We start from the raw sequence: 130,569 nt of genomic DNA on the forward strand, positions 1-130,569 counted from the left end.
TCTCCCCGTAGATGCAAGCAGACTTGTTGAAAGGGGTCTTAAAACCATGCGGATGGCTCTGTTCTTACATAGAATTAATAGCACTTTTCTGAGTCATCCCACTGATCTAAAAGGTGGATTTATGAAGTCATGTGGCAGAATGCAGCCAAGAATGTGTCTGAGCTGCTTTCCAGGAACAGCCAGGGCTGCGGGCAGCGCCTCACAGGAGGGCACTCACCTGCCTGCGGGGGCTGTGCTCACTTGGACTCTATTTCCAAAGGGACATAAACCTCTGCACCCCAACCCCTCCCCTGGCAGCCCCCGCACTGCCCCGGCTGCACTGCACAGGGTGCTCACCAGAGCCCTGTGTCCAGCAGGTGAATAAATGGGAGGCCTGGCCGAGCAATGAGACGAGGTGCAGGTGCAAATGCCAAAAGCTTTATTTGATGCCCACACACAGCTCAGTGCTTACAGAAGGGGACTGGGCTGCAGCAGTGCTGCACAAAGCGAAGCTGCGGGACCAGAGTGGAGCATTCAGAGTGCAGCCTGTGTGATCTGCTCACGGGAGGAAATCACCTTCCCGTCCTGAACCTCCTCAAAGATGGTGCGGATCTGGCGTGTGGTCACAGGCCCTGCAGGGGGAGAAGGAACCGTTCTGTACGGCAGTGCTGTGCCATGGGTTTCCTCTTACCCACACCTTAACAACTGCTATTACAGTTGCTCCACACTGATGATCTTCTAAAATGTGTTTTTGGTATATTAGGAGAAAAAATTCTGCCAATTCACACTTTGAAAATGTCATAAAATAGGAACTGCATTAAGTTAGAGAGTATTGGTCTGTGGCAGGAAGGTGCTATGGATGCGGTCTGTGCTTCAGACCTGAGGGGTCCTCACCTTCTTTCACAGGCTGCGAGGCGTAGTGGGAGGACATGCTGCAGGGAGAAATGAGATAAGGTCAGAAATGGAAAAAAGAGAGCAGACACTGAGACAAAACCATTATTTGAAGCCCTGCCTTCCCTTCTTATACCTGCCCTTGTATGGTTATAAGGGCTTCAGGAAACCACTTTGTGTTATGTTAAGAGGAAGACAGTGCTGGGGCAGTGTGTGCCGGGGCTCGGGGCACTATGGCAGCCCATTCCCAGCAATGTGTGTTCCCTGTTCTGAGGCGCACAGCACTGTGGGACCCCCAACTGCGCAGCAGGATCAGCAACAAGGGGAACTCAGTGCATGCCCAGCATCAGGGCATGAGCTCAGAGAACGCAGACCTACACAGCCCCTTCCCACCTCTTGTCCCCAACCACAGCCTACTCAAACCACACTCACTGAGCATCCTCTCCCTCCAGCAGCCGGCGGTACGTGGCGATCTCCTGCTCCAGGCGGCACTTGACGTCCAGCAGCACCCGGTACTCGTGGTTCTGGCGCTCCATGTCGCAGCGCAGCTCGGCCAGCTGCTCCTCCACGCTGGTGATCATCACCTGCAGCTGGGCCAGCTGGGTGCCGTAGCGCGCCTCGGTGTCGGCCAGGGTGCCCTCCAGTGCCGCTTTCTGCGTGTGGAGGAGAGGACGGGCTCAGGGTGACGGGGGCGGTGGGGAAGGGCCCCATCCCCACGCCGGCGGGCAGCGGCCCCACGTACCGTGCTGAGCTGGGACTGCAGGTCGATCTCCAGGCTCTGGATGGTGCGGCGCAGCTCCGTGATCTCTGTCTTGCCGCTCTGCAGCTGCTCCGTGTTGATGGCCACCTCACGGTTCAGCTCCTCCGTCTGCAAGAAGCCGAGTCGCGCATCACAGCCCGGTGTGGGCACAGCCTGGTGTGGGCACAGCCGTGGCTGCAGCCGCGGGCATCCAGCTCACCTTGCTGAAGAACCACTGCTCGGCGTCCCTGCGGTTCTTCTCCGCCAGGCTCTCGTACTGCTCCCGCATCTCGGCCAGGATCTTGGTCAGGTCGATGCCGGGAGCTGCGTCCATCTCCACGCTGATCTCTCCTCCCACCTGCCCACGCAGCGCATTCATTTCCTAGGGAAAAGGAAAGACAATGTCACAGCCCTAATTGTGGGTGGCTTCTCACCCCATGCCTGACCCCCTCTACCCTGGATATATGTTAAAGTCCCAGTGGGTGCTGGCACTGCACTCACCTCCTCGTGGTTCTTCTTCAGGTAGGCCAGCTCCTCCTTCAGGTTCTCAATCTGCATCTCCAGGTCGGCCCTGGACAGGGTCAGCTCATCCAGCACCCTGCGCAGCCCGTTGATGTCAGCCTCCACGCTCAGACGCAGGGCCTGCTCCGTCTCAAACCTGGAGACACAACAGCAGTGACCAAGGATGCTGAGATCACATCTAGTCGTGGCAGAGCTCCTTGGCTGCTGCTCACATTGTGCACTGTGCACAGTGTCACAGCTGGCAAAGCAATGTCACTTGAGCCCACAACTCAGCCTTGTCTTGACATTACTGGGCCTTAGTACTGCTCTGGGCTTTGCTAAGCTGCATGCATGGAAGATGAAAGCACAGCAGCCCAGTGCTCACACAAGCAACAGTGAAGTTATGGAGCGCCTACAGGATTTAGGTAACTGGCTGCTTTGGAAATCACATCTTCATTTTGAAGGCTTTGTTTCCAAGCTGCCTTTCTGGGTCTGGGATGGGGATTTTCACCAAACATCTGCAGACCTTGTTCCCTTTTTCCAGGAGATGTGACTTACTTGGTCCTGAAGTCATCAGCTGTCAGCCTGGCATTGTCGATCTGCAGCAGGAGGTTGGCATTGTCAACGGTGGCCCCAAGCACCTGGAGAGGGGAGGATGAAAAGAAAGCACTGGATGAGCATCAGAAGCCCAGGGAGCAGCGCACACTGAGGCTGTGATGACAGGGATGGGTCTGGGGCAACCAGGGGCTTTCCAAAGCCTCTGTGACCTCAGTTTCCAACATTCCATCACTAAGTATTACAAAAGGCAGACGGAGTCATGACAGATGTGAGATGAGATAACAGCACTGGTTCCCATGCCTCAGAGCACAGGGTGGTTATGCAAGGGTCAATCAGGAATCACCGCTCCCACCCCAGCACACAGCAGCACTGCTGGTAGACCTGCAGGTCAGCAGGGAGTTTGTGCATGGCAAACATGGTGCCCGTTGGTCCTGGGACTGCAGAAAACGAGACTGAAGCGAACAGGTACCTACAGCTTCTGATGCTTGTATTACAAATATAGGAGCAAAGAATGCACACTGGGAGAAGACTGGAGGCAGAGTGTGGGAGGACATTAGCTCTGGTGCAAAGGAGACAGAGAGGAAGGGGTTTCCCTACATCCCATGCCAGCATCCCAGAGCATCTCTGCTGTACATGGCCTTCCCTGGAGCAGGACAACAGTCTGCAAAGTCTGTGACTGAGAGTTTACAAACACCACCTTCATGTTTACAAATCTCACCTCAGTGTTTACAAATATCACTGCACTCCTTCACAGTTTGCAGACACCTACAACTTTCCCAAGTACTGGCTTTAAACTCTCAAGAAAAAGGCAGTTATGAAAGCAGACTTGTCCATATTTCTTCATTTTGGCTACTTTTACATTAGTTCTTCCAGTGAAAGTTATCTGTATTTGCATCTAGAAGAATGCAATCAGAACTGAGCAATCTCTGAATTTCCATCCTGACACTGCACAGGTATGGAGAGGCTCTCACCATGTGTGCTGACTGAGAGGCAGCACTCTGCTTTACATCTGATGGGGTGTCCCACCGTGTGCACCACCGCACCCACCTTGCTGCGCAGCTCCTCGATGGTCCGGTAATAGGGGCTGTAGTCGCGCTCAGGGCCGGGCCCCTGCTTCTTGTACCACTCCCTGATCTTCACCTCCAGGTCAGTGTTGGCCTCCTCCAGGGCACGCACCTTGTCCAGGTAGGCGGCCAGGCGGTCGTTGAGGTTCTGCATTGTTTCCTTCTCACCAGCCGGGAGGATGCCATCGCCGCCCCCAAAGCCACCCCCAAAGCCTGCCCCAAAGCTGGCCCCAAAGCCGGCCCCATAGCTGCTCCCAAAGCCCCCGCCGAGGCCCCCTCCAATGCTGCTGCAGTAGTTGCCCCCATAGCTGTTGCCGAGCCCCGAGACAATGCGGGAGGAGACAGAGTAGCTGCTGGAGCCCCCGTGGACGCTGGGGGCCCGGTAGCCGGCTGCCCGGCCACAGGACAGCCTGCTGGAACCCCCCCCCAGGCCCCTGAGGGAGGTGGAGGAGGAGAACTGCCGGACAGTGGTGCTCATGGTGCAGGCAGAGGCTGGGCACAGCGGGCTGGCAGTGCAGGCAGCAGTGCGCGCTTCCCCTGCCCGCAGCCCTTTATAGCCCACGCGGGAGGCGTTGCCGCTGCTTTTCGTCACCCCTGACACTCGCAGCCAAATTCCGGAATCATCACTTTTCTCGCCCCTGTTTCACATCTTTTGTCACTTCCCACCAGCATCGCTGCAGCACACCAGGAGCTGCTCTTTCCGCTTTCGTTCCCAGCACAGCTGTGATTCAGGACGGCGGCTCCTCGCTCAGGGCTACGTTTTAGCATTTCAGTGTTGCACCTGAGACATGGAGGTGCTCACTGCAACTCCACCCTGCGCTGCTGCATGAAGTAACAAGTGAATCCCCTGTGACACTGTCCTCAAGCACCCGATATCCTTCAAATCTACACATTTATCTATTTGGGTTTTTAAAGTGCCTGAAGCCAACATAAGCTGCTGACTTAGGAGCTCTGAGCATCCATAATCTGTATGTAGGGCTGAACCGATGCCAGATGGAAACCTTCCAGCCAGGACCTCTATCCAGGACAAGCACAGACCTGGCGGTACTTTGTACTGATACTGCATTTGGCAGAACCCTGTAATTCAAAAGAGAAGAAACTGCGGTGGTTTCTGCTGACATAGCGGTGTAGGGTGAATCTCTGCAGAGGTCGGAAAGTCCCCACAGCGATGGGTTTCGGTCACTTAAGGTGCAGGCACCCACTGCTTCCAGTGGCACCTGGGTTGTGGCTTCAGACCTGACTGCTTTCCTGCTGCACCTTCCAGCAGCAGCTGTGGCTTCTGCAAAGTCTGTGCCTCCATTCCCGCTGTCACTGCTGTGACAAGGTGTGATGCTCAGAGAGACAAGGGCAGATAAAGAGAACTGGAACTGCGTTAGACACCCACAGCCAGGACACGTCGCACACAGCTCCCGATGCACAGAATGTGATCGGCCCTTTGCTGTGCTCGTGCCTCATATGGGTCGGTGTTCTGCTGCAGGTGTGGGGCTGCAAGGCAGCAATGCTGAACTTACCAAGGCAGCGCTGCCTACATGGGGGATGTGGGGGCACAGGGGGAGCAGCACAGAGCAGAATGGGGGCTGAACAGCACTGCCCAGAGCCGTGCAGGATGGGGCCACACCTGCACCAGTATGGAGGGACTGGGCGCTGTGGTTGTAGCAATGTGGCTGGACTGGAATTAGCCTGACAGGCGGCAGAGGAGCAGGAAGGGAGACACTGCGCCGTTGTATTCTTTGCTTGGAAAAAAACAATCCCTTCAGTGATGCGGCGCCAGGTGTTGCACTATGCAGTGGAAATTCGCACACCCAAGCTGCTGGCCTGGCTGGCTCCAGAGATGTCATCTGAGACATAAGAGAAGTGATTCTTGCTTTTAGCAGAGGTTCCTGTGAGGCAGCCATGGAGTTATGGGGATTAAGCAGCTTTTGTACTTCTCTCCCGCAGTGATCTCCTTCCTTCCCGAGGCCCCTCTGGCTGTTTTCACATTCTAAAGAACTTAACTGATTTTGGAGCTGCTCAAATGTTCCCAGAGCCTCACCCTCAGTAATTCGGGGTGCCTCCTCCCTTTCATCTATTCCCCAAAGATCACAACAGTAACAACATCCAGCTGCATCCGTGATGCACCTCAGGGCCTTCACAGGGAGTCGTGCTGGGCAGTGGGACGGAGCAGCCCAGCCCAGGTTGGTGCAGGACCCTCAGCTGAGGGCTCTGCTCTGCAGAACGGCCTTGGAGCTCGTTTGCTCTGGATCTGTGTTGTGATTCTCCATGGGCTGCTGGTGCCACGTCCTCCTGAGAGCAGGGCATGGGGCCTGGCAGCAGCAGGGTGCAGGGTAGCACTGCAGCCCAGGCAGATGTGTGGCTCTGAGCTGGCTGCTGGCACGCTGCCGTTTGGTGCGGGGGGTCGGTGTTTGCCAGCAGTGCTGGTGGCACAGCACCGTGTGTGAGCTGTGCTCCTCGGCCACCCCTGTGCTGAGCCGTGCAGCTGTGCTGAGATTTGCAGCTGTGCTGACTTCGCTCACACTGTGGCTCTCAGCGAACACTTTGTGTCATTCCCATGTTGGGCAGACCCTGTGCTGAGCTCTGCCTGCACACCCAGCGCCCCACCACATCCCAAACCCAAAGCTGACAACTGCCACAAAGAGGCAAAGCTCTGCCACAGCCCCAGGGTGGACAGACCCGAATCTGAGTCCATTGATACCATCACCATACAGAAGTTCAGCCCACAGTTAATCCCGCTGCTGCCCAGGCCGACCCTCCCGGAATCCCCGCAGCGCTGCCCCCCCCCAGCTCATGGTGGAAGAATTCAGCCTCGCAGGCTCCTGAGACACCCACAGTAAATTCCCCTGAGATAAAAATACATCACAACATTCGGGAGACGCCGCCGGCGCCCGTTCCAGCCGCAGATGCTATCTGTGCTGCAGGTGTGCGGCGTGGGATGGGGCTGAGCTGCAGCAGGGACAGCTGAGTGCTGAGGGATGCTGTGAAAGGCCGGGGTCAGCGTGCTGGGCTCGCCTCAGACAGCAGCACTTAATTGAGCTTTTAATGAAATGAATGAGAGCTAATTAGGAATCAGTGCGTTTCCCCTGTGGGCCAGCTTCTCCTAAGTGCAATTCACAGCTCTGCAGGAAGAGCTGAAGGACGCGGCGCTGGGAGGGCTGCGTGGAAGGGATGGGCCGTGCCCTGCTCTGCTCTATAGGGCTGAACAGCACCAGGATGGGTAACAAATACACCGAGGTGTGGAGTGAAATGCACTGCCTTTCTTTTTATCTCGGCTGCTGATTCTTTATCATTTGCTCGAACATGCCCTGACAGCCCCCACACATTATCTGGAAAAAAGCATTCTTAGGTTTGTTACCATGAAAGGAATCTTTATGGTGTGTGTGCAATGGAAACTCCCTCCTGGGCAGACCTGGGGCGTTCAGCCGCAGGCAGAGGCTGGGAGAGGGATGATGGCAGTGAGAGATGGGAGGTGGGTGCTGGGCAGTGGGTGATGCTCGAGGCCACCTGACAGCAGGAGGAACAGGTTACAGGCAGCAGTGGGACCAGCAGGGAGAGGGACTGATGGGAGGGGAGCTCACGGGGGTGACTTTTAGGAAGGAAGTCTATAACACGAGGGTGGTGAGGCACAGAGAAGCTGTGGGCGCCCTGGAGGTGCTCAGGACCGGGCTGGATGGGGTCCTGGGCAGCCTGCTGTGCTCCATTGGTGCCCCTGAAGGCGCTGTGGTGCCGTCCCAGCCCCGCTCAGCTCCCACGCTGGGCAGCAGCCGCACAGAGCATCCCAGGGCCGGGGATTCCCTGGTGCAGAGCCCAGAGCTCTTCCTGGGAATCCCTTCGGGCTGCAGTCAGGGGCACGGCCAGGGCTTGGCGAGGGAGAGGCAGAATGACAAACCAGAGCCTGTTTTACCCCAGACAAGCTCTTTGTGTCTGAGAGGAGCCAAACTCTCCAGCTATCACAGCGTTTCAGCTCTGTCTGCACAGCCGTCCCCAGCCTTTGGAGTTTCCCACCTCTGGCGTTTCCTCACCCTCGCCTTGGCAGCATCTTTCCCCCTTTGAGCTCGGGATGCCGTGAGCCCCGAGCCGCGCTCTGCGGACCGGGCGGGTGTGAGCGCTGGGAGCTGCGGGCGCTGCGTTCCCGGGGCTCTGTCCAGGGAAGCCCCCGGTCCTTGGGGGGGGGGGGTCGGCCGTGATCCCGGCCCCTGGAGGCGGCAGTGCCGGTGCGCCGGGCCGTGCCTCCACCCGCCGGCAGCGCACGACTCGCAGCACTTAATGGTTTTCCGTGCGGCGTTCAAAGCGAAGGGCCGCGGGCGGGTGTCTGGCACCGCGCTGGGATCTGCCCGGGCCCGGCACCGCGCCTGGCACCGCGCGCATCTCGCCTGGAGCGCGGCCGATCCTCCCGATAAGCAACAGTGATTATCAGCCTGTTCGTCGCATCAGCTCTTAACCGTGTTGTTGTTGTTGTTATTTGGTTTTTGGTGTTTTGTTTTTTTTTCTTTTTTTTTCCTCATTCTTATTTATTTGATTTTTTTCAATCCGAATAGCTGCTCTCAGACACTGCAGGGCAGCGAACCCTGGGGGTAACCCTTCATCCCGGCACCCTCCGCCACGTGCCGCCACCCGGCGCTGCCGTCACGGTGTCCCCAGGCGGGGGGGGCACACGGGGCGGGGCGGGGCGGGGATGCGCCGGGGCTGCGGGACAAGATGGGTCAGGGTCGGCCCCACCGCAGGGACCCCTGAGCCCGACGGGGACGCGCCGATGAGCGGATCGAGCCCCGCGGGGACGCGCCGGGCGCTGCCGGAGGCACAAACGCTGCCCACGGGCGCCCTCAGCTGGCGGCGGAGCGGGACGGGAACGGGGCGGGGAGCGGCGGGGCGGGGCGGGGGAGGCGGGGGGTGCACGGGGTGCTCTGCAATCCACCGGGCTGCGGTGCGGGATGGGCTGTGCGGGTACTGCGCTGCGAGCAGCCGTCTCTGCCTGCAGCCCGCAAGTGCTCGCGGTGCGGGGCCTGCGGCCGGTACCCGCAGACACAGGGCGCGGAGCCCCGCACGCAGCTCGGTGCTGCTCCGGGTCGGGCTCTGCGCCGATCCCCGGCTGACAGAGCCGAGCCCTTCTCGAGTGGGGAGGGGAGGGGGCGGCACGCAGACGTGTGAGCGGTGCACATGTATGTGCCAGAACGTGCACGCACGGCTGCGGGTAGTTCTGAGTCCCTGCGATGTGCGGCACAAGGAGCCGCCCCGCTCGGAACCGGCCGTGCAGCCCCGACTGAGCTTCTGTAGCTGCGCCTCTGCTCCGCCGCAGCCCCCGACCCGCCCCAGCCCTTCCCTCCGGGATGCCCCCGGTGCTGACCCCGGCTGTGCTCCCTGCACAGCCCCCCGTGGTGGGGCAAACACCGGCCGCATTGCGGCTCCGAGGGGGGATTCGGTGCCCGTAGGCTCAGGGCTGTCCGAAACGAGGCTGCGTGACTCCGGCCGGGGAGCGGCGCTCCCTGTGCTCGGTGACGCTGCGGGACGGAGCCGGGCTCGGTGCAGCGCGTGGTACCGGCCCCGTGGGGTGAGTGTCTGTGGGACACGGGGCTGTGCGCTGCCGTGGGGCGCAGCCCGGAACTCTGCGCGTTCCCATTCACGCCTCGTGCCCCCACCCGCCCCGTGAGTCACGGCGGCGCGTTCCTGGGGCAGGAGGGGACAGGTCGGTGCGTCACCCGCCCGCTCCCACGCCCGCGGCTGGGGCTCGGCTCGGCTCCACGCTGCGACTCGCCCGGCGGTAATTACAGAGCACTTCACAGGGTTCGCATTCCTCCCGGCCCACGCCTGGGAAACAGCTTTCACCATCGGCAGGAGCCTGAGAACCAGCTCCCCGCCCGCACTGCTCTGCCTGGGGAGCTCGGTGGGCAGAGGGACCCCATTGGCCCCGGCTCGGGCTCACCCGCACTGCAGGCACAACCAGCCCAGCGCTGCTGCCTGGGGGTCCCACAGCTCCGGGGGGGGCTCATGCCTGCCCCGTTCCTGTGCACTGCCAAGCAGCCCCACACATGGCACAGCTGGGTGCTGAGCAGCCAAACCTGTGGGCTCACAGTGTGTGGGTCTCAGTGGCACAGAGCTGGGGGCTGCACACTGGTGTCCCTAGGAGGTTGGAGCCTCACGAGTGGCCGTGTTGAGCCAAGGAGGTCCTTCAGCCCTCACCCTGGCTGGCACAGGTTGGCAACACAGTGGCTGCTCTGGGCTCAGGCCTGTGGGTGAGAGGGGGAGAGGTGGGACGTGCTGAGGGGTCAGAAACCAGCCGGGTGTCAGCTCTGCACACAGGGCAGGACTCACAGCACAGACAGGTCTGCATCTCTCCTGTCCCCAGCACCTCACCTGTGGCCCTGGGGAGCTGTGGGCAGCCCTGGTTCAGCTTCACTGATCAGCTCCACTGACTTCCAGCCGCCCCGTGCTTCCCACCCTGTGCTGGGAATTGGGGTCACCATGGTGCTGCCATCCTGGCCAGCATGTGCTGCAGCACTGAGCAGTAGCAAAAGCTGCTGGAGTGTGAGCTTCACTGCAGTGGGGCCGAGCAGCCCGCAGCAGTCACAGGCTCATCTGCGAGCACTGGGATGTGGCTGACAGCAGGACAGCATCTGGCACAGCCAGCATTGAGCCCAGCCAGTGCAGCACAGGGCAGGAGCTGGGCACTGTGCATCCACACATGGCATGGAGCACAGCTGCTGTGCCCACACCATGGCCGTGCTGCACACCTGGTGCTGCTCCACACTCAGGCACAGCTCCATGTCTGCATCCTGCCCACCTCCTCTGCTGTGACAGGGACCCCAAACGGCGTTCAGAGCATCCCCGGAGCTCTGCGGGGTGCAATGGGGGCACATTGTCCTGCAGCGTCTCCCGGGAGCTGCTGGGAACGTGGCATCCAGCGCAGCGCCCAGCCCGGCTGTTTTGCAACCGGTGCAGGCGGTTCCCGGCACGCCCGGCTGACAGCGATGGGAACGGGCCGGGACGGAACCACCGCGCTGCTCCCCGCCCGGCGCTGGGCAAGTCACGGCAGGGCAGCACGGCCCCGAAATGGGCTCCATGGGGGTACGGATGGAGCCCCCCCCAACCAGACCTCGGGGGTCCGCTGTGCAGCCCCCGCCCCAGGCTGCGAGGCAATGGGCTCAGCGTGGGGCAACGGCTTGAGCTGAAGCTTCTGCTGGTTAGGATGCAGCTGGGGTCTGAAAAGCAAAGGTTGAGATCCACATGGAGCCCGTCCTGGAGCAGGGCGATGCAAAGCATGGGCTTGTGGCAGGGACAACACGCTGTGGTGCTGCTGGCCATGGGGAGCAGCCGACCAAAGCCCCATGGGCTTCACCCAAACCTGCTGCCAGCTCAGTGGGATCCTGGTGAGACTTGTCATGGGGCTGAGAGTTGTGGAAAGGCAGCAGCTTTGTCTTGGTGTGTCTGTCCGGGGCAGCCTGTTGGCAGAGCTGTGACCATGGCAGACGTGCTGCTCAGGGTGACAGCAATCCCCAACTGGTGCCTGATACAGGCAGCAGCTCTGCCAGCATAAGGGCAGCAGCAGATGTGGGACCTGCAGGGATGGCAGCGTTCTGCAGGCAGGTGGGCACTTTGCTCACGGATTTCTCCAGGCCCAAAGCAGGGCCGGTATCCGGGCTTTGGCCAACCTGCACACAGCCCATTACAGTTCCCTGTTTCCCTTCCAGGCTGGCACAGATGAGGGCCCCGTGGGACGGGCAGAGCATGTGGCTGCTGTTGTACCCCTGAGCCCGGGGCACACGAGGGACAGAGCAGCGGGACTGGCAGCACCGGGACCACGCTGCCCCCACGGACCGGGCCCGGGGAGCACGAGGCGCTGGGTGCCGCTCCCCTCGGCCGGGCCGGGCGGTGGCTGCGTTGTGTAAGCGGCCGGTCCCCGCGGCGCTGGGCTGTGCCGGGACGGGGCTGTGCCGGGACGGGGCTGTGTTGAAGGCGCTGGCCGGCGGCCCATGTTTGTCCCTCGGGGAGTTGCTGCGTGTAGGCAGCGCCGAGCAGGGAGCGGCCGTTCCTGCACACACCTCGTGGGTTTTGCCTCGTAAGGGAAACGCGAAATGGGGCACGGCGGGTGCTGAGCAAAGGGCTTCGGCTGCATCGCCCCGTCCCTCAGCTCAGTCAGCAGAGCGGGGCTGTGGCTCTGCCAGCTCTGCTGCTGCCGTTCCTGCTGCTCACACCAACGGCAGCCCCGGTCCTCCCAGCACCTTATTCCCATTTAACTGCATGACCTCTGAGGTCCCTTCTGATCCAAGCTGTTCTGTGACAGTGTGGGGTGCAGTGCTGTGCAGGCTGCAGGGCAGCTCCTGGCTGAAAGGGGCTCTGCCTCAGGCCCCACTGTGCACAGCAGCTGAGCACGGGGGCACCCACACCAAGGGCCTCACTGTCCTGCCCTGAGCACTGGAGATACCCCGTGAGTGTGCACCCAGGACAGGGCCCAGACCCAGCTGTTGTAAGGCACCAACTTCCCATAGCTGGGAGCTGCCCAGGGCTGGGCCCAGCTCACATCTCCCCATGACCTCTCCCTGGCATACAGTGGGGAGCACTGTGCTCCCAGCCCCACTGTCTCTGCTCCCCAGGAGACGTGCTACAGCCCTGCTGCCAGAGTCCCACTGTGCTCCTCTGCCTCAGCCCCAGCCCAGCTGCATCCCACTGGGATCTGGCTGTGAGCAGCCCTGGCAGCTCAGCCCCTTCTCACAGCATCTCTTTACCATCCTTCAGCCACAGTGTGACCCTGGTGTGCCAGCAGCAGGACAGCGGGCACACCTGGCAGCAGTGCCCATGCTGACATGTGGGAATGGGGCTGAGAAATGCTGAGCAGAGCAGTCCCTGATGCGCTGGCACAGCTCTGAGTCAGCCCTGTGCCTCTGTCGGGAGGCTGAGCATGAGAACCCGCCCAGCCCCCTGTCCTGCGCCCTGAGCTGCCTTAATGCCTCAGCCTCTCCACAGCAGAAAACACTTTGGCCTCATTCCCCATCGCTGCTCAGAACCATCCTGTGGTGTGAGCAATGTGTGTGAACCTCACCCAGGGGGGTCTGAACCATCCTACAGCCCCAAGGAGTAATGCAGGGCATGGACGGGATGGAAAGGGATTCAGTCTGCTTTTCTATGGCAAACCCAGAGCACGATGCAGCCCCAATTGTAGGCAGGGGGATAATGCACGATGCACAGTACAAGCACAGTTTGGAGCTGCCACCCCCACCCACAGGAGCTCCCCATTCTCTTCCCCATGGCACGGCCATGGCCATGTGTCCTTGCACAAGGAGGAGCTGCACAGCCCCCATTGCTGCAGTGACTGCCAGGCAGCAAAGAGCTGAGCCTGCTCCTGCTTGCAGCTCAGCAGCTCTCCCAGCCAGCTCCGTGCTCAGAGCTCTCCTGGCACCTCGTGGAGAGTGGAGGTTTCACAGCTGGGGATGACAAGGCTGAGCAGTGCAGGAGGAAGGCTGCAGCCCAGGGCAGGGCACGACCCGAGGGAGCCCTCAGCCCCACGCTGCAGGACACCATGACAGCAGCACAGCACGGCACTGCTGGGGGAGGCAGGAGCTGAGGGTGAAGCAGATGCAGCACAAGGCAGGATGGCACCGGGACACATTGCTGTGCCTGGGGACAGAGAGCCGGGAGCTCCCCATCACATCCCTGTTACTGCGCCTCCATCCCAGCCCTGACCTGCAGAGATCAGCAGCATCGCTCCCTTTTTCCAGGGTCTGCCACCTTTGGGCATTGCCAGGACTGCCCACATGAAGGATGCTGACGGCCTCTGCCCCAATGCTGTGCTCAGCGCTGCCGTGCTGTGGTGCGGTCCAGGAGCACATTTATTACTGGTGCTGCTTTGACCGATGGGATCGAACAGCAGAGATGCGGCTCGTGCTGACTCCGGTCCGTGCGGTCACAACGAGGCTGCGGGATGTCGGAGGAGAAAAGCTGGTTTCTAGGAACGTGCTGCGGGGACGGAGCAGCATCGCCACCCCGTGGGCAGCGCGGGGCCCGCAGACACCGCTCGGATGGAGCCCGGCCGGGGGATGCTCCGTGTTGGCGGAACATTGAGCAGGAATGGAGCGGTGAGAAGCGCCGTGTGATGGTTGGAGGCGGATGTGGAGCAAGGTCACGTTTAATGGCAATTTTAGCCAGTGCTGCAGCCCATAATGACACGGAGAAGGGGCAGATGCTTCAGGAACCAGAGACACTGAAATGGGCTGAGCAGCAGCTCCGAACCCACGCAGCCCATCAGCACCCAGGGGGGTTTAAGCTCTATATGGGCCCATGGTCCTGTATGGGATGTGCTGCTCTGTGCCCCCATCACAGCACTGCTATCACTATTATCACTGTTATCGCTGTTATCACATCACAGCTGGATGTGATGCTGTGCACTGTGTAACCGCTCTGTGCCGCATTGCACTGAGCAGCCCGGCTGCAGCCGCTCTCAGAGCACAGACCCGGTTCCGTTCCGTGTTGTGCCGTTACACCCGCGGTTCGGTTCCGTTCCGTTCCGTGTCTCCTCGTCCCAGCGCTGCCCGAGGCCCCCCGAGCCAGCCCCGCTCTGCGCATGCGCCAAACCGCGTGCCACCGCCCCCCCCTTTCGCGAGGCTTCGAACTGCGCATGCGTGCGGCTCCCGTCGTGCCAATCGGGGCGCGGCCGCGTTCGGCCGTACGTCGTGACGCCCCGGCGGGCCGGCCAATCACCGCGCTCGTTTCCCGTGCGTGCTGACGTCACGCGGGGGAGGTATATAAGCGGGCGGTGCCGGTCCCGCCCCCGTGACAGCGTCCTCAGCCGCCGCCGCGAGAGCATCCTCCGTCTCAGCCGCTCGCGCCGCCGCCACCACCCGCCGCGCCGCCGCCTCCGCCGCCGCCCGCCGCCGCCGCCTCGCCCAGGGAAGGGAATCGTATCGTATGTCCGCTATCCAGAACCTCCAACCCTTCGGTGAGGCCTTTGTGCGCCGCTGGGCCCGGCGGCCCCTCCCTGCGGCGGCCCCGCCCCGTGGCGCAGCTCGGGCCGCGTGACGTCACACGGGGGGGAGGGGGGCGGGGCAGGGCGGTGATTGGCGGGCGGGACGACCAATGGGAGCGCGGCGGGACGGTGACGGGCGGGCGGGAGGACCAATGGGAGCGCGGCGGGGCGGGGCCGGCGCTGACGCTGTGTCCCCGCAGACCCCTTTGCTGATGCAAGTAAGGGTGATGACCTGCTGCCTGCCGGCACTGAGGACTACATCCATATAAGGATCCAGCAGCGGAACGGCAGGAAGACCCTCACCACTGTCCAGGGCATCGCGGATGACTACGATAAAAAGAAACTGGTGAAGGCGTTCAAGAAGGTGGGGGGGGCAGCGGGACACGGGGGGGGTGGGGTGGGGTGGGATGGGGGCAGTGGGGGGGTATAGGGGGCTATAGGAGGGCTATGGGGCTATAGGGGGGCTACAGGAGAGCTATGGGGGCTATAGGGGGGCTATAGGAGGGCTATAGGGGGCTATAAGAGGGCTATGGGCGCTATAGGGGGGCTATAGGGTGGGATGGGGGCAGTGGGGGGCTATAAGAGGGCTCTGGGGGCTATAGAAGGGCTCTGGGGGCTATAGGGGCTATATGGGGGCTATAGGAGGGCTATGGGGGCTATAGGGGGGCTATAGGGTGGGATGGGGGCAGTGGGGGGCTACAGGAGGGCTATGGGGGCTATAGGGGGGCAGGGGCAGCAGTCCCAGCTGTTGTCCTGAAGGATCCTCCTCCTTTCCCCAGAAATTTGCCTGCAATGGAACTGTGATCGAACACCCCGAGTATGGAGAAGTGATCCAGCTGCAGGGCGACCAGCGCAAGAACATCTGCCAGTTCCTCGTCGAGGTAAGAGCTGCATTGCTGAACTAAGCACTGTAATAACAGGGCAGAGCCTCATGTTGTATAATAGAGCAGCAGAGGGAGGACGCTGCTCCTGTTCTTGCTAAAACATTTGCTCACATTGTCCTGTGGGATTTTGCAGCCTTGTTTTCGTTCCACGCTGTGGGACAAAGCAGGATCTTGGCAGTGCTGTGGTGCAGACGGTGCTTGGATGGACACAGAGGTTTGTGTGCTGTGAGCTGCTATAAAGTGCGTTTTTTTCTTGCAGATTGGACTGGCCAAAGACGACCAGCTGAAAGTCCATGGGTTTTAAGTGCCCGTGGGCCACCGGAGCTTTATGCAAGAAGATTTCCTTACAATGAGATTCCCATCTGTCCCTTGTCATAAGTTTAAAACCAGTCGGTTTGTGTAATGTAACATTCTTGGGTCCACTGTTCAGTCTGGACGAGTGTAATTCAGTGATGTAATAAACTGACAAGAGCCCATGCTATCTCGTCTTGCTGTCCCTCATTTAACAGAGGTCATTTGGGCCTTTAGCTTCAGGCTGGACGATGCCACAAGTGCCCCCAGCTGCTCCCACTGAGCCCAGGGACTGCCCCCATCTCTTCCCTTCTATTCCTTCTGCTTTCCATGGGCAGTGACCGTGGCCCTGCAGGGAGCTGCTGAGCTGCAGGACCCTGTAGGTTGTCATTCCTGGTGGTAGAGGGATGTGGGGGAGCTGAGCAGGAGCTGTGTCCTTAATGCTGGATGGCTGCAGCCCTGGCAGCTGCTGGTGTCACACAAATGAGCTGCTGTACCTGAAGGAACTGGGTTAAACTTCTGACAAGGGATCGACTTTGGATTAATGTAACCAGTATCATTGTAAATAGAGCTGCAGAGCTTACGTGTTACCAGCGGCTGCTGCCTGATGCCCTGTGAAGTAACAGATCTTTGGTTTCATTTTTAATGTTTTCTGTAATGTATTTAAAGTCTTATTTAAATAAAAATGGTTTTGAAAAGTGGTGGCTTGGTGGGTTCAGTTGCATTTTGAGGGCAGAGCTCTTTGTTATGGCAGTGGCCGTGTGCCTGTGTGAGCTCTGCTGGGCCGGGCAGCACAGTGTGGTGTGACCCAGCACAGGAAGGGGAACACAGAGCAATGTTGGTGCTGCGCTTCCTCATCCATGGCCAAAGCTGAAGTAAACAGCCCATGGGCAGAGGCTGAATCACTCTGTCACTGGGCTGGACTGTCCCAACCCCTGCACCACGTCCTGTGTGGTTTGTGGGGTTGGTGCTGCTGCTTCTAAGGGCTGCTTGAGGGTTGGCAGCCCTCAAAATACGAGCTTTGTTCATCAGCTTGCTGCTGTGGGAGGCTCTGACTTCCAGCCTGGTTTCCATTCAGCTCACCTTGCTGCCCTGTACTTCCCTGTGAGACTTTGCTCCCGGAAAGCAGTTTGCTGCAGTAGCTGCTTCTCAGCCATCAGCAGAGGCACCAGCACCGCTCAGAGCTGCCTGCACTGAGGGGCATCCAATGGTCCCTGTATTGGGCGCAGGTGCAGCCCCACATCACAGCCCCACAGAGCGAGGGCTGCAGGGAGCAACTGAGCAGCCATCACAGCAGCCATCACAGCAGCCATCACAGCAGCCATCACAGCACGGCTCATTTGGCCCAGATTGAGCCATTAAAAGCCCCAAACGACAAAACAATTTGTTTGTTCTTTGTAAAAATCGCTCCCCAGTGGGAAGCATCGATCGCTGCGGGCAGCAGAGGAGCGGGGCTGGCTGCATCCTGCCCATCCAAAGCCCATTTGTTTGGGGTTTATCTGAGGCGTGGTGCCCTTTGCAAACACGGCCAGGGCTGGGGCAGATGTTGGTGCGTCACCGGGGCATCCTCTGTCAAAGGGAAATGTTCCCAAACACACACGGGATGAGCTCAATACCGGAGGAACTGTGGCTCTGTGAGATAACAGCAGCCCCGTGCTGCCCCACTGATAGCAAGGGGGGGGGAGCAGCCCACGAGCACCGCGGTGTGGGGGTGTGCGGAGCTACAGCCTGCTGTGTAATACAGCTCTGCCTCGTAGCTGTGTGCAGCTAATACACATATATATGATGACCTGTGTGCCTACATCTGCATCTGTGTACGACCAAGTGTGCACACACGAACCCACAGTCCATACGTGTGTTTGTGTCCAGCATCACAGTGTGAAGGGGCCCTGCAGCCTCTGAGCACCCCATAGACCCCCATGTGGTGGTGCAGGGCACAGAGCTGTGGGGCAGCTCAGGATGGAGTTGGTGTGTGTGTGTGTGTGTGTATGTGTATGGCTGTCTGTGTGTATGGATGGATGGATGCACACTGTGTGTGTATGGATGAGTGCACCTATGGATAGATGTGTGTATGTGTGTGTGCAGATACACGGATCCGTGTGTGTGTGTGTGTGTGTGTGTGTGTGCGGACGCTGCGTCCAGCCCCGCGTATCCCGGTGCCCCGAACACGCCGCGGTCGGAGCCGCCCCGGGGCGGAGCGCAGCGCCGGGACCTTCAAAAGTGCGGCCGGATCGTGGGGAGCAGCGCGGAGCCCCCGGAGGAGCAACGTGAGGTGAGAAGGGGAATGGAAGGGGACGGGAGGGACGTGGGGAGCCCCTGGGAGGGGTGACGGGGCGCTGGGCACGAGCACGTTGCTGCCCATCCCTCGCCCCACGTTGCGGCTGCAGCCCCGCGCTCCGCTTCCCTCCGCAGCCATGAAGACGAACGTGTTCCTCGGCCTCGTCCTCTGCGTGGCGGTGACCGGCTGCCTGTGCCGGCCGGCAGCGAAGGCCCCGGGGGGCTCCCACCGCCCCCCCAACAGCCTGACCCGGCGGGATTGGCCCGAACCCCCGACCCAGGAGCAGCAGCAGCAGCGCCTCATGTCCCGCTTCCTGCCCCACGTCTTCGCAGGTACCGCAGCTCCCGATTCCGACCCACCCCGACCCCGGCCCCGGCCGGTTCTGACCCCCTCCCTCCACCTCCGCAGAGCTGAGCGACCGCAAAGGCTTCGTGCAGGGGAACGGGGGGATGGAGGCCCTGCACGAGCACTTCTACCCCGACTGGATGGACTTCGGCCGCCGCAGCACCGAGGATGCAGCTGATGCTGCGTAGCTCCACGCGGAGCCCCCGCACTCAGCGCAGCTCTGGTCCCGCAATAAAGCTTTGGCACTCCCAGCTCTGCTGCTTTGACCCGTCCTTGAGGTTGCGGCTGCGGGGGGAGCACAGCACACAGCGCACGGCATCAGGTGCTCGCGTTTATTCCACAGGGATGGGGCACAGCTGCAGGCAGCCCCGCTACATCGACTGGTGGGCAGAAAAGTCTAAGAAACACCGCTTAGAAACGGTCCTGGTCCCGGCGGTGGGGGCTCAGCCCGGCACGTGAAGCCCCACGGGGCAGCAGCTCGTCTCCATTGCGGTTGTGCCGCCCGCAGCGGGGCTGGGGGGGCTCAGGGAAGGGGCTGCCGAGCTCCGTGTGCCCCCCGTTTAGGGAGGGGGGGTGGTTCTGCCGCTGGGATGAAGCCCCGTGTGCGGCTGCCGGGCTCAGCGCTGTCCCAGGGCGGGGATCCCCAGCGCTGGAGATGAAGGGAGCGGGGGGCTCCGTTCCGTCCCTCCGCTGCGCTGTGCCCTCACGTGGGCGCATCGCGCTGCTCCCCCCGCTCGTAGGACCGCTCCCCACGGGCCACCACGCGGTGCAGCCCCAGGCGCCGCAGCTTCTGCACGAGGTTCCCGCTGAAGATGCTGCTCCGCAATGAAGGTTCCCGCGGCTCCTCCGCAGCGCAGGGATGGGGGGGCAGCGGGGGGGCTCCCCTGGTCGGGGCCGGGTGCACCACTGCGTTGATGCCGCGCCGCAGCAGGAGATGGACGAGGCCCAGGGGGGGGTCGGGGAGGTGCGACGGCGCTGGGCAGGGCGGCTGCGAAGACGGAGGGCTGCGGTTCAGCCCTTCAAAGGACCCACAAGAAGGCACGACGGAGTGATGCAGACTGCAGGGAGAGAGCAGAGCAGGGCTCAGTGACTGGGGGGACTCGGGCTGCAGGCAGGGCTGGGCCCAGCACCGTGCCCTCATTTGTCATCCATGCAGGATAGTTTGTGCAGTTGTGATTGCTTTTTGGTTTTACTGATGCTGTGAACTCCAGCTCACACCAATCACTGCTTTGCAATAGCACCCAGCAGTTAAGGTACCCATTCCTTGCTCCATTCTGACCCCAGCAGGAAGGCAGCAGGCGCTGCTGCAGCCTCAGTGCCCCATTCCTCCCACACAAAGCCCCCAAGGGTGGAGACAGAACAGGCAGGAGGGAGGAGAGGAGGCAGCAGTGGGGGGGGGGAGGAGGAACATACCTGGGCATCACCGTGGTGAGCTCAGTGGTGGGGTGGAGGATGTGGCAGGTGGTGATGGTGAAGGTGGACGGGGTCTGGGGGAGGTTGTTAGCAGAGAGGAACACTGGAGGGGACAGGAGACAGCGGGTTAATGGGACATGGGTGGGAAGGGCATGGAGAGCAGGTGGGGGCCCATAGGAGCACTAGTGTTAAGCTGGAAGCTGCCACAAGCAGCAGAACCCCACACCCAGGGAGCAGTGCTGGCTGTGTTCAGCCCAATACAGCTCAGAGGAGGCTCAAAGAGCCCAGAGTTCTCCTGGACCTTCCTTGGCCATGTGCCTTCATGGGTCCAGGGGATGGACCGGTGGAAGGAATGGGAGAGGGAAGAGCACAGGGCAAAGAGCACAGGAGGGCAGAGGGAGACTGGGGCCCACATCCCCCCCGTTCCTGTGCCCCCCGCTCACCCCCGGGACCCTCCATGGCTTTGGCGGGTGTGGAGGTGGGCAGCAGCTGGAAGGAGGCAGCCTCCACCTCATCCTCCTCCAGGTCAGTGAGGCTGTACACCTCCTCCAGGTCGATGTCCAGGGGCCTGAAGTCCTTAGTGAGCACCCCAGGGCGCGGCACGAGGATCCCCCCCAGGTTGGGCTGTGCCAGCTGCTGCCAGTGGTGGAGCGTCACTGAGCCTGGAAGGGGGGATACAGGCGTGCAGAGGGGCTCAGCTGGGAACACAGGGCCCTTCTGGCACCCCCAGGGCAGCACGAAGCCCCCTCGCATTCCTCACCTTCCAGCGGCTTCACGATCTGCAGCTTGTCCGGCAGGAAACTGAGCGAGCCCAGCGAGAAGCCGGAGGCGGCGGTGTGCTCAGAGCCCCCCGAGCCGGCGGACACAACGCTGCCGTTGGGGGTCGGGATCCCGTTGGAGCCGTCCTCATCCCGCAGCCTCCACAGTTTGTGCTCCCGCTCCGCCTCGAAGGAGCGCTCCTCCTCCGACAGCCGCTGCTGCACCGACAGCCGCTGCAGCGCCGCCTCCAGGTCCTGACGGCCGGGGGCCGCCCGTGGGCCCACCGCCCTGCGGAGACACGGGGTCAGGGGCTCACGGCACTGTACAATGCACCGTGTCCAACATCCCCCTGCCCTGAGCCCCCCCCCACACTCACGGGGCGCCGTGGTGAGGAGTGCTGCCCCCCCCGGAGGGAGCAGCCGACGTCTGCTTGGAGCCGGGTGTGTGCTGGGGGGACGCGGAGCTCGATCGGGCTTTGGCCGCGTGGTTCATCGCCTTCACCGTCTCGAAAACGCGCAGGCAGCTCCTGTGGGCAGGGAGAGGGAGGGGGCTGAGCCCGGAGCAGCCCCAGCACAGGGTCACAGAATCGCTGCCATCAGCTCATCCCCACCGCGTCCCCAAGTGCCACAGCTCCTTACTTGGACCCCTCCCAGCTCACGGCATCAGCCCCTACCTGTAGTCTGAGGAGGATTCCGTCCCCTTCCTCATCGTCCCCTTGATCTCAGCAGCCAATGATTCCTGCAGGGTGGGGGTGGCAGGGTCAACACAGGGGAGCTGTGCCCCCCCCCCCCCCAAAATCTCCCCCTCCCCACACACACCATGGGCAGGAGGCTGCTCCCTGTGCCGTAGCGGCTGACGGTGCTGTTGGGCAGACTGCGGCTGCGGAGACTCTTCACCTCCTCCTGGGCCTCCTGCAGCATCCCACCACACTCCACGTATTTGTCCTGCAGATCCTGCAGCTGGGGGGGGGGGGAGGAAGCAGCGCTCAGGGCACAACCCTCACCTGTGGGGACCCACAGCCACAACCCCCCCCATCCCACACTCACCTCTGTCCGGAGCTGCTGCTGCACCTCCTTGGACGTGGCCAGGTGCTGCTGGAGCTCCTCCACCTCCGTGTTGTACTGCAGAGCAACAGGGGGGAGTCATGGGGGGCTGTGCCCTGTGCCCCCAGTGCCCCCCAGCACAGAGCAGGGGAGGGGTGGGTGCTCACCGATCTGCACTTCTGCTGCAGCTCCACCACCTGTGCCAGGAGCTGACTGATCTCCTCCTGCTGCCTCGCCGTGTCCTCAGCCTTGCGGGCCAGCTCTTCCGACAGGCAGGCGACCTGCTGGCTGGCTGCAGCTGGTGGGGAGCACCGTCACCATCCGCCCCAGGTGCTCCCCATCCCCCCCCCCCCCAGCCCAGCCCACATACAGAACTGCTCCACACAGTCAATCATCAGCTGCTGCTCCTGGTCCTCGTACCGGCTGGTCTCTGTCACGATGGTGGTGGCCTGGGGGAGAGGACAGGGTCTGTATGAGATGAGCAGAGCATCCCCCCCAGCATCACCACTGGGTGCCCCGCTGCCCCCACCTCCAGGCGAAGCTTCTGGTTCTCCTCCTCCAGGCACCGGAGCTTCTGCTGCAGAGCGTCGTACTGGAAGTACTGCTGCAGGGACAGCGAGGACTCGCTCCGGCGCAGCCTGGGGACAGTGGGGTGGGCAATGAACACCAACAGTGTGGGCAGGATGAGGCCCTGCCAGCACCCTGACCCACAGCCATGGGGCAGCCCCATGGGGCCCACTCACGGTGTGATGGGGGTGGAGGTGGGCTCATTCTCCTCTGTGTTGGTGGTGTAGAAATGGAGCAGATCGTCCCTCATTGAGACCTCATGGCGCAGCTGTGCGATCTGGGGGGATAATCAGGGTTCAGCTCAGGGGCACAGCCCTACACAGCACCCCCCACCCCCCAGCACAGGGCTCAGGGTGGTACCTCCTCCTTGGCCAGCTCCAGCTGCTCCTCCAGCAGCTCATTGCGCTCCGTCAGGCTGCGGTTCTGTTTCAGCAGGGACTGCCCGATGCGCGCTGCCAGCTCCAGGTCTCTCTCTTTCTGCAGGAGATGTGGGGGGGACACACTGAGTGTCAACCAGGACCGTCCCCTCCGGCCCCCGCCCCGCAGCCCCAGGTCCCCGTGCTCCAGCACACACCTCATCCAGCAGGTTGGTGACAGCATCAATGTCGTGGTATGTCTTGGTGATCCGCACAGCCCGCTCGGTGCACAGGACTGGGGGGAGAAGGGCAAAGGCTGAACCTGGCTGTACATACACGGGGCTGCAGGGGGAGCTCGGTGCTTCCCTGCTGCCCCCTCCCCTCGTTCTGCAGCTCGCAGCTCACCCACGGGCACGCGCTGCCCCTGCAGCACACAGTGATGGGCGACGGCTGCAGCAGCTGCATTGAGCTGCCCTGCGCTGCTCACCATTTGCTGGGCAGCAGCAGCACGGTGCAGGCAGGCTGCTCCTGTGGGGCACACACCGACCTCACCCCACATCTCAGTGTGAAGGGGAAGGTGCCAACGTCCCCCCGTTCTGACACAGGGCACACGGATGGGAAGGAGGAGCCGCAGGGAGGTGACGTCTCCAACACAAAGCCAGGCTGGGAGCACTGGCACAAACAGCGCCGTGCAGCACTGCATGAAGTCGAGCTGCAGGCAGCGTCCCCCCAGCCCCCTCCCCCAGATGGCACTGCAGGAAGCCAGCCCTGCCCTAGTTTCTCCATGGGGTCGCTGGCTGAGCACAGGGATTTGCTCCAGCCCACATTCAACAGCCAGGAGCAAAGGGACAGAACCCACAGCATCCAAACTCACAGCCACAGTGGGGCCCAGCACTGAGATCTGCCCTCCTGGGGTGCTGCACCCCACAACTACCTGATGCCCCCATGGCTACAGTGAGGAGCACCTTGTGAGCAGCAAGGGGAGCAAAGCAGCTGCAGAAACAGACACCAAGCTGGGGGGGGTCACCTCCCCCCCAGTATATCTGGGCCTTTGGGGCAGATGGGTGGCACAGGGGGTGCCCACTGATCTGCAGAGGCAGCCAGCAGTGAGCACGAGGCCTCAAGCTCTGCCTGTACCCCACAGCCACTGCCAGAGCTGCCCACTGTGCTCACAGCCCCACGGCGCGTGCCTCAGTTTCCCCAGCAGAGCAGCCCAGCAGCCTCACCCTGCAGCCCCCACCCCATGCACTCCCCCAGGCGGGCAGACAAAGTGGGTTAACGGGGGAGGCTCAGCCACACAAATCCCATTATGCTGCCCCAGATGGGATTGTGTAATGGTGCACGTCACCATGGCGATGCCCCCACTCGCCACCCGTGTCCCTGTCCAGACCCCAGTGGGTACATCCATAGGGATGGGGGGCCAGCCTCAGCCCCAGCCCCCTCCCCTCAGCAGGGCCTGCTTCCCGCAGGGGTCTCTAACCGCACTTCATCAGGCCACTGAGCCGTTAATTGGAAATAATTGGAGCATGAGCATCTTGATGGCGTGAGCCAGCAGCGGGTCCTGGGAGCTGCCCAACACGTACACACCAACCAGCACGGCCGGGCCAGCACAATGTGGGAGCCCACACCCCCATGGGGGGCTGCCCAAAGCCCCAAAGCCCCACGGATCCTTCCCCATCGCTCTGCCCACCACCAGCGGGCAGGAACCCCTCCTGGGGTCACAGTGACCCCAAAGGGACCGGATAGCAATCCCGCACGGTGAGTGGGACCGGGGAGAGGGGGGGGATTGCCAACCCCAAGGGAAATACACAGACCGGGAGATGGCAGCCGTGGGGCGGCTGTTGGGAGCCCCCGACCCCTCATTCCCGCTGCAGCCCCAGCCCCGTCGCCCCCCCACCTTCCTCCAGCTCTCGGGCGATGGGGTCCCCGCCGCCGCCGCGCTCCGCGTTCCCGTTCAGCTCGTCGTACGCGGCGGGGCTGCTCCAGATCTCCATGGTGCCGTGCCCACCGCGGAGCCGTGCCGAGCCGTCCGCTCCCGCCCCTATTTATGGGGTCGCCCGATGCGCACCTGCCCGCTGCGTCCCGGGGGCGGCGCTCAGGCCGGAGCGGGGCGGGGGCGGCGGGGTCGGGGGCTGCACGCTCCCCCCGGCTCGGCACAGCACAGCACAGCGCAGCACGGCACAGCACACAGCAGGCAGCTGAGCCCGGCCGGCAGCAGCAGCTCTCGGTGCACTATGGGGACACGGCCCCCATCATGTACCCCACAGCCCCCATCGGGCACCGCAGAACCACACGCCATGGGGATGTGCTCCTCATAGGGGATGCTGCTGGATCCCACCTCCCAGCCTCGCACGGACACGGGGTGGTCTGTGCACTGCATCCCCCAGTGGGAGCTGCCCAGAGGGGACACTGAGGCAGAACTGGGGCAGGGAGAGCTGAATGAATCACACTCTGTTTACATGATGGAGCAGCTGCGTGGCACACTGTGCAGGCGCTGTGGGCAGGGGGCTGTGGGTGGGGGGCAGCGGGGCTGCTCTCCGTCAGGATGCCAGGACTGCTCCTATGCACAGTGCCTCCATCAGCACCCGCCCCCAGCGCCTGCCCTCATTAGGACTGAACTAATCAATGAACCGATGAGGCCGCGGCTGGAGCTGCCCTTCAGCAGCACACAATGCCTTTATTTGCCTGCTGGAGTCCCTCCCTGCAGCACCCAGGATCCTGACCCCCTCCAGTTCTGCCTCAGCCACAGCACCCTCCTGGCTCTGCCCTCTCCTCCTTCCTGCCTGGGCTCCACAGTTTGTGGGTAGGGACCCACCCGTGGGCACCCCAAGGACGCAGGGTGCACGAGCTGCTCCCTCCTAATCCCTGCCAGAGCTTTGCTCCTCCATGCAGGTCTCTGCGCCTGCACAAGGAGATTACAGGGGGCTATTTCTGATGGCAGCTTAACGGTCTGGGTGAGGGGATGAGGGGGTGGGGGCACAGCACACACAGACGGGGCACTGAGAAACGTGACATGGAGTGGGAGTGGTGACACCGCTGAGCCACACTGTGCACAGGGCTGGAAGCTGCGGCTGATGGCTGAGGGGGCAGGAACACCATGGGGCCACAAGCACAAGCATGTCACAGCCAGGGGGTGCCCCCAGCCCCCCATGCGTGGGAGGAGGCAGAGAGGGCGGCAGCAGGATGCAGCCCCATTGCCCCAGATCTTCATCAGCCCCCTGCTCTGCTCCTGCCCCCAGCACACACACACCAAGGTCCAAGTGGAGCACAGACCCCTCCTGTGCCCCCACCAGCTCCCAACCCAATGGAGCCTCGGCACAGTGTGTGTGTGTGTGGGGGGCGTGCAGGGTCCCTGGGAGATGGTGGGGCTCCCTGCACATGTCCAGCTCAGCCCAGCAGAATTAGCCCGGGATGTTCTGGCCGAGGAAATCCACTCCGCCAATCCCATTAGTGGTGATTAGCTCCTGCACTGCCCCGTGACCCCACCCTGAATCCTACACCCCACGGCCCCCACCCCAAACCCTGCACCCCTCTGCCCCAGGTCAGCCCCATAGTAAGGGCCGGGCACTCACGGAAGTACCACAGGGTCTCCTCGATCTGCTGGGGGGTCAGGGGGGCTGGGGGCTGCGGGGCGGGGGGGGCACGCAGCCAGTCCTCGTGGTCGTAGCCAAAGACGGTGTCGGCACGCAGAGTGTAGCGGGGCAGCTGCTCGCCCAGCAGGGTGACGATCTCCACCTCGGGGACGTCGCCGCTGCACAGCTCTGGGGATACGGGGACAGCGCGTCAGGTGCGGGCTGGGGGCACCCGGGGCCGGGCTGGGGGCACAGAAAATTGGCTTGGGGGTGCTTGGAGGAGAACTTCCTGCCCCCTCCGCCCCCGTGGGGTCCGGGGTTGGTGCCCTCAGCAGCCGGATAACCCCAAAGCCTCGTGCCCGCGGAGGGCGTCCCAGCGGGGGGCGGCTCACGGGGACCCTCATCCCATCCTTCCCCCCCTCCCCTTTGCCTCCTGAGGGGAGATCCCTGCTGCCACCTCCCGGCCGCATTGAGGCACCGCGATACGGGGCGGGGGATGCCGGGACGCGCGGTAGGGACGAGGCCGAGAGTTTCCCGGCCCCTTCCCCGTCCCCCCGGCCCGACCCACCGGTGATGGTCGCGGCATCGCGGCGGCTGCCCGCGGCGTGGGGCGGGGTCGGGCCGGGGGGCGGTTCCTGCGGGGCGGCGGGGTCCAGTTTGGCGTCACGGGGGGAGCCCGGCTGCCATGGGCCGTGCCTTCCCCCCCACCCCGGATCCCCCGGAGCAGCGCTGGGAGCCGCAGGGTCCCTCCTCTGGCCGAGCCTGGGGAGAAGGAGACTTCAGGGCGACGCCGGGGACCAGGGTCCGCATCCCGTCCCCCAGCCGTACGGGGACCCTGAGCGTCCTCATTGCCCCCCCCGCCGCCAACCCCCCCCCTGGGGCAGCATCGCACTGCCGGGCTCCGGGGACCGGGGGGTCGTGGGCAGCAGCGCCGGACGGGCCCGGCGTGGGTCCCGCTGCCCTGAGCGGTGCGGGGCGGATCTCGGGGCCAGGTACCTGCTAAGCGCTGCTCCACGCCGTCGGGCCGACGGCCGCTACGTGATGCGGGGTCTCGGCACCAAAGCACAGCCCTGGTGACATGCGGGCGGTGAGGACGCTTCGCAGGGGCCGGGTGGGACCCCGCTCCCCATCCAGGTGCCCGGCAGCGGACGGACGCGGTCGCGGTGCCGCAGCTCTCGCGGGAGCCCTCGGGAGCCGCACCTCGCCGGGCAAAGTTCGGCTGCCATCCTCCACCCCAGTGCCAGCGGGATGCGGGTACGGGGCTGGGAGGACCCGCGGCGGTGCCAGCACGGCCATAAACACATCACGAGCCCAGCCATAAAACCAACACCATCACGGCCGTAAAACCAGGACTGCTGTGACCCCGCCGTCACGGGCTGTGCCGTCCCAGCAGATCGCTGCCGGAGGAGTCGGGGCTGCAGGGGTCGAGCTGGGCACTGTGGAGCCGTCGCATTGCAGCAGCGGGACGGGGGCAGCGCGAACGCAGAACGTCCCGCAGCCGGAGCTCATCCTTCGCACCCCCAGGGTGGGATGGCACCGCCTGGCCGCTCCTGCTCCTCCACCAGAGGGCAACAGGCGGGACGGGGCGGGTCGGGGCATTGGGAGGATGGAGGGCGCTCCCGGCCGGACCCCAGCGCCCAGCGAGCAGAGCAGCGCACAGGGGCTGCCCCGGGCCGAGGGCTTCGCCCCATTGCCCACCACTGCAGCAGCTCTGTCGGACAGGGCCCCGCAACCCTCCGGATTTGCGCTCCGTGCTGCCCGGCTCCCACGGCTCCCGGAAAACAGCTGTTGTTTTGCTCGGCCCCGATCCTGGCACGGGACAGAGCAGGAAGCCGGGCCGTATCCCTGCTGCACGAGGCTTGGCCGGGCTCAGTGACACAGGCCTGGAGCCAACCCCGCTTCCCCGCCCCGTCCAGCTCAGAGCAGCCCCGCGCCGCTCCAGGCGCTGGGGAGCTGAGCACGACAGATGTACGAACACCCCCGTCCCGACCCTCTCCCATCTCACAGCAGAGCTCAAGGACGGAGCTGAGCCCACCCCCGTGCCAGCACCCGGCTGAGCTCCCCGTGCCAAGCAGGGGGGACGCGGGGACACGGCCGAGCAGATGGGCACCGCCAAGTTCACGGATAACTTTGGGAAGTTTCCACCTCTCAGCACGTTGCCAGCCCGGCGCCCGGAGCCGCTTCCACACCGCTCGCAGGGAGCAGCAGTCGGTGAATCTCCTCCCTCCATCTGTGCCCGCACAACCCGGCTGCGGGAGTTTGGATGGGAATCGGTCGCCGCTTTTAACCCCGCCGCACGCAGCTCCATCCCGGCCCCGCTCCATCCATCCATCACCGGAGCTCGGCTGCAGCGCGTTTATCCCTAGAGCTCATTAAGACGAGCTCCGAGCCGCAGCGGAGCTGAGATGCCAGTGATGCTCCTTAATGAACAAACATCTTAATTACCAGGAGCTGCTGCCTCCTGGCAGCGCAGACATTGCCATACTCACATCAGGGCGATGCTCGTCCCACCCCAACGGGACCCACAATGTCCCCAGACCAACAAAGAAGAGGCTGACGACGACCCGGGGCTGGGGGGGTTATTTTATTCTTTGCTTTGGTCTATACAAAAAACAACTTATAGAAATAATAAAATCTTCCCTTCCGGACCCACGCTGCAGTGACAGCCCGTCCACTTCCAGGCAGAGCGTGAAACCATCAGATCCAGAACCTCTTCAGAAAAGTCATCAGATAAGGAAAGGGGGAGGAAACACCACTCACCAAAAGGAGGGGAAAGGGTTAAAATGTGCCACAGAGATGGGTACAAGGACACGGTTCTACTGCTGGAGTCACTCCTCGATGGGCGCTGCGGGACTCAGTCAGCTCCACGCAGCAGATCCCAACCCCGCCATCCCCAGGGCTCCAGGAGCGGCTCCGTTTGCTCCCAGCAAAGCCCAGGCTGCCCCTCGGACAGCAGAGCTTGCAGAAAGCAAAGGGGCTCCTCCCAGCAGACCCCTCCCCAGAACAAACAGCAGGGACGTTAGAAAGCACAAACTTAAAGACGGCAAAAGCCGTTGGCACCATATTAAAAATAAGAAGGAAATATATATATTCATAGAAAAGACCATCCTGCCAATGAAAGGTTGATAAAGATGCGGGATTTGTGTGTTTTAAAGCTTCAGAAACTGTATTTGGATGCCAGGTGCAGCAGTAGGTGCTCGAAGCAGTCCCAGGAGGAAGGACCTGCACAGACCCACAGCGAAGAGAAAACTAAACGGGGAGATGAAACCTCTCGTGGGAATGGGGACGTTTGTCGTCAGGCACTTCTGTCTCCCGAGTCCTTCTCGCCATTGCTCAGCTCTGGGGCCGCCCTCTGCACGGAGGAAACTCCTGCACAGAGGAATGGGTGTCACCGTGGGCTCTGGGGAGCGGGATGTGGCCCCCCAGCCCCCCCAGCCCCCCCTTACCTGTTGTTGTGCGGGCGGTCAGGCGAGCATATGGTCGGCAAAGGGCGCACGGACGCCGTCACTGTAGGCGTCCATGGGGTAATCTCCATCCATGTCCATGTGCATGTCGATGGGGTCCAGAGGGATGTCACCCGAGTACATGGGGCGGTAGCCAGGGTCCATCTCTGCTGGGTGACAGGGGACACTCAGCGCCTGTGGGTGACAGCCGCCCTCCTGGCTCCCACTGCGCTGAGAGGGACCGAGAGGCCGCACAGACCCAGGGCTGCACTCACCGTCTGAGTAGGGCTCGTTGATGGGGATCATGCTCTGAGCCTGGGAAAGAAGGTGGCACACTTTGAGATGCAGGGAACGTGCACGTGGCACTTGGTATCCCCATCCCGTGACCCAGAGCCACCACCTCCCCTCCACCCACCCACCGCTGCCATGGCACAGTGTGCCCGTGTGCCACAGGCACAATGTGGGGGCACAATGAGGCCGCCCCTCCCCGTCCCCATGCACTCACCGCCTCCCACGCTGCGGGGTCGTGCTTGAACAGCGAGTTGGTGAGCTCCACGGACACACGCTTCCTGTAGTCGGGGTTCTTGTCCTCGGAGATGCGGAAGAGCACAGCGGCCGCATAGGTGGCTGTGGGGGGAAGGAGCTGAAACACTGCAGCAGGGCCCAGGGATCCACCTCAGTGAGCGGAGCCCAGCACAAGGCTGGGGCTGCACTCACCTGTGCCCTCATTCCTGGAGTGCAGCAGCTCCATGAGTGGAGCTGAGGCCCCTTCGGCATCAATGGCATCAGCAGCCTCCTTGTCCTGGGCCAGCTCGCACAGCACGCCGGCTGCCACGCGCTGGATGTTCTCCACTGGTGAGTAGAGGAGCTGCCGGGAGAGAACAGGGCGGTGTGAGACTGTGTCCCCAGTGCAGCCCTACATGGACATGTGCACTCCCAGCAGCTGGAAGGTGGCACAGCACAGCCCCGTGTCCCAGCCCCTACCTGCACAAAGAGGGGAATGGTGTTGAGCCGGAAGATCTCCATGCGGTTCATGAGGTCCCGGGCCAGGATGTGCAGCGCTCCTGTACAGCCCTCCACTATCTCCTCCATCTTGACGCCATCCTGTGAGGGGATGTGTGCTCAGAAGGGTCCCCATGCCATGGTCCCACCGTGCACTGAGCGTGGGGACAGACGCCCACCCCGCTTGGGGACTCACCGTGTAGGGCTGCTGTGTGCCAGCTGCCACGTGACGCTGCGCATCTTGGTGAGCCTTCACCAGCAGCTGCACCAGGCGTGGGATGACGGCCGCCTCCTGCAGCGGGCCGTGGTTTGCCGGGCACAGGGCCAGGTTGCGGATGAGCCCAATGGTGGCCTGCAACGAGGGCACAGAGATTCAGACAGAGAGCAGAGGCACAGGGCACCCCGCAGCCCACCCACAGCCCCCCCGCAGCACACGCTGCCTCCGGCTTCCTGCATCCTCCTGCACCGGATCCTACACCCCCACAGCGGGGGGTGAGGGTGGGTTTCACCGCAGCAGCAGAGCACGAGCAATTTCCTCCCATTAGCAGCCATTAGCTTGACGGAAACACAGCAGCCGGTGCGCTGGGCTCCAGCTGCAGCTCCCCGCAGCCCCCCCCACCCCTCACCTTGACCAGCGGCCACTGGTTGGGCTGGTTGAGCAGCTTGACGATGGCGGGGATGCCGTAGTTGAGCCGCACTGAGTTCTGTGCCATCTCAGCCTCGGGGTGCCGGCTGGTGAGGTGCCGCAGGGCGCACACGGCCGGCTCGGTGATGTCCTCCTTGTCGCCCGCCCGCAGGATGGTGTGGATCAGCGCCTCCACCCCGTTGGACTGTGTCACCAGGGTCTTGTTCTTGCTGTTGTTGCAGGTCAGGTTGGAGAGCGTGCCGGTGGCGCAGGTCAGCACATTGACGTCATCAGAGCTCAACTGGTTCACCAGGATCTTGAGGACTCCATCCAGACCCTCCTGCAGTAGCACAGACAGGGGTCAGAGCGGCTTCTCCCTCCATCCTGACTCTGAACAATCCCATAGTGACTGCAGTTCTGGCCCCAGCTGTGCAGACAGTGTCAGGAAGGGGTTAAAGTGCTGCAGCCAGAGCCAGGGGACCCGGCTGCACACTTCCACCGCCAGCACAAATAGTTTCCACACTGCATCAGGAGCTAATCTGCAACCCGAGCACATGGGGAACGCATCAGGAGGTGATGAACGGCTGGAAGAGCTCAGAGCTGAGCCCTGGGCACCCCTCGGGCTCTGCATCCTCATGGGGCCGAGAGCTGAGAAGGCAGCTGCAAGATCAGGGTGCCTGGGGATGCTGCTGATGCAGAGCAAAGTAAGGACAGCACTTCGGGATCAGCCTGGCATGGGCACGGGGCTCCACAGAGGTGGCACTGACCCCAGGCACAGCTGGGAGGAGCTCCCCAAAAAGCTGAGCTGAACACAACGCGGCAGCCCCCAGACCCACCTGTTTGGTGGCCACATCAGAGAGGTTTCGCAGGGTCCAGAGACAGTTCTGCACCAGCCGGGGGCTGGAGCTGGTCAGGTGCTTGCCCAGAGCCTGCATGCCACCTGCCAGAGACACGAGACACTGGGTCTATAAATACAGACATGCAGCTCCCGGCAGAGAGGAAACGGAGCCGTGGCACTGCACAGCGAGTACAGGCTGGGTGCCACCCGGCTGCCGCCTCCAACGCAGCACGTCGCTCAGCAGAGGCTGACTGCTAAATGTGGAGCAGAGCAGCTCCTGCCCGCCAGCCAGGCCGGTTCCTGCCCACACACAGCCCCAGAAAGTGCCTCAGCAGACACAGACCCGGACATGGGCGGTGGGACCCGGCAGCTCAAGGACTGGCGTGCCACACAGGGCAGCTGCCCGTGGGAGGGATGCAGCAGTATCACCCTTTCTTGGGGCCCCAGGGGCCGCACTCAGCACAGAGGGGTGGGCAGCAAGCAGCCAGGAGCAGTCAGTGCTATGGGAGGGCGAACAGCATCAACCCAAAACCCCACAGAGTTCAGGAGGCGGCCCCAGAGCTCTTACCAGCCTCGACGATGGCAGGTTTGTTGCTGGGACACACTGACAGCACCTTGAGCACCCGGCTGGTGGTCCACAGCAGCTTCTCATAGTTGTAGCTGCGCATGATCTGCACCAGGGCTTGGGGACCTCCGTTGGCCAAAATAATCAGCTGCAAGGTAAGGGGGCAGGGTCAGGGCCAGGGTGCGGGCAGCACCACGCACTGCAGACCCCCAGGATGTGCAGCATCACCCAGCAGGGGAGCAGATCTCACGGCCCCGCAGGGCTGCAGGGGCTCCTGCACAGGAGGAGAGCAGCAGCCCAAGCACAAAGACAGAACCACGGCTCTGAGCAGCAGGGACCCCCAAGCCACGGGCTCACCTTACTCTCCTGGTTCCCGTAGGCGAGCAGCTGCAGGCAGTCGGTGGTGATGGCCAAGAACTTGGGGTTGTTCTTGTTCAGCAGCGGCACCATCTTCTGCAGCCCGTCAGCCAGGCGCACGGCCATCTTGGCACCCTCCTGGTAGAGCAGCAGGTTGTGCAGCGTGGTGATGGCGTAGAAGAGGACCGACTCGACCGGCGAGCTGCAGGCGGCATGGAGCCACGTCAGCACAGTGTGGGTACCCCCTTTTGCCCAATCTCAGCTCATCCTTTTTCATTTTAAGCCCATCCCTTCCTGTCCAGCCCCCTGTACCTGAGCATCCTGACGAGGGCCGGGATGCCACCAGACTTGAAGATGGAGAGCAGTCCCTCACGGTGGTGGGAGAGGTTGTGCAGGATGCTGGTGGTGCAGCGTGCCGTGTCCAGGTCGCTGGTGCTCTGCATGGTGCGCACCACAGCTGCCACAATCTGAGATGACTGCATCAGGGCACGGCGGGACGCTTCCTTCTTGGAGAGCTGGTTCACAATCATGGCTGCTTTGCTGACAACCACCTGCAGTAATGAGAGGAGCCAGGGGTGGGTGGGGGGTCCTGGGGTACGCCGGGATTCCTGCTCCAATGGGTCGCCCTGCACCGAGGCTGCTGGTTTTAACAACTCACTCCCCTTGCTCCAGGAGCTACACTGCAGCATAAGGTCAGACTCACAGCACAGAGGGGAGAAGGAGGTGGTGGGAGGGAGGTGGTGGGAAGGATGCCCCAGAAGCCCTGAAGCTTAAAGCCCAAACAAAGCATGCTTGCTTACTGGGTCCTCGTCGTTGAGCAGCTTGGTGAGCTCTGGGATGGCGCGGGTGGCCAGCTCAGCATCATCCTGGTAGTTGATCAGGTGCACGATGGCCGACTTCAGCATCTGCGAGGGCTCCGCCAGGCGCTGCACGTTGGTCTGCTGCCCTTCCACCTGCGTGGTGATGAGCAGCGAGCGATCCTCCACCGTCTCAGGGTACATGGCAGCACGGACACGCTGAGCCCGGGTCATGGCCAGCTGAGCCTCCATGTCGGCTGCGGGGAGATGGAGAGGCAGCGTGAAGCCAGGCTCTCCTGCAGGAGTGTTCCCAGCACGATGCCCCCACCCTGTCAGCAGTCCTGGCACGTCCTGCAAGGAGCCATTGCTTCCAGTGTAAACAGATACAGCAGTACAGAGATAAGGCAACACTCAATTAGGCAGTATGATTAGGCAATTGTCACACAAGGCCTGTTAATTAAAAAATTAAGAGTATTTCAACTTGGGACCAGCTGGCAATGGGGATTAGGAAAAGGACACAGAGCCCTCCTGGGCCGAGGCTGCAGGGATGGGCACAGCAGGAACACACCCATCACAGACACACGTCCCCCCTAGAAGAGGACAGGCAGCAAGCAGAGCTCTGCTCCACCAGCACTGCAGCTCTGCCTTCCAGCACCCATCTCTGGGGGGAACCAGCACAGCTCTGCCCTCCTTCTAGGGGCAGGGTGAGGGGAATCATCGTCTCCGGCACCGCAAGCTGTGCCCACATGGCTGCACCCCAGATATCAGGTCTGTGGCACACAGTGGCAGCTTGCAGCCGTGCCAAGGCAGCTTCCCAATCAGGAACACCAGAGCTGACGCCGACCCGTGGGCTGGGACCTGCTGCTCTCCCCAGAGCCAGCCAAGCGGCTGCAACATGAGCTTGGCTCAGCAGGGCGAAGGGCTGGCTGAGTGCCCTCAGTGCAGGGAAGGAGGGCAGCAGGAGGGGATTTCAGGCAGCAGCAGCCCACGGGAAGGCTGCGTGGAGCAGTGCCCAGCGGGAGCACAGCAACAGCCCCAAGGAAAGCAGCAGCAGCAGAGCTCCCCCGCCCCTACCTTGTGCTTGGCTCTGGCCCTGGCCCCCGCCCTGGCAGTAGCTGGTGGTGGTGGTCTTCTTGATGGTGTACTGCTTCCCATACACCTCGTCATCGTCCCCCATGCACTTGCTGCTGACGGAGGGCACCTGGGTGTTGACTCCCGAGTGGATGCCCGAGTCGTAGGTGTAGGTCTGCTGCCACTCCGTCACCTTTATGGGCTGCTCCATCATGTTCATCACCTCCATGGCTGCACTGCGGGGCAGAGGGGAGCGTCAGAGCCCGGCCCCGCAGATCGTTATCTGCCCTCCTCCCCCAAGCGAGATGAAAGGCAGCGCTGCCATGACGAACCCACAGCCGTGACGAACCCACAGCTCAGCACTTTGCTGCTCCTGTTCAGACACGAACACGGAGCTCAGCCAGTGCCTGCCACGCAAAACCACGTCCCAGCAGCAAATGGGCCACGGTGCTCACAGGCTGCTTTCTGCTGATGGGGGCTGAGCACGAGGCTGAGCCCTCAGGAATAACATAAACCCTTTGGTGACACTCCTAAAGCCCTTAAAAATAACCAGGCAGACCCAGAGCAACACACAGGTGCCCACAGCACACACAGGGCTGGCTCCAGGCACCACCGGCCTGGGGGGACACTAGTGTGACCCCCCTCACCAGCCCCCCTCCCATGCATATGGGGTGCCACAGCCGTGAGCGCTGGGAACGCTCCGGGCACGGGAACCCCGCACCCAACCCCGGCCCGGGAGGCTCCGGGAGCAGAGGACGAGCCGGGCCCCACGGGAGGTCCCACGCAGACAGGAGCAGCGCCCGCCCGCATGGCGATGCCGTGAGTCACCGCGGGGCTGACGCTGCTCCCAGGCAGCCCGCAGCAGCTGTCGGCTGGCAGGGAGGTGCCGAGGGACGAGCCCTGCTCCCGGCCCTGCCGCCCACATTGGGGGTCCGACCCCAAACGCACCTCAGGGACAAAGCAGCCCCAAACCCCCACCGACGCAGCCTGAGCTTTAGAGCAGGGCTGGATTTCTACTGCTTGCAGGATGGGGATTTGGGGGAGCAGTGGTAGGGGGTCAAAGCCCCACAAACACAGGGGGCAGGAGGCTGAGTCACCGACCCCCCGCAGCCCCCAGCCCGTCGCCATACATTGGGCTGCACGGAGGGGATGAGTCAGACTTTCAGACTCGAGGAGCAGCGCTGCCAAGCAGAGGCGTAACCAGCACCTGGGTACACAGCACCGGGACACGGGGCCCCGCTGCAGCCCAGAGCTCGGGGGGTCCCGCAGGGTGCAAGGACGGCAGGAGAAGCCCCCAGCCCCACAGCGCCCGGCTGAGTCAGGGCGTCGGGTGGTGCCGGGACGCGGATTACGAACGGGGGGAGGGGGAAAAGGGCTCGGGGAGGGGGGTTGCTGGGCGGTGCACTCGGGCTTGGCGCGGCTCGCCCCAACGCTGCGGGCTGTTCCCAGCAGAACGAGCGGCACAGCCCCACAGTCACCGGGAAAACATCCCGGCCAGGTAGAGAAAACACCTTCAACTCCTTCCTGCTGAGCAGCTGTGGGGCATTGAAAGACGGAGAGCTCCACAGCCCGCCGCCTCCCCCACCCCCCAGCAGCCTTCCTGGAAGCAGAGCTGGGTGCTGCTCGTCAATTCGATGTTTTCTGAGCTGTAAAGGAGCATTCTGCACACTCAGTACCGCTCCGACTTTAATGGGTTGTGCATAATGCATGTTTATAAGGCAGCGAGAGGCAACCCCGCTAATGGAGGCTGCTGGGGGGGGTTATTCCCATGGTAGGGGCTGCATGCTCTGATCAGTGCAGCAGCAACGTGGGGATGATGCTGTACTGAGGGGCCCAGCACCCAGCCAAGCCTCAGTCACACAAAGGAGCTGCCCCTGTCTGGTCACTGTGGCCATAAAGTTGGAGCCCCCAGATTGTGCTGGGAACCTGATAAAGGCAACATCAACACAAGCACTCACCAACAGGCTGCAGGGGGTGGGGAACTCATCCCTCTTCCCCCACAGCAGAGATAGGTGCAGGCTCTGCACTGTGCATGGCGCCCACACAGCTCCATGGCAGCAACCACAGGAACCCACCAGGTCCCCACAGCCCCACTTGGGAAGCTGCCCTGGATGGACAAAGCCAAAAACATTAATGCTTTAGAGCCCAGGTCCTATGCACGGCACAGAGCTGCCAGGAGGGGCCAGTTCCCATCTGCACACAGCCAGTCAACCTGCAATGCTGCTCTACAATTACTGGTGTATGACAGACACTTCATTTCCCAGGCATTCCTGAGTCTGGCTCAGACACCGACTTCATACACAGCTGTTCATCACACACACAACACAGACCCCCCCTCCCTGTCTGCACCATGACACCCAAGGTGAGCTGAGTTGCTGAGATGAGCTCAGGAGATCTGATAGGGATGGCTACAGTCAGAAGAACAGGCCCACATCAATGAGCACAGGGAGGCCCAGCACCACCCCAGTGATGGGCACCTGCCTGATGTTTTTCTGAGCCCCGAGCACACATCCCACTCCTCTCTCAGAGGGGCAGGAACCAGACAAGCTTCTCCTGTCCCCATCCCTCAGCAGGGACCAGAAGCTCACGGAAGGAGGGATACACCTGGCACATACAAGAGCTCTGGAAGGGCACAGCACAGGGGCAGGCGAGGAACAGGGCTGGGAAAAGGTTAAACCCTCTCCTCCTGCTTCCTGGAGCCAGGCATCCTGGTGAAGAAACAGGGGAAGTTGCTGCACAGCTCGGCCAGAAGGCTCCTCTAAGGCTGTTTGATCAGCAGCCAGACAGCATCGTCCCCCACAACAGCCCCCCCAGACTGTCTGCAGGGGAAGTCTCCAGTAAACACCTCCCCCCCGCAGCCCCTTCCTGCAGCTCCGTGACACGGGCAGGACGCAGCATCCACAGCAGGCACTGATTTACAGCTGAGCTGCCCAGCACAGCAGCGGGGATGCCATAATCAGAGCCTCACACAGAGGTAAGGACTGCCTGGGGTCCCCTCACCTGCAGTGCTGGCGGTGGCCTCACAGTGCTGCTTTGCTCAGCAGCCCCTGCAGCACCATGTCCCCATCACAGACAGCTCTGTCACCCTGAGGTGTTGGTGGTGTGAGGCTCTGACTGGGCACAGAAGCAGTGAGGTGTCCCCAACCCCCCCAGCACACAGAACAAAGCACAGCACCGGAGCTGCACTGTGCACCAGCAGCGAGCTGGGCTGCAGGAAGCACGCGAGCAACTGCAACTACAGCCACTGAGGCTTTCAAAGAAAGGAAAGAGGCATTTAAGGCAATTCAACAAATACAGGGTAAGGAAGGGTGATCTCAGATGCACTTCTACTGCACACCAGTAACCTCTGCCCTTCCCAGCTGCCCAGACAGCACAGCAGTGCCAGAGCAGCCGCATCCCACGTCTGGCACCAGTGCCAACAACCAGAGCTTCAATAGGCTTTAACAGAATCCTTCAGAAGAACAAGCAGAACAGGCAGGGAGAGAAAGGCACTTCTCAGAGCTCCCCAGCACCAAGGGGCAGCGTTACAGTCAGCTCTGTGCTCACATGGGCTGCTTCCAGGAGGGCTCTGCAGCACAGATAACTCAAAGGGTTCAAAGGGAATGAGAGCCATCCCAGAGCTGTGCACACGCAGCCCTCGGCAGCCCAAAGACAAAGGAGCTGAGCACAGCCACCTTTATTTGGTGCTCAACCCCCAGCCCCAACTGCTCCCCCAGCACCGCTCCCCACCAGAGCCCCACATCTGAGCCCCACGGAGCAGCTGCTGACAGCTCCGGTGCAGGCAAGTGTGGGCTGTCATGTTCTTGCACTGCCAGCACGAGGGGACAAGGTGCTCTGCTGCACATTCCTCTGCCGTGACAGCACACACAGCACTGCCACACATCAGCTCCCAGCACGGGGCCGTCTGTGTCTCTATCAACTCCCACCAAAACCAGATGTGATGCTGAGCTATTGGTGCAGCCCCATTGCACACACTGTGGGCAAAGCTCAGCTCCCCCTCCAGCTCCATCAGCACCCACAACCCCCCCCTCCCCACGGCTCTGCCCACATTGGGGACCCTCACAACCCACACGGGACCGTGGCCGCTGTCCTGGCTCGTTCCCAGGTGAAGAACAGCTCTGAGCCTCCCTCCGCCCTCAGCGCCAACACCCATCCCTGCCATGAGCAGGAGCCGCTCCCGCACGTGGAACCCGCGTCCCACCCCACCCTGCCCCATCCTGGGAACCGCGCAGGGATCCCGCACTGCCGCCCCAGCCCCCTCCCCACTAAGCAGCCAGCAGGGGAGGTGCCCCCCAGCCCAGCAGGGCACAGCCCTCAGCCAGCAGAGGTGGCACATCTCATTACGAACACGGGTGGGGAGGATGGGAGCTCCCCATTTGTCCGTGACAGGAGAGCTGGCACGGTGCAATCAATCCCAACAGCTCCATCTGGATAAGAAAAGAAATGTTTTGTTTTAGAGAGCACCAGGAACAAACTGTCCTTCAGGAACGCAATAATTGCAGCTTTTAGGATTTCAGCTTGGAGGCTCATGTGTGTTTTCAGCAAGAATAATGGTGTCCAATGGCACAGGGCTCTGCCACCCCAGATCTGCCAGCAGAGCAGGGCTGAGGGCTGCTGCGCCCCAGCTTCATTTCCCCATCCAACTGCATTACATCTGCAAAGTTCAAATGCTTCACAGGGAATTATCGCCAACACCCGTCAGCACACGGCCTGTCGGAGCAGGTTAATGATTTGTCACCAGGGCTCGGCTGGGTGTCACTGCGATTACAGCAGCGCTCGCACAGCAGCCAAAGGTCTCTGCCACCAGCAAAGTGAACGCTCCTGCCCTGCCATCGCAGCCCTGTGTCTGCACAAAGCAGCACAGCAACGCATCCCTGAGACGGCGGGGACGTGGGTAAAGGAGTGGGATTGCTGCTGGCACCGAGGTGGGGACTGGCACAGCCCTGCCAGCATGGAGCAGCTGTGCCACCACCCAGCAGCATCGGCTGCCTCATGGTGCCAGGGCTCCGCACTGTGCTGGAGCTCAGTGCCAGCACCTGCCCCCCCCCAGCAATGCCCCCAACAGACCCCTGCCCAATGCATGGCAATGATGCTGCGAGGTTGATTGCAGCCTTAGCTGCAGTGATGCATGACCCCCCCTGTGCATCTCCGCAGCACTGGGGGAATGGGTCAGGTCAGCAGGTGTGGGATATTCAGAGAGCACTGAGCATCCCATGGCAGCCCCAGCACAGCTCAGCGCCCCGAGCCACCAGGAGCTCTGCTCCAGCACAAGGCTCCTGCCCTTTGCATGGAGGGATTTTAGATCCGAGCAATTCAAGCATTATGAAATGCCTCCAGGCCTGTCAGCAGCTGCAGAAAAACCAATCGGGGGTGGCAGATTTGGAGAGATATCTCAAGCCTGTCTAATTAGAAACATCTTGCCCCTCACTCCTCCTGTATTCCCCTCACCACCCTTACAAAGCACAGTGCACTGCACACAAGGGGGGAGCATACACAGCTCTCACCCCATGGAGGCAGGAGGATGCACTGGCCCAGGAGGCTCCTGAGCCCAAAGCCAGCACAGAGTGAGCACACAGTAAGGACAAACCCCAGGATGCACTGAAGGATGGATGTAGCATGGAGGGGAGCGGGGGGGGGGTGACGAAGCACACACAGCATTGCCCCCCCCACCACTGGACCCCAAAGCTTTGGGAGCACTGCACCACCCCTGCAGCATGTGGGCCTCGGGAGCACTGAGCAGAGCAGGCAGCAACATGCCAAGCGTGGCATCCAGGGCTGTGCTGGGCCGTCCTTGAGCTGGCAGCACAGGATGCAGCTTTGGAGCACTCTGCAGCTGCACTGTAAGCACAGATGTGTTTTTAAGCTGCTTAGGTCAAGTTTTAAGACTTCTTTGGCAGCCTCTCCCATGCACAGACAGCGTGCCTGCTCCATCCCCAAACACCCAACCCTGTCCCTGGGAAACAGGGTAAACCCAACCCTGGTGGAGCTGGAAATGCTGCATCAGCTCAAGTGCTGCATCCTCCAGGGCTGACTGCGAGCCAGGCGCTGCCAGCAGGGCACAGCCCCGTGGGGGACACCCCAGGTCCCAGGAGACCAACTGGGACCCACAGCTGCCACCCAGACCCCATTTGCTGCCTATCCCAGGCACAGCCCTAAAGCACCGAGGTGGGAAAACACCACCTAAAACAAGAGTCAGAACTGGCAACTGTGCCACAAGAAGTCCAAGGCAGACTTGCAGTGCTTCAATAGAAATGAAACTTCTTTTTAACTCCTGCTAATTAGAAGCCAGCCTAATTTCAAATTTCAGGAGCAGCATGAGCTGTGGTACAGACACCTCAATTAGAGCCCTGTGAGCTCCCCATGCAGACCCTGTACTGCAGCCCCACAGCGCAGCTCCTCCCTGCGGGCTGCCAACTGCACCCCCAACCGGCCGGGGGTCTGATGGGGGAACAAGGAAGGATTCCCAGGAGGAGAAGGGCAGCACCCGACCTTCATGTACAGCTCAGAGGCGAAACGCTCCGTGGTCTCCAGGTGTGAACAAACCACGGGCAGTGGTGCCAACGGCACAGCCCACGGGGACCCACATGTGGACGGGGCACGAGGTGCTTCATGCCGGCATCCCCGCTGTCCCCAGGGGAGTGGCTGCAGCACCAGACAATGGAATGGGAGCCATTGTTTGTGGGGGCGGGGGGGTTGGGGCGGCCTGCAGCCCCCCCCACGCTTCCGCCAGCGCTTCCCCACCGCCGGAGTCGGGCAGCTGCAGCTCAGCGCCCCCCCAGCGGCTCCTCATCGCCCAGCGAGCGGCACCAGAACCGGGGATAAAACGACCCCCGGCCACCGCCACCCGGGCTTTGCGCAGGCGCGTCCTGTGCCCACCTGTTAAAGCCGAGTTCGCTGCCAAATGGGTTTTTCAAACCACTTTGTGGAAATCCTCCAAAGCGATGAACAATTACGGCCTTCGGAGGTGGAAGGACCTTAATGGCTGCTCTGCTCCGCACACTGCCCCGCCGCGCGCCCACAAGGACACGGGAGGGGATCCGCGCCCCCCACCGACGGACCAAACTGCGGGTGGGAAGGGGACGGAGCAGGGACAGAGAAGGGACGGAGCAGGGACAGCCCCGGAGCGGGGACAGGGGGGGACGGAGGGGGCCAACACCGGCACCAGCACCGGGGAGGGCACGGCAGGACGCGGGGACAGCGCTGAGGTCAGCACGGCTCCGTCCCGGCCCGGGCTGCGCCCCGGGAGCCGCCCACGCTCCCACCGCGTCCCCCCGCGCACAACCCACGCTTCTCCGCGGGCAACTCCCAGCAGCGGCCCCGCGTCGTGCTTTAATCTGCGCCGATTAATTAAACTAATCACCCAGCGAACGCAACGAGAACGTGACGACGATACGAGCCGGTCGCTCCCCGCTCAGTTCCGCTGCCCCGACGTTCGGTGTCAGCGCGGCGGGATGAACAGGAGCTGCTTCATTAACCCCCCCGTCCCCGCTCCCCTCCCGCAGCCCGTCCCGCTCCCCGGGGCTGCTCGGGGCAGGTGAGCGGCTCCGCCGGAACAACCACCCGGGGCAGCGCCCAGCGGCAGCACCGGAACCGCACGGGGCCGGTTGGGCCGAACCGAACCGAACCGAACCGAGCCCGGCGGTGAGCGCAGCCCCGGGGCTGCTCGGGACCGGTCGGACGGGATGAGCGCAGCCGGGCGCGGCGCTGCCCCGGGGGGGGGGGGGCGGTAACAGCCCGACACCGCGCGGAGCCCGGAGCCCCTCGATGCCGGGACCCTCCATCCCAGGACCCCCCCCTCGCCCCCCGCCCGCCCCCCTCTGTCTCTCACCTCTCCCGGTTCCCGCAGCTCTGCCGCCCGCCCCGCTCCCGCACGAACAAAAGGCGAACGGCGCCCCGCCCCGCCTGGCCCCGCCCCTCACAGCGCTGCCCGCTTGCCATTGGTTTTTCTTCCCGTCCGTCTTCACCGCTGCTGACCGGGCCCCGCCCCCTCCCCGTGTTTATCCGCTCGCCATTGGCGGGGAGGAGACCGCCCCCCGCGCGCCGGGAGCTGATTGGGCGGTGGGGCGGGGCGGGGGCGGGGCGAGGGCGGGTGGGGAAGGGCGTGAGCGCACCGAGGGCCCACCTGGGTGACGTCACGGGGCGGAGCCGGGAGGGTTCGAACGGGACCGAACCGGGTCGGGACAACGGGGGGAAAATGGAGGGAGGGAAAATGGAGGGGGGTAAATGGAGGGGGGGGGCGGGGGGCGGCACTGCGGGTCGGAGCGGGGGAGACACGCAGCTGGAGAAGGGCGGGGAGCGGCAGCGCCCATCCCATCCTATCCCATAATATCCCATAATATCCCACCCCATCCCACCCCTCCCCATCCCATTCTATATCCTATTCTGTCCCCATCCCATTACATCCCATTACATCCAATTGTATCCCATCCCATCCCATCCCATCCCATAATATCCCATCCCATAATATCCCATCCCGTCCCGCCCCATCCCGTCCCTTCCCTCGCCTGCGGCTCACGCCGTGATTCAGCCTCTCGGTTTCAGTCACCGCAGCCAAGTCCCGGCGGAGCCTCGTGCTGCCAACAGCTCGACGGCCGCCAGGCACAAAGCAGCGCCGTGGCTGCACCACCGGCCGCCCGCCGCCCGGCCTGGGGGTCCCGACCCGACCGACCCCCCCCCATGGTCTTTCATGGCACTTGTGTCCGTCCCGATTTGCTCCGGGCAGAGGCGGCCGTCAAAAGAGCGGACCGGGTTTTATTCCAAGTTCAGCACCAGAACGTTTAAAATACAAAATAAACGAGCGAAAAATATAAAAGTGAGATGGGAAGTATTAAATTAATGGAGCTTAAAGCTCTGGGGGCTGCTGGGAGAGAGATGAAGGCACTTGTGGGGCAGAGGTGGTGACGGGGTGCAGTGGCACAGGGATGCCGTGCACCAGGAGCAGCACCCAGCACCGAGACGGGGGGAAGGGGCGGCTCTGGGAGCTGCCGGTTTGGGTGGGCTGCTGCCAGAACCAGCACCGTGCACAGAACCCATAAGGCAGCACAGGGGTTTGCTGTTGGCCCCCTGGTCAGTGGCTCCTGGGGGAGCAATGAAGGGGCACAGCAAATCTCAGTGCTGCTATGGGGCGCTGCTATGGGGCTCCCAGGGACATCGGGGCTGGGGGGGCTCAGGGGGCACCAGGCAGGTGGTGGCACAGTGGTGCGGCTGCTCCTCCGATGGGAATTATGGCAGCATGTCCCTGTAGATGGGGCAGTTCTGCTGGGAGCACTGGGCAGGATCAGCCCTTCCCAGTGAATCCGTGTTCCCGTGCATGGAGCAAGAGCCTGCAGCCTGGAGGCCCCGGAATGGCACCACTCGGCCACCACCATCCTGCTCCGTCAGGGCCAGAGTCCCCTTCTCCTGGCACATCACAGCGTCTCTGCAAACAGAGGGGATGGTAACACTGGGATGCAGCAGCAGCCCCCCTCCAGCTTTGCATCACAGTCCCCAGTCAGGAACCTTCGTCTGCTTTGTCCCCCTTGGTGTTGGGCTCCTGCCACCACTCTGCGAAGAATCCCTCCTCATAGTCCCCTTCACCCTCAAACTCGCCGTCTGAAGGCAGATCCTGCAGGTCCTCTCCATCATCCACCTCCATCTGCAGCACAGGGTGGGACAGCATAGATAGACCATGGATAGCATGTCATAGATCATATTTCTATCATGATAATCTTTTGTACAAAATATCTGTTCACCTATTGTCTGTATAACTGCACAGGTACCCACAGCCCCCACCTGCATGGGACCCCCAGAAGTGGCCGTCACCCACCTCATCATCAGCCTGCAGGTATTGCCTGGCGAACTCCAGCATCTTCTTCTGCGCAGTTGTGCGGTTGTAGTAGTGCACGGCTTCCTGGGCACAGGGTGGGGGAGCGGGGACCACGTCAGCCCCCATTTGAGCAGAGCCCCATGGCAGGGGCTGGGGGGGCTCTCACCGGCCGGGGCTCAAAATCCTCCTCCTGCAGGTGCCAGCGCTCGCGGTGGAAGCGATAGTACACCAAGTTCTGCTGCATCACCGCGTCATCCGGGTCGAAGAGCATGTAGCTGGAGACGCTGCGCACCGCATCCCGCACGTCATTCACTGCAAGGAGCAGAGTGAGACACGGGGGTGACATGGAGGGTGACACCCAGCCCTGGGACCCCCCAGGGGCTCAGGCCCCCAGCCCCCAGCCCACACTCACGCTTGTAGTAGGCGAACTGCAGGTAGTGGTACATGGTGGCCACGAACTTCTCCACGAAGTAGCCGCCCACGTTGGGGGTGAGCTCACCCTCACAGCCCACCTTGCAGCGCAGCACGCTCACATAGTGGTCTGGGAACAGGTGTCAGCCATTGCCCCGCATCACCCCCCCCCCCCGTCCAGTGCCCACCTACCTGCGATGGCCGGGTAAAAGTCCTTGAACTCCTGCAGCTCGTAGGCGCCCTCGCAGCCAGCCAGGCAGTCCTCGTACGCCTTGTAGTACTCAGCCAGAGCCTGCTCCATGTCAGCTGCACTGCTCCTGAAATCCCCGTTGTTGTACAGCTTCACTGAGCGCACAAAGATGGGCTGTGGGACCAAGAGGGCTCTGCTCACCTCCCTGCTGGGTTCCAGGCCCCGTGCCCAGCCCCATAGCAGATGGCTCAGCCCCCAGAGCTGTTCTGTGCCTGGCAGACACAGCTCCATCCCTGGCACCAGCCCCAGAGATGCTTTTTGGAGCAGGAAGGTGGGGGAGCTGGGGCTCTGCTGGGCACACACCAACCCTGTGGATGCTCCTCTTCCTTCTCCCACCCCGGCCTGTCCCCTCCTTACCTCGTAGGGCTGAGCCTCCAGGTCCACGAGGTATTCATCCACATCCACCATCGTCCTGTAGTAGTTCAGGTATTTCAGGGTCATCTCATGCTTGGGGTTCTTCTGCAGGAAGGTGTGAGCAGCAGACACCGCCTTCTCGATCTTGTTGGACTGTGGAGAGAGGGGGTGGTGTGTGGGGCTGCAGGGACGGTGCTGGGATGTTCTCCCGGGATGGGGCAGCCCCAACACCCATCGCTCACTGGCAGGAAGGATGGGCAGGTGTGGGCAGGGCAGGTACATCCCATTGATGGACAGTGCAGCCCCTCTGACAGCGACCCACGTGGCATGGGTTTGTCAGACCCACTGCCAGCTCGACAGCTGCCCCCACTCTGCTGCTGCTTCTACGAGCTCTCAGGTTGCAACTTCCGAGAAGCAAAGCTGGAGGGGTTGGACGAACCGTCCCTTAAATGGATTTTAGCCAGAGCAACCGAGAGGAAAATGCATTAAGTATCCAGGTCAGGACATTCCTCATCGCTGCGGGTTGAGTGGGGCCACAGCACTGAGGAGCAAAGCAGCCACGCTCCACCAGCTGGGACAGCCCCGTGTCCCCCTCCCCAGGCAATGTTCCACCCACCCAGGGGCCTTCGGGGCAGCGGCGTTGAAGCAGAAGCAGAATGTAGGCACAGCAGAGCTGCACAAATTCCATATGAGCCTGGAAAACTTCTCCGTGTGGACCAGGGGCACCCACAGAGCTGTGCTGGGGGATGTCTGCACCCACAGAGGGATGGGGGACATGGGGAGATCTGGGGAACCCCCAGCAGGGGTTGTGGGAGGGGGGAGATCAGGGCAATGCAGGGCTGGGGAGGAAAGCCACACGGGTCCCATCCTGATCACGCTCCTCATATCCTGCTGGTGATGACGTGCGGTGCTGCTGGAGCAGGATGGAGGAGATGGGGGGGAAAGGGGGTGCAAGATGGGGAGTGCAGGAGGGGAGAGCACATGGCAGAGAGATGTGGGAGCAGGATGTGGGGATGGGGAGACACGGTCTGGGGGTGGCAGTGAGAGATACAGGGTGGGGGGCACGGGGTGAGGGGAGTGAATAGGAGTGTAGGGCAGAGGGTGCCGGACAGGGGTACAGGAGATGTGGGGGGTGCGCGGTGGGGGACGCCCACACCCCCAGCCCAGAGCAGCCCCCCATTCCCCACCCCCCGCCTCTCCCGACTTTGCGCGGCATTTGCGCGCCCGCCTCACCTTGAAGAGCGCGTAGTGCAGGTACTGGTAGGGCAGGCGGCGCTGGAAATCGCGCAGCGTCTGCGCGGGAGGGTAGCGCAGCTGGAACACGGGCAGGCCGCGCTTACAGGCGCGCAAACATCCCGCGCGGCGCAGCAGCCGCCCGAAGAGCAGCAGCTCCCACTCCCACTCCGCGCGGTTCCCATCCGCGAGCGGCTCCTCCGCGGGTCCCCCCTCTGCGCAGCGGCGGTGACAATGAGCCTCGCTGTCCCGCAGCAGCCGGTGCAGCCGCAGACTGGCCTCCAGAGCCCGAGCGCTCTCCGCCCACTGCGCGCCCGCGTACTGCGCCAGAGCCCGCGCGTAGGCGCGCTGCAGCGGCTCCAGCGCGGCCGCGGGGAATCCGCGCACGCTGTACTGCTCGTATTGCGCCGCGCAAAGCCGCGCAGCCAACAGTGGGAGCAGCAGCGCCAGCGCCGCGCAGCCCATCCCCGCCGCCGCCGCGCACTGGCCGCGCAGCGCAGCGCTCCGCGCAGGAGGCGAACGGGGGAGGGGGGAGGAAGGGGCGGTGCGCGTCGGGAGCGCAGGGTCTTAGTGCTGCGCTGCGCGTTGCGCGCAGGGCGGAGTTGGCTCCGAGCGATGCCGATTATCCCTGGGATGTGCTCGGAGTTGGGGTGTCCGGGTCCCCTCGTGGTCACTGCGCTGCGCTGCTTCTTCCCCCCCCCCGGCTGGTTTCGCCGCTGGATGCGGTCAGACGAGGCGGGTCCCTGCGCTGTGCCAGAGCTCAGGGCTGCGGCTGAACTCGAGGAGATCGGCCCGACTGCGCTGACCGCGGCCCGTCCCATGTCCCAACGGACACACGGCTCTTCCCGCAGCCCCCAATGGGTTGTTTTTGGGGGGGGGACACGTGGAGGAGCGCGTTGGGTGCTGCTCCGATCCGTGACAGTCTGTTACAGGGGTTGTGATCGCTGCCGTTCAGTAGCAGCAGCAGACCGAGGAGCGGTCGGGGTTGGCCGTAAGGGCGTTAATTACCCCTATTTACTCTCCCCAAAAGCCAGAGCCCGAGCAGCGGAGCGGCAGCGCAGACAGCGTTAGGACCCGGCGCTGCACGAAGCCGCTCCCTCCGCACAAAGGACGGCCCGCAAAGAACGGAAAGTTTTTGAAGTTCCATCTCGAAGCTCCGCTGCGCCGCGGCCTCAACCCGCCCCATCGCAAGGAATCACCGCCCCGGGGCTGGGGCGGGGGCCGGGGGGGCCGGGCCCGTTCCACGTGTACAGAAGCGCGGCGGGGCCGGGCCGGGGGGGCTCAGCTCCCGCCTCCCCCCACCGCCGCTCCGAGCCATGGCCGCGGGCAGCGCCGCGCTCCTGCTGAGCCTCCTGGGGGCACTGGGGCTGAGCGACCCCGGCCCGCTGGAGGACGTGGTGATAGAGCGCTACTACATCCCCAAGGTCTGCCTGCGGGAGGCCCAGATGGGGGACTTCGTCCGCTACCACTACAATGGGACCTTTAAAGATGGCAAAAAGTTTGACTCCAGGTACAGCCCTCGGCCCGCTCCCGCTGCCCCCTTCCCCCCCCACTCCGCATGGACACCCCCGCCCCCCCCCCCACGGCCCCCGCCGGCGGCGCTGCCCCCCCGCTCCCCATCCCCGTCCTGCGCTGTGCGCGGCCCCGCAGCGATGCGGGGAGAACCATCCGGGGGGGAAGCGGCTGGGGGGGGGACGGGACGGGGGGTCGCTGAGCCGCGCTGCGCTCGGGACGTGTCCGTGCGGGAGGAATGCGGGCAGCGGCGCTGAGACGTGGCAGCAGCAGCCGCTCCGAGGCTGTTCTCGGCCTTGCGCTGCCCCCGGGGGTCTGTGGGGCTGTGCCCCATTGGCAGCGATGTGAGCGGTGGGGGCAGCGGTGGGGGCCCAGCAAAGCACGAGAACAAAAACTTCCCGGCGGGCGTTCTCCAGCCCCTAAAAGCCAAAGGGATCCCCCAAGGGCTCCAGTGCAATTTTTATCACAAAAAATGGATGGGAGAGAAAGCAAAGGGACCTCGAGCTGCCTCTGCTGCTGCTGTGAGCCCCAGAGCGATGGGAGCTGCTAAAATATTGCTGCTGAAATAACTCTTTGTCCCGAGGATGGCAGCACGCTGCCAGGAGAAGCATCCACTTCACCTTATGGGGGACGAAGGATTTCCATTTACCCAAAATGGCCCCAGTTGCTTCTTAGAGCCTGTAGTCTAAAAACGTAGAAATAAAGACAAATGTGCAGCCTGCAAATGAAGCCCGGGCTGCCTCCTTTCCTCCTCCCTGCAGATGTGGCCATTTGGAATCGTCAGGAGGCGGCAGGAAGCCCTGCGTGCCACGCTGCTGTGCCAGATGTGGGGAGCAGCTGGGAGCAGCCCCCGGCCCCTCCACCCCCATGTGCCCACAGCCCGGGGTGTCTCCCCCAGGCAGCGCAGCTTCAGCCCCATGAACGGGGGCTGCTCAAGAACCGGGGGTATCTGCAGCCCCGCTGTGCCTCGCGGTGCTGACGGCTCCGTCCTTTTACAGCTACGACCGAGGAGCCACGGTGGCTGGAGTGGTGGGCGTGGGGCGGCTGATCACCGGCATGGACCGCGGGCTGCAGGGCATGTGCGTTAATGAGCGGCGGCACCTCATCGTGCCACCCCACCTGGGCTACGGCAGCATCGGCGTGGGTAAGGGCTGCGGGGCTGGGGGTCCTCAACCCACGCGGTGGTGGGGAAGGGCGACTCATTGCCCCTTTCAGCAGTGCTGAATGTGCTGCAGAGCGTTGTGTTATTAGCACTGGTCGCCCCTCACCCTGCTCTCACCTGATGTGCTCTGTCCTCACCGCCACCACTGCAGCGGGGCTGATTCCCCCTGACGCCACCTTGTACTTCGACGTGGTGATGTTGGACATCTGGAACAAGGATGACAAGCTGCAGATCACCACACTGGCCAAACCTGAGCACTGCAACCGCACGGTGGAGAACTCAGACTTTGTGCGGTATCACTACAATGGCACCCTGCTGGATGGAACCCCCTTCGACTCCAGGTATGGGGACACCGCTCACCACAGCGGGTGATGGGGAGGTGGGGACCAGGGGGTGGCTTTGGGAGCCCACTGCCGGGCTGGGTTGCCTGGCACGGTCCCAGAGCTGTTCTCCTCATTCCTCCACATCAGCTACAGCAAAGACAGCACCTACGATACGTATGTGGGCACTGGGTGGCTGATCAAGGGCATGGACCAGGGGCTGCTGGGCATGTGCGCTGGGGAGAAGAGGAACATCATCATCCCACCATTCCTGGCCTATGGGGAGAAAGGCTACGGTGAGCTGGGCATCACCCACTGCCCCTGCCCGGGAAGTGAGACCCCCATGTGGGCTGACCCATCCCCTCCACAGGGACCGTGATCCCACCGCAGGCCTCGCTGGTGTTCAGTGTGTTGCTGGTGGACTTCCACAACCCCAAGGACGGCGTCTCCCTGGAGCACCTGGAGGTGCCATCGTCCTGCAGGCGCAGAGCTGTGACCGGGGACTTTGTGCGCTACCATTACAATGGCACATTGATGGATGGGACGCTCTTTGACTCCAGGTGTGTGGGGGGGGGATGCTCACACTCACCCCAAGGCCAGCAGTGGCTGCAGGGAGAGGCTGGGGTATCCAGGGGACCTGGGAGCAGAGGGCAATAAGAAGCATTAAATGGGCCAAAAAGGACTTTACCTGCCTGCTGCATCCCTGCAGGAGGTTTGGTGCAGTGGGGGACGAGCGTGTGGAAAGTTCTGTTGTTTGTCTCTTGCTGCAGCTACTCCCGTAACCAAACCTACAACACCTACATTGGGAAAGGCTACATCATCCCTGGCATGGACCAGGGCCTGCAAGGAGTCTGCATTGGCGAGCGCAGGCGGGTGGTGGTCCCCCCACACTTGGCCTATGGCGAGAACGGAGTGGGTAAGGGGCTGCAGGGGATGGGCACTGCTGGGGGCTCTGATGGGGAGCCCTGCAGGCAGGGCTGCAATGGGGCAGAAAGGTTGGGTGCAGCAGGGGATGGGTGCTGTGAGCTGCGGCAGCAGCAAGAAGGGCTTTACCAGCTCTGTGCCTCCTGCTCAGCTCTTCCTGCTCCTCCTCCAGGGAACAAAATTCCTGGCTCCGCTGTTCTCATCTTCGACGTCCACATCATCGACTTCCACAACCCGGCCGACCCGGTGGAGATTGAGACCGTGCACCGTCCCGAGGGCTGCAACGTCACCGCACGCGACAGGGACTTCATCCGCTACCACTACAACTGCTCCCTGCTGGACGGCACGCGGCTCTTCTCCTCGTGCGTGGGTCGGCTGCGTTGGGGTGGGGGCTGTGGGGTCTGTGGGCAGCGCGGGGTGGAGCTGTGGGGCGCAGCCTGACGGGACCACGGAGTTTTCTCTTTGTGCACCCACAGCCACGACTACGAGAAGCCCCAGGAGGTGACCCTGGGGGCCAACAAGGTGATTGAGGGCCTCAACAGTGGCCTCCTGGGCATGTGTGTGGGGGAGAGGAGGGTGCTCATCGTCCCCCCGCACCTGGGCCATGGAGAGAATGGAGGTAGGGACGGCACAGCGGTGCCCACAGCGCTGGGGGCTTTCAGTAACCCTGCGGGGCTCCTGCACGTTGCTGGGGAAGCTCCCACTGCTGCACAGAGACTTTCTGAGCCCCCCAGCAGCTCTCATTGCTTTTCAGCCCGGGGAGTGCCCGGCAGCGCAGTGCTGCGCTTCGAGGTGGAGCTGATGTCCCTGGAGGAGGGCGTTCCTGAAGGATACCTCTTCATTTGGCACGGGGACCCTCCTGAGAACCTCTTTGAGCAGATGGACCTCAACAAGGATGGGCAGATCCCCGCTGATGAGGTGCCCACAGCGCAGGCTTAAGGGCTGGGGGGACATGGAGGGCAAAGGGACCCACCCAGGGAGCAGCACCCAAAGGACGCTGCTGGTCCCGGTGCTGGGGCCAGGCAGGAGGGATGTTCTGACACAGAACTCATGGCTGGGAACAAGGGGGCTGCCCTCACTGTGTGTGCAGTGCTGTGTCCCATCCCATCCTCTGTCCCCATTGCAGTTCTCCACCTTCATCAAGACCCAGGTTGCAGAGGGGAAGGGACGCCTCATGCCCAGCTCTGACCCCGAGAAAGTCATCGCCGACATGTTTGGGAACCAGGACCGCAACCAGGACGGGCGCATCACGGCCGAGGAGCTGAAGCTGAAGTCGGATGAGGACCGAGAGAAGGTCCACGAGGAGCTGTGAGGAGCAGCCGTGGCTGGGACGGCTCCTGCCATTTTCTGATTGTTTTTTTCCTGACGTTCCTCACGGCAGAACATCACAGTCTGCACTTCATGCAGGGAGGTGGGAAGCAGCCCCGGCTGTGGGGGCTGCAGTGGGTCAGGTCAGCGCATCCCCCCACCCCTCTGCACTGCACCCATTGATCTCAGCACGGCCAGCACGGCCCCCCAGGGCCTTCCCTGCCCTCCCACCTCCCCATGTCCTGAGCTCAGCCCCGAGCCCAGCTCTGACCTCTCTGCTCCTTCATCCTCAGCCAGTGACTGCACAGCCTGTCGGCCCCACGCAGGGACAGGGCAGCTCTCCCCGCCTCTTTTGCAGTATTACTGTAGTTTAGGGATTTTTTGTTTGTCCTGGGTTAGTTTTAAATACATGCTCCTTTAAAGGAGAAACAGAGCTGCCATCCCTGCTGCAGTTCCCAGGAGCTGGAGGTGGCTCAGGGCCCCAGCACAGCACTGCTACCCCCTCCACCTGCTGCAGAGCTGGGAGCAGAGCTGGCTGCCTGCCTCGGGGAGCAGCAGGACGACCCTCCTCATCCTCCTCACTGCAACAGCTGCCGGGGGGCGCAAGAAATCAGCCCTGGTTGGTTCTGATGCCAAAATGCAGCCCATTAACTCGGTGCTCTCAGGTTCGTGCCCAGCACATCCCCACCACCTTCCCAGCAGCTCTGGAAGCTTTTGCACAGTTTGACCTTGCAAAGAGAAAAATCACACCAGCAGAACTGTGCAAAGGGCCAGAGCAAACCTTCAAACAATGACTTCCAAGTGGCACCAAATAAATAATTCCAAGTGGTTTCCAAGATGTTTCCCTTTGTGTCGGTTACTTTGCAATGGAACATTTGTTCCTGTTTGTCCCGGTGGCGCAAGGAAGAACTCACCTGGGTGTGCGGAGCAGAGCAGGACTTCAGACCTGTAGTGGGCAGGAGAGAAAGGAGCAGCAGACTCAGTCAATGAATTTATTCCAACAAAGCGGAGGAGATCCGCACTGCCCACTGTGACATTGAGCAGCCCATGGTGTGGAAGGTGGTGAGTGAGCTGCGGGGTGAGGGCTGGGGCTGGAGCCCATGGAAACCCAGAGCAGCCACAGCATCACAGCACCACAGCACCCACCTCCTGCGGCCATGGGACCACCCAGCCCTGCTCTCCCCACAGCCGGGGCTCAGCCTGAGCATTTCGGGGCCACAGAAAACAGGATAACAGCAGCAGTGCTTGTTTCCTCAGATCAGAATGCACTAAAACTGAACAGCTTCAGTTCAAGCCACAGCAAATGGCCCCTGATTCTGCGCTCAGCTGCTGGAGAGAAGCACAGAACTGCCTCTCCCAGAACATGAATGTTTGCTGTGGCCCCGATGCTGCTGGAGGCTGAGTGGGACGCAGGGTGCAGGGTGGGCTCCTTGCTTCGCTCCAGATCAGCTCTGAACTGACCAGAAGAGCCGTGAGGTTTGGGATGCAACACAACAGCTGGGGCAGAGGGACCACCCCGGCTCGGGGATGGATTCAGGCAGGTACCAGCACACCCGTCCAGCTTTGCTCAGGGTGCTCATCATCCCAGCGCGTGGCTGACGGGCCGGGTCGGGGCGCTGCTGCCCGGCTCATGTCTCCATGAGGATGTAGCGCAGAATCCCATTGACCACGTCCAACGTCTCATCGCTCTCCAGCACGATGTCGTAGGCATCCAGGTACTTCCCCCGCCGCTCCTCCACCTGCAGCAAGGAGGGGAGAGCAGAGAACTGTGAACAGCTGAGAACGAAGGTGCCATACCCACAACCCTGCACCTCTTGATGCTACAGAGAAGAGGGGACAAAACCAGCTGACTGTGCCCAAAGTGCACCAGGAGCTCCAAGGGCCCTTATGCAAACCTAGAGCCCAACAGTGGGCACTCAGCCTGGGAAGGGCTGGAAGGAGCAGGACGGCTGCTCCCCACACACCTTGTCGTTGAGGAAGCCAATCTTGAGGATGTTCTCCACACTGGGAACACCATCTGCCATCGTCAGGTCGCCCATGGAGTCCCCCAGAAGGATGATGCTGGTCCGTGTGCTCAGCTGCTGGAAGTAGGCAGTGCCCTGCAGCACGCTGTTGTTCTTGTTGTAGGTGTGGATGAGGGGACTTTTGAAGCACTTGAGGACTCCCTGTGCAAATGGAACAAGTGAGCTGATCCCTAAAGCCATCCCTGCGCTGTGCTGCAGCCTCAGCACCCCATCACTGCAGCACCCCCTGGGAGCCCCAGAATGCACAGAGGCAGTGCCCAGCGATCCCCTTTTGCAGGACAAGCCCACAGAACAGCACCAAAGGACCTGGGAGATCCCTGACCAGGCTCTGTGCCACCCTGGAGCTGTTCAAAGGCCACGGGAAGCCAAAGTCCAAGGAGCCCCAGGGCACAGCGTGGCCCCTGCAGAAGGCAGGAGTCCCTGAGCACTGACTGCCCCAGCACAGCCCTGTGGGAACAGAGGGCTTCATTGTGCACACTGTGCCATTTGCTAATGAGAACTGGGACCTTTCATGCTTCTGTTAACTCCATCCTGACCACACATCTGGGCTGGGTGAGGACCAGCATCAACCCAGAGCACACTCTACAGACAGAGCCCACTTCTGGCTTCCAAGAGTCAGTCTGACGGGTGAGGAGCCCGCAGGATGGTGAGCAGCTGCTGCTCTGCCTGCAGGACCCTCCCAGGGCCAACACTGCGCCCTCCCCAAAGCCCAGCACTGTAATGGCACTGCAGCCCTCAGCACCAACACAACCACCCTCCCCCTCTCTGCACACTCACACTGTCATCGAAGTCCATGTAGTTGGACACCACGTTGACGTTGGGGTAGAAGACGTTGGCCTGACGGATAATCTCCTCAAGGACGTCACCAACACCAGCAGAGAAGATGAACATGGGCACATTGTATTTATGCAGCTGATCAAACAACTCATTGAATCCATCCCTAGGACAGAAGCATCCATGGCAGTGTCACGTTCCCCTCTCCCAGCTCAGCATCCCCCTGACTGCCTGCAGGCCCTGGAGATGTGGGCAGCAATGGGGCAATGGGAGGGGAAGGGCCCCGGGTACCTCAGCATCACATCCGACTCCCTGACGATCTGGGCAATATCTCCCTTCTGGATCTTCTGCTGTGTCAGCAGCTCGTGGGCCCGGGTCCACCTAGAGAAGGGCAGCGAGGTGAGCATCACATCCAGGCTGTCAGACAAACAACAGCCAGACGCTTCCTGGTCCTGCTGCCAGCCTAAAGGAAGGTGAAACCTTCACACTGCACTCACCACTCCACCATCAGGGGACGCTTCTCTTCCAGGCTGCGGTTGGGATCGATTTCGATGGGGTAGTAGTGCTGCAGCAGATCTTTTAACTGGGACGTTATAAGTGAGAAAGAAGAACTCAGACTGAACATGGAGCTTAAACAGCAGAACCAGCACTTCTGGGTTCCCCAAAGCATCGCAGTCACACACAGACACACAGCTTCACCGAGCAGCCGTGCTGAGCCAGCCCGGGCATCTCTGAGCCACGTGTGACAGCTCGGCTGGGTCTCATCTGGGCACACAAACCTCCTTCCTGCTCTTATCAGCACACAAATGCTGCTAACCATGCAAATTACTTTTCTCTTTTTAACTTTCCCATTGGCTGAAATGCAGCCGGGGACCTCGCTCTGCTCTCAGCCCTGACAGCCCCGTGTGGCTTTTGCCCTCTGACGTGCACTGAACAGCCCCATGGTGATGGCTGACAGCAGCTGAGCTTCAGGAAGCAACACCCACCTTCTTCTTGCCGTCCTCGCTAATAACACGGCTGTTGTCCAGGATATCTGCAAAGACAACAAAACAGTGTTACAGCCCAGACAGTGTTACAGCCCAGACAGAAGAGCTGAGAGCTTCAGGGTGCTGCCATGAGACAGACAAGGAAAATCCAAGAGTCCTGGTGGCAAAGCTGGAGCAGAAAGACCAGGAGCTGCCTCCTGCCATTGGCTTCGGGCTGCTGGGAGAAGGGCTGTGGCACAGAACAGACACAGAAAGCAGAAGGGCCACAAGGTAATAGTGGGGCTTGAACTCACTGTGCGACGTGGGGCAGCGCCGACCATTGCAGCCAAACCTGCTCAGCGTCATGTCGAAGTCAGAGATGACCTGAAGGGTGAGAGAAAGGCACAGTGCTGTGACCCAGCGCCCTGCTGGGTGCAGGCACATCCCACACACACCGCAGGGCTGCACTGACAGCGGGGCACAGCACACCCAGCCACAACCGGGCACCCACCCCAGCAGCCTTATCAGCACCACAAGGCCTATCCCTCCGGCTCACTGCTGTGCATGCAGGGCCACGTTTGAGCTCTGGCTAATGTTTATAGCTTGCATAAGAGGGAAGCAGGCAGCCAGCACAGCTCAGCACAGCACAGCACAGCACAGCACAGCACAGCACAGCTCAGCACAGCACAGCACAGCACAGCTCAGCAGCAGCCGGGCCGTACCTGCAGTTTGCTGCTGCCCTGCTCCTTGATGGCGCTGATGACCCCCATGACACGCTCCGGCTGCTGGATGCGGACCGTGGTTTTCTGCAGCTCCGGCACCTGCGGACACACACACACACACACACACACACACACACACAGCGCAGCTTCGGACCCCGCAGCTCCGCCGCGTTCCCCTCCCGCAGCGCAGCGCCCCGCTCACCATCTCGCCGTGCCGTTCCGTTCCGTTCCGTTCCGTGCCGGTGCCGCGCAGCCTCGGGGCGGATCAACGCGGTGCTGCCCGGGTCTGTTCGGTCCCCGCGTTCCGGGGCGGGTCCCGCGGTTGCGTTTCTTCCGCCGGCCGCTCTGGAGGCGGAAAGCGAAATTGAAAGATAAGGAAAAGAAAAAGCACAACGACTCGGCGTGAGCTGTTCGGAGCCGCCCCAAATAGCCCCAAAACAAACAGCCCCCCCCAAACAAAGCACCAACCGGCAGCACCGCAGCCCCAGCCGGCAATACCCGCTGCGCTCACGGGCACCGCCGCGTGGAGGCACGAGCGGCCCGATGGCTCCGGAAGATGCCGAACCGCTCCGAACGGTACCGAAACGCTCCGAAGGGCCCCGAAAGGTTCCGAAGTCTCCCGTCCCGCGCCGCCTCCCCGTTGCGTGGCCGCGATGTTCCGTCGTCCCGCGTCCCGGTTCGTGTCGGGGCTGGGCCAGCACCGCACCGCGATTAATGGCAGCCGCCTGCAGGGCCCTGGAGCTGAGCGTTACTGGAACGTGCCCAGACCAAAAGCACAGCGCGGTTCATCGCGGTGCGGGGTGGGGGGGTCCATGAAGAGCCCGGAGCACGCCCAGCTCCTGCAGTGTGACCTCACTGGGGGCCGATTCCAGAGCCCCCTCGGGGGGTTCCGTACAAGATGTAGGTGGACGAGACGAAAGCGGCCCCCGCGCAGCTCCTCCCGCCGGCCCGGGCTCCGACATGGACGGCAGCGGGGGGCACGGCGGCTCCTCCGCCTCATTGATGGAGAGGAAGATGAGCGCCATGGCCTGCGAGGTGTTCAACGAGCTCCGCCTGGAGGGGAAGCTCTGCGATGTGATCATCGACGTGAACGGCTGTCAGTTCAACGCGCACAAGAACATCCTCTGCAGCTGCAGTCATTACTTCAGGTCGGTGCTTGGGATGCTCTGTAGTGGGAACGGGGACAAGCAGCGTTTCCCGGTCATCCCATGGTGCCTTCGGTGCTGCAGCCCCAACCTGGTGCAGGGAGGAGGGTGAATGGCACAGCGGGGTGGGGAGTCACACAGAAAAGCCATCTCTTCCTCCTGCATTGCTTTGCCTTCTTTCTTCTTGTTCCTTCTTTGGCAGGGCTCTGTTTACCAGTGGCTGGAACAACACGGAGAAGGTGGTGTATAAAATCCCCGGCATTTCCCCCGAGATGATGAAGCTCGTTATTGAGTACGCCTACACCAGGACAGTAGCCATCACTGCTGAAAATGTCGAAAGCTTGCTGGGCACAGCGGACCAGTTCAACATCATGGGCATCATCAGGCTGTGCTGTGAGTTCCTGGAATCTCAGCTGTGCCTGGAAAACTGCATCGGCATCTGCCGGCTCACAAACTATTACCACTGCCCCAGCCTGCGGCAAACAGCCTACATGTTCATCCTGCACAACTTCGAGGAGCTGATCAAGGTGTCCACGGAGTTCCTAGACCTCTCCATCCACGAGCTGACGGACATCATTGAGAAGGATGAACTCAACGTGAAGCAGGAGGAAGTGGTATTCGATGCCATCCTGAAATGGATCACCCACGACCCCTGGCAAAGGAAGCAGCACATCCCCATCCTGCTTAGCAAGGTGGGTCGGGTTGGCTCCAGCTCTGCCATAGCCCCATCCTTAACACCGCTGCCTCGTGGCACTGCTCACAGCCTGCCCGTGCTGCTACGTAATAAAGCCGTATTCTCATAAGCCTCAGCTCAAAATGCAAACCATCCAGTGTCAGACCCATCCACTAAAGATAACAGAATACAAAGCATCAGCAATAACCCCCTTTTCCATTTCAGGTCCGGCTGGCACTGATGGAGGCGGACCACTTCATGAACAAAGTCAAAACACACGACTACGTGAAGGACAACAACGAGTGCAAACCCATCATCATCAGCACGCTGACAGCCATGTACAACCTCAACACCAACAACCCTCTGCTCCCTGACCGTATCAATCCCCTGGCCCGGCCCCGCCTGCCCTACTCCATCCTGTTTGCTATCGGGGGCTGGAGTGGAGGCAGCCCCACCAACGCCATCGAGACGTACGACGCCCGCGCAGACAAGTGGGTGAACGTGACGTGCCACGAGGAGAGCCCCCGCGCCTACCACGGCACCGCCTTCCTCAAGGGCTTCGTCTACGTTATCGGAGGCTTCGACAGCGTGGATTACTTCAACAGCGTCAAGAAGTTCGACCCGGTGAGGAAGACGTGGCACCAGGCGGCTCCCATGCACTCACGGCGCTGCTACGTCAGCGTCGCTGTCCTCAACGACTTCATCTACGCCATGGGGGGGTTTGACGGCTACACGCGGCTCAACACGGCGGAGCGGTACGAGCCAGAGACAAACCAGTGGACACTGATCGCTCCCATGCACGAGCAGAGGAGCGATGCTGGTGCGACCACGCTGTATGACAAGGTAAAAGGCCGGGGATGTTCATGGCAGCAGTTGAGGCTGAAGCTCCGTGTGCAGGGCTCTTCTGTAGGGTGTGCTGGGGCAGTTTGACAGAGCTCAGCCTCCCTCTGAGCTACACCATGGATAAACACTGCCCAGGGCTCCTCATCTAGACAGGGAGCTGTGGGGGCCAGAAACACAACAGGTGCTCCTTTCCACCAATCTTTTCAAATAGAGGAAGGAAATTTCATGTAAGCTTTACTCACCAGATCCCAGAGCTCCAGATATAAAGCTAAGAGGTGAATCTTAGTGGCACAGAAGCGCAGACAGGAGCAACAAACTCTTTCAGAGCCTCTTGCCAACAGCCAGCTTGCTGCTGTGCTTCATGCAGTTCAGGAGGTGAAGGGTTAAAATCCCACTGCCCCGAGGACCATCCCCTTAAGGAAAAACACTCCAACCACTTTGCCCTCAGCACGTTCTCCCACCCACAGCCACCCTGCTCAGCTCTTTTCCCCCTGTGTACAGGTGTATATATGCGGTGGGTTCAATGGAAACGAATGCCTATCCACAGCTGAGGTATACGATGCTGGAACTGATCAGTGGACCTTGATATCCCCAATGAGAAGCAGAAGAAGTGGAGTAGGTGTGATTGCATATGGAAACCAAGTGTATGCGGTAAGATGGGAGCGGTACCTCGGCCGTAATGGCACCCAGCACTACTGGTCCCGTGCTTGTTTGATTAATGGAGTGAAGTTCTGTTAATCTGCATTTCCCAGACTAATCTTCACAGTGGCCACTGACTTACTAAGTGAGATTTAGGGATGAAAGCTGAAGGCAATAATAGCTGCAATGCCCTCATAGAATACTGTCATCCTCACACTTTCATTATGAAAGAATCAGCACGCAACATGTAAAGAGTTGCAGCAGAGAAATGATTCTGCTGCTGCTAAAAGCTTTGAGCAGTGCAGTGCTGCACGGTCCTGCTTATCCACACACTGCATTTAAGCCCAGTGTGAATATCAAGTCTGACAAAAATACCTTTGGATGCTCCAGTACAAACAAGGGAGCAGACTGCAATAAGAAAGCATCGTGTTTTGACCCCCTGCTCTCAGCAAAGCTCAAAGTAACGTCAGCAAAGTAGGACACGTTAAAATCTTACATGTGCACAGCATGATTCAGCTGCCTCAGCAAGAGAGGAAAGGCCTCTTTCAACACTGTACCTTTGCCATTCACAGGTAGGAGGATTCGATGGAGTCAACCGGCTCCGGACTGTGGAAGCCTACAACCCAATTGCCAACACGTGGCGCGTTGTCCCCACCATGTTCAATCCTCGCAGTAACTTTGGCATTGAAGTGGTGGACGATCTCTTGTTTGTGGTCGGTGGCTTTAACGGATACGCCACCACCTTCAACGTCGAGTGCTATGATGAAAAAGCTGATGAGTGGTTCGATGCTCAGGATATGAGCGTGTACCGCAGTGCTCTGAGCTGCTGCGTGGTGCCAGGGCTGTGCAACGTCGGGGATTACGCTGCCAGAAGGGATTAGTGTGGAGCCTTCACAGCAAGGTGGGGTCACAGACACTTCTTCACCCAGTCCCCTGCCTGCAGAACCAGCTCCACTTAGCTAATAAAGTCTTCTAAGCAGCAAAAGAATGTATTCGCTTAATCTGAAAGAAAACAGGATTGATTCTCACTAAAAGAATCATCGGTAACTGAAACTTTCATTCCATGGCACAAAAAATCCCCAAACGTGACCCAGAGATATTGGCAACACCTTGTTTAACAGCTCAAAACCAAAGACAGGGCCCGGTGCACAACAGAATGCTAGAGAAATAGAAGGTTTATTTCCATTAGTTCACTTCTTACAATAAACCCTACCATTACAGTGTATTTTATGTGAAGAACATTACAGTGGGAGTGCTTCCAACACAGATACTACTTTACCTTACTGGAAGTTAAGTACAGGAGTGCTGCTTGCCCAAGCATTCTCTTCAAGTCTACATTAACACTGAGGAGAGCACAGCTGCTGTGATCCACAGCGACATGGACCTACGAGGAGTATCTTACTATTAATGGTGTTCAAACATCTCAGTAGCTCCACGCTTTACATTCATATTAGTGATAGGATTAGATCCTCAGAAGCACCTGTTTTATCAGACATCCACTTCAGACTGGAGATACCGCTCATATCTGGGCGCAGCTGAAAATAGATCCGAGCCATCCCACAGTTTAAGCCCAATGAGTTACAAGGCAGGATTACAATGCTGTGGTAAAAATAACCTAAGAGTCGCTACTCTTTGCAACCCCATTTGTTGACAGCGATCAACCTAGGACAATTTTTTATAAAGCATGCTGGAAAATTGGCATGTTTTCTCTATTTCTGGAAGAACACCTTACTGTGTGTGGGGAAATCTTAATAAAAATATATACAAAACTAGCATAGTAACAGATATCCAAGTCCTTATAAAACAGTATGTACATATATGGCACCTACCTAGAAATGACTGCAGGGAGCACGCAGTGCTAGGCAGCACGTGTCCTACTTCACTAATCCCTTGAGCAGACACAGGATGTGAAACATGCATTCTGCGGCACTCAGTACAGCTATAGAGGAATGATTGTCTTAGGGAGGAAGAAAACCACCTGATGTTCCTTTGCAAGGACAGAAATCAGCCTTGAAGTGCTAAACACACCACACACACACAAAAGGATTCCCAAGCTGTGGCTTATAGGGTTTTTTTAAACAAAGACTCAGCAAGCTACAGCAGTCAGGGGCCAGAATGCATTTGTTACACAATTCACAGGTTAGTGAGCTAAATTACAGCCAGATTCAACTCCTCAGCACCTACAGGTGAGGCAACAGATAGTTAAGACTTGTCAGTTAAACACTGTATAATGTTGGTCCACTTACAGCCAAGGCTATAAAAATCCAAACACTTACAAATTCCACAACACTGGCCTTGCATAAGTTAGAGCAAACCAGTGCTGTCCTCAGTGCCATCACTCCCCATGCAAACAGAACACAAATACAGTGCATCACATACAGAACCATGGCTGGCATTCACAGGTTAAACTGCCCAGATATTTGGCTGTTCTGGTGTTTTTGAGTGGAATGTCTTTAGGAAACGAGATAGCCTGTATGGCAGACTGAAGTCCTGATGAGTGCAGACAGCAGTTTTGCTTAGAGGGATTTGCACACAGTCTACTCACAAACCCTCCTGCAGAAGCAGTAATTCTTAACCTACTCCAGCCAAACCTGCAAGAGCTCAGAGCCAAACCCCATGGATTAACCCCTTCCTTAAGGGCCTGCACGAGCTGATTTGGCAACGCTCATTACTGAACACCAGCCTGAAATGTGAGTAAGTTCAACCATTCCCTCTCTTGCATTAAACCAGAACTGCACAATTTAATCTGCCACTGCACAGAATCTAACAGGCAAATCAAATAAAGGACGGTTAACACTGAGAAGTAATTTGAAACAAACCGTTAGATTTTCAAGATCATTTTTAGAAGGCCGGGTTATTCTCCCATTGCAAAAAGACCAGTTATTGATGTCAAAGTGGCAGGTAAACTAAGTGGAGCATTAAGGATATTACACACCACAGAAACCTGTACACGTTATGAGATCGAGAGACTTACCCTTACCCAGTGTGTCAGATATGATCTAGGTTGCCTGCTGAATTGGAAAATGAGAAGTATCAGTTCAGAAAGCTAAACAGTACAAAACGAACAGAAAGAAACACAACAAAACAAAAAGCAAAAGCTGTTTAGAAGACCGGTCTAAAAGAAGCTGCCCACGTCAAAAGCACCAGAGAATTATCTCAGGAACCAGACACAACACAGCTCCTTCACAGCTCAAACTATGCAACGCCCTGCAAAGCGTCTGATGTTCTCCCAATCAACCATTCCCAAATGATCTCTGCAGCCTCTCTACAACATACAGACACAAAACATTTAATAGACATAGAAACATCCTGAAGTTACTCTACAAAGAGAGATTGTGCTTTCATTTCCGTATGTAGTTACCAACTATTGCACTCGCCTCCAACTTGAGAAAGCCAAGTACACTAACATCAATTACATGTGGAGTTTAGTCACTGAGAAGGAGAATCAAAGGAATGTCAACATATTAAGTGCAAATAAAGCAGGTGCTTTCAGCACACACAAATGTAACCACTGAATTATTAGAGAGAGTTCTCTGATTTTCAAAGGAGAACTGTAATAAGAGACTTAACCCTACAGAAATCCTTGAAAACAAAGATCTGTGTCTCGGTCTGGTACAGGAAAGTGGGTTTTTCCTGGGCACTGTTAAGCAGTATTGTTGGATTCAGGTTCTCAATTCCTGTTCATCCTCAATTTCTCATCTTTGTAATTTTAAGTACATAAAAGATGCCACTTTTACCTTTCAAACCTAATCCCGATGCCTTATAAAGACATAAAAGGCCTTGCAAAATGGTTTAGCACAGTATTTCCTAAACTACCTTCATAAGAGCAACAGCCCAGAACTCAGCACTCAATCTGTGAGCGTGGCATCCTTCGTAAGCTCAGAGAGTGTCGGTGTATTTCCTGCATCTGTCTTTCCTGCATTTGTCTAATTCTGTCTTTCTGCCACATCAGGTTTTGTGGCATGGGATACCTCTGTGTGCCCTGCAAGCACCTGAAGGGGATCCTTACATGGCAGGCTGTTGCCCTGCAGCGAGGCTGAGGCATGGGGGGCAAAAGCATCCAGCGCTTTCTCTCAGCACAGTAGCGATAGGCCTCTTTCCTGTACTGCTTGTCAATATCATCACTGTTCTTCCACCCCCCGATGATGAAAACATCGTCTTTATAATAACAAATGGCTGCCCCTTCAATGCTAAGGACCTCTGGGGGTAAACTTTCAAGTATCTCATCTGAGGCCCTGCCAGAGATCTTTACCTTGGCTTCCTCGTTATCTATGGGGTAACTCTTGGGGCAGCAGGATGCCGTATGGTAGAAGTTTGTGTTTGCAACTGACATCTGAAAAGAGCAATAATTATCAATGAGCGGCAGAGACTCTACGTCCTGCCACTGCCTTGTATCAGCATCGTATCTGATAATAACCGCCCTCAATCCATCTTCACTATCACTGTCAACAGGGGTACGAGCAGCAACATAAACAAACCGGTCTTCTACAGAAACAGCTTTGACGTCACGAAGGATCTTTGGTGCTGACTCCAGGTTGTGCCATTTGTCCTGCTCGGGATTATACACAGCTACATCTTTAAAGCCAGGACTGAAATTGCCATGTCCACCGATACTGTACAAGTTTCCTTTAACTTCGGTGAGGCCAAATGAGTGTTTTCTGGTTATTAAATTTGAGACCTGCTCCCAGATGTTTCGGTTTGGGTTATACCTTTCTACAGTCTTGGCAAATCCCGGTTCCATGGAGCCAGCCACATAAACGTACGACTCTGTCACAGCCACAGCGTGCCCGTCGAGGTGGTTGTGTATGTGCGGCAGGTTTACCCACCTATCTTCATCGATGAAATACCCCACGCACTCACTCAGGTAATCTCCTCCCTCCGACACGCCTCCGATCACCATAATCACATCCATGTTTTGTCCGAACCGTGGCAGCAGCGCGGCAGGGCAGGTGGGATGCTGCAGGTTACCAGACTGCAGGTTCTCAGACCTCAGGGCGTGACTCTCCACGGCGTCCGACACCAGTTTGACGCAGGCCTCGTTGCTGGACACCAGCCTCTCGGCTTTGACGTGGCGTGTCAGGTACGTGGGCTTCATCTGCGACAGCCTCAGCAGCTTAAACAGCTCCTCAAAGTACCTCTCTCTTTCCTCGGGGCTCCTCTGCACCCACTTCAGGATGGTCTCAAAGAGGATTTCTTCCGAATCCACCGTGATCTCGGGGTCGGACAGCCAGTCCCTGACGAGGTGGAAGGGCAGCGTGTAGAACTCCTCGTCCTGGATGACCCTGTGGAAGTTCCTGCGGATCATGTCCTGCGCCCGCAGCGCCAGCTGGCTCAGCGAGTACATGTGTGCCAGGCTGTGCACGGCCACGCAGTTGGACAGGTTCAGCTTCTTCTTGAGGAACTCCCCGCAGAATTCCTTCAGCCGGGTCAGCAGGAACCTGCACAACGAACCACACTCCGGGTCAGATGCTGCTGCTGCCGCCCGCCCGGCCCGGCCCGGCCCCGCCGCCCCGCTCACCTGTCGGCCATCTCCAGCACCTCGTGCACGTTGCCGGGACTGACGCGGATGGCGCCGGTGTACATGAAGCCGATGACGGCCTCCACCGTGTCGGGGTCGGGGCCGCCCTCCGAGCTCCATTTCTGCAGCTCCACGCGGCCCGAGCGCGACTCGGCGAAGCCCCCGGACAGCAGCGGCGTGAAGTACTCGGTGGCGGCCGCCAGCACGGAGCGGTGAGCGCGGTACTCACGGGTCGGGCCGGGCCGCCCCCCGCAGAACGCCAGAGTGATGTCGCAGTACAGGCCGTGGCGGCGCTGCTCGTTCTGCCGCCAGGCCAGGTCGGAGCAGTGAGCCGGGCACCCGAACTCCTCCGCCTCCGCCTCCCCGTCCGCTCCGCAGCCCCGCGGGCCGCCGCCATCCTCCTCGGCCGCCGGCGGACCGGGCCCGGGCTGCGGCTGAGGGGACGCCGCGGCCGCCGCCATCTTGTCCGACATGGCGGGCTGCCGCTGTGCGCATGCGCGGCTCCGTGTGGCGCTGCGCTGCCCCCTGGGGATGGCGGGCGGGGATAATGGCGGCACAGCCCTCACACAGCGGAAACACGGAGAAACAGCAGTGCCCAACTGAGTTGCGTGCCTTTATTTGAGTTCGGCTACGATACACAGAGAGGAGGCCGAGGTTATTACAGAGATAACGGCAGACTGATATGCCATAGAGCAGCAGCTGAGTAGTAACAGAAGTTGTTTGCATAAATACAGGCACTAGGATACGTGTAGCTTCACAGCTTTAACAGCATAAAGTACATGGTACAACCTTTTAAATTAGCACAGCGCAGGGTACAGCTCAGCAATGGTCCCACTATTTGGGTACGATCAGACAGATGAACACAGGAAACAGAGACACCCCCAAACCCCACACAAACAACCCACAACCCAGCACAGCTCAGGGAACTGCCCCATATCAGGACAAGGTCAGCACAGCTCCACACCCATGGGCAGAACCGCCCCCAGAGCCACCCCAATCCTTCCTGGACACAGAAATAAGACTAGAGTAGAAAAAACAAAGGGTGAGAAACAGTATTAAATACAGCAGGTAACACGGAACAGCACGAGGTTTGGGTTTTGATTACGTTTCTACTCTGACAGAACAGTTGCTTTACACAGTTGAAGCAGGCAGCTCCACGTCGGTACCAATGGCCTTTATGCATCAAAGTCCCATCTCTGGCTGTGCTCTGTGCAGGCTTCCAGCTTCCCGACGTGGCGCCGAGGCAGCACATCTGACAGTCACATAGTCATGTGCTCCGGTAACACGTAGGATATGTCGTCCCATGGGTGACGGTACAGACCCTGCTTCAGTCTCTTCTGGTCCAGGTAGTGCCCTAAAAGGAAATAATCCCTGTTACAACATTTCTGAGCCTCCTCCTTGCCTTACTTTGCACTGAAGCAACTTTGATTTCTGGATTCCTGCAACCAGTATCTCACAGACTGACACCCCACATGGTCACATTTGCCTTCTGGTTGTGGCACATCCCTGTAGGATCGGAGTGGCAGAAACACAGCAAACTTACCAATGAATCCCATACTCCTGCCCAGTACAAAGATGCCATTAAGAGCTCCTATATCAATATATTCATCTGCTTCTTCTCTGGAAGAAAAACAAAACAACTCAATGTCCATTTGGCCCCATGGCTCCTATTGTTAATTATAGGATCGTGATCCAAGAAAGAAATACTTACCGCGTGAAAGAGCCACAATTCCTGAGTACATCAACAAAGGCCACTCCAATGAATCCATCTACATTCAGGATAAGATTTGGTTTCTGAAGGAAACACACAGATAAAGACATCAGCAATGACAAGTGATGTTCACACGGTCATTTCCATGCATGGAGGCAAATTGAAGGCTGCCATAGTTGTAGACATGCACACCAAGCAATGCAGAAGGTGTGAGCAACAGCTGTGCTTAATGCAGAACGACAGCCAAGCAGCCCCAAACAGGCGTGTCTCACTTAATCAGGGAACATCACCTCCCTCTCCACCACCACTCATGCGCTGACTGCCTCCAGCCACAAGAATCAGCACTTCCAGACCACTCTCATAACAGGTTTGGGCCTGTTCAATGTTTGCTTGGTGTCCAAACGCCTTCAGCCTTATTAAACTTCAGCTGCACTCCAACCATTTATTAAGCTCTGCCATTAAAATACAGTACGAAGCCCAGTCACTCCTCCCCCAGTACGAAGAAGTGCTTGTGACAAGACACATTCCAGCACATCTCACCTTGGAAGTTGTAATTTTTTCTACTTCAAGTGCATAATCCAGCAGCGGCGTGGCAGGGAAATGCTGCTTCACGTAGTCTTTGAGAATCTGAACTCTCATGTCTGGGTTATTGATCTGCAAGTCAAAAACAAGCAGTCAGCGATGTATCTAACAGAGACCCTTGCTTAAGATTTACTGTTTATAGCTTTAGACTTCAGAAGCCTCTGAAGTTGATTTTCTTGCCTTCATTTCCTCCCCATTTTTATCAACAAAAGCAGAACACACACAAGAATAAAGTGCGTCCGATACGCACTAACAGTGTGGTTTTCTTACCGATTTGACTCGGTGTCCAATGCCCATGATCAGTTTCCCTTCTTTCTTCATCTTATTCACAAACTCCATAGGGATCATCCCGCTGTCAAAAGCTTTGCTGAACATTTTAGCTGCAGCATCCAGCGCTCCACCAAACCGGTCCCCCTGGGGGCAAAACACAGAGGGAATTACAGCAAAGAGCTGCAAGCAAAGGTACAAAACCAGCACAGGATTAACTTCCCCATCCTCCACATCTGTCAGTGTGGCAATCATGAAACTAAAGCCAGGTGGGCAACTGGGACAAAGTGTTTCATAACTCAATGCAGTGTCAGTGCACAGCCGCAGCACCTCCACTAGAGATGGCAGAAGGGAAACCATCTGAATCATTACTTCGGTTCTAGAGCAGGTTAGGGAGCCATATAGGGACAATTTGGACAGCAATTTGGCTTCTACAGAGTATTTCTAGACTCACACATGAGACAAGGTAGTCTTGCTCATAGACAAATGGACTACGTTTCAAACCTAGAACAGATAAACCGAACAGCAGGCTTCCTCCAGTGAGTTTTCACTTTCATCAGCTATTAGCACAGAATTTAAGATATTCAGACCATGGATGGACAGACAGGAGTCAGTGCATGGCTCTGCAGCTGTTCCAAACCCTGGTTTATAGCAACAGAACTAGGACTGAGTGGGGCATAACAAAATTGAATCTTCAGTACTTACAATAGTAAGAAGGCCTGAAGTTAGACTTGAAACAAGATCTTTCCCAGCTCTTGCACAGACAATAGTGTTGTGGGCTCCAGACACAGCAGGCCCATGATCTGCTGTTACCATCAAACACATCTCAATGAACTGGCAGGCATACTTTGGCAACCTGCGCAAGAGAGAGACTGAAGTCATTTATTGTAAAGAGAACAGAGCAAGGAGACGCCCAGCGTCAGACTGGGCAGTAACATCTACTTAAGATAGAGGGAGCAGTGGGACCATGCAGCCATCAGTGCATCCTAGTAGCTGCCTTTTCAGAGATCAGTTAAATTAATTCTTTCCACAGGAGCTATTTAGCTCAGGACTGAGGGTCATTTGGCAAACTGAGTCTGTACACGCTCATCTGACTGCTCAGTAAGCTCTGGGGTCCCTGAGAGCAGCACCCAGATTAATACCAGGCTGCACTTCTGTTAAGTGAGGCAATCCAGCTGGTGCCAAAAGTATCTCTAACTACAGCACAATCAGGTGATGGCAGCAAGAATGTGACATTCAGAGGGCTCCCTGCAGGCTGGCTAGCAAACATCTGCAGACTCCTCACACTCCCCAGGGCTGAAATGGCAACTACAATAAGCCAGTAATCAAAGAACGTGAAAAATGACTAGTGGAACTAGAAGAAATCTTTATCCTGAACATGGAGCATACAGTATGAACTTCAAGGTAAAGGGTCTGGGCTTTCACAAAAGCTGCCTCACCTCCTTTGGAACCAGAGCAGACCCAGAACCCCTCCAATTCCCATCTCTTCTTTGAAGACTTCAGTGATTGGCATGCCAGCATAAATCAGTTCCTGACCTCTCTCATCACAGATGCTTGTCATAAAGGAAGCAGGCTTGCGGATCAGACCCAGCTCCTAGAATCACAGCATAAAGATGGGATCTTAAACAATCCTCTTCAGAAACAAGGGGCAGCAGGACACTTAAACTTGCCTTCAGGATAGGCTGTGCAGCCAGCAAGTTCACTGACAACACTATAAAGATGTAACCCCAAGCCAATACCACCATTATCATTTTAAGTGTCCAGAATTATACCCAACATCTTGTCTGGAGCCAATAGAACCAGGAATCAAGTGAAGTAGCATAGCTCACCCTTGCCCAGGAATAATCCATTGGCACGGTTGGAGGAGGAACTTCCTCAGCTGGCTCAATCACTCTTTTTGCCACGAGATCCTGATAGACAGACCTAGGGAAGAATCCCTTTATTAACTTAAGTCCTTGAGTGCCAACTGAAACAGTCTTAGTCTAGACCTTGAGAACCCAGAATGAGCGAAGTACCAAGCAGGACTATATTCCTTATCAGTTTAATGTCAGTGCCCGGTAGCTTTCACCTGCTCAAACACAACTTACTGAATGACCTCTCCCAGCTCATCAAAACTCCGGGGAACAAACACACCAGCTTCTTTCAGGGCTTTATTCTTTGCGACAGCAGTTTCAGAAGCCTGGTTTGCACAAGCCCCTGCGTGGCCAAACTGCACCTACAAACAGAAGTGACATCAGCAAGGAATGTAAGCTGTTTACCTGTAAAACAGTGCACAACTGAGCAGGAAACTGGTCACAACCAGTGATCACACAATCTGCCTTAACTGGCCTAAGAGAACTCTTAGCTGCAACTGCATCTAGGTGGCTGCTCTGGGATCTTTGGGATGCATTTATGAACATGCTGAATTCTTTGGAAGCCTCCAGTGGCAAACTAAAGACGCACAGAAAGCTTTTATTATTGACAGTTCTGCATGATAATCTGCTGTGGCTCAGGTGGAAGGAGCTGGCTTTTTTCCCCTCTCCTGTCACAAATAAACACACCCCTACTGTTGCACATACCTCTGAAGAGAACATGGTGGCACAAGTGCCAATGCACCAGCACACCACTGGCTTGGTGATACGGCCTTCTTTAATACCCCTGCAGATCTTGTACTCTTCTGTGCCTCCAATCTGTAGAGAGAAACATTGCTGAGCTCATTCAAAAGCTCATTTGGTCCTTTCCCACTGAATAATGGCTTCAGTTTCAGAACAAAGTCAATTTATCTTTGAAGTGAGGCTGTATTGTATTCTCAGGCAGCAGAGAAATGGTCCCACTCACCTCCCCGAGTACTACGATCATTTTCACTCCTGGGGTATCCTGATAACGCAAGACATGATCCATAAAAGTTGACCCAGGATATCTGGGGAGAACACAAGGAAGAACGAGAGAAGTTTAATTTCTTTCAGGAAAATTCATGAGACAAGTTAACAGCCACTCTGCCCTTCACTCCCACATCACTGATGGTTCAAAAAGCTTCTCCCATCCACTGCCTTCGAAAGCAGTTTCCTTGTTAGACTCCTACCTGTCTCCTCCAATGGCCACCCCTTCATAGACCCCATCCGTGGTTCTGGAAATTATGTTGTTGAGCTCATTGGACATTCCTCCAGACCTTGATACATAAGCCACGCTGCCAGGACGGTACAGTTTAGATGCTAAGATATTATCGAGCATGCCTCCTGTGTTGCCTATTTTGAAGCAACCTGGTTTGATCCCACCAACCTACAAGAAAACCACAGAAAGATGGAAAGTCCTTTAAAACAAACATGAGACTTAAAAACATCTCTGTAAAATGGCCTCCTGTCAGTGTTTATGCAAAGAACAAACGTGGTAATGTGACCTTCAAATAGTCAACTAACACAGTTCATATGGCTACAAACTGGATGGCGGGATATACTTTATCCCTCAGGGAAAACTGATGGGAAGATTAAGACAGGATGGACAAGAGGAGGAAGGTCATCAGCTCTTACAGTTGCAGGCCCAATGATAGTGACTCCTTTTTTATCGGCTGTTTTGATCAGCTTGCGTGTCAGTGCCTCTGGAATGCCCTCAGCAATAATGGCAATGGTGCGGATCTGCAGCAAGACAAAGAGAGCCATTAGTTACCATACAGAAAAGCTCACTGCACAGATCTGTAACCTGCTGTGATCCTCTCAGCATACTCAGTGCATGGTTTAGATGTTTTCTCCCCCTTGTACATCAGGGAGCAGTGCTGTTCTTTAAACAAAACCAATCACTCTCAGACAGAGGTGCTGAGTTTTCCTTATCACCTGCAAGCTCAGCATTAGGATTTGCTCTACAACTCCAGAATCCTCAAGAGTTCACCAGGAGTTAGAACTGAGGTATTTATTCAGAAGCCGGGAGACCAAGCTGACTTGCTTATACCATCATGGCATAAGAAACACTGGTACCCTGTGCCAGAAGCACCAGTACCATGTTTACACTGTCTATTTTTTCTTGAGTTTCTGCTGGGTCCCTCACTCACCTGTGGATAATTCATCGTTTCCACAGTGCTGTCGTAAGCAGAGCGCAGAGATGCGAAGTTGATGAGAACATCCACCTCTGGGTGCTTCCTCATGGCATCAGACATGTTCTTGTAGACTGGGATCAAGATTTCTTTGTGGCCCCAATAGAACTTCTGCCTGTGGTCACCACTATGAAGGGGAAGATTGAAAAAGCTCTGACTTCTGCTTTTCCAGAAGCCTTAAAGGGATACAACGCATGCAGATAGAGAGGAGTTTACAAACCCCAATTCTCAGACACCAAGACTGACTGGGAGACACTCACTAGCAAGTGAGTATATTTGGGGAGGGACCATACTAACAGCAGAAGGTTCTTCAGAGTATAGAACAGAGCAGCGTATGGAAGGAGACGAGCTAATGGGGACAGAGGCATCCAGCAAGATGAATAAGCTCTCCCACAGTGAAGTTACCAGAGCCTTAATTCTACTCCAAGCTGGAAGACAGAATGAGGCACAGAGAGAGAAATGAATGAGATACATGCAAAGCCGCGTTACTGGACTGGAACAAATACTGGACTGGGGAAAACAAACCAGTATCTGTGGCCAACAGCCAGGATAGCAATGCAAGGGGCAGTCAGTTCCACTGCAGGGGAACAGCCACCCTGCTCTGTGCATGCTGAAGGAGAGGTACCTAGGGATGTTCCTATGTGTTGCCTGCTATGTGTGGTAGATGAACTGGGACTCCTTGAAGGCTGTACTGGGTCATTTAGGAGTCCAGAGTTATGGGCTGTTTCCGCACTGTTACATCTCTAACAGAACATTTCAGGCTTTGCCAGCTTGGCTTGCTCCAGAAAGTCAAGCAGAAACAGATGATTAGCAGATAGCTTTGAACCTTTTATCCCTTGGCTTTCTCCTCAATAAGTGACTGCAGCACTGCAGGGGTTGCTACTCATCTACAGAAGTAGCTGCATCTACAGTTAATTTCAGTACCCTGAGGTTTGCACTTGTTGAGAAGGTATTACAGAGCTGCAATTATCATCAGAGCTGCAGACCAACAGCACAAAGTAATGGACAAGAGAGGCAGAGCTCTCTGCAGGATGGAGGTTGATTAGATATCAGCTATGCTGGATGGCCATAAATACCACAGGAATTAAAACAAGCCTCTCCCTTTTGTGCTCTCATCTCACTGTCTCAACAGCCGGCCAGGTCAGTTGCTCCATTTTTATTCAGTACTTGCTCTTTTCAATAGGAAGACCTTCCCCACCCCTCACACGAGGGGCAATGGAACTGCTTCTGCATCGTGTCTCAGCAGCTATGGAGGGTCAACCTGAAACATTAACTTCCACACCCGTTAGCTGTGGGGATATGGAGTCCTCCTGAAGGACCTGCACACTTCCTGCCTGCTAAGAAACTGCAACTAATACAGGAGAGAGTCAGAACCAGAGAAGCAGGATTCATTTAAATAATTTGGTGTGACTACATGAGCACGATGTGAGACCTGAAACAGCTCAATGGTCGCTGCACAGCATAACTCAGAGCAGCCTGAAATCAGTGACTGAGGGAAGCAGGAAGCAGTCTTCAAAGCCAACCTGATGGTGGGAGGGGAGCACAGGAGAAAGTGTAAAAGCAGCAATGAGAACTAGGGCAGAACTACACTACAGAACAGAGAGTGGAGGAGGAGGAAGCTAACTGAAGTTAACTTAATGCCTTTAATCCCGAACTGAGGGATGCAGGTAGAAAAACAACATTGTTAACACAGGCTACTTACGTGAATGGATAAACCATGGCAGCTACAGAAGGTTCATCCCGGGAACAGACGTAATCAAAGTCCAGCATTCCCTGCACAGCTCGTGTCTGCATTCCCCAGATGATGGCTTTGGTGTGACGGCTGAACAGGGTCGTAGCTTTACCTGCTCAGAAAGAGATTGAGGGGAAAGAAAAAACACACCCCAAATGTTTATCTGTGCAAGATAAAAGCTGAAACTCTGCTAAACGTCTGCTAAAAGCCTCCCAGATAAGCATATTCCCCCTCCCTCCAAACTAGATCCAACAGCTGAGCTGCAGGACGCAGTAACCACACCACCCAAGATAAGGAAGAAGCTGCAGATGAAGCAGCATCCTCCTCTGCCCAGGATTCCAAACACAACAGCCAAGTTTTGGGTTTCACAAAATGGACAAGTGCATAATCCCAGGCTGGGAGCTGCTGTGAGACAGGAGAGATGTGAAGCAGAAATGCCTCCTCCTCGCATCGCTCCCAGGTGGATTTATTCTGCAAAGCTGAAGAGGAAGGAAACTTATTGCATATGGCCTCCAATCTGCAACATCCATGGAGGTTTGCCTCCTGCATTTGTCAGGGTGCCACAGTACGATGGTAGGAAACAAAAAGCAAAATGCAGGAAATGAAAGAGACAGAGCAAAGGAGCACTACATCGCTCAGCTTTTGTTTTCAGTTTTCTGGTATCAGGGTCCAACACAAACCTGATGGCTCTAAGAATTTATTCATAGCCCAAAACTTCAACTTCGAGGGACAGTCACAGGAAAGGCAACAGCTCAGCTAGCGAGGATGAGTTATTGGCTTAAAAGTACATTTATGCCACTTGTCACAGCCAGATGTTGAGTTCCGCCCTTGGACTCCATACAGAGGTCATTTTAAAACCAGCTCTGAGCTGATCCACCTGCTGATCTCAGTCAATCTACAACTGATTTCTTTTAGGCTTTGAAAACAGATAGTCAGCACAAAGGAATAAATAAGATAGTATTCTCCCAGCACTAGCAATACATCAGTCGCCATTTTCTCCAACACAGCACGTTCATGGTAAAGATGCACTGCTACGTGATTTGTGCTGAGGAAGCTGCCTACCTACACCAAGAAAAATGAGAGCCTCATTCTGCTCATCTCCACTCTTATGGTAGGGAAAATAACTGGAAACTTCATCTTGACTGCCTCAGAAGTTCACTCTCATCGAGCACTGAGCTACTGCTTAAGGTCCCAGTAATTTCATTGGGCACAAGCTTTAATGCCTTGTTGAACCGATAAGGTAATAAGAACATTTACTTCATTCATTGACTTTCCTGTGCCCTTCAAGGCTCATAAGCACAGAATCTATTCTATTAATGTTTCCCTTCAGAATGAAGTATTAGTTCTTAGCAATATTTAGTGAGTCACAGTATGTATTCACAGTATGGTAGGGCTGTTTTCCTCTCAGTGGTTTTGGGATGGGAGGGAAGGTGAAGAGAAGCAGATTTGAAATCTGTCCCTCCATCCTCAGGAGGAAAATATTCTTTTGAGAGAAGGAATCTGTGATCTGCACTTCAAGAACAACTGAAATGCAGCACTAACCAAATGCGCTGGCAGGAGGGAATGGAAGGACTAAACAACACTGCAAAATCTTGGAGAGAAAAAACAGCAACAAAAACTGAAAAGTCAGCTGCCAGCAAGGCCAGACACACTCAGGTAGTCACACATGTCCTACCTGTACCAGGTCTTGGAGCTGGGACTGAATCTGTTAAAGAGAGAATCACTCATGCAACAATATGACACAGTTGGCTGTTGTCACCCCACAGGGGAACCTGTGGCACAATGCTCTGCAGCTTCCCTCCTCCCCACAGGAACCTCAGATCCTAAATGTTTCATTACTGCATCACAGCTCCTACTGAACTGACATGGTTTTCAGTGCTGTTTGGAGATGGTTCATCCAGAAAGCTGCAATGTGTACCAAGGAAGCTTTGACTCACCTCGTGTATGAGCAAGGGACAGCATTCTAAAAACACTTAAAATGGCAGACAGGTACTGCAAAAATCACTTCTGTTTGTATTCAGAAAAAGCTTTAGTCAAGTCCACGCTCTTCTGGAGCAGAATAGAACTGCTAGCAACCATTTCTGGACTTACCAAGAGGTGCTGCTGGCTTTGCCTTCTTGGCAGGAGCAATATCATCAGGTTTGGATTCAGAAAAAGAAGCTGTTCTGCTTGGTGCTGGAGTCTGAAAGATTCAGAAGTCAAGTCAGTAAAAGTCAGCAAACCAGACAGGGCTTCCCAATATCAATTTCTGGGGCTGTTACCAGGAGGTGGTTGCCTTGACTGTGCTGCCCTCCAAAGAAAAACAGTTTTGAGATGGAAATATTTCAGTCAAGAGGGAAAACGCCTAAATGACCACATACCCAGCAGGTACAAGAGCCACAATCTTGTTATTAAAGGGTCATATTTTCTGCATAAGTGCAGTGAGAACCAGGGGGCCCTTCTTGGAAAAATCACACAAGCAGTCACGTTTTCCCTCAAGCTTTTAACTGCACAAACTGACAGTGGCTAAAACCTGTTTCTGACACCTTCAGACTGAGGAAGCTGCTTTCAGGAGGCTCCTCACAATTGTTCCCTTTCAAAGAGGGGGTGGAGGAGCTCACCGATGGGCTGCCGCTGGCATTGAGGAGGAAGTTGGCAGTGTGGGCTGCAGTGGGTGGCTGGTTGGGGATAGGTCGGTGGCCAAGTGCCATCCCCACAATCGCAGTCATGTGAGTCTCTGTGCCAAAGACATGGATGGGGATCCCAGTGGTCTTCCCTGTACATGCATACAAGAACAGTCAGCTTTAGGCAGAGGAAAAGGAACCTGCATCTGCCAGAGCAAAGCATTTAACCTCAAAAAGGCTCCAGACAAGGCAGATGGAAGAAACAAGAGATGAGAACAACATTGAAGGAAATGGACGGTCCTTACCAACTTCTCCCATGACACGCAATCCTTCCTGGTAGTTTGGGCCTCCTCTTCGCACAAAGATCCTCACCTCATGCTCTTTCAGAGGACCCTGGTAGTCCTTAATTGCCCTAACAATGCCCTGAGAAAGAAACAAAGGACAGGTGAGCTGTGCAGCCTCACATTAACACTGTCCTCAGTATCACCTCAAGAACTGCAAGAGATGCAAAGTCAGAATTGTCACAACACGACCTGGACAGAATGCTGCCAATACTTCCAAATAGTCTCACCTTAAAAGTGGCTGCTACGTTAGTGAAGTTAGCAATGCTGCCTCCAATGATCAGGATTTTGCCTAAGAGAAAAAACGAGCACAAATAAAACAGCATTAAGAACATGTTAAGAACACAGTGAACCTACACTAGGACCATGAAGTGGTGCAGGATGGAGACCAGTTCTTACCTTCAGGGTGTTTCTCTCGTGTCATGAGGGAGAGAATGGTTTTGGCATAGTCATAGGTCTGTTGCTCACTTGGGGCTCCTGAGTATTCACCATAGTTGGCCAGTTCATTCACACCCCCCAGGTCACAAATAGTGTCGCTATCAAAGAAAAGAAAGAATTCTAGAGATTATTTGTAATTTGTGTCACTACAAAGGCCTTAAAACATCACAGATTCCTGGGAAAGCAGACCGTGGTCGGGCTATCCATTGAGAACAAACTGCTCTCTTGGTGCCAGTCATGATTCACCTTGCTATACATCCTACACGTGATGGGAACTGCCACTTCCTTCACAACACCCCCCTGCACCCCAACCCTGTTACGTTACCTGTAAACCACAGAGGCACCACCACCAGCCACCATGGTCCAGATCCTGCCTTTGGGGTTAAGAATGGTAAGTTTCAAGCTGGCTCCGCTCTTTGCATCCAGATCAGCAATGTAGGCTTCCTGCAGACACAGCAACATACATTATTTAAATGTATCTTTGGCTTCCTTTGGCTAATACCTGCATGCTGTGTTTTTTTTAACCACAGTGTTAGTGGTGCTGGGCCCAACTTCTGGGCTATCAGAGCTGTCACATCCCTTTGCTAGAGCTGAGGGAAGAACAGGACTGCAAACAAAACCTCTGCTCTGATCTCATCTGCAGACCAAGACCAAAGGAAGCATAGAAAACCAAACCCAACACACCCAAGTCTACCTTCTCTCTGGCTGTGCTGCAGCTAAGAATGTAACCACCAAGAGAGCTGTAATCTGGCTCAGTGTGGTATTCCTGTATCACAGGGCACTCGCCTGTTGCACTTTATTGGAGCTCATTAAGATTCTCAAAGACACTGAGGCATTAACCTTCACAGTGACTCGCAGAGGGATGATTCAGAGAGACAAACACTGAACTAATACATTTAAGTGCAAATTGAGTTAAGTGCTGGCATCCAGCAAGCTACATGGAGAGAAATTACTAAATGGACTTTTTGGCCAAGTTACAAAAACCTTTTCCAAGTGATGCATAATTGTAATTAATGAAATGAAAAAGAATCAGGGAAAATCATTTGGAGGAGCAGCAGAACCTGAAATAAGTAACAGAACAATCAGGAAGCGAGTTCCAACAGTCATTAAAGCTGCTGAGAGGCTACATATGAATTTACTGCAATTGGCAGCACAAACCCTGACAACTCAGAGAGGGAAGACTCAGGCGCTTCAAGCACAGCAGCAAAACCCTAAAAGAGAGGGAAGCTTCACAGCTATGGGCATGCAAACAATACAGAATTCATCTTGTAGCCCCCAAGAGAGGGATTTGAGCCGGAACAGGCTGTTACTTGCCTCTGGGTAGGCTTCCCTGCCGAAGGGAGGGGGAAACTCCACATCCCCCCATTTCACTTTGCAGATGTAGTCAGCAGTTGCATCAATCTTTGCAGCCAAATCAAGGATGTAGACACCATCCTTGGTCACTACTGCATTTGGGGGAAAAAAATCAGGATTAGCTGCATTTTGTACAGATGGACACATTATCAATTTGCTCATAAAATTGGACACCAGATCTCATTAAAAATAGCCAGACTCCCTTTGTTCTCCTTTCTCCACATCAATCATTTAGATTTATTTAGCAGAGTCCACTTAATAACAAACTTGTGATCATAGTGACCCACTTCAGGTGCTGTTTTATACTGAGCAGTTCTCATGTGCTTCACTTTGACTTCCCAGCCATTTCAAGGTAACATCTTGTTTGCACCAGGAAATTAGATAACAGGACACTGCCTCCAAGCTGTTTGCATTTCACATTCATTCAATTCACAGCTCTGAGACAAGTCACAACCACTTCTGTGCTTGCTTTGCATGCACCGCTGTCATGAACTACACACAGCAGTGAAGGCTAATCCACATGTTCAGCATTTCAACACAGATGAACAGCAGGTGCCACATGTAGAGTCCCAAAAGTGCTGCTTACCTAATGGATTGATCTCGAGGTACGTGAAATACAGATCTTCATAGAGATTGAACAGGCCACAGATGAAGCTGGCCAAGATGCTGCATAAAAACAAACAAAATTTAATTGATTAAACTCATTAAAGCAGCCAAATATGAAGTACAGCCTGCTGTGCTTCATTTGTATTAGCCTCAAATCCACTTTGTACCAATTTATTTCATTCTCATTCATCCTCTCTGGAAGAAGCCTGGATGATGACTCAAGGAAAGACAGACCTTGATGACTCACCCTCATTACACTCCACCAAACTCTGCTGAGAACACATTTGTAAGCAACTGTCATGTAACTGCTCAGTCTGTCTCATCTTCCTGAGAAAGAAGTGCATCCCTGTCTCTTACTGACAGATCTGCATCCTTGTCAGAACTCAGCTTCCTTAGCTGAGATGGGTAACAGATTGCAGTAAACTGTGACAGAGACAGGCTGCTATAGAGACACAAGGATCAAAATTCAGCGTGCATCTCCACGTCCTCAGAGGTCAAAACTTAGGAAGATTGAGAAGTGCTCCTGTCAAACGAAGGCTGAAAGCACCAGGAACACTCATCCTCAGTGTCACAAGAGGCTCAGCTGAGGTCAAAGAACTTAGGATTAGCCTTCACAAAAGACTGCTGAGAGTTGCAAGAAGAGTAGAACAAGTTTCAGGAGGTGGCATTGCGAATGGACATTGCACTGAAGATGAGCTTCTGGGTGGCTGGCTGTGCCAAAAGCAGGTATGGGAACTGGGCATCTGATCCATACTTACTCCTTTTTATCTGCTGGCGCATGCTGCAGGAGATGCTTCTTCACATCTGACTCGTTAAGCTTCTCATCCACTGCCACAAGCAGCTTCTGAGCTTTGGCATCAACATCTCCCACATCCACACCTCCTTCGTGGTAGAAGAGGACATAGTCTCCCTCCCGAGCAGCATATACACAGACATAGAACTCTTCCTCCTGTACCACAGACCCAGGCACAAGCATTAGCAGTCACACCCAGCAAGCACCTGGACGAAGAGGTGCTTTTATCAGCACCAGGAAAGGAACCTGAGCAGACTGCTAAGCATTCCAATGAGCACCAGCACTGCCCAGACACCTCCCAGGAAGCTTCATCCAGGGGCAACATTTTCTATTTCTGGAGAAAAACGCTCCCGTCTTTCACAACTGACACACTCATCAAGATCCTTTCCTGGTGCAGTGAAAGCACAACTAAGGTAATTACACCCCTCCCAAAACCATGGCACAGAACAAAGATTTCACCAGCGCAAATTGAGACATCCCACATGAAGTGAGATGGGAGATTCAAGGAGCTGCTTTCTGCCTTCCAAATGGATCCCTCTGCTGTGATTTGTAACCTCCTCCCACTGGAGTAAGAGCAACCATGATTATTAATGACTCTTTGCAGGGACTAACGCTGTGCCAGCACGCAGCTCTGACAACATGCATCACTGCCAGCTTCATAACCCACTCCCAAGCACTTGCTATTGCCACTATGTCAAACCATCTAAGCCACACACCAGTCAGAGAAGACTGAGAAGGACTTTCAATGCTTTCATTGGAATGCCAACCTGTTTGTGGGGGACGAAGGGCTCAATCAGAAAATTCTTCAGGATTCCCTTTGCATTAGCAATCTGTAGGCAGAAAACAAGGCAGACACCAATAAATACTTGTCCAGTACCCACATTTGTGAGAGCAGAAGGCAAGCTTAAAGAATTAACACTACCCCAGATTAATCAACTCCTCCCAAACACCTTTCCGTCGTGTTTCCAGGCAAATCATCTTCCCTACAGCAAGGTCTCAGGAACCCAGAGGTGCTTTCCTGCCATCCAAATCCAAAGCGTCCTGGCACAAGGGACGTGGCTGTGGTAGGTACCACTGCTCTTAAGGACACTGCTTCAGGAACCAACATGGTTGCTCACAGCCCCTTGGCACAGGTTTCCCTTTAGATGCGATTGTTGCATGGTGCTCAGCAGCCATTTCAACACCCAGAGTTCTTCTGATGGGAGGCACACAAATGCAGTTGCCCACTGTTTCGTAACAGCCTCCAGGCAAATCTCACTGGCTCAGCCGCCCAGCCCCATGCTGGAGCCAGCAGCAAATCAATCACAGCGGGGCAAGGCCACCGTTCTCTTGAAGCAGAAGAACTCCTGAATCGTAGCAGCTGGGATGGCAGGCACTTCTTTATCATTAGCACTGCAGCAGCATTCCCAGGAGAATAAATATTACAAGACAGCACCAGACTAAAAAATGGACTTGAAGTAACACCCAGCAAACAACCAGAGCACTGCCTGGCTACAGGAAGAGGACAATTTGATGACAGCATCTCCAGAGCTGTGCCAGCTCCTGCTAAACTGCACTGGCCCTTCACAGCAGATGGCAGCAGGGGCACCAAGTCACCACAGTATGTCATTAATGGTGCTTATTTACCAGGAGGAGGCTCACATGCACAACTCCTATTTGTTCTGGCACACCTTCCCAGCCCCTGCAGGACAGAGGGATGCCTGCAGACTTTCTGTTGCTGAACGCCACTCACCGTGGTTTCTTGGCCCAAACGCTGCTTGAGCCAAACCTTCACCTGATCCAGAGTGAGGTTAATTCCAACCAGCCCCAGCTTCCCACGCCGCTTGATCAGCTGATCTGGCTTCACCACTAAACGCTGCAGCATTGTGCAAGAGGGATTAGAGAAAGAATAATGAGAAAGTCAGTTTGGTTGAGAGATTCTCCATGGATGGCAAAGCAAAAAATTCAGTAAGCTTTATACAGCAAGTGTCCTCTTCATCCCTTGCTCTGTGCCTACTGTGATACAGTTGTTAAGTATCTCCTGGTACAACACACCTGCCTTCCCTTTCCTCCCAGCTCTGCACATGGAGGAGAGCTGCCTTGTTTCAACTCAGAGCAGACAAACCCATAAGCAGAGCCTGAGGTCACCATCAGTTCAGGGTTTTGGTGGTGGTGCTTTGGTGTGTTTTTCTGGTGAACTTAACTAACTCTTTCAATGCAACTGTTCGGATGGCATTTAGCTGCTCCCTTTCTGCAGAGCCCCACACTGAACAGCATCCAGTATCCTACCCAGTTTGAAAAGCCTTTGGAAGATACAACAAGCACTTCTCCACAAGTGGAGGCTCACCATCAGAGCACACACACACACCACCAGCTGCTTACAGCAACAGCTTCTGCTGTCAGTCCATCCTCCACGTGTGGGACTGGTTGGGTCCTTGGGTTGGGTCTGGTGTCATGCACATTTCAATCAACCAATAGTACTTCCTTATAAGATACCTACAGAAGGCTGTCCCCAGGTAACAGACTTATCCCTAGCTTGCAAGTTTTTGTTGTTGTTTGGTTTTTTAGATAATCAGGCCCTCTTGAAGGCGATAAACCTTGCCTCAAGGGTATTGCATTTCTTCATCAGGGTTGCAAGCACTGCAGGGCAGCAGCTATGACCAGCCCTTCAGGAAGGTCCCAAGCACTCAGCTCTGCTCGCACACTGAGCCCTGCCCTGTCCAAAACCAGCCCCCAGGAAGGGGCAGCGCAGCCCTTACCTCACTCAGCAGCCAAGGATGGTCCTGGGTGAGCCGGGCCCAGTCGGTGTCCGGGGTGACACGGGCATATTTGAAGCGGTTCTGGATGGCAGAGGACGTGCAGATGTACTTGTACAAGAACTCCTTCCCCGTCTGCTCGGAGATGGCTTTGGCCGACATGGCTGCCTAGACTGGATTGAAAAGCAATTTGTCAGAGAGGCCATCAGCAGAGGGCACTGCTGCCAAGGGGTCACTGCTGACAGAGGCTTGAGCAGCAGCTCGTGCTGCATTATGATGGGAGGCCGTCATTGTTCCCCACGCACAGCCATGTAGCAGGAAACACAGAAACAAACAGGACAGCTCCTGGGAGAGCTGCAAAAGGCACCACCATGGGAACGAAAAGCTGCTTCAATTCCAAAGAACACAAAGTATCTGAACAAGGCACTGAAGGCCAACGAAATGTCCGTGCTGCCACAAAGTAGATGCCCCAAAGGACAGGAATCCAGAAAGGAAGGAAAGGCAACAAAGTCTAACGCCATGCTAACACCACACTAACACCACACCAGAAGCAAAACACACAGTGGTCTCACAAAGAAACCTGTAACGTGCAAACAGAAATGGGCAGCCGCATCAAGATCCTGCGTGTTGAGTGGCCTGCAGACCCGGCTTCACTGCTTAAAGAGCAGCCAGATATTCACCATTCAAAATCCTGTCTGCTGCCAAGTCCTTTTCTCTTTGTCCTGCAAAGGCCACAGGACTGCCCTGAAATGACAGCATTAGCAGATCTGTTCGACTGCTGAACCTTTATCAGAAAGAGAAGGTTCTGCAAGAGGCAGAATGGTTTAAGCACTAGAAACAAACTACAGTTTGCTGCATCCAGCTAAGAACAATCTCAGGCTGGTTGCAGAGCTGGTTCACAGCTACCCTCCATTAATAATGGATCAATTTCACCTCATTACTCTGAGACAGCTTTTTTCTTAATTAAAAGGGACCATCTGTGCACCAGGGAGGCATTGACCAAAGGTGTACAGCTTGATTACACAGCTGGCCAAAAGCTACAGAAAAAGACTGTCCAAAGCTCTAAACGCAGGGACAGTGAGTGGCAGGGCTGTAAAACACACACCTTGTTCTGCAAACAGACACAGACATTCAGCTCCTTCAAACAGCATCCCAGCACCTCTGCCTTCACAGCTGCACACACATCACACTGAGCCACCACAGCACCCAAAACCCTGACTGCAATTTTCAGTCTTCCAATGACCAAGACATAATTGTCTGCAATGGCAGAGACCAGACCCAGTGACCCGGGCTGTGCTAAAAAGAGAAAACCTGAAGATTATTGGGCAGGAACAGATGAATATGTCAGGATCTGTGTGTGTGTGTGTCATGCTGGCTGTCCCATGGCAGAACAGCCCACGTTTTACATTTCCCAATGCATTAGCAAGTCTTTAATCACATCCCTCCTGTGTTTTTTTTCACTGCTCCAACTCAGCCTATCTCATGGGACAGACAACGTGAAACAAATCACTTCAGTCTGCTGAGCTGTGAAGCTAAAAGATCAGCAGATAAAGGTCCTACAGGGCATCAGCAATTCCAGTCCCTTTGTGTGTGTGTAGGTCCTCCATCAGCCAGAGGGCTGTGAGCACAGCAGACCTCATTACCAGCTGCAGTGCAAACACCGAGCAGAGCTCTGACTGCTGAGCTGAGGAACTGAATCCCTGCGGTTCCTACACAGTGAGGCAGGGCTCAGCCATCCCAGGGGGACTTTACTGCAGCACACAGCCCTGACTGATGTGATGGATGCTCCTCTGGAGGACAGCAGGGTGGGGTGAAGAGCAGAAGATCTGTTTTCCTATACCAAATGCAGAGCATAACATAATGTTCTCCCCCACTGATTCACTCCCAAGACACCGCTCTGTTCACGACTCATTCATTAAGGCTGACCCACAGTTCTGTGACTTCATGTGTCCAACGTTGCAGCTCTGCTGAGCAGAATCACGCCGGGTTGTGGATTGACCAGAAGATCGCTGTAAAAGTGAGTTCTTTGTGGGCGTGAGTGATCTCCACAAACGATTTGTGTTCATTTACCGAGGCTCTAAAACAAACAGTTTCTCTGCAACAAGTCAGAGACCTCCCTAAAGATCATCCGCAGCCAATGACGTAAATAGTGCTGGTTTTCAACACGCCTGGGGCAGTAAAAGATTTGGTTCAGATCCAAATCATCCAACTCCAACCGTACCTAAACACGGGGAGAAATGCAATCCCACCCACCCCATGAAGATTTCACTCTCCCTCCTCCTGGGGATTTTAAGCCACGCAGTAAAGCAACGTCCTCCCTTCATCCCAGGTCATTTATTAACACAGCTCAAGATCAGCCAACATTTCCTGCCCACAGCAGCACAAACAGTTACGTCAGCATCCACCTGGCAAACACGCTTTCATCAGGTGGCAGAGGGGCTGCAGAGGAGAGAACCCACAGCAGCCAACTCCACGGGTCAAGAAGCCTCAGTGCTGCACGTTGTGAAACTGCTGGCAGCGGGTGGGAGTGATGCAAGCTGCTGTCACTCACTGAGGTGGTGAACACGATCCCTACAGACCTTGAGCCTTCAGAAATTAAAGAGCAGCCAAGGAAAATAGCAGATTACGAACCTATTTCAGCCAGGTTAACGGAGAGCTGAGGACTGGCCCCAGATGTGCTGCTTCACCCCAGTGCCAGAAATGGGATATGCAGAGTTCTGCCTTTAAAAACCGATTTAACCTGAAACACCGGGAGGTTCCGCGTGGGTTTATTTCCCCATCGCGGGGGAGATGGGCAGCAACCCCGGGCAGGACTCGGCTCTATCTGCTCTATGGGCTCTGTCAGCTCTATGGGCCCTATCATGAGTTCTATCTGCTCTGTGGGCCCTATCATGGGCCCTATCTGCTCTATGGGCTCCATCGTGGCGGCCGGGCCCCGCTCCCCTCATGGCCGGGCGGACATCCCGCCCAGGCCGGGCACCCTCAGCCCCGCTCGGTCCGTGCCCCCCCGCCCCATCCCCGCCCCCACCTGCTCTGTCCGTTCCGTCCCGTTTCACTCCGTTCCGTTCCGTGCTCTCCCCGCTCTGTTCCGTTCTGTTCCGTCTCGTTCCGCCGCCGCCGCCTTTTGTTCGCTGGGACGCGGCGCTGCCTCCCCGGCCCATCGGCCTACGGGCTCCGCCGCCTCCCATTGGCTGCCGCCGCCGTCACGTGTGCGTTGCCTGAGCGCCGCTCGAACGCCCATTGGTCGCCGCCGGTGGGGCGCGCCCGCGCGGCCTTGTGGGAGTCGTAGTTCCGCCCCTCGCCCCGCCCCCACCCCCCGGTACCGGCACCGAGCGGGGACACGGGACGATACACACACACAGACACAGACACACACACATAGAGCCCAGAGCAGCACGACCGGCACATGGCGGGACGGTGTCACTGCACGGCACCGGAACCGGCACCTGAGAGCAGCGGGTGGATCGAACCGGGGCTGAGGGACGGGACGGACTGAGCAGAACCGAACCGGGACCGACGGAACCGCCGGGACAGACGGAACCGGAGCCACTGAATCAGTGAGAGGAACGGACGGCGCCAAACGTTCATCGCGTCCATCCATGGGCCTCATCCAGGGCCGGGATGAAGCCACGGTGCAAGGCCCGTTCACACACACAGCACTGTACACACTGATATTACCGGTACACACTGATATTACCGGTACACACTGATATTACCGGTACACGCCGCCCTCCGGCCCATCCCGCTCCTTTTCCCTTCCAGGACCCTCCACCCCCAGGACCTCGGTGACGTCACTTTGTGGGCGGGGCTTCGCTCGGTCCCGGAAGTGGCGCCGTTGCCCGGCAGCCGTTGCCAAACGACGGCGTCGGTGCCAACATGGCGGAGAACGTGCCGCCCGTCGGAACCTTCCCGGGCTTCATGACCGAGGCCGGGCTGCTCTATAGGCGGGGCGAGTACGGCAAGGCCCTGAGCTGCTTCAACAACGTGAGGGCACGGGGGGGGGGCGAGGCGAGGATGGGGGGGTTGGGTCCGATCCGTCAGCCCGGTCTGTGCGATCCCGGCCCTGCAGGCGCTGAAGCTTCGAGCCGGGGACAAGCACGGCCTGGTGGGACGGTCACGGTGTCACCTGAAGCTCGGGGACATACAGAGCGCGATGAGGGACGTGGAGGCGGCGCTGCAGGGCGACAAGGCGTTCTCGGAGGTAAATAGAGCAAATATAGAGCAAATAGGGCAAATAATAGAGCAAATAGAGCAAATAGAGCAAATAGAGCAAAATAGAACAAACAGGGCAAATAATAGAGCAAATAAAACAAATAGAGGAAATAATAGAGCAAATAGAGCAGAGCTGCAGGGCTGCGGGGCTGGGGGCAGCACAGCGCTGCTGTCTGTGGGTGTGAGCAGAGCACTGCTGGGGGCTCTGAAGCACATTGTTGTATTTTCCCCCTTGAATTGTCATTCCAGGGCCTGTACCAAAAGGCCGAGGCGCTGTACACCATGGGGGACTTTGAGTTCGCTCTGGTGTTCTATCATCGAGGCTCCGAACTGCGACCGGAGCTGCAGAAGTTCAGGCTGGGCATCCAGAAATCCCACGAGGCCATTATCAACTGCATTGGAAGTAAGGAGCTCCCGTCACGGTGCCTGAAGGCTGAGCCTGTTCATGTGTTCTGTCACCAGCTGCTATTAATAATAATAATAATAACAATAATCATAATAACAGCTGATGGCTGTGAACTCAACGTGCTTCCTAAGGACCAAGTAACAGCAGGGTTCTTTTGCTTCTGGATTCATGAGCTCTGTAGCCATTCTAATTTGAAACCAAGAAGCACCACAAAGCCCACGTCCCATCCTCTCTTCCTTCTTCTTTTTGCCTGGATGCCTGTTCACCTGCAGTGTCTGATAACTGATAATCACAGGAGTGAATTATGACCCCAGCACTTACACTTCTAAAGTCACCATAGAAATGTAATAAATAATGCAGAACACAGCAGCACTCCTCCTTACAGCCCTGATGGTGACAAAATCCATTTTGAGATCCTTATCCCAGCGTTAAAAAGCTTAGAGTGAAATCTGCCCACCTGAGAGCGGCCTCCCTGAGATCCTGATTTTCCTCCAATTTCCATTGCACAAGAGCAGTGAAACTGTTGACTATTGCAATGGAGCGTTGCTTTCATAATTTCTGGCGTAAATCAGAGACCTGAGTCCTGCAAGAGACAGGACAGGCCAAGGACCTGCTGGGGTTCAAAGCAAATGGAAAACTTTTCCATTACTTTTTCTCTTAGCAGTGCTCTCACATGCAGGCAATGCAGGCACACACACACACACACACTCAGCTGGGGCTGGCTCTGTGGGTGAGTGGCTTATCACGTGAAAGAACCTGTGCACAGCTGGCAAAGCTGCTGCAAAACCTGCTGGGACAGTCACAAACTGCTCAGGTGGATCCTGTCCCATCATGGAGCCAGAACACGCCCGGCCTGCACGCCCCACACAGGCCTCGATCACGCAGATAACGCAGCTGCCTTGCCTTGAAATCGCTGTTGGAATTGCAGCCCACCTCCAGCAGTGCAGATTGGCTTCACGTCCCAGCTGTGTGAAAGCCTGCAGCTCCTCCATATGTGACAGGCATTTTAAAAGGCAGATGATAGAGCAATTTTCCAGATCTGTTGCTTTCCTCTGTTCCTGCTGCTTTCTCAGCTCAGTGCAAACACCAAGACGCCCTCGCAGCTCTCTGTGGAAACACCTGTCATGCTTGACGTGCTGAGCTGAATGCTTTAAATGCCTTCAAGCATCTGGACCATATACAAGCAAACAGCATAAAAACCACGAGGCGTTCTAAATGTTTAGTAGCTCCTCTACTGCATTTCTAGAGCAGTAACAAGTGTTTTCTCTGTATTTGCAGCTCCATCCTCAGTTAAACTGAAGAACACAGAGGGTCTCTGCTTTGTAAGCCGGCAGGCGGAGGTACAGTGTGAAGAGCTCTCGATTTGGAAGCTAATTAAAGTTGTTATTACACTGTTATGTTCTGGAACAGGCACAGAGGATCAGTGGTTTCTGCAGCAGGGTGAGGGGGGGATATGGATCCTTCAGGGAAGTGCATCATGGGCATGTGAAACAAATGAATCCAGTCTGAGGATTTTAGTGCACCTGCCTTTGGTGCAGCTGGGGCTGAAGCCACACAAAGCAGACAGGAGAAGGCAGAAGGGCAGGGAAGAGCAACAGATGGGAAACAAAACCCCATCTGAAAGTCCTCTCCCAGCCTGACCAGTGTTCCTATTGGGTACTGCTCACCACCCATCAAAGGCTAATGAGTAACAGCGCCGAGGTGAGAGCAGGATACACTTACCCACAGTGTTTACTTTGGTCTCACCTGCTGTTTGACGTTCACTTGTCTGATAATGGACACTTTCTCAATTGCTTCATTTCGGGGTGTCCACTGAAGCAACACTTTGTTCCTCTGAGCTGCCACCCCACGTTTCCCTTTGAAGGCAGTGCAGTGAATGCTCCTTTCTGTCTCTCAGCTGGAATTATGGGTAGTTTGCAGTGAAAATCATTTGCACACAGGAGCCTAAAAGCTCTTTGTGAGACACTGATTCTTGCTTCTACTTAAAGGACCTTGACCTACACAGAGGTCAGCAGTTGTGGAAGCCAGGCCTTGCTGATCATTCCGGTGTTCCCCAGCAGTCCCACCACATTTACTTTATTATTTTTCTTGCTGTAGAGCAAAAAAGCAGAAGAGAAACTCCAGATCAAACTGAGCAAGGATCAAAAGTCCACAAAGAAAAAGGAACCTGCAAGGAGTCAGAAAACAGAGCGGCAGCTTCTGGGAGAGCTCTATCCTGACAAGGCCTACCTGGAAAAGCTGCTCAAGGATGAAGGTTTCCTCCATCATTTTCAGTTTAAATTGTTCACAAGTAGCCCAGTGAACTGAAGCTTTGTCCATTGTATACATTGATGCTCTCCTATTCTGCCCTCCTGATTTCAGAGTTGATGAAGAGCTTCACAAAGCAGGGGATCAAAGTGGAGGACGTGGTTCAGGGTGGCATTGCCTACCTGGACAGGCGCGCTGAGTTCTGGCAGCAGCAGAAGCCCATCTATGCCCGTGTGAGGGAGCGCAAGCTCATGCAGCAGAGGTGGATCCGAGAGAAGAAACCCAAACCAGCCGAGGTGGCCAGATACATTGTGAAGAATATGGAGGACATCGATATGTGTGCGTGTCCTGGCTGGAAACAGTAAGAAAGCAGAGAGTGGTGATTGCAATTATTTGCTGTAGCAAATGCAGACCAGAACTACAGAAACAGTACAAGTATTAATGCAGGTTGGGAGTAGGTTGTAGGCTGGGTGAAGGATTGTAGGATATGCCTGAGGAGCTCAAACCCTTCCCAGGCTTTCTCTGAGCCTTACATGACTGCTGGCCTTACCTCCCCATATCACCGTGCCTGCACAGCAACACTGAATTTCCCTCTTTATCCTTAGTGCTGACTGGAGAATGCCCTGAAGAGAGCTGCAAGAAAGCAGAGCGTGTGCTGAAAACAATACAAGGATGGTCAGAGGATGAAGTTCCCAACAAGGAGGAGCTGATTGGGAACCTCCACAGCTGCATTGGGAACGCTCAGTTTGAGATGGGGCAGATGGAGGCAGCCCTGAAAAGCCACAAAATGGATCTGGAGATTGCCAGGAAGAAGTAAGTGCTGAGAAATTCTGATGGGGGAGAAAAGGTGCAGGGGAAGGTACCATTGCCGAGCAGCATCCGCCCTCTGGTGGCCGTTAAGGACCGGCGTAGCAAACAACGCCAGCCCGACACTGGTCCTTTACCTCTACATCTCAACCCTGTGCGTTGTGCTGAGCACTACAGGATGCACACGGGGTTGAAGATCAGGCTGTCAGCAATACGGCTGCTTCAGCCACTGAAGCTGTTCCCTTCCTACACAGCAATCTCCCCGACGTCGTGTCCAGAGCCCTCGACAACATCGGCAGAGTTTATGCCAGGACCGGCAAATTCCAGCAAGCCATCGACGCGTACGTAAAGTAACAGGAAGGGACGAGTTGTGGGTTGGATTTAATGCTCTTTTTGGGTTGTTCTGATAGCAGGAAGCTGTGAATGTCTTCATACCAGTGACTGGAGCTCTTTGCTTATAGATTCAGTGACTGAAATGATAACTGCACGTGGGGGAGATCTGGTAAAATCTGTCTTTCTTACTCTCTGCTTGAAGCTGGGAGGAGAAAATCCCACTGGCAAAATCCAGCCTGGAGAAGACGTGGCTGTTCCACGAGGTCGGCCGCTGTTACCTGGAGCTGGGAAATGCTGAAGAAGCTCAAAACTACGGAGAGAAATCCCTGCAGTCAGCGCTGGAGGAGGGGGATGCGGAGTGGCAGCTCCACGCCCGCGTGCTGCTGGCACAGGCACAGGGTACGGGTGGCACCGCGCATCTCTGATGGGAGCTGCCTGTTTGGCACCTGAGAGAGAGCTCCCAGAGCTGTTCGGGTTAAGCTCTCTGGCAGGAGACTCTCTTGCTTAATAGCTGTTCTCTTTCTCTTCCATTTGTTACAGAGAAGTTAAAGGATTATTGCTCTGCAATTACAAACTTTGAAAAGGCCCTTGAGAAGGCAAAGCTCCTCCACAGCGATGCAGCTCAGGAGGCCATCATTGCTGTAAGTGGCTCATGGTGAGGGGGGCAGAGCTGGAAGGAGCCCGACCTGCTGGGTGACATCCTGCAAACGGGCACAGCACCAGCACTGAGCTGCTGTGGGGGCTCAAAGCTGAGCCGGCCTGTTGTCCTGCCTGAAGGAAACAGCAGGGAGGGAGAGAGAAACCTGCAGGGTTGGGTAGGGGTGTTGGCAGCTGGGACTGGTGCAGTGTGAAGGCAGGAAGGGAGCAAGCAGTGACAGCAGAGCTCAGAGGGACACGGGAGCAACGTGCGCGTGGAGCCGTGAGCGTGGGGCCTTTACTGAGAAGCCACATCACTTTTCAGGCCCTGGATGACATGAGCAGAAGCTTCGTCGAAGACCTGAGAGAAAGAGAAGCGGAGGATGAAGACCTCCAAGGTAACTCTGCTGTGCTCCCGGGATGGGAGCGGAGCTGTGCGGGAGGTGGCAGCACCACCACGGGCTCCAGCCCCGAACTCACGGAGCGTAACGTAGCGGTGGTGGAAGGAAAAGCCTTCCTCTTCCTCTTCCTCTTCCTCTTCCTCTTCCTCTCCTCATGCCCCTCTGCTCGCTCGGTGCTCCAACTTACTCTCTGGTTTCTTTTCCTCCCCCGCAGATCAGGATTTCAGCGGTGAAAACGCAAAATACGACAGTTCTGAGGGACGGGAAAAGGAGCAGAGCTCAGAGAACCAAGGGGGGGAAAAAGAGGATGCAGAGAACAAAAAGGAACCAGAAAACGAGGGAGAAGAGCTCAGTGAAGGAGATGGAAAAGAAGAGGGTGAAGAGGAGGAGAGCAAACTGAAAGAGGAGGAGGAGGAGGAGGAGGAGAAGAGCGAAAGAAAGGAAGAGGGGGAAGAAGAGACGGGAGCCGACGAATAGGATTAGTCTGATAACCTGAGCGGTTAGAATAAAGCCGGTTTACGCTCCGCTGTCACACACGAGCTGCTCCCCCTCCCTTCCTGCCGCAGCTCCGCCGCACCCCGGGGCACAAGGAGCGAACCCCGCGCCGGGCACCCACCGGCACCGCCCGCCCCACGCAGGCGCGGCCACGGGCGGTCCCGGGAGAGGGGGGTCAGGGGGGGGCGATGCTATGAAAGGGGCCGCGGTGCCGCCCGCCCCACAGCCGCAGTCCCGCTCCGCACCGGCGGCCGCCCCGGAGCCGCTGCCCTCACCATGGTAAGTGCGGGACGGGCACCCCGGGACGGTGCGGGACGGGACGCGGCGCTGGGACGGAGCGCGGGGCGGGGGGGGCTCCGAGCAGCGCTGCCGTTCGCTGCCCGTTCCTCGGTCGGGCTCCGTCGGAGCGCGGAGCTGCGGGGACAGCGGGGCTTTGTGGCACCGAGCGCGGCTCAATCGCGGATTGTTGGAGCCTCGCTCCGCTCTGTGCTGCCATTGTCCCGGCGCGGCTCCGGCCATAAAGGGGCGCTTTATCCCGGCGTTGGCTGCCGAACAATGGGGGCCTGGGGGTGTTTTCTATTATTGTTCTTTTGTTTGCGCCTTTGAAAAGCGGCTCAGTGCCGCCCGCCCGCAGCTGCCGCCCGCAGAACAACCCCGGGCACAGCCGAGCCCCGCACCCACGGCCCGAGCGGCCCCGGAGCGGACTGACAGCGATGGGAGCCCCAGCCCCACCAGCCCCAACCCCACGGCGAACGGGGACCGGGAGCGTCGCGCCGCCCCTTCTAAGCGGGGCCGCTTTGGGAGCGGTGACGGTTCCGCGTCCGCCCCCGGCAGCGCAGGATGGAGAAGCTCCTGCTCCGCCCCGCGGCTCTTTCACTTTCATGTTCCGTTGCGGCCGTTTTTGCCGGAAGCGATTTGAGCCGCTCCGTGTCCGGAGGAGCCCGGGGGGTTCTGAGGCCACGTGTCGCTCCGTTCCCGGAGCTCCGAGCAGCGCGACTTACCGGGGCCGCCGCCTCCAGCTCGCGGCGTTGTTCGGCGCCCCGGGCTCGGTTCGGCTCCTCGCGCCGTCACGGCGCCGTTTCTGTTCAGGGGGGTGGGGGCTGCTCGGGGCGCGTTGTTGCCCCGTCGGTCCGGGTTCCCCCCGTCCGTCTGTTCCCCCCCGAGGGTTCGGCAGCTCCCGGAGCCTCCAACGCAGCGTTTCCTTCCCTCATTTCAGAACAGAGGTTTCTCCAAGAAAAGCCACCCGTTCCTACCCAAAATATTCCGAAAAATGTCCGCCCAGTCGGCCAAAGAAAAGCCCGAAAGTCTGCGATTCCCCTTCCTGGACGACGAGGAAACCATCGCCACGCTGAAGGAGTCCAGAACCTTCTTCATCCTGCGGGGCCTCCCCGGCAGCGGGAAGTCCACGCTGGCTCAGGCGATCCAGGAGCGCTACAGGGACGGCTGCAAAGTCATCGCGGCCGAGAGCTACAAAATCAGCCCCGCCGTGAGAAGCGCCGTCCCCGAAGAGTATTGCAAAGTGGACGAGGATTTAGTTGACTATTGCAAACGAGACGTCAGCGTTATCGTTTTGGATGACACCCACCACGAAAGGGAACGGCTGGAGCAAATCTTTGACATTGCTGACAAATACCGCTACAAAGTCATCTTTGCGGAGCCCAAAACCCAGTGGAGGATGGATTGCTCCCAGCTTAAGGATAAGAACCAGTGGAAACTGACGGCGGAGGACCTGAAGAAGATGAAGCCCAGTTTGGAGAAGGAATTTCTGCCCATGTATTTCGGGTGGTTTCTGAGCAAAAGAAGCTCCGAGACGCTGAGGAAGGCCGGGCAGCTGTTCCTGGACGAGCTTGGAAGTCTCAAAGCCTTCAAAAAGGAGAGCAAATTCTGTACGTACAGAAACAGCCCACACGGTTCTTACTTTTGATGCAACTGAGCAGATTCGGTCAGCTCTAAGGTGATGGTTTTAGTCAGGGATGGCAGTAAGGAGAGCAGCTCAGAGCCCCCAGTCGCTGTTTGTGCAGTTGCTGAAGCTGCTTTTTGTAACTGAAAATGAATGGAAACTTTCCTTGGGGGGTCGGGGGGGGCAGCAGTGTTACCTGGTGGCTGCTGAGGATCAGATGCAGCCCCCCCTCAGCTCACCTCACTGCTGTGGGGTTTCTGCAGTGCTGCAGTGAAGCTGCTGCGTGTGTTTCAGCTGCATCCACATCCCAGGTGGAAGGAGGAGTTTTACATCCACCTCTTCCTTTCCAGCTGTAGGGAGATGAAGCACAAAGGACAGATGGGTGAAGAGAGCTAAGATGGGGCTCAAGCTGAGGTGCTGCTTAAGGGATCGTTTTGTCATAACAACGTTCTTCTGTGTTCGCAGTCACTTCTGAAGATCCCAAACTGAAAATAGATCTCACCAGCTACTTTGTGAAGAGGCCGCCCGGGGTCTTACACTGCACCACCAAATACACTGACTTTGGGAAGGCAGCGGGGGCTGAGGATTACGCACAGCAGGAGGTGAGTGCTGCAGCTCCGCTTCCACATCCTCCCATCCGGGGTCCTTTCCTGGCCATGCAGTTGGGGGGGGCTCAGGGGGCAGCTTTGCTCACAGCTGGGAGGGAAACTGCAGGGCTCCCATCTAACAGAGAGAGCCCACACCTCACCCTGTCAGCTCACAGAATTACTTACCTACACAGCAAAGTGGGACCCTCCTGCAGCAACAAAGACACCCCCTCAGCTCCGCTCTGATTGTCCCCCTCTCTCTGCAGGCTGTGAGGGCTTCCTACGGCAAAGGCTTCACTTTGTCCATTTCTGGCCTGTTTGTCACAACCAAAACCGTCGGTGCTCGCGTGGAGCTGAACGATCAGCAGCTGCTGCTGTGGCCGGGGGATGCTGATAAGGTCCAGGCGACCGACAGCCTCCCGAAGGGCAGCCGAGCTCACATCACTCTGGGCTGCGCCAGTGGAGTGGAAGCTGTTCAGACCGGGCTGGATCTGCTGGAGTTTGTGAAACTGGAGAAGGCGGGGAACAAAGGGGAAGAAGTGGGGGAAATTGGAGGAGGGAAACTGCAGTATTTTGGGAACGGGATGTGGATGCTCGTCCTGGCCAAAAAGATCGATGTCAGGGCCATTTTCTCGGGTTACTACGGAAAGGGGAAACTCGTGCCTACACAGAGCACCAACAAACGGGGCTCTGCGTTCAGTTCCTGCACCATCATCTAAGGTGGGCACCGCCCCCGCTGGGTTGTAAAAGGAAAGTAACTCGGTAACCTTTAAAACCGTAAGAGAAATAATTCTGCCCTTACTAAGCAAGCCCTTCCGCCAACCTCAGACTGAAACGGCTCTGGGGAAGCAGTTATTGGCCTTGGGAAGAAAACAAGCAGCTCCAGGAGAGCTGCCAGGTCAACCCTCAGCAACCAAAGCAACGCTGAGTATTTCTGACGGGAGAGTTTGGGGAGAACCAGCTCTCGTGGGGCCCTGCTTGTTTTCTTCCTCAGGGGAGGATCTCCTGTTGTATTTTATAAGTTCCCTATGAACCACAATCGTTAGATCCGCACTTCACAATTGAGCAGTGGCAGAACAGAGCCTGTACAGAACTGCTCTGAGGCCCAACGAGCTGTTTGTGTGCAGAGCTCTCAGCGCAGGGAAGGGCTGTGCTGGTGGGCGCAGAGCTGGGCCATGTCGGTGAGCCAAATCCTGCAGACATGGGGAGAAAATCACAGCAAAGGAAACAGCTTCGAGGAGCCGCATTCGGCTCCTGCAGCTCAGGACGGGCTGCATCCAACACTGCCAGCACCACTGTTCTGTAGGGAGCAATCCTGCCTTGGCGGGGAACGGAAGAGATGAACTCGCATCTTTTCCACTTTATTTCATAGAAACTAAAATCGTGTCTGAAGTACAGGACTGTACTTCAAGCAAGATTTTACTCGCTTTAGCTAATGCACTGAACGTAGGATGGAAGTAACACTGTAATATAGGAAGTAAAGGGAGGTATCATAACTGCGTAACTCACGTCTGCTCCATCCCCGGTCGTGGGCTGGAAAGAAGTCAGTGCAGGAGCACTGTGTTGGTCGGGCTGTCTGCTTCCTTAGGGCTGATGTTTGTGCTCTGGGATGGTTCAGCAGGCGGCAGATCTGCGGTCACTACTAAATAACAGATCTCAACTAACAGAATCCGGTCAGGACAGCAGCCCAAACTCGTGCTGTGGCTGCACTTAACCCAGTGTTAATAAATGTAAATACTCACTGCGTTCCACACGTGTGTGTCGGGTTGGTGTCTGTAAGGGAGCACTCAGCAGCAAGGAGAGCTGTGGGGGGAGCGAGTTCAGCAGTGAGGGGAAGCAGCGCCCGCTGTGATGGTGGCTTTAAGGGTAGCAATAAATCCCCATTTAACACCAAAATCCCCTCACCTGCATCCCGCATCCCATCCTTTGCTTCCCCCGGCTGAACACACAACAGCTGCTGTAAGTGCAGCTCAGCCCTCCCAGTGCAAACCAATGCAGCTCCCAATGCAAACCCTCAGCAGTTGCCCCATCAAACTCACAGCAGCGCTCCCGGGAGCACCAAGAACAACAGCGACGCCGTCCGCAGCGACCTTTTTATTAGTTTGTACATCATATACAGTTTATAATAAAGTAAACCAGTTGCATACGGCTCTCGCTTCCGTCTGTGATATTCTTCATAGAAACACAGCGTTATGAACGACGCCTAATGAAGTAAACAACAAACATTCACATTGTTACCGTTCACATCCTAGAAAGGTGAAGGTCGGAGCAGGGGCAGCTCTTGCTGCTGTGAAGCCGCCCTGGAGAGGTTTGGCAAAGCAGGGGGTGGGTGGCTCCATGCAGGACTCCTTCCCCCCTCGGGGGAGGTTTTGACACCGAGGTGAACATTCAGAATTGGGACTGGGATCAATTGGGGCCCCCTCCAAGTCGGCTTCACATCAGGCTCTGCTTTTGTCTCGGCCGCTCCGAACCACCTTTACAACAAAGCATGCAATGAAGGTGCTCACACTGCTGTCCCCCCAGCTTTGCTTCCCATGCTTTTCTCTTTTGCAGCAGGAATTTGTATGTGGAAGCAGGGACGAAGGCAGAGCAACCCACACCAGGTCGGCTGTGTTTGAGCTGCAGCTGAATCACAAACCCGGGCACTGCCCCCCCCGCTGTGCAGCTCTCCATAACTCAGCTTTGTGCCTCAGTGCCCCCAGAGCTCAGCCCAGCAGAGGCACAACCTGCCCAGCACTGCAATGGGAGATCCCCAGCCCCATCCCCGGCTGCAGGAGGGGCAGTGATGCATCGCATCCATCTGTGCTGACACAGGTGCTGCTCCTGGGAAGCAGCATCCATTGGGATGCTCCAGGTTGCAGCTCTGGGAGCAGGGAGGTTCCCTCACACAGCTGGGCTGCACTGCTGCCATGGAACACACAGACCTCAGCACTACAGCAGGAACTCGAGCAGGGCCGCCCACTGCCATCCTGTTCCCTACAGGGAGGATACAAGGCACACGTTTAAAGGGGACGAAGCCCACCCACTTCAAGAGTGAACAGATGTTCAAGTGAACATCTTCAGCCATTAAACCGAGGAAGTGAATTGGAAGGGCTGGCAAAGCCCCGCACAGACCAAATGCTTTGGGCCATTTCACTGCCTGGTGAGCGCAGCCCCCACGTGAGGTCGGGGCTCTCCTGCTTGTTCCCAGCACAGCTCAGATGCTGCTGCCCCGGGGACTCACAACATCCCCAGCTGTTCTGTCCCCAAACCACCCAGTCTGTGTTAATGCAAGTATTGACAGAACAGTCAGAAGCCAACAGCACATGGGATCCAGCTTTACAGCCAGCTTCCAAGACCACAAACAAAACCTCAGCTCCATCCGCACAGCAGCATCAGAGAGGTGCTGTAACTCACTGCTGTAACACTTCACTATTTTCAGTCCTGCTTTCACAAACAGTTCCACAAACACCTGCTGCACAAACCCCCTCACTCTCAGTTCTCTTGGTTGTTTCTGCCCTCTGGGGAACGGTTCCATCCCAGCCAGGAAAGGACACAGCAGGGAGGCAGAAATGCCAACACCACCACAATGAACACAGCAATGAACGCAGCAATGAATGCGGTGCACATCCCTGTGTGGTGGCAGAGGGCCGGGGGGTCTGAGCACACACAGCCCTGCAGCTCTGTATGTCTATACACAGCCCCAAGGGGAAGGAAGACAAAGATGTCAGCATCTGCAGGAATTGAACTGCACAGAGCAATGACTGCAATTGTTGCTTCTGCAGTAAAAGTCGAGGCAGGTATTGTACAGAAGTGCCAGGTTTCTCCAGGAAAAGGACTTGCCTGGATGTGCACAAACACCCATTTGCTCACACATACAAGCTCAGCCCTGCACAGCAGCAGCTCACACACTGCACTGCTGAGCCCCCTGCCAAGCACAGCACTGTTGGGTCCGGCCCAGCACCCGAGGACTCAACAAAGCACCTGATGGAACAGACCCTCTGCTTCCCAAGAGAACAGGAAGAGCTGTGCAAGCAGAGCCCTCCCCCAGCACATCTCACTGCAGCTACACTGAACAACAGAGCAGCACCACCGAAACAAAAGCCACGTTCAACTCGAGCTGCTGCAGCTGCACACAGCTCCGGGCTGCCAGCTCTGCACTGCAGCACCCAGCTGAGAGCACTGTGCAAGAGAAGGGACAGGCTGCCAGCTCAGGTGGGACTCGGCCTTTCCTCGCTTCTTTGGACTGTTTGCTTCATTCTACCTGACAGCCGCTCGACTGCTGTATCGTGTGGGTCAGTCCTTGTAAACACGAAGGGAACGTGCAGCTGCACACACAGGAACCACTTCAGCAACAACCCGAGTGTCACTTTGCATCTCTTCAGAGCTAAGAAGGGTTCATCCACGCTACGCATCATAACACAAAGTCTAACACGACGATCTCAAACCCAGCAGATTCCAGTTCCCAGCACAGGAGGTATTCGCTGTTCGGGTGGGTGGATTAAGCCGAAAAATAAACCCAGAGCAAATCCTGCATCCTCTTCAAGAGGGCGAATCCTGGAGCGGAACACGAAGCCCTTCAGCTTCAGCTGCGCCACGGGGAGCTCCCACATCAGCTGCTCTTTGAAATCCATTTCTCTGCCACGCAACTCTCTGCTCACACCTTCCCGACCGAGTCCAAGGGCACCGTTCTGGGAGAGCCACGGCAAAGGAAGGAGACAAAGAGCGGCGGGATGCGATCGAGTGAGATCTGAGGGAACGCTGGCAACGTTTTCAGAGGGTTACGATAATGGAGAAGCTCCTGCAAAGCTGAGAGATGCTGCCACGCTGTGCAGCCAGAACAGAACGTGGCAGAATTCCAGGAGGACTCCGGGAAATCCTCTCAGCTGAGGAGCAGCCTGAAAGCACGGGCCAGCATGGAGGGACCAACAGATTCAAAGCTTTATTATTTTCTTTTTTAATAAAGTTAACAGTAAAACAAAATCCACAAGCCTTCCCTTCCCCGAGCTGGTTTCCTCTTCACACACAAACGCACACAAACTGAGGTCTCCAACCGAGAGAAATGAAACTGCTCTAAGTACAATGAGACATGATGGAGGAAGGAGTCTAAGTATGTCCGTGTTGAAGGCTAAAAGCAGCAGAGCAGGTTTGGGTGTTTTAGCCAAACTGGAAAAAGAAATTCCCAGGCCCAGAAGCTGAAAAAGAAAATGAAAGATGTTAGTTCAAAGAGTGGGTAAACAGCTCCCTGCCAAGCCAGCAGGTCACTCAAATAAATCCATCTGGGCAAGTAGGAGAGATCTTGTCCACGCATTTCCAGCAGCTGAATCCCAACCTTTAAGAGTGGACCACTGACAGTATGGGCAAGGGAGGCTCTGCAGGCAAGCTGACAAGGATGAACAGATGGTACAAGAGCCATGCAAGACTTCCCAAAATACACTCAACAAAACCATTAACGAACACACAGCTCCTCATAGGGCACACCAACACTCGGTAAGTGCTGAGGGCTCGTGCAGTGCTGCATGAGGCCTGACCACACCTGAGGTTTGAAGGGACTCCAGCAGCAGCAGCACGGCTCCTCTCCATCAGCACAGCAAAGCTGGGCAACCTCTGCTGCTGGGTGAAGCAATCTGTGCACCTACTGCTTCCAAAGCCAAGAGCACGACATCTCCACCTACCTTCAAAACTGAAGCCTCCCGGCCCACCAAAGAAGGCCTTAAATATATTATTTGCATCGAAGTCTATAGGAAAGAAAAGGAAGTTGTAAGATGAAGTGAAACAGACAGTTACAGCTTTCAGTTTAGAAACTGCCTCTTAATTGAGGGCCCATAAAGCGTTTCACAAAAAGCTATGAACAAATAGCTCGTTTTGTCCACTGTAATAGAGCAGCACAGAACACCACGATACTGTGCTGCAGTACAACACAGGACACATCAGTGGCAGAAAACAGGTAAAAGCAACATCCATCTGAGCTTAACTCACAGAAACAACTGAGGTGTTTTGGACAAGCACCCACAGAATTTGGGTGATACATTCACGCACCCTGTGAAAAGACAGGAGCTTCCACAGAGTGGCACCCACTGTCCAACAGCTCAGTCAAGGACAACATCCACCACACAGCCCTGATTATCTGCAGCTTTCTACAGTATCTGCCATTCAAGTACTCCCACAGACCAAACAAAGTCAGCTCATGGGGTTATTACAAAGGGGAGGATACCATAAGAACTACTTACCTCCCATGTTCAGCCCATCTTCTTCTAGATCCTGTCCGCTGTCATAGCGAGCCTTCTTCTTGGGATCTGACAAGATGGTAAAGGCTTCACCAACCTCTTTAAACTTCTTCTCCTCTTCTTTCTGTACTTCTGCACTCGCCCCACTGTGTCGGTCTAACAATATGAAACCAGGCAGGAAAGAAACTTGATGTTTCTATTGTGAACAGAAAGCTGCATGCATCATCCCCAGCCACCACAGAAGGCATTTTAGATGCCCTGGGGTCACATTTGTGCACACCTTCCCTCTCCCATTTATTCCCAGCTCTGAGTGATGGTTGTGGGTGGCTGCACGTGGGGCAGGAGAATCAAAGCAGCAAGACATGCTCTAAAAACATCTGGATACCTGGGTGATGCATCAGTGCTCTTTTCCTGTAGGCCTTCTTGATCTCATCTTCAGAGGCATTTTTGTCGACCCCGAGGATTTTGTAGTAGTCTTTCCGTTTGCTTTTTTTCAGTTCCATCTGTGCATTCTTTAGAAGTTGTTTGTGTTCTGCAAAAACGTGCGATGCCAAAGGAAAGCAGCCTTAGTGCATCACACACAACCCTCTGCTTTAACAGACACTGACAGGCCAAGAGTTGAGGTGACCTGAACTGCAGACATGGAGTGCCACAAGCAGCCAACCCACGTGCATTTACAATCAGGCAGCTAATCAAAGTCTATCTGTACACTTAAAGCTGTTTCCAAATGTAGGTGAACATCTCAACGCTACAGAACCAGTATTTGTTAGACAGGGAGCCACAAAGACTAAGGCTGCTCCATTTCATGTCAGGCTACTAAAAAAGCACAATGACTATTCAGGGTGATAAACACATTCAGCAACAAAAACATCTGCCTTATTTTGAGGAAGCATGCACAGAACAGACACTTTTACCTTTTGTTTTTTCTGTCTGATAAACTTTTTCATAGTCTCTTACAGCATCTTCATATTGCTCTGTGTCCATGTAACTGTGGGAACAATGATTGCCAAGCTGTACTTCACAGAAAGCACCAAAAAAAGGGGCTCAGGCAGAAGCTTTCTGGGTAGGTGTGAATTAAGGGGAACACATGCACTGGGCTGAAGAAACAGCGTTTGCATCAGAAGCGTCTGCAAAGGGTAACAGCTGCTGAAGGCTGTTGGAACCTGGCACAGGAACTTCTCTGGGCTCTACGCTGAGGCTGCCATCTCACTTGGTAACACACCTCCTACTTTAAAGGCCTTATAATTATTTATCCAGCAGCAGGAATTAACAGCAGCCAGCAACATTGCAAGGGAGCTGGTGCAGAGCTGCACGCTGACAGCCCTGATAAGAAGTGACACCTCCAAGGGGGTGCTCCTGCCTGCTGGCATTTCAGCCCCGCTCACAACTTACTGTGATTTAGAAATCTCCAGAACAAACCTTGCCTAAACACAACAGACAAGCAGCCCCAGATGCAGGCAGGCAGGACAGACCACACGCTTTCCCACCTCCTCAGCACCACACAGAAGAGGTTTTATGGGCCTCTGAAGGCACCACCTTTAATTTAGTTCTGCTTCAGATTTGTCACCCCGTCACTCATTGCTGCGGGGAGGAGGTTCCCATCTACAAACCTGCCCATTCATAAATGCCTACTTACCACTGTGCTCTCCTCAAGTACGCCTTAATATACGTCTCATCCAGTTTTACTGCATTCGTGCAGTCATCTATTGCTTCTTCAAGTTTCCTAAGCTACAACATCAGACAGAAGTGAATCCCAATCAGAGGGGGAAAAAAACAACCCCAAACCCGTTAAATAGTGTTATGACTTTAAGCAAATGAAAGCACAATCTCCTCATTCCAAGGAAGGAAACAAATAAGGATGCCTTTACACTGATTAAGATAAGGCCACACTACATTCCTTCTCCCCCTCCCACTCCAGGCAGCCCAAGCATTTGAGTTTTGTTTCTTTAGGAGTCCATTTCTTCAGCTGCTCCGAACAGACCCAATTATTGTGCAAGCACAAAAGCTGGAAATCTTGCTGACAGCGCTGGATGGCTCCAGCTGCCCCAGGAGAAGCATTTGCTTTCCACAATAAACGATCTGCCACTTATCAACTACGTGCTGAGGAATAAGACCTGAGATAAAAAAAATCCCCTGCACAACAACCACTTCTTACCTTTGAATTAACCGTCCCTCGGTTGCAGTAGAGTTTGGCATTTGTTTTTATGTTATTAGGATCTATTCCTAGTGCTTCTGTGTACAGTTCATAAGCTAGTTTGTAGTTTCCTTCTTTAAATGCTTTATTCCCATCTTCCTTCTTTGCTTTAAGTGCTTTGGCATTCTGAAAGACAACACACCTTGGATAAGGACACCAGGTGAGTGGTTCGGGGGTACCAACACCTAATTTTACTGGGCAGGCCAACCAGAAGCATTCTAATTTGCTTTGAGACACCATTACAGGATACAGAAGTCACAGACTTAAGGGGCAGACAAGGAACTACTTCAGCAGAACCAGTGTTCTGTTTCAAGAAGAAAACCCTGGTAATTTCGTAGTCCCAGCCCCAATCCCCACAACTTACACGGCAGGCTAAACATGCTTTCTCGTGGTCAGGAGCCATTCTGAGTGCCTGGACAAAGAACTGCACTGCCTTCTCAATACAGTCTTCGTAATAAAGGCAGAGACCACGGACATACAGAGCGTCTGCGTTTGTTGAGTCCATTCGTAAGATGTCACTGTGATAAACACACAGATTTGTGAGTTACCCTCCAGCAGCTTTCCCTTCATCAACACAACCATTCCTCTTCTGCTGAGATATTCAGGTGATTCATCAGATCCATGGCACACAATTTCAAGCCCTTAAAGATGCTCACCTTGCTACAGACTGTGCTTCTGGGTAACGACCCAGCAATGCTAAACATTCGGCCTTGAGGATTTTGAATCTGTGACAAGCAGGAGCAAATTCCAGAGCACGATCCATGCAAAATACAACCTGGTGTGAGAAAAGCAAACATTCAAAGGCTTAGTTTGAAAACCTGCATTGTTACCACACGTGAGGTGCCCTGTTTGCATCTGAGCAGGGAGGGAAGCGTGCAGGTTCTGCTTCTGCTGGATCCATGTTTCATTAAGAGCAGTTCACGGTGGTGTTTGTTTCTTTGCTTTGTTCTAACTTTACGTTCAAAGGTTAATGTAATGTTAGCATGAAACAGCACTGGACAGAAAACCCAAGGAACACCTGTAGAAGTTCAAACCCTTTAACTCCACTGAAACTGCAGGCCCCAAAGAAAAGGCCAAGGAAGACAATTCTGTCTCTGTTTCCTGCGTTATAAAGGAGTGTGGGAGGGACAGAGATTCAATAGACTGAGACAGTTCGGACTGGACAGAACACAAAAAAAGTACAGAGCAGGGACTGATCTTAGACTGGTCTGACTGCAGTGGGCAGGGTGATCTAATGGGTCCTTTGCCATCTCTGCCTCTCTGGTAGGGACATCTGCAGGAGAACAGGGTGATTGTTCCACCAAGGTTCATCTGCTTTCCCGGCCCGTGACATCACGATTGCCTGCTGTGGGAAGCACTGTGCTTCAGACTGAGAAGCCAAAGGCTTCTGGGTGAGAAAGGAGCAAGAACAGCACTCCAGAAACAAAGATCACATTTCATGCAAGTCTTCCCAGTGAAATGAGACAGCAGAAGTGATGCTGCAGGAAGCAATCAAGGTCACCTTACCTTCCTGAAATCTCGCTTCTCAAAATCCACTTCTGCTATCTTTTCATACTCCAGCACCGTACTGGCATTCTTTAGCTAAAGACAGGAGCACACAGTAAGTGTTTCTTACAGTCATAAGAGCAAAAACTGCTGCAGCCCACAGAACAATACGGACTAGGTCAGTTTTTGCCAGCATTAAAATCAGTTTGAAGTCAAGAGATCTCACTGGTAGCCCAGGAAAATGCACTCTTGTAAATGATGCACCAAAGTAGTTGCAGCTTTCTACACGCTGCATCAGTCAATGCCGTGCTACCTTACCATCAATATCCCCTGGAGTGCTGGTGTAAGACCAGCTTAGCCTCCATGCTTTGTGACAATCACACACAAATAACTATGCAACTAATTGATCTACTGAGAAACAGACAAGGAGACTTCATCACCACCTCATTACTTCCCATTACATTGGGGTGCACAGACATTACTAACCAGTTCAATCCATTCCCTCCAACAGCCCCATCCATGGGGATTCAATTTCTTACCTCTTGCTGTGCCTGAGTGTTCTTATGATCCAGTTCTAAAACACGCTGAAAGCAGCGGCTGGCAGCCATGGCATTCCCGAGGGAGAGATGGCACTTCCCTTCCCGTAGATGGCCCTGAGGAGACCATTAAAAGGGAGCTGCAGGAGCAGACAAGCATTCAGACACACATAGGAAATAAGATGATTTCCACATACCCTTACAAAGCTGTCATCCAATCTGACAGACTGCTGAGCATCTCCAAGTGCTTCTCGGAATCTCCCCAGCATCATGAGGGTGGCAGCTCTGTTACCATAATAACTGGCATTGTTAGGACAGGTATCTGGAGGAAATGGAAGAGCACTTGCTGTTAGTGTGATGTAAGCGGCTACAAACCTGTAGAACACACTCAGAGACATTGTGGGATACAAAAAACCCCACCACATTCCTTCCCAATTTATGATTTCACCCAAACAACTCAGGAAGATGCAAGATGGTTCAGAACAGAAGCCATCAAATCACTGCTTCTCACACGACACACAGGCTTTAAGTCCCACAGAACAGAAGCCTGCAGCGTTTAGGCTGACAGCACTGCTGACCCCCATCACATGGAAAACTGGATTGGTTTCTATCCAAGAGATTTTTTAGCAAGAAGAGAAATAAAGAACTGCTGCACGTCACCCACGTTAACACTGACTTGCATAACCAATCCAGGGAAATTCTGCTAAGTAATTAAACCAGCAGAAAGTTCTCCTCCAATACGTGCTGTTAAAATACACCAGCAGGGTTTGTAAAGATCAATAACCAGTTTGATTTTTAGACACTGTATTCAAAGACTGTCATTACCACCAGCTGCTCTCACCTATGGCTTTCGTGTAATAGTTGTATGCTTCGTTGTAATCTTTCTTGGCATAGTACGCATTTCCTTGTTCCTTGAAAGACTCTGCTTCTCTGAAGGAAGAGAAACACAGGGAGGAGCGTGAGAACACAGTCTGACCACAATCAAGCTTGGGATCCCCAAGCAATCCCAGTATCGCCTGCAGTGCTGCTGTAGCACTGACTCTGTTTATTGCTCATGTGGAAAGAGCACAGTGTCAGCCCGGCTCTCAGTTCAGCACCCAAAGAGGGTCACCAACATGGAAATGATCATCTTGGCTGAACACAGGAGCACAGAAGAGCTCAAACACACACGTGAGCAGCGTTCTGCCTCAGATACAGCTGTCTGTGGAGCTGAGCACCTTAGTTGTACATGGCTACCAACAGCCTGCTCCCCCAGTGCTGCTCAGCCTCAGCAGCCAATGAAGTCAAGAAACTGCGTGCTGTCTTTCAGAAGCAGCCCCACACATCTGAGAAAGGGGGCTGAGAACGACTTCTATGCTCAAAAGAACAAAATCAAGGAGAAATACGGGTGCTTCTCCTCAAGGCTTGCGTGGCACTGCCTTGGCAACAGGTCCAGAAATAGTCCTCACACTCAAGAGCGAGCGTTTGCAGAGACAATTTAGGACATTAAAAACACACAACATATGGTTTAAAGCTGCATCCTTTAAACTCTTGAAAGCAAAGTTTCTCCTAATGGAAATGAAAGCCTTCCCCACCTCCTCTCATCTACCTTCATTTTATATAAGCAGCCCAAGAGGGAACTTGCAGCACAGTTCCATTAAGTTTAATGTAGTTTGGATGTATTCATTGATGACATTCACTTGCTTCTCCCCAGCCAGCTCCACAGAAGCGCTGCCCTTGCTAAGACACAGCATCAATACCTGCATCACACTCCTGAGCCCACAGACACTGTCTGCCCACTGCTGGAAGCACCTGCACAACCAAACCTTCTGAACTAAGGCCAATAGACCCCACCCCAGGAAACAACAAACAACTGAGCCAGAGCAGAGAACTGTGGGGACAGAGAGCGAGGAGTCGCATGGTTTTTATGCACAACTTTCCCACACAAATCCAGAACAACATTGGTGCAAAGGATCCCAAAGCTGAGCAGCTTTTGTTCTGCACAAGGTTCTCCATTGGTACAAAGCTGCCAGCCTGCACTGCTCCCAGGGTCAGAGCCACAGCAGGGCCTGAGCAGCTCCACCAGGCAGAGAACAAAGGGAAATGTGTTGAAACCAGTTAACAAGTCTGTAACCTCATTCCAGCCTGCCACTGGCTGCTCCCACACAACTGCCTCATGCAAAGGGTTGTTTGCACAGAAGAGCCACAGTTGTGCCAGCTGGCAGGACAATAGACACAGGGTGCTGCTGCTCCCAGGGCCACAGTGAGAAACGAAAGCGAATGGCACATACTTGAGGTTCTGCTGTCAGCTGCACTCAGTGGAGCAGACACAGCCCTACCGTAACTGCTGAAGTCAAGCAATGGAAATGGAACACTGTGTTGGCATGTTGACATACAGCGGGATGAGACAAGGAGGGTGGAGGAGCAGCAGTGCAGCGTGGGGCTCATAGTGAGGGGTTCAGCATCACCCCGTGCACAAACTCACCTGGCTGAGGCAGGAGCCGGCCCTGCTCCCATTGCTGCACCACAAGGTGCTTACTCAGCAGCCCCGCTCTTCCCAGAAGCTGACGTGCTCCCAGCACTGACTGCCAGCACAGCTCAGGGCTCCCTTGCCATGAGGGCTGGCAGCAGCTCACTCAGAAGCTTTTTGTTGTATGGCCTGAAGAAATGATGCACAGCGCTAATGGAGAACTCACCTCAAGCTGCTCCAGCAGCCCACGCAGCACAGCCCACCCCGTGTCCCTCAGCAGCATCACCCGTCACACTGCCATCAGACACAGCAATGGGACCTGCTGCTGGAACCCTGATGGCCAACACTGCTGGGAAATGGAAGGAGGAAAGGAGATGCACGGCAAAGCAACCTGCACAAAGCACAGCACTGTGAGATGTGAGGGCGTGAACACAACAATTACTCACTTCTCTTCTCTTGGTCTCTTTCCCTTTTAAACCTTTAGCATAAGGCAGATCCACACACCAGCAGGTCACAGAGCCTCAGCTAACAGGGCAGAAAGGAAATACACGTGGATTCCTATTGCCCACACTGCTTAAAGCCTAATGATGGAGAAAAGATCACGAGAGGAAACCCAAAATCCCCTCCAAAGCACAAAGGCAGCTGCTGGAAACGTGGGGCTTGTGGCCTCAGCTCCCAGACACAGAACAGAAGCATCTCTCCCCAGTTGTGCTCCATTAACGCAGAAAGCACTGAGCAAACAGTTCTTGTTTACCACGGACTCTGCTCTAACAAGAAGAAATGCAGATCTCCTGATATCACTGCTAATTGTTTCAATCCAAACAGATGCTGCAGCCTGAATGAGATCATTCTGCATCTCGCACTGATGTAGGCTGCATTCCCCACTTGCTACTTTTGTAGCTGAAGAAGAATCATGCTTTGCTAAAAATATGACTCGGGCTGAATGGGAGCTTTGTTCCCAGCGGGCAGAGCCTCCTCAGGGTCCTCTGCAGCCAACACAGAAGACAGGGAAGAGTCACCCCAGGACCTGGGGAAGAAGCTCATCTTTCATTGTGTGCGTGCAGCCATAGCTCAGAGGAGGGGCTGCCTGCTGTAACTCCCCATACCAGCCAGTCATCTTTCTTCCCCTTCCCTAACACTTGTCTCAGCCTCTAATTCTTCCCCCATCCTGAAGACCTGTCACACACAGGCAGCAGCCACAGGCTCCTGATGCTGCAGCAGCTCCATCCTGCCACCCCAAGGTTCCCCTGCTCACTGTGCCCTGCTCACACCACAGGCAGCAGAGCTGAGAGGCACAGCCATCCCATCCCATCCCATCCCATCCCATCCCATCCCATCCCATCCCATCCCATCCCATCCCATGGCTGCTAACAGCTCCTGCCTCCTCCCCAGCACTGGCAGCCCCCACACCCTGGTTGCAGCTTCCCCCTCCTGCTGCAGCAAGGAACACGCAGACCTGCCTTGCAGCACACCTCACCTTCCCAAGCCATCAGGACCTGCACACGAAGCACCTGGCAGCAGCCTTATAATTGCTCAGCTCAGAACAACTCCCTGCTTCATCTCCTGCCTCCATTACAACACACTGACAAAAAAAAAAAAATACATGGGATTTGAGGGATGCTCTGAAATCGCTGCCAAAAACACGAGTACCTCTCAGTCACTGCCTGAAACCACCAGATCTAAGGGAACGGGCATTTTAACTGGGCCAGCTTCTGCCTACGAGGTGTCCAGAGCCCCAAAACCTACCAGCCCCCATCTCCTCTGGGACGCCCAAACCCACAGAGCACAGCTGGCTTCTGTGAGCAATTCTAGCGGGGACTTTTCCTTAATAGCACATGGTGCCTCCATCCCACAGCTCCCGTTGGATTCCAGACGAGATTCTCAGCTGTCAGATGTTACTCAGCTGCTCGGGTAAAATAAGTTGGGTGATGTCAATACAGTTTACATCGGGCAGATGTCTAGAGCTTAAAATTAGCTGCTGTGTTCCCCACTGGACATAGCGCAGCCTTCCCTCCTTTCAGGGCACAGAACTCTTCCAGGTTAGGCTGCACACCTCGTGACTGAGGAGCCCAAGTAAAGGGAATATATATATATACACACATATATATATATATATGCACACACATATATATCCTATCCTGCATCTGACATGGAAGGAGAAGCACAACACCAGGTCCCCAGGTACAAAACAGAGTCATGTAAGACATGTTACAATCCCCTTGGGAGCAGGATAATCTCACATCAACCCTATGGCTGCAGAGACCAGACCAGCAGCAGAGCAGAGCAGCTCTCCACGATCACATTGCTCTGCACATCAGCACCCCCCACTGAGCAAGCAGTGGGTTTGCTCCCAGCTGCAATGCAGCAATGAGAACGAAGACATTTACTCGCAGAATGACCCAGAACCAGGGAGATCTCAAGTCTGTACATACACACAAGTACCTGCTGGGATAGTCTAAGGACTCACCAAGCGAAGGGGCTGCTTTGGGACCCCGAGTCTTTTGGGGGAGCGATCAAAAGCAAATCCACAGACATTTAGAACACTCCCAATACCTGAGGACAAACTCAGCCATGGAAGGCCAAAAGCCACAGCAGAGCAGGAGCACAGAAAGGAGCCAATGCCCCCCGCAGCACTCAGTGTAAACAGCCAGATGAGCCCTGAACGTTAATTAGGCGGTTATGTAACGCACCTTGCTAGCAGAGCTCACTGTCAACCCACTTCATACCAACAGCAGCACTGCTGGTGGCAGGGCTGAGCCTCAGTGCGTGTGAGAGCCCACAGAAGGCCCAGGACCACCCGGAGCACTGGCTGCCATGAAGGCCTGGATGCAGGAAACAGCCCAGCTGCATGGTAAGACAACAACACTCACGTGATTCACCCTAAAAAAGATGGTCTGGAGTTCAAGGCAGGCTTCAACATCAAGTTCCAATTGTCTTTTTCATGCTGTATACAGAAATTATCTCATTCAGAGCATTCAAATGCTCTGCAAATGTATGGGAGATTAAACATCGATGTGAGGAGCTCCTGCCATTCCTCATAATACCCTAAGCTGATAATTACACGTTCACAAAACAGGCTGGATCCACAGCCTGGGAAACTCCAGCGCCCAGCGAGAAGCAGAGCAGGAATCCTGGATCAGCCCGTACCCACCAGCAGAGCCCCCCCAGCCAACCGAGGGCAGGGCCTGGCAGCACAACCTGCAGGGGCAGCCCAGGATATTTATAATCATTGGAGCAGCCTGACTGAGGTGCAGCTGATTTCGTGTACAGCAACAGCAGAAGGAGCCTTCCTGATGACCCACAGCTGACAGCCTGCAGGCAACATCTGTCGGACTCATTGTGACCCGAATTAAGGCCAGGGCTGGAACCTCCTCTTTGATTTCTGCACAATTTACTTTGTGTGGCAAATTTCACACTCATCGTTTTATTGAAGTTAACGACCATTTCCTGCAGAGGCACCAACACACCTGAATTCTGCAGCAAAAGCACCATGAAAACAATGCTCTGTCCAGATCAGTTCACAATATTTTCCATGTGATTTGAGATACCTCCCAGATGAAGCTGCTGCACCCTCCAGCAATTGAAGGAAGGGGAGAAGGATCCTGCCCTGAGCAGAGCACAGCGACAGAACCCAAACAGGAAAGGAATGGACCCAGCAGCACCACGCTCCTGGGTCTGCTGGGCCAAGGGATGGACCCCAGGGGTCAGAAACCTTCACCACTAGTGGGGGGGAAGAAAAGGAAGCAACTTTTGGGGATGAACCTCTCTCTGCCTGCAGTGCAGCCCCCACCCACCAGGAGCTGCAGCTCCATCACCCAGCAGATAAAATTAATGCACTTACATCAACCCTCCTCCGTCAGGACCCTCACAATTTAAGCTGCCACAGCCCATAATTATCCTATGACCACACTTTATTCCTGTCCCTGCAGCCGCCGGTGAGTGAGCAGCTCGGCATGTTTACAGCTGTTCAGGAATCCTGAGCCCCACCGTTACCACTTGTATTTTTATTAAGCCACATAGAACAGAACTGCACATTTAGTCCCTTTGCTCCAGGACTAACCCTCACCCACCTGTGCCTCGTCAAGCTGCAATTCCTGAAGAGAGGTACAGAGCACAGGGAGCTCGGGGCTGACTTACAGCGCTTCAGTGAAGCTTTTTCATTCATTTTTGCTGCTTTCTAACAGAATCTGGCCCGGCTGCGTTCAATCAGATTCCAGAGAACGCCCGTGCAATTAATGCTGAGTGCCTGCAGAGCCCCTGCGTGGTTGGTGATGTTTTACAAACATTAAGCACCTAATTAAGCCTCCAGCCATCCTCCCTCGTTTGGTGACTATCAGCCTCATTTACATCAGCTCAGTTGACAGATAGAACTTGAGCAACCAATGTAAGCCCGGAGGACACAGAGCAGAGCTGCTGTCCCCAGGACCCTGCCTTGTTCCTCCGGTGCACACAGAGCATCACCTCCAGCTCACACACTTTGAATCCCAGCAACAGAACAGTGTGAAATCAACCATAAAAGCACAGGACTACACGGCAATGCCCACAGGCTGCAGTGCCAGCACGTGGTGACCCAGGCAGGCTCTGCCCCTCAGAGCAGGACGGGGAGCCAACCCCCAGCACAGGGCAGCTCCCTGCACCCAGCAGGACCCAGGAGGAGGAAGGAAGGGGAACCAATGTCAGAGGACACCACGGGACGATGCGCCTCCGGCACAGCTCTTCCATTCGGGTATTTTTAACATTTCCGTCGTCATCTTTAACCAGCCCGAGGGGATGAATCACAGCAGCAGGATTCCCCAGCTCCACGGGCAGCGCAGCTCGGCAGTGCTACACACACAGCACACACACACACACACACAGCACACACACACACACACACAGCACACACGATGCCTCCTGAGCAGCATTTCCTCCTGCTCCTCATGACATCACCAGGAAGCTCTGGGTCCCGGAGCCATCCATCCATTGCTGTCGGTCCATTGCAGCTCCCCAGGCCACGGCTTTGCTCTGAACATCGCACTGCTCACAGGACGCTTCTAGTTTCGTTTCTGCTGCTGATTCCACCAACCAACGAGCTGTGGGAGCAGCCTCAAATCCTCCAGCCCCAGCTCTGTGCTCCCAGCTCCTCGGGGGTAACAAACCCGGTGCTGCTCACACCGCCGTCCGGGTGTCGGCCCTTCCCCATCGCATCCCCTGTGCTGACAGCACCCGGCCCACAGGGAAGCGCACACTGCGGGGTGCTGCCCTGTGCGGGGTGAAGCCGAGCTCAGCAATAGCGCTGTTACCAGGAGCCGTGAGTTACCGGGGGCTCCTCACGCACAGTTACAGCCTCACACCGGCTTCTCCCCCATCCAGCCCCGCTCCCAGCACAGCGCCGCGTTACGGGCCGCCTCGTGTCAGCGCTGCAGGTAACGCGGCGCCGGGCGGGGAGGAAACACGGAGCGACCCGGACCCGGAGCTTCTCGTCCAACGGAGCGACCCCGGAGCTCGATCCGTGCCGTGACCCCGAGCCCGCCCCGAGAGCAGAGCAGAGCAGGGCAGGACAAAGCAAAGCAAAGCAAAGCAAGGCAGGGCAGAGCGGCGCGGCCCGGTGAGGCCCCACGAGGCCCCGCCCCCCCCCGTTACCTCCGCGCCTCCTCGTCGCTCTCGGTCTCGCCGTGTCCGTCGGGCGCCGCCATGATCACATCGCACTCCGCTGCCGCCGCCATCTTACCGCCGGGCCGGGGGGGGGCGGGGCGGGGCGCCGGAAGGGGCGGGGCTTCCCGGGACGGCGGCGCGGGCTGCCGGGAGCGGGGCGGGACCGCGGGGAGCTGCGATACCGCGTGCGGCCGCTGGGGGGCGCTGCGGGACACGGCGATACCGGGCGGAGCCGGTCCGTGATCCACGGTCCGTGATCCCCGATCTCCCCCCGATCCCCCCGACCATCCCCGTCCCGTGACGGATCCCCACGCGGTGCCGCCCCGGTGCCGTTCCCTGCGCGGATCCCGCGGTTCGGTCCCGGAGCGGCGATGGGGAAGAGCTGCAAGGTGGTGGTGTGCGGACAGGCCGCCGTGGGCAAAACCGCCATCCTGGAGCAGCTGCTCTACGGCAACCACGTGGTCGGTGCGTGCCGGGGGGACCCCACAGCCCCCCGGGACCCCCATATCCCCCCCGGGACCCCCATATCCCCCCCGTGACCCTTATATCCCCCCCATGACCCCTATATCCCCCCATGACCCCCATATCCCCCCCATGACCCCCATATCCCCCCGTGCCCCCCTGCCCGCCCCGCAGGCTCCGAGATGATCGAGACCCAGGAGGACATTTACGTGGGCTCCATCGAGACCGACCGCGGCGTTCGCGAGCAGGTGCGTTTCTACGACACGCGTGGGCTGCGGGACGGCCTGGAGCTGCCCAAGCATTGCTTCTCCTGCACCGACGGCTACGTGCTGGTGTACAGCACCGACAGCAAGGAGTCCTTCAAGCGGGTGGAGCTCCTCAAGAAGGAGATCGACAAGTGCAAAGACAAGAAGGAGGTGAGCGCTGCGGGGCGGGGGGAGCTGCTGGGCCTTGGGACCCACCCGCGGAGCCTCCCTACAGACACGGGGTGCTGCTCCGAGGGGCTCTGAGCATTAATGGGCTGCTGCTGTGGGCGGCTGTTTGCCCTGTGATTCCGTGGCTCCTTTGGCTGCTCCTTGGGGGCTGTTGGTCTTATTGGCATTAACTGAGAGCTCAGCTGCACAGTGGCAGGGTCCTGCAGTGCTACACATCAGTGGGCCCTTCTATTTTGGGGCTGGTTTGAATCAAACCCAAACAGGAGGGTGAAACTGCCCAAAGGATGCACTAGGAAAGGAAAGGGGGGATTCTGTGTTGGGCACGGCCTGGCGCTGAACCAACAGGGGTTTCTTCTCCCCTGTATTTTAACAGGTCACTATTGTGGTGTTGGGCAATAAATGTGACCTGCAGGAGCAGCGCCGGGTGGACCACGACGCAGCCCAGCACTGGGCCAAGGGCGAGAAGGTGAAGCTGTGGGAGGTGTCTGTTGCTGACCGCCGTACCTTGATCGAGCCCTTCATCTACCTGGCCAGTAAGATGACGCAGCCACAAAGCAAGTCTGCTTTTCCCCTGAGCCGCAAGAACAAGGGCAGCGGGTCTGTGGATGGCTGAGCCTCATTGTGCTCTTCCAGTGCCACCTCCTGGCCCTCACCTCTCTCCTTCCCTTGCACGTCCCTCCTGCTGAGCCTGTTTGGTGCTATGGAGCCTGCAGGATGCCCGGTGGCACGAGGAGTGGGCTCCTGGGGCTGGTCTTTGAGGAGGAGAGAGGTGACCCATCTCCCTGTACCAACACAAGAGCTGTTCTCACTGCCCAGGCCCTGCCAATGTTTAAGGTGCAACAGGAAAGCCAGGATTTGCCAGGTGCACCCTCTGCTCCAAGGACTCAGGCTGACACCTGGGGGCTTCGTGCTGCCCCTGAGACCCAGCACAAGGCTGGCCAACAGCCTGGGGTCAGCTTCACATCTGGGCACAACCAGGCCATAGATTTCCCCTCTCAAGAGCTGCTCTCTTTTGTACTGATCCAACGTGAGAAGAACCCATTTGAGGGCTGTTCCTCCCCAGTCTCCTTGTCCTACCCCAGCTCTGTGGTGCTGCAGCTTTGTCTCAGCAGGTTGCTCCTTACCTGGCCGTGTCCTCTGCACCTTGACATGCAGGAATATTCAGTCCCTGGTCCAGCTGAGGCTCCTGCCCCAGGAGATGCACAGTGCAGAGCAGGGCCAGGTGCTGTTACCAAGGGCAGGCTCAGCCCCCACACCTCACAGCACACTGCAGTGCTCCTTTGCTGAGGGCAGATCCATCCCTCACCTGGGAGATGTGGGGTTGTGCTGGGTCCATGCACACACGGGGGCAGCTCTCAACACCCTGCAGTTGTGATGCCTCAGAACCACCACAAGACAAAAGGATGCTGTCCCAGTTCTGCCCAGCAACATGCAACTTCCCTTTGGCAAGTCTGGATCTAGGCAAAAAAATGATGAGAAAGCCCTGGCTTGTTTATACTTGTTCCTTTTATTTACTGAGTAACACAATAAAGCGATGAGATTCGATTATCAAAATATTTTCCTTTTTTTTTTTCCCCAACAGTTATAGTACATCAAAAATATACAGTGAACATTACAGGGGGGTACTGGCCAAGTCCCTACAGTCTGTTATTCCATTTTTTGTAGGTTTTTTTTTTGTTTTCTTGGAATCAAACTGTTCACATCACTCCAAGGTTATTTACAGAGGGGCACGCCTTACTGAGCGCTATGGACTATGCCCTACTATCTAGTACAGCATATGCTAAGTCAAAGGCAGTAAATGCTTTGGATTGCATGGGAGCAGGGTGGGGTCCCTGGAGGCGAAGGGGATGCGACAGAGGCAGGATGTTCTTACGCAGCTCATTGCAGTATTATTGTTATTAGAAGGAATGGCTTTCAAGGGTTAAAGTGCCGAGTGTGGGAGTGTATCAGGACTCCACTGGAGGAGGGTTGACAGGAGCAGCCGCTGCTGGCTCCAGCACAGGCTTTTTAGAACAAAACGCAGGGGAAACAACCCAGTGGTGCCCAGCTGCTCCTGCAGGCTGCAGCACGGCCACAGCTGCCTCTCCCTGTGCTCCGGGGCTGCTGTGTGCGTGCAGGAGGAGATATGCTGCCCTCTGCTGCAGCCAGAGCTGGGAGGAGGCCTGGAGAAGAGCACAGTGAGAGTGGTACAGTGAGGGCCTGGATGGCTGCAGGCTGCTCAGCACTGAGATGCTGTCAGAGCCACATCCTCCTGTGGGGGCCCCGACCAGCACAGGGTCCTGTCCTGGTGGATCTGGGGTTGTCTCTTGGTCTGGGCCACACGTGATCCCAAGGCTGGTGGGCCCCACTCCATGTCCCTGATTAGGCCACTGCAGCAGTACCCTTCTACCCTCAGCCTGCTCTCTTAAGTCTCCCCACCACCTCAGGACCTTGTGTCTACTCTGATCTTTCCATAGGTGATCCCCCCCCCCCAACACCTGGTGCCTTCCCTCCCCTTCCCCCCCTGAGGTAGAGGGAGATGCCCTGAGCAGATAAATCCATACCCAGATGCTTCTTCATACTCTTCTGCATGGGGAACACAGCAGCAGCACTCCATGGGTCAGCACGGCCCATGGTGAGAGCAGAGTGCCCTCCAGATGTGGGAGCTGCTCCCTCCATGCAGCAGTCCCTGCTGTCACCCGAGGTTCCCAGCTCTGGGAACAGAAGCATTACATGGCAGCAGGTCCCCGTACACCTCCAAGACCTCATCCTGAGCATCGGTGGTGCACGCTGGGCAAAATCCTCCTGAAATCCAAGTGTTGCTTATGGCCATGATGTCAGGTATGTGCGCTTGTGCGTGTGGATTCCCACATGTGCAAAACCACCTCATCCCAAGGGCTGGGCAAGAACACGACCTCGTGCCGGGATGCTGCAGAGGTGTCTGAGCCAGCACCCGGCCTGGGGATGGGAGAGGACAGCACGGCAGAGGAACCACCTGCACGGAGCTGAGTGTTGCTTTGTGTCCTATATCTGCTCCAAACAACACTCCCAGCCCTACAGACCGAGCACCAAAAACGTAGACAGCAAACGCCAAGCCAGCTGCTCCCATGGGATTGCATAGATCAGGGTGGGTCGTCACTCCAGTATCAGGTCCATTTGGGTCGCGACTTTCCTGCGGGTTTCTATTTACAGCAGCGCTGGGAACGCAGAGAGCTGCGTGTTCAGTTTTCAGACCAGGTCCTCGCTGGGCCTTCTGAGCACAGTGAAAAGAGCATCTGAGGGAGGCTGGCAGCGCCTGCTCCATCCTCCCTGATTGTCTGGGCTGCCGGGGTGGTGCCTTCGCTTGGTGGAGTCACAAACTCCTTGGAAGCTCCAATGGGGATGGGGTGAGACGGCAAGCAACGACGGTGCCTTCCTCTGGAGAACCAAAAGTGCTTTGGGGACATTCACACAGCCTCACAGCATCTCCCCTGAGGTAGGGGCAGGATTGTCCCCCCGGGGGTGGGATTGAGGCAAACAGGGCTCAGAGCAGTGTCCCCTCCTTCCCACCTCAGGGAGTGCAAACCAGATGGGAGCAGAGCCTGTGCCCAGTTTCTGTGCTTCTCGGGGTGCCTGGGAGAAAGGCTGTGTGCTTTCAGAGGGCAGAGCAGTGAGTCCCAGGCCTTGCCTATTGCTCTCAGAGTGAGGATGTGACCAGCACGGCCAACAGCTCTTTGGCGTGGGACAGATGAAACCAGCAGAGATCAGGGCTGCTCCATCCCTGAGGGACCAGCCGGCTCCTCTCCTCCCAGTCTGGGAACTGGGAGGCAGACAAGAAGCACAGCAAGGTCCTGGTGGCTCCGGCACCATCCTCACCCCACAGGGCCCAACCATTGAGGGGCCGTCATGGGCAGGGGGAGCAGCAGGGGGGGCCACAGTGGGGCTGGCTGGGCTCTGACGGAGCGTTGCACACCAAAAGGAGCCAGCTGGAAGCAAAGGGGAAGCCTGGGTCGATGCCTACTGCTACGGTTTCCCATCAGCCAGGAGAGCAGTCAGTGCCCTGTGCAGCCCCATGGCGAGCGGCTCTAATAGGGTGCGAAGACGATGGGGCCCGGCGTGGTGCGGATTTGGGCTGGCGGCGTTCGGAATAGGGCTGGTCCGAGGATCGGGGCTTGGAAGAGCGTGGTGGCAGCAGCTGGGCGCAGGGCGAGGGGCCCAGGCATGGCACACACCGCCGTGGTGAGCGGGCTGGGCAGGAAGCGCGTTGCCAGCGTTTTGGTGAGGTGCTTCTGCAGAGCCAGCTTGGACTGCAGGAGGGAGAGGAGGCGGCGTGAGGGCTGCAACAGCTCAGAGCAGCCCTGCGGTGTCTGCAGCAAACACAGAGCCCATCCCCAGCACCGTGAGCCCCCAGCCCCACACCCTGCCCCAGCTCCCCCCACCCGCTGCTTCCCCGGCACCTGGGCTGGTATTTCTGCCAGCTCTCCACCAGACCAGGCAGGGAGGCTCAGGTCTGTGCAGATAAACGTTTGGGTCTGGTTCAGCAGAACCGTGCCAACCCCAGGCACTCAAACAGCACAGCTGCCTGCTGCCAAATGTGAGCCAGGTGGAAGGACCCCAAATGCTGCAGCTGCTCAGAGCGCTGCTGCCAGAGGGCTGAGCTCTCCCTGTGCTTTCCTTCACACAAAGGAAAACCAGCTCCAGGTCCTCCCCCAAAGGGATCCGTGGGGTGCAAGGAACGGAGGCTTTGAGAACAGTGTGTCTTATTGCAGATGATGTGTCATGCAGTTGGGTGTCGCAGCCAGCCAGCAGGGGGGGTGATTTGCTGGGAGACAGATACCTTGAGAATACTCACTGCGAGGGCAGCATTCTTCTGCAGCTTGTTGTAGGGGCTGTACTTGGGCTTTGGTGGCTTCCCGGCCAACCTGTCTTTGTGCCGCCGGCTGCTCATGTGCTGCAAGAGGACAAGGGCCAAGCGATGGGCACCACAGGCACAGCCGGTGCCTCTAACCCCCACCAAACCTGTGTTATCCCCACAGCAGGGAAAACCCACAGGACTATGGCAAACACACACACATTCCCCTTGGCTTAAGGGAGGGATTTCAAAGGGATGAGTCCCGTCAAACCCAAGATGCTCCTCTCCCATGGCATCGTGCTGATGGATGCACACTGAAGCCCCTTTGCAGAGGGCTCTGCATTTCCACACACCTGAGGCTCGGTGCCGTTACCTGTTTGAGTTGGGTCTCCGAGTTCACATAGATCTCACACACTTGGCAGTGGAACGCCTTGTTCTGGATGTTGATGCTGCCCTTGTTGCCGATTCTCTTGGCTTTGTGTCCTGCTCGGGCCAGCAGCTTCCCCCGGCCGCGCCGCAGCTGGGCGCTGTGTCCTTCCAGCATGGACTTGTGCTTGGCACCTGGGCATGGGGAGACGCTCAGCAAACACCAAACCCTCGGTCCCTCTGCAGCAACACCCCACCCCAACATCCCAACCCATGCTGGGATGCAGCAGCCCCTTCCCAGCCCCTGCCAACCTCCAGACCACAAACCCTCTGCTCCCAGAGATGTTCCCCCCCCCCCTTCCACACTCAGACCTTTGGAGAAATGGCTATTTTCAGCTTGTCCTGGAGCCGCCTCCATCCCCGGGCATTAGCACAGCATCTGCACCGAGCCCAAGGTCAGAGCAGTGCCGGCACAGAGCTGGGAATAGCTCAGTGGGGCCACGGGGGGCAGGGAAGGAGAGCCCCAAATCCCACACACCTGGGGACGGAGCGCTGCGTCTGCCCCTTCCCAGCGAGGGCTGGGGGTGGGCACGTAATTCAACCCCCCGCTAATTCCTTCTATTTTGTAAGGCGTTAAGCAGGAGCCGCAGCTCAGCGCTGCGTGACACCCGGAGCGGCAGCCTGTGAACATTTTGTTTGTTTGTTCTTCTTCCCCAAATCAGCGCCCGTCTTTGTAACCAGAGCTGACAAAAGCCAAAGGACACGTTTGCAGCTAAGCCCTGGGGCGGGGGCTGCTGGCTCCCAGATCCCGCTGCGACGGGGGGGGGCTCCCCCCTTTAGGATCAGGGCTGCTCGGGCTAAGCATCGCGGGCACGTGGAGCCAACGCGGCAGAGACTGCGGCACAGCGAGCTGGGGGGCTCTGGGAGACGCTGGGGGGCTCGGCCGGGGGGAGCCGCGCTGTGGGGCTCATTCACTTCCCCAGGTGGCTCCCAAAAGGCCGCCCAGCAACGGGCTGCTCCGGGCACATCCTGACACCGCCAGTGCTGTCAGGTTAGAGCTGCACTGCAACAGAATACAAAGTGGCCTCCAAAAGCTTAAATAAATCTATCTGGAAAGGTCTTTAATTGAGCTGCACGAACAATGAGGGAGCTTTCGATCTTGCTGGAATTCACTCCTTAAGCCGCAGCACAGGTAAAACACCACAGCTTACGTTTGCAAGCCACCTTAATTAACCCTTTTTAATTAAAGCAACACTCATTAACTCGCAAGGCCGCGTGGCTCTGCGTGGATCCCGTCCCCAGGCACTGCCCTTACCCGTGTTGTGAGCCTCCAGCTGGGACAGCGAGTTGACGGTCACCTTGCAGGTGGGGCAGTACAGGTGCTGTTTGCCCTTCCTACCCTCCTTCTCGCTGTCGGGCGCTGAGCTGCTGCTGCTGCTGCTGCCCGACTCGGCCGCCTGCGCCTCCGGCCCGTGCGCGGCCGAGGAGGTGACGCTGGCGGCGTCGGACGCGGCCTCGGACGGCTCGGAGGGCGGCGGGGAGCCCAGCGGGGCGGCGCTGCCCGGTGTCTCTGCGGGCGGCTGCTCGGAGCCGGGCGGCAGCGCCACGTCGGGGCCGTCACCATCCGCCTCCCTGGGGTCGCTGGGGGGAACTGGAGGGAAGGGAGGGAAAAACGGGGAGGAGAAATCAATCAGCCGAGGGCAAAAGCTCCACTCGTCCTGAATGGGGATTTCAGAGAGCAGCCCCGAGCCTGGCCCAGGAGCTCTTCTCTGCTCCGGGTGGGGTTCTGCTCTGCTGCTCTATCACAGCTTTTATCTGCAACTCATTGCAGCTGTGCTCAGCCCTGAGGGTGCGCGACGGCACCTGCAGACTCCACAGTCGGGTATAGAACACTTTGTTTTCACAGCCATTATCTGTGTTTATAAACATCAGCCAGGAAGGCCAAACGCTGGGAAAACACTACAGCGCTGCACAGCAAAGCCCCCGGGGCTGGCAGCAGGACGGGATCCCACCCACACACCCCAGCCAAGGGCTCAGGGTGCTCCTCACACCGTGTGTGCTGCACATTGGGGCTACAGCCCTGCTCGTACCTGCACTGCTGGGATCCTCATCACCCTCCAGGCCGGGGGTGAAGTCGGCCGTGCTGTCCCTGCCCACAGCCCCCGCTGCCTTCTGCTTGCTCTTCATGGCCTCGATGGCTTTCAGCCTCCGGGCGTGTTTGTGGCCTTTGTAGTGGGCCTCTGCCTGGTTCTGCAGGGGACACAGACACTGCATCAGTGCTAAGGATGGGCAGATGGGCAGGTGGGTGTAGGGGCAGCTCAGATGTGGCTGGCTGTGCAGCACACATCCCAGTGCCATCCACCCCGGAGGTGACACACTTGGCAGGGTGAGGCACAGAGCTGCTTTTCCCCCCTCACAGGACAGCTCTGCACATGTGTGCACTCAGACCGAGGTATCACTGTGCTGAGGCAGCGCTGCACTGCAAGGCTGAGATAAGGATCCCGCTGTGATTGAATGCACCAAGCCACTGCTGACAGAAGCCTTCAGATGAACGTACGGCTTCAGAAACACGTAATGCATGGCAAGCTGCAAAAATAAAACTGAAAAACACATCGGTGGGGAGGACTCAGCTCCCATTGTCACCCGGCGGGCAGCTCACATGCAATTTACATTCATGGGCTCCTTTCTCCCAGAGAACGTTGAATAATGAAATGCACATCGATGGGTCCACGCCTGCATGGAGCAGATAAAAACATCCACAAAAGAGGAGCCCACGCATCGGTGTACTGAGCAGCCACAGACAATGCTGCATTGTCACCGAAAACAGTCGGGCGATTTATGGAAGCTAAATCCAATGTGAATTAAGACACTATTGCTGTTTGCTCCCAGCGCTGGGGGAGCAGCGTTGCCCCCCACATCCCAAGGGCAGAAAAATGGTGGCTGGGAGCCGGGCGGCGCGGGTACGTGGGAAAGAAAAAAGGCCCATCCAAGCGCATGGGCTGAGCGGAGCCTCATTAGCAAAAACAATCAACTTCCATCAGATAACGCGGGTCGGACGGGGCCGGGCTGCAGCGCAAGTAGGTCACCAAGCATCGCTGCGCGGCGCTCAGCGGCCGTCACGTCGGGCCGGGGGAGCCCGATGGAAGCGCAGCGCAGGAGCGGCCCCGGGGCGTGCGGGGTCAGGGCGAGCAGCGCGGGGGGATGCGGGGAACATCGCGGAACCGGAGAGCTCCTCCCAGAGGGAAAGCTGCTCCCCGCGCCGCTTCATCCCGCACCGCTCCGTTGCCAAGCAAAATAATTAAGCCGGCAGAAGCTGAGTGTGGCTGGAAGAGCAGCTCCCGCAGCGGAGCTCTGCTGATGCAGCACAGCCACACACGGTGCACATCTCTCCGGTTACAGCAGGGTAACTCAGAGGCAGCTCAGTGCTTCTCACTGGGTGCAGCGGGAGCAGCTCTGGGTGCTGAGCTCAGTGCTGGCTCGAGCAGACGAACCACGCTCAGAGCCCCCCTGCCTCATTCCCAGCCCTGCACACGATGGAGATGCTCTGCTCTACTCACTGTGTCAGCCCGGCAGGCGCAGAGCTCAGTCCCCAAATCGGCCCATTAACACACACAGGGGCTCTGAGCCGCTGCTGTGAACCTCTCCTCCAGGTGCTGCTTGCATCTGAATAAGGATTCCCTTTCCAACTGTTTAATCAGTTCTCACCACAAAAGATCAGCTGCACGCAATTCATTACTGCGGGGATCAATGAATGTTTCCTTTCTCTCCTCTTAAAGGTGGTTGATTTACTTTGAATAAAAGGATTCAGGGAAGAAAAAAACCCACCCAAACCACCTGTACATCAGTGTTGGGAGGCCAGAACAGGGAGAGCAGATAGAAACCACATGAGCTGATAATGCAGCTGGAGCACAAACACACACCAGGAGTGAGGCAGCAGGGAGCACAGCCCAACAAAACGATGAGCAGCAGGAAGACTAAAATGTGAATGGGGGCAGGGGGAGCTCCAAGGAGCTGCAGTGGGATGCACCGAAGGGGCAGAGCAGAGGGGGACACCACCAGCATCCCAGCCCGACTTACTGCAGAGTTGAAGCGCAGGTGGCAGATGTTGCAGGAGATGAACTGCTTCTTCTTGAGCGGGGCGGGCACGCCAAAGGTGTGGCTGATCACGGCCTTCTGCACCGGGTCCATCTGCAAAGGGAAGGCACGGGCTGTGGGCTGGCACTGGGCCTGCAGTGCTGCTCTGCTGTGCTCACCAGGAGCTCCTGGCTTCATGTAACGAGGCACGGCCCGGACCCATAGATCTCTCTGTGGCCCCTCTTCACATACGTGACCTTATGTTTGTAACCTTACATGTGGCCTCTCCATGGGGTGCTCTGTATCATCACTTTTCTATGTCTCTTTTCAAACCACCCTTCACACCCCAGTGAGCTGAAGGGCCCAAATGTCCACTGAAGTCTGGCAGAGGGAAGCTGGGGTGTCACAGAGTGTTACAGGCAGCTACTGGGTGTCACAGAGTGTCACTGGCTGCCATAAGGTGTCACTGGGTGTCACTGGGTGCCCCTGCAGAGCCACGTGGGTCCCCTGTCCCCACAAGGCACACGTTTTGCCCATTGCAGTCCCATTATGATGCTACCAACTGCTCTGCACCTCGGTTGCCCGTGCAGCCCCAGTGCTTTGCAGGACACGTGTGTGGGGAACGGCTTCAGTGATCTGCTGGGAGCTGCATCTTTCCTCACTTCCATTCATGGCAGTGGGGGCTGCTGGCAGGAGCTGCCAATGGGCTGATGTGTGCGGGTGCTGACAGCCCCCTCTCCTGTCCCTCCCCAGCACTCAGCATCATTCCTCCATTGAGCCAGCAAACTTGTTCGAGAAGCCATAATTGTTTTAAACAAAATGCATTTATTAAGGGGGGGAAATAAGAATAAGCTCTTTGTTCGAGCGTGGCTATAATCTATAATGCAAGTATTGTTCCACTACCCTGTGGCATAGGAAGATTATCTTATCTGAGTCCTGCTGTCAGTGGAGCCCGGGGTTTCAGGCGATCGTATTTCTCTGCAGAGCTATTTAGTTGCTGAGACAGGTGCATCAGTCTTCGAGGCACATGCCTGGACAACAGAGCCATTATCAAGACCCCAAATTCCATTCCAGAAGTGAGCAGAATGGTGAAGGCGGGTGATTAATGAAGAGCCTCTTTGCTATGAGGTTTTGCTCACTGATCAGGAATATAAATTAAGAGGCATTTGGGGTTCGGTGGTGAAGCGAAGCAGTCTGCAGATGGTGAAGATGTTGCTGCACCCAGTGGCCACATTGCAGCGTGTTTAGGTGAGGGAACCCCACAGGCATCAGTACTGGAGGGTGACTGCTCAGTCCAACCCATCACATTGGAGCACTGCAGCCCCCTCTCCTTGCTTCATGTGCTCGGAAATGTGCTGCTCCTCCCACCTGCTCAGTGCTCAGCACCAGCCCAACCTCTGCCTCCCCCTCCCCACAGCTCCCTCCAGGCACTGCCGCTCTGTGGCCTTCCCTGCTCTCCACAAACGACTGCAAACACCATCTCCAAAATGCCACCGGAGCCCCGGGGCCGCACCATCAAAGCACCACAGCTCTGCCCCCCGAGAGCCTCAGTCCTTCCCATCAAACAAACACCAACACACCATCAGCTCCTCTCCACCATCTGCCATTTCCAACCAGCAGCAGACCCCTCCCCAGGGACCCCCCTGTGACCGGGTGCTGCTCTCCTACCAGCTCCTGTGGGCGCATCTCTGCCCTCTGCAGAGCAGAGATGGATGCAGGCACGGCCTGATTGCAGCACCGAGATCCTGGCTTTAAAGCCAGTCCTCATCGACTCAGATTACTTTATTTATCGCTGCATGTTCCTACCGGTATAAATAGAGATCTCTGAGCTGAACTTCCTGCCAGCCGAGGTCAGCACGGGAACGTGTGGGGACGGAGCATCAGTTCGGATTGCATCTTCTGTTGTCTGCAGGGCACTGCTGGGGCTGGCAGATTTGCAGCAACGCAAGGGCTGCAAAGTGCCTTTCAAGCATGAAATGCGCCTTCTGCATCGTGCTCGGGTTGTTTTTTCCCCCTGTTGTTGCTTTAAGAGCTCAGTTTGGAAAGGCTTTGCTCGCTCCAGAGTAAAACATCTGCTGGGTTCATGAGAGCTGTGTGACCTGCTCCAAGAGCGCAGCGTTCGGATGCAAACAGCTCCTGCCCTGTGCAGCAGAGGGGTGAGGTTACCCAGCACTGCGGGCAGAGCCTCATGGACCCAGCAGCACCAGCAGCACTGGGCTGAGCACGGAGCTCAGGCTGTGACACAGCTCCAATCTGCCCCTTCCCTTGCAGCTCCCTGTGGGGTTCCGGGCTCAGCCCCACACAGCTCTGCAGCTCCAGCAGCGATTCTCCAATTTCTTTGGGTTTTCCTGAGCTCTGCAGAGTGTGTGCCAAGATGGGGGCAAGTGAACAGCAAGCAGAACAGGGCATGCTTCAAGTCAACTCCAATGACTGAAAACAGGAACACAAAGAGCAGCCACAGTAATGGCATGGAAAAGCCCTCCCCTCGCGTGCCCCTGCTTGTTAGCACAGGGAGAGGCAGAGGAGCTGGGGGTTTCAAAAGGGTTTAGAAGAGTTAAGTGTCTGAGCCCCATTCAGCAGCAGCACAGATCTGGTACTTCATTTCTGCAGCCGACTTTGAAGATCTCGGTGATAATTTGCACCTTTGGAGCACGTTTAATCTCAGGGCACTGACAAAAGGGCGGGGAGATTTAGTGATTAGTGCGGGAGGTGATGGGGGCCGGGCAGCCCCACACTGGGCTGAAGGGGAAGAAGCAGAAGGTGCAGCCGCAGCACAGCCCTGTGGGACACACACACAGCTCAGCCCTGAGCTGCCCTTCCTCCTTTTTTTCCCCTTTATTTATTTCAAAACCAACAAACCGCTCCCCACAGCTACTTTATTACTATCGATCCCAGCAGCAAACCCCATCCATCTTGGTTTAGACAAACCACCTTCTTAATTTTGCTTTCTAAGAGCAGCAGATGGGGCAGGAACCAGCTGGGGGGGGGGGAGGGTGTCATTACCACTGCCCCCTCACCCTGCTCTGGCTCTGTGTTTGCACCTATGGATAGATGGGTACAAGGCACAGCTGTGCTGCCCTGGAATTAGACCAGAAATCCCCTGTCTGGGTTGGAAGAGGGACCTTCAGGAGGTGCAGGGCAGGAGGTGCCCCACAGCCGGTGCCCCCCACCCACGGGCACTCACCGTGTTGAAGTTGGGGAAGAGGTTGAGTGGGGACGTCCCGTTGAGGCGGAAGGTCAGGAAGTGTTTGATGTCCAGCGGGGAGTGCAGCGGCCGCCCGGGGATCGGCAGCGATGCGAGGAGGGGGCTGCTGTGTCCAGAGGGACCTGGGGGCAGAGGGAGAGCAGCGTCAGTGCAAGTGGGCATGGGGAGCACCTGAGTGCTGCAATAGGGTGGGGGGGTTACAGCCCCCACTGTGCACAGTGTGGGATTTGGGGTGCCCCGGCTCTGCCCTTTTGCTGCTGTTTTGGGTGGAACCCCCTGAATCCCCCCCCATGCAGTGCAGCCTCCCCCAGGCTCAGCTCCGCCGGCTGCCTCGCATCTTCCCCCGCAGCACTGTGAGCTCTGGCTGCCAGGTAAAAATAGAGCGGGTATTAATAATATTCTGCTTTAAAGAAAACACGGTGGGGAGCAGCAGATGGGGGGGACCTGAAGGGGAGGGTAGTGCCCAGGTAGCAGCTTTCTGTGTGGCTTCTCCCAGCCCTGACCCCCTCCTCCCCCCAACATGGGCTGGGATGGGGCTAAGGAGTAGGGGGGAGTCAACACATCAACAAATGAATAAGATAAAATAGAATTAAATACATTAAAAAAGGGTTTCAGAACACTGTGAGCCACAGAAGCCCATTCGCATCTCACACAGGCCCGCTCCTTGTCCCTCCCGCTGCCCATCTCACAGCTGGGCAGAAATTCTGGGTTTCATTTTCTGATTTCCTGCTCCTTTTCCACCCCATCTCTGGGGCTTTGCTCCTCTGGGGGTCACAGCTCTGTGCTCAGCCCTCCCACCCTTACAGCGGGGGGAGCAGAAGGCTCTGCTGGGAGGGGATGCATCAGGAGAGGGACAGCAGCGTCCCCCACCCACCATCCTGCAGCAGCTCTGGGTGCTCTGTGCTGGGGAGCACTGAAATAAAAACCCAACATGCAAAGTTTGGGGTGATTTTGTGGATTTGAGAGCCACGTTTGCAGCCCTGAAGCCAAAAACGACCTCTTTCTGGCACAGCGCACACGGCCGCTCCTTCATCTGCGCCGAGCAGCCCCTGAGTCAGCCCTGACTGCGGGGGAAATTCACATTTTGCTTCATCGGGCGTGCAGTGATCGAGTTAATTCCAGAGTCACCCAGAAGGGAAATCTGTGAAACTGCCCCAAAATAAAGAAATAAAACAGCAGCAACGAGGGAGCAGCAAAAGGCAGCGGGAACAGCTGAGCGATGCATCATTAACCTTCTGGGCCACGCAGCGGTACTTCTGCCTCACATCCCTGGGGATGCAGAGCCCCATGATCAGGACCCGACCCCCACGTACCCCCCCAGAATACACACACAGCCCCAATTGTGCCACAGCAACGCTTCCAGTGGAGGAATTCAGAACGGATCACAGGGGTTCTGTTTGGCTTTGTTTGTGCACTTTGCATTGGTTGTGCTGGTCCTAAAATGCACCTTGAATTGCATGTAACATCTGGACCAACAATGGGGGGCGAATCCGGAGCCTCTGCCCCAAGGCAATGGAGCAAGTGGGGTCTGCAGCTCCGCCAGCACCACGGTGCCAGCAGAACCCATCTGCTGCTGACAGTGAGCTCAGCAAAACTGCAGTCACAAACGGAAGGCTGACACAGGTGGGATGGGAGGAAATCAGGAGAGAAACAGACAGGGAGAGACTGGGGAGCCCCCAGGAGCCTCTGAGATGGGACACGTGGGAGGGCGAGGAGGGATCACAACCTTCAGTCCCCACCTGGAGCAGCAGTGCCCCAGGGAATGGCAAATCGCATCAGACAGTGCTGTGCAGTGCTGTGCAGCACCCAGCCGGGAGAGGCTGTGTAGGCAGAGGGCATGAACCCATTGTGGGCAATGGGAGGAATGGCAGAACCCAGCAAAGGGCAGAGCTGCAGCCTGAGCTGCATCGCTGGAGAGGGAAAAAGAGGGCAATTATCACACCACATGGGGACAGAGTCACTGCCAGCTGCAGTCTGCTGAGACCTCAGGTGAGCACAACAGTATGAGGGCTACGTCCATAGAGTGGGCAGGAGAGCAGCACAGCCACAGCTCCAGGGTGAGCTGAGCTCCTGTGCCCAACCCCGGGGCCCACACAGTGCTGGGGTCACCCCCCCATCTCCCAAGGTCACAGGGCAGCAGCTCTCACCTTACCTTTGCTGCAGGGCAGATTCCAGCAGCAGCTGTGGGCTGTATTTTTAGGTATTAATTAGACACTCGGTTAAGGGGATTTGCTTCGGTGAGAGCAGCGGGACCTTTGGGTCTGTCTAGGGTGACACGACCTTACCCGAGGGGACGGGCACGGCAGTGGGCACTGTCCCCAGTGAGTGCTGAGTTCCTGCCTCCCCCGGACAGGGCAGAGGACGCCCGCATTGAGCGCTGCTCCTCCTGGAGCTGCCGAGGAGCTGCATGATGGCAGCTGGTGCAGGGTCTGCACCGGGCAGATGGAGACAGGAGCTGTTTATTCGCACAGAAGCCGTCTGGCTCCCGTTGCCCTGGTAGGTGTTCGCAGCAAATTTCGGTGATGTCTCAAATTCCTCACCCAGAGCTTTCAAAGCTTTTTGTCTCTGGCCAAGCGTGGACTGAATGCGCTCCGGCTCTTCCCAGGGGCTCGCTGGGGAACACACATGAGCGCTCCCGGTGCCAGGGCTGCAGGCAGGAGAGCAGCGAGGGAGAGCGTGGGATGCATCACCGCCCCAGCCCTGACCAGGAACTTCAGTCTAAAACAAAGTTGTGCTCACTTACAGGTGAGGGATGGGAAAGAGGAAAACCAAATGAACACACACGGCTGCCCCGGGTTGTGAGCTGATGGTTAAAGGGCCCTTTGCTGCATGGCTGCAGAGCACTCAGAGCATGCTGGGCACTCTTTGCATGATACTGTTTTGAAAAGACACAGGAATTAATTCACTACGGGCTCTTTTTGGACCCCGCTCATCATTTATTCTCTCACTGAAAGAAAAAACCAAAGTTCTTTTAGATATCATTAAACACGAGGAAAGTTAAGGTAGAGCTTTTTAATATAGATATTTATATATATATTTATATGTATCTACATACACATATATACACAATGATGCATTGAAAAGCCACTGTTTCCTCGGCGAGCACAACATCAGCCTTTACATCATTGCTTTGGAAATGATCAGGACTGGCTGCTGTTGAAATGTGGTGGGCTGTGGGTGAGGACACCAAGAGACACCGCTGGGCACTGCGGGGCCTCCCGCAGGGATCCGCTGCCTTCCTGCATTCTTTCTTGAGGCTCCAAAATAACAGAAGTCAGATATTTTTGCAGAGTGTTATGGAGAAGCTGCCAGGTATTGTTGTGCAAAGGCAAGGTGAGCTCAGGAGAAGATCTGCTTTCATCTCCAATCATAAAATGAAAACCAAAACCCTGGAAAGCCCCGACAGTGTGATGGGATGTGAGCCACAGTGACACCAACAGGGACACCCCCAGACTGTAACCCCCAGCCAACCCAGACATGTGTTTGGGGGCTGAAGGGAGGGGTGGCAGCAGGACTGGCATGGCTCTGTGGGGCTTCCCCTGGAACCCAGCCCCAGTGGTGGTTGGCACCTCTGTGATAATGATGGCTGGTGGGGATAAGACCTGGCTCCTGCCTGCAGGGCTCTGCATCCGCTGCCCACCACTCACTTCACCTGTGTCTTGATGAAGCCAGACTCCCTCATGCTCTCATAATACTCAATAGCCAACGCAAAGTCAAACTCGTCAATGGCTGGCCCATCAATGGCGATCTTCATGAGGTTGGAGAGCCCCTCATCCTTGGTGCAGCGTGACCGGCCGCGCTTCAGCAGCTCCCGGCCCCGGCTGATCTTCTTGGCGAGCACCGAACCCAGCGGTAAGGCCAAGGCAATGGCTGCAAGGACGGCGAAGTCCGGGAAGAGCTCGTGCATCTCAGAGCTGCTGTAGACCAGCTTGACACAGAGGTCCCTGAAGGACAGCTGGCTGAGGCTGAAGACGATCCTCTTGAAGAGGGGGAAGTCG

The 130,569-nt window shown here is 56.8% G+C and overlaps 17 protein-coding genes and 3 long non-coding RNA genes across 48 annotated transcripts in view; 7 read left to right on the forward strand and 13 right to left on the reverse strand.

Moving 5' to 3' along the window:
• Positions 1-395: 395 nt before the first annotated feature.
• Positions 396-4,258, reverse strand: LOC107325273 (keratin, type I cytoskeletal 14-like). The gene is made up of 8 exons (XM_085532609.1): positions 3,716-4,258; positions 2,669-2,751; positions 2,111-2,267; positions 1,830-1,991; positions 1,613-1,738; positions 1,303-1,523; positions 874-911; positions 396-611 (listed from the first exon to the last, which is right to left on the reverse strand). The coding sequence occupies exons 1-8, from the start codon at positions 4,208-4,210 to the stop codon at positions 514-516; spliced, it is 1,380 nt and encodes a 459-aa protein (XP_085388735.1). The 5' UTR covers positions 4,211-4,258; the 3' UTR covers positions 396-513.
• A 10,229-nt stretch (positions 4,259-14,487) lies between these two features.
• Positions 14,488-16,045, forward strand: EIF1 (eukaryotic translation initiation factor 1). Its single transcript, XM_015885827.2, has 4 exons — positions 14,488-14,653; positions 14,881-15,044; positions 15,460-15,561; positions 15,824-16,045. The coding sequence occupies exons 1-4, from the start codon at positions 14,623-14,625 to the stop codon at positions 15,866-15,868; spliced, it is 342 nt and encodes a 113-aa protein (XP_015741313.1). The 5' UTR covers positions 14,488-14,622; the 3' UTR covers positions 15,869-16,045.
• Positions 16,046-17,793: 1,748 nt separating this feature from the next.
• On the forward strand, positions 17,794-18,729 carry LOC107325197 (gastrin/cholecystokinin-like peptide). Its single transcript, XM_015885828.3, has 3 exons — positions 17,794-18,127; positions 18,268-18,465; positions 18,542-18,729. The coding sequence occupies exons 2-3, from the start codon at positions 18,270-18,272 to the stop codon at positions 18,664-18,666; spliced, it is 321 nt and encodes a 106-aa protein (XP_015741314.1). The 5' UTR covers positions 17,794-18,127; positions 18,268-18,269; the 3' UTR covers positions 18,667-18,729.
• A 67-nt stretch (positions 18,730-18,796) lies between these two features.
• Positions 18,797-24,721, reverse strand: HAP1 (huntingtin associated protein 1). Of its 4 annotated transcripts, none has more exons than XM_015885823.3 (15): positions 24,514-24,682; positions 22,835-22,911; positions 22,621-22,737; positions 22,437-22,537; positions 22,223-22,331; positions 22,064-22,142; positions 21,861-21,991; positions 21,697-21,771; positions 21,469-21,609; positions 21,324-21,388; positions 21,027-21,176; positions 20,652-20,938; positions 20,335-20,553; positions 19,892-19,994; positions 18,797-19,536 (listed from the first exon to the last, which is right to left on the reverse strand). In XM_015885823.3, the coding sequence occupies exons 1-15, from the start codon at positions 24,608-24,610 to the stop codon at positions 19,182-19,184; spliced, it is 2,106 nt and encodes a 701-aa protein (XP_015741309.2). In that variant the 5' UTR covers positions 24,611-24,682; the 3' UTR covers positions 18,797-19,181. The 4 variants fall into 4 exon arrangements, with proteins under 4 accessions (XP_015741309.2, XP_085388737.1, XP_015741312.2 ...); XM_085532611.1 differs by lacking the exon at positions 24,514-24,682 and adding an exon at positions 23,022-23,326; XM_015885826.3 differs by lacking the exon at positions 19,892-19,994 and having other exon boundaries at positions 24,514-24,721.
• Positions 24,722-28,756: 4,035 nt separating this feature from the next.
• Positions 28,757-42,762, reverse strand: JUP (junction plakoglobin). Its single transcript, XM_015885822.2, has 15 exons — positions 42,715-42,762; positions 34,890-35,122; positions 33,819-34,072; positions 33,331-33,569; positions 33,019-33,220; positions 32,665-32,809; positions 32,095-32,198; positions 31,260-31,598; positions 30,830-30,985; positions 30,616-30,735; positions 30,349-30,499; positions 30,137-30,258; positions 29,907-29,946; positions 29,635-29,798; positions 28,757-29,557 (listed from the first exon to the last, which is right to left on the reverse strand). The coding sequence occupies exons 2-14, from the start codon at positions 35,113-35,115 to the stop codon at positions 29,653-29,655; spliced, it is 2,244 nt and encodes a 747-aa protein (XP_015741308.1). The 5' UTR covers positions 35,116-35,122; positions 42,715-42,762; the 3' UTR covers positions 28,757-29,557; positions 29,635-29,652.
• An 855-nt stretch (positions 42,763-43,617) lies between these two features.
• P3H4 (prolyl 3-hydroxylase family member 4 (inactive)) lies at positions 43,618-47,424 on the reverse strand. Its single transcript, XM_015885739.3, has 8 exons — positions 46,940-47,424; positions 45,710-45,859; positions 45,295-45,466; positions 45,104-45,232; positions 44,858-45,003; positions 44,692-44,775; positions 44,385-44,520; positions 43,618-44,304 (listed from the first exon to the last, which is right to left on the reverse strand). Exons 1-8 carry the CDS (start codon positions 47,402-47,404, stop codon positions 44,294-44,296), a joined length of 1,293 nt encoding a protein of 430 aa, XP_015741225.2. The 5' UTR covers positions 47,405-47,424; the 3' UTR covers positions 43,618-44,293.
• Positions 47,425-48,162: 738 nt separating this feature from the next.
• FKBP10 (FKBP prolyl isomerase 10) lies at positions 48,163-53,001 on the forward strand. Its single transcript, XM_015885738.3, has 10 exons — positions 48,163-48,449; positions 49,450-49,595; positions 49,765-49,954; positions 50,084-50,229; positions 50,304-50,493; positions 50,704-50,849; positions 51,030-51,219; positions 51,334-51,476; positions 51,612-51,775; positions 51,984-53,001. The coding sequence occupies exons 1-10, from the start codon at positions 48,256-48,258 to the stop codon at positions 52,167-52,169; spliced, it is 1,695 nt and encodes a 564-aa protein (XP_015741224.2). The 5' UTR covers positions 48,163-48,255; the 3' UTR covers positions 52,170-53,001.
• A 142-nt stretch (positions 53,002-53,143) lies between these two features.
• On the reverse strand, positions 53,144-57,159 carry NT5C3B (5'-nucleotidase, cytosolic IIIB). Its single transcript, XM_015885741.3, has 10 exons — positions 57,119-57,159; positions 56,853-56,995; positions 56,651-56,749; positions 56,243-56,312; positions 55,950-55,996; positions 55,461-55,546; positions 55,255-55,344; positions 54,967-55,129; positions 54,130-54,330; positions 53,144-53,904 (listed from the first exon to the last, which is right to left on the reverse strand). Exons 2-10 carry the CDS (start codon positions 56,853-56,855, stop codon positions 53,794-53,796), a joined length of 870 nt encoding a protein of 289 aa, XP_015741227.1. The 5' UTR covers positions 56,856-56,995; positions 57,119-57,159; the 3' UTR covers positions 53,144-53,793.
• A 136-nt stretch (positions 57,160-57,295) lies between these two features.
• KLHL10 (kelch like family member 10) lies at positions 57,296-60,935 on the forward strand. The gene is made up of 5 exons (XM_015885737.3): positions 57,296-57,798; positions 57,998-58,487; positions 58,694-59,311; positions 59,813-59,962; positions 60,523-60,935. The coding sequence occupies exons 1-5, from the start codon at positions 57,611-57,613 to the stop codon at positions 60,829-60,831; spliced, it is 1,755 nt and encodes a 584-aa protein (XP_015741223.1). The 5' UTR covers positions 57,296-57,610; the 3' UTR covers positions 60,832-60,935.
• On the reverse strand, positions 60,360-65,980 carry KLHL11 (kelch like family member 11). Of its 8 annotated transcripts, XR_014940839.1 has the most exons (6): positions 65,469-65,980; positions 64,660-65,388; positions 62,925-62,961; positions 61,431-61,485; positions 61,230-61,334; positions 60,815-60,952 (listed from the first exon to the last, which is right to left on the reverse strand). XR_014940839.1 is itself a non-coding variant. In XM_085532618.1 (5 exons), the coding sequence occupies exons 1-5, from the start codon at positions 65,939-65,941 to the stop codon at positions 60,923-60,925; spliced, it is 1,374 nt and encodes a 457-aa protein (XP_085388744.1). In that variant the 5' UTR covers positions 65,942-65,980; the 3' UTR covers positions 60,360-60,922. The 8 variants fall into 8 exon arrangements, 6 of the variants coding, with proteins under 6 accessions (XP_085388744.1, XP_085388745.1, XP_085388743.1 ...); XM_085532618.1 differs by lacking the exon at positions 61,431-61,485 and having other exon boundaries at positions 60,360-60,952; XM_085532619.1 differs by lacking the exon at positions 60,815-60,952 and having other exon boundaries at positions 61,108-61,334.
• An 88-nt stretch (positions 65,981-66,068) lies between these two features.
• Positions 66,069-85,854, reverse strand: ACLY (ATP citrate lyase). Of its 4 annotated transcripts, none has more exons than XM_015885633.3 (29): positions 85,721-85,854; positions 82,696-82,865; positions 81,690-81,812; positions 80,725-80,787; positions 79,923-80,113; positions 79,145-79,224; positions 78,520-78,650; positions 77,531-77,649; positions 77,167-77,303; positions 76,998-77,059; positions 76,732-76,849; positions 76,424-76,578; positions 75,915-76,005; positions 75,499-75,528; positions 73,794-73,935; positions 72,050-72,218; positions 71,535-71,639; positions 71,090-71,286; positions 70,846-70,927; positions 70,587-70,697; positions 70,116-70,243; positions 69,858-69,951; positions 69,468-69,622; positions 68,734-68,884; positions 68,032-68,175; positions 67,720-67,833; positions 67,180-67,262; positions 67,012-67,088; positions 66,069-66,822 (listed from the first exon to the last, which is right to left on the reverse strand). In XM_015885633.3, the coding sequence occupies exons 2-29, from the start codon at positions 82,852-82,854 to the stop codon at positions 66,728-66,730; spliced, it is 3,306 nt and encodes a 1,101-aa protein (XP_015741119.2). In that variant the 5' UTR covers positions 82,855-82,865; positions 85,721-85,854; the 3' UTR covers positions 66,069-66,727. The 4 variants fall into 4 exon arrangements, with proteins under 4 accessions (XP_015741119.2, XP_085388740.1, XP_015741120.1 ...); XM_085532614.1 differs by having other exon boundaries at positions 77,531-77,645; positions 78,516-78,650; XM_015885634.3 differs by lacking the exon at positions 75,499-75,528.
• A 686-nt stretch (positions 85,855-86,540) lies between these two features.
• On the forward strand, positions 86,541-92,270 carry ODAD4 (outer dynein arm docking complex subunit 4). 3 transcript variants are annotated; one of them, XR_014940841.1, is made up of 12 exons: positions 86,541-86,676; positions 86,762-86,893; positions 87,154-87,307; positions 88,589-88,650; positions 89,408-89,564; positions 89,672-89,918; positions 90,163-90,370; positions 90,619-90,705; positions 90,900-91,096; positions 91,238-91,338; positions 91,659-91,731; positions 91,949-92,270. XR_014940841.1 is itself a non-coding variant. In XM_015885642.3 (12 exons), exons 1-12 carry the CDS (start codon positions 86,569-86,571, stop codon positions 92,209-92,211), a joined length of 1,767 nt encoding a protein of 588 aa, XP_015741128.2. In that variant the 5' UTR covers positions 86,541-86,568; the 3' UTR covers positions 92,212-92,270. The 3 variants fall into 3 exon arrangements, 2 of the variants coding, with proteins under 2 accessions (XP_015741128.2, XP_085388757.1); XM_015885642.3 differs by having other exon boundaries at positions 89,672-89,896; XM_085532631.1 differs by lacking the exons at positions 86,541-86,676; positions 86,762-86,893; positions 87,154-87,307; positions 88,589-88,650; positions 89,408-89,564 and having other exon boundaries at positions 89,780-89,918.
• Positions 87,102-88,116, reverse strand: LOC146752259 (uncharacterized). 2 transcript variants are annotated; one of them, XR_014940847.1, is made up of 2 exons: positions 87,768-88,116; positions 87,102-87,366 (listed from the first exon to the last, which is right to left on the reverse strand). It is a non-coding gene; the product is annotated as an uncharacterized LOC146752259 (long non-coding RNA). The 2 variants fall into 2 exon arrangements; XR_014940846.1 differs by having other exon boundaries at positions 87,102-87,369; positions 87,768-88,054.
• Positions 88,515-89,664, reverse strand: LOC146752260 (uncharacterized). The gene is made up of 3 exons (XR_014940845.1): positions 89,540-89,664; positions 89,312-89,401; positions 88,515-89,207 (listed from the first exon to the last, which is right to left on the reverse strand). It is a non-coding gene; the product is annotated as an uncharacterized LOC146752260 (long non-coding RNA).
• LOC146752261 (uncharacterized) lies at positions 91,584-91,949 on the reverse strand. The gene is made up of 2 exons (XR_014940844.1): positions 91,814-91,949; positions 91,584-91,694 (listed from the first exon to the last, which is right to left on the reverse strand). It is a non-coding gene; the product is annotated as an uncharacterized LOC146752261 (long non-coding RNA).
• A 197-nt stretch (positions 92,271-92,467) lies between the features above and the next one.
• On the forward strand, positions 92,468-96,865 carry CNP (2',3'-cyclic nucleotide 3' phosphodiesterase). Its single transcript, XM_015885647.3, has 4 exons — positions 92,468-92,508; positions 93,446-94,115; positions 94,595-94,731; positions 94,983-96,865. Exons 1-4 carry the CDS (start codon positions 92,506-92,508, stop codon positions 95,433-95,435), a joined length of 1,263 nt encoding a protein of 420 aa, XP_015741133.1. The 5' UTR covers positions 92,468-92,505; the 3' UTR covers positions 95,436-96,865.
• Positions 96,866-99,614: 2,749 nt separating this feature from the next.
• DNAJC7 (DnaJ heat shock protein family (Hsp40) member C7) lies at positions 99,615-113,310 on the reverse strand. Of its 2 annotated transcripts, none has more exons than XM_085532623.1 (14): positions 113,209-113,310; positions 105,979-106,067; positions 105,335-105,459; positions 105,141-105,254; positions 104,623-104,697; positions 103,773-103,891; positions 103,481-103,634; positions 103,078-103,242; positions 102,559-102,650; positions 101,837-101,910; positions 101,308-101,454; positions 100,926-101,078; positions 100,371-100,433; positions 99,615-99,890 (listed from the first exon to the last, which is right to left on the reverse strand). In XM_085532623.1, exons 1-14 carry the CDS (start codon positions 113,289-113,291, stop codon positions 99,853-99,855), a joined length of 1,491 nt encoding a protein of 496 aa, XP_085388749.1. In that variant the 5' UTR covers positions 113,292-113,310; the 3' UTR covers positions 99,615-99,852. The 2 variants fall into 2 exon arrangements, with proteins under 2 accessions (XP_085388749.1, XP_085388750.1); XM_085532624.1 differs by lacking the exon at positions 113,209-113,310 and adding an exon at positions 112,516-112,627.
• A 116-nt stretch (positions 113,311-113,426) lies between these two features.
• Positions 113,427-115,670, forward strand: NKIRAS2 (NFKB inhibitor interacting Ras like 2). 2 transcript variants are annotated; one of them, XM_015885652.3, is made up of 3 exons: positions 113,427-113,685; positions 113,857-114,098; positions 114,490-115,670. In XM_015885652.3, the coding sequence occupies exons 1-3, from the start codon at positions 113,592-113,594 to the stop codon at positions 114,727-114,729; spliced, it is 576 nt and encodes a 191-aa protein (XP_015741138.1). In that variant the 5' UTR covers positions 113,427-113,591; the 3' UTR covers positions 114,730-115,670. The 2 variants fall into 2 exon arrangements, with proteins under 2 accessions (XP_015741138.1, XP_015741139.1); XM_015885653.3 differs by having other exon boundaries at positions 113,427-113,681.
• ZNF385C (zinc finger protein 385C) overlaps positions 115,605-130,569 on the reverse strand; it is a 48,761-nt gene continuing 33,796 nt past the window's right edge. For 4 of the 8 annotated variants that reach the window (XM_085532625.1, XM_015885645.3, XM_015885646.3 and 1 more), the window contains 7 exons: positions 126,551-126,693; positions 123,370-123,480; positions 121,383-121,542; positions 120,608-120,943; positions 119,300-119,487; positions 118,912-119,025; positions 115,605-118,381 (listed from right to left, as the gene is read on the reverse strand). In XM_085532625.1, coding sequence (XP_085388751.1) covers positions 118,160-118,381; positions 118,912-119,025; positions 119,300-119,487; positions 120,608-120,943; positions 121,383-121,542; positions 123,370-123,480; positions 126,551-126,693 — 1,274 coding nt within the window. In that variant the 3' untranslated portion in view covers positions 115,605-118,159. Of the gene's footprint in view, positions 118,382-118,911; positions 119,026-119,299; positions 119,488-120,607; positions 120,944-121,382; positions 121,543-123,369; positions 123,481-125,172; positions 125,303-126,550; positions 126,694-130,569 lie in introns of those variants that run through there. The other 4 variants (XM_015885644.3, XM_085532627.1, XM_085532629.1 and 1 more) reach the window with 3 other exon arrangements.
• CUNH17orf113 (chromosome unknown C17orf113 homolog) overlaps positions 129,569-130,569 on the reverse strand; it is a 20,326-nt gene continuing 19,325 nt past the window's right edge. For all 4 annotated transcript variants that reach the window (XM_085532621.1, XM_015885640.3, XM_015885639.3 and 1 more), the window contains one exon: positions 129,569-130,569. This exon is cut by the window's right edge. In XM_085532621.1, the coding sequence (XP_085388747.1) occupies positions 130,215-130,569 (355 nt within the window). In that variant the 3' untranslated portion in view covers positions 129,569-130,214.

This window comes from Coturnix japonica, unplaced genomic scaffold (genome assembly GCF_054131305.1).
Source record: "Coturnix japonica strain WE unplaced genomic scaffold, WE-NBRP24 Scf049, whole genome shotgun sequence".
NCBI lineage: Eukaryota > Metazoa > Chordata > Aves > Galliformes > Phasianidae > Coturnix > Coturnix japonica.

Coding starts and splice junctions, on each gene's coding strand:
- LOC107325273 (XM_085532609.1), bottom strand. CDS start 4,210: ATGAGCACCACTGTCCGGCAGTTCTCCTCCTCCACCTCCCTCAGGGGC. Junction 2,752..3,715: donor TCGAGGAGCTGCGCAGCAAG/GTGGGTGCGGTG, acceptor TCCCCTCTCCAG/GTGCTTGGGGCCACCGTTGA. Junction 912..1,302: donor CTGGAGGGAGAGGATGCTCA/GTGAGTGTGGTT, acceptor TTCTCCCTGCAG/CATGTCCTCCCACTACGCCT.
- EIF1 (XM_015885827.2), top strand. CDS start 14,623: ATGTCCGCTATCCAGAACCTCCAACCCTTCG. Junction 14,654..14,880: donor CCAGAACCTCCAACCCTTCG/GTGAGGCCTTTG, acceptor GTGTCCCCGCAG/ACCCCTTTGCTGATGCAAGT. Junction 15,562..15,823: donor TCTGCCAGTTCCTCGTCGAG/GTAAGAGCTGCA, acceptor TTTTTCTTGCAG/ATTGGACTGGCCAAAGACGA.
- LOC107325197 (XM_015885828.3), top strand. CDS start 18,270: ATGAAGACGAACGTGTTCCTCGGCCTCGTCCTCTGCGTGGCGGTGACC. Junction 18,466..18,541: donor CCTGCCCCACGTCTTCGCAG/GTACCGCAGCTC, acceptor CCACCTCCGCAG/AGCTGAGCGACCGCAAAGGC.
- HAP1 (XM_085532611.1), bottom strand. CDS start 23,319: ATGCAGTGCTGCACGGCGCTGTTTGTGCCAGTGCTCCCAGCCTGGCTT. Junction 21,610..21,696: donor AGCAGCAGCTCCGGACAGAG/GTGAGTGTGGGA, acceptor CCCCCCCCCCAG/CTGCAGGATCTGCAGGACAA. Junction 20,939..21,026: donor ACTCCTCACCACGGCGCCCC/GTGAGTGTGGGG, acceptor GTGTCTCCGCAG/GGCGGTGGGCCCACGGGCGG.
- JUP (XM_015885822.2), bottom strand. CDS start 35,115: ATGGAGGTGATGAACATGATGGAGCAGCCCATAAAGGTGACGGAGTGG. Junction 32,810..33,018: donor ACGGGAACCAGGAGAGTAAG/GTGAGCCCGTGG, acceptor CTTACCTTGCAG/CTGATTATTTTGGCCAACGG. Junction 32,199..32,664: donor ACCTGCCATCGTCGAGGCTG/GTAAGAGCTCTG, acceptor TGTCTCTGGCAG/GTGGCATGCAGGCTCTGGGC.
- P3H4 (XM_015885739.3), bottom strand. CDS start 47,404: ATGGGCTGCGCGGCGCTGGCGCTGCTGCTCCCACTGTTGGCTGCGCGG. Junction 45,233..45,294: donor CTTTTACCCGGCCATCGCAG/GTAGGTGGGCAC, acceptor ACCTGTTCCCAG/ACCACTATGTGAGCGTGCTG. Junction 45,004..45,103: donor GCAGTTCGCCTACTACAAGC/GTGAGTGTGGGC, acceptor TGCTCCTTGCAG/TGAATGACGTGCGGGATGCG.
- FKBP10 (XM_015885738.3), top strand. CDS start 48,256: ATGGCCGCGGGCAGCGCCGCGCTCCTGCTGAGCCTCCTGGGGGCACTG. Junction 51,220..51,333: donor GGCACGCGGCTCTTCTCCTC/GTGCGTGGGTCG, acceptor GTGCACCCACAG/CCACGACTACGAGAAGCCCC. Junction 51,776..51,983: donor GGCAGATCCCCGCTGATGAG/GTGCCCACAGCG, acceptor TCCCCATTGCAG/TTCTCCACCTTCATCAAGAC.
- NT5C3B (XM_015885741.3), bottom strand. Junction 55,345..55,460: donor CGTCCCCTGATGGTGGAGTG/GTGAGTGCAGTG, acceptor GCCCTTCTCTAG/GTGGACCCGGGCCCACGAGC. Junction 53,905..54,129: donor TTGGCTTCCTCAACGACAAG/GTGTGTGGGGAG, acceptor TCCTTGCTGCAG/GTGGAGGAGCGGCGGGGGAA.
- KLHL10 (XM_015885737.3), top strand. CDS start 57,611: ATGGACGGCAGCGGGGGGCACGGCGGCTCCTCCGCCTCATTGATGGAG. Junction 57,799..57,997: donor AGCTGCAGTCATTACTTCAG/GTCGGTGCTTGG, acceptor CTTCTTTGGCAG/GGCTCTGTTTACCAGTGGCT. Junction 59,963..60,522: donor ATGGAAACCAAGTGTATGCG/GTAAGATGGGAG, acceptor TGCCATTCACAG/GTAGGAGGATTCGATGGAGT.
- KLHL11 (XM_015885736.3), bottom strand. CDS start 65,941: ATGTCGGACAAGATGGCGGCGGCCGCGGCGTCCCCTCAGCCGCAGCCC. Junction 65,389..65,468: donor GTGCTGGAGATGGCCGACAG/GTGAGCGGGGCG, acceptor TTCGTTGTGCAG/GTTCCTGCTGACCCGGCTGA.
- ACLY (XM_015885633.3), bottom strand. CDS start 82,854: ATGTCGGCCAAAGCCATCTCCGAGCAGACGGGGAAGGAGTTCTTGTAC. Junction 80,114..80,724: donor CCTTCGTCCCCCACAAACAG/GTTGGCATTCCA, acceptor TCTGTGGTACAG/GAGGAAGAGTTCTATGTCTG. Junction 70,244..70,586: donor CCACCATGTTCTCTTCAGAG/GTATGTGCAACA, acceptor TTCTGTTTGTAG/GTGCAGTTTGGCCACGCAGG.
- ODAD4 (XM_015885642.3), top strand. CDS start 86,569: ATGGCGGAGAACGTGCCGCCCGTCGGAACCTTCCCGGGCTTCATGACC. Junction 86,894..87,153: donor GCGACAAGGCGTTCTCGGAG/GTAAATAGAGCA, acceptor TTGTCATTCCAG/GGCCTGTACCAAAAGGCCGA. Junction 90,371..90,618: donor CTGGAGATTGCCAGGAAGAA/GTAAGTGCTGAG, acceptor CTTCCTACACAG/CAATCTCCCCGACGTCGTGT.
- CNP (XM_015885647.3), top strand. Junction 94,116..94,594: donor CAAAAAGGAGAGCAAATTCT/GTACGTACAGAA, acceptor CTGTGTTCGCAG/TCACTTCTGAAGATCCCAAA. Junction 94,732..94,982: donor AGGATTACGCACAGCAGGAG/GTGAGTGCTGCA, acceptor CTCTCTCTGCAG/GCTGTGAGGGCTTCCTACGG.
- DNAJC7 (XM_085532623.1), bottom strand. CDS start 113,291: ATGGCGGCGGCAGCGGAGTGCGATGTGATCATGGCGGCGCCCGACGGA. Junction 104,698..105,140: donor ACACTCAGGCACAGCAAGAG/GTAAGAAATTGA, acceptor TCCTGTCTTTAG/CTAAAGAATGCCAGTACGGT. Junction 103,892..104,622: donor AGAAGCGAGATTTCAGGAAG/GTAAGGTGACCT, acceptor TTCTCACACCAG/GTTGTATTTTGCATGGATCG.
- NKIRAS2 (XM_015885652.3), top strand. CDS start 113,592: ATGGGGAAGAGCTGCAAGGTGGTGGTGTGCGGACAGGCCGCCGTGGGC. Junction 113,686..113,856: donor CTACGGCAACCACGTGGTCG/GTGCGTGCCGGG, acceptor CCCGCCCCGCAG/GCTCCGAGATGATCGAGACC. Junction 114,099..114,489: donor AGTGCAAAGACAAGAAGGAG/GTGAGCGCTGCG, acceptor GTATTTTAACAG/GTCACTATTGTGGTGTTGGG.